The sequence below is a fragment of the Tachyglossus aculeatus genome, chromosome 11 (assembly GCF_015852505.1).
Source record: "Tachyglossus aculeatus isolate mTacAcu1 chromosome 11, mTacAcu1.pri, whole genome shotgun sequence".
In the NCBI taxonomy this organism is placed as follows: Eukaryota; Metazoa; Chordata; class Mammalia; order Monotremata; family Tachyglossidae; genus Tachyglossus; species Tachyglossus aculeatus.
Genome location: NC_052076.1, coordinates 49074674 through 49218852, shown reverse-complemented (window position 1 = coordinate 49218852; position 144179 = coordinate 49074674). Strand labels below are relative to the sequence as shown.

General features: G+C 44.4%; 2 protein-coding genes across 3 annotated transcripts in view; both read right to left on the bottom strand.

Moving 5' to 3' along the window:
* TANGO6 (transport and golgi organization 6 homolog) overlaps positions 1 to 31712 on the bottom strand; it is a 117087-nt gene extending 85375 nt beyond the window's left edge. For both annotated transcript variants that reach the window (XM_038754653.1, XM_038754654.1), the window contains exons 1-7: positions 31592 to 31712; positions 23059 to 23711; positions 19790 to 19906; positions 14858 to 15008; positions 12072 to 12208; positions 10493 to 10655; positions 7501 to 7583 (exon numbers count right to left, since the gene is read on the bottom strand). In XM_038754653.1, coding sequence (XP_038610581.1) covers positions 7501 to 7583; positions 10493 to 10655; positions 12072 to 12208; positions 14858 to 15008; positions 19790 to 19906; positions 23059 to 23711; positions 31592 to 31688 — 1401 coding nt within the window. In that variant the 5' untranslated portion in view covers positions 31689 to 31712. The remainder of the gene's footprint in view (positions 1 to 7500; positions 7584 to 10492; positions 10656 to 12071; positions 12209 to 14857; positions 15009 to 19789; positions 19907 to 23058; positions 23712 to 31591) is intronic.
* Positions 31713 to 41990: 10278 nt separating this feature from the next.
* On the bottom strand, positions 41991 to 110036 carry LOC119934252 (cadherin-1-like). The gene is made up of 16 exons (XM_038753685.1): positions 109888 to 110036; positions 101863 to 101977; positions 64682 to 64896; positions 62351 to 62494; positions 61988 to 62143; positions 59892 to 60036; positions 58347 to 58513; positions 57359 to 57487; positions 54603 to 54785; positions 51736 to 51980; positions 50447 to 50592; positions 49585 to 49809; positions 48622 to 48852; positions 47224 to 47354; positions 45061 to 45204; positions 41991 to 43773 (listed from the first exon to the last, which is right to left on the bottom strand). Exons 1-16 carry the CDS (start codon positions 109960 to 109962, stop codon positions 43564 to 43566), a joined length of 2661 nt encoding a protein of 886 aa, XP_038609613.1. The 5' UTR covers positions 109963 to 110036; the 3' UTR covers positions 41991 to 43563.
* Between the last annotated feature and the right edge of the window lie 34143 nt (positions 110037 to 144179).

Genomic DNA, 144179 nt, shown 5'->3' with positions numbered 1-144179 from the left:
CTGATCAAATTATACTATAGTACAGGCACTTGCCTTTCAAAAACACTATCCTTTTGTCAATCACTGGCATTTAGTGAGCGCTTACCATGTGCAGAGCACTGTATTGAATGCTTGGGAAAGTACAACAGAGTTGGCAGACACAATCCCTGCCTGCCAGGAGTTTACAGTCTAGATGACTGTAAACCAATCCAGATCTTCTCAAACACCTAACCTCTAGACTCTTCTTTGAAGTCTGATGATTGAATAGCTGCTTTCCCTTGGTTCACCTAATCTCAGTAATCCTAATTAAGCAATGGGCATTGTATGAGACTGTTCAGACAGATCATGCAAGTCTAACTATGAGATCATTGATTACATGAGGAACAACAATAGCCTCATGATAATGTCTGTGCCTACTATTTGACAGTGGATGGTATTTTCCCTATTGTAATCCCTGTGGTGTCAACTTTACTATCTTTTGAACAATCACCAGCACACCCCTGTGCCAAAAAAAACACTGTGGAATTCTCAAAAAAAAAAAGGGGGGGTTTTCCACTTGGGTACTATATATCCTTGAAGCTCTAAAACCCCAAACATATTTAGATCTCTAACATTCACCTTCTACTGAAGCCAAAGTCTCCCTCTTTTAGGAAGAAATCAATTCAGCACGTACTCTACAACCACCCGGGGTTCAAGGAACACAACATGGTTAAATTATGTCTGTCATGACCACAGTCAATCATATTTACTGAACGCTTACTGAATGCAGAGCACTGTACTAAACGCTTAGTACTAGGCATTTTCCAATCCAAACAGGCTTTAGTGCTGCAATGATGAGTTTCTGCACTCCAACACATCTCAAAATAAGGGCAAGAACGATAGTGATGCTTAAAAACCCACTGTCCAATACCCAATTTTTAACTGTCTGTAGCATATACCACTGCTTTAGCTATGATCTCTGAAATGAACAGCTAATTGCATTGGTGGAAAGGGAAAAGAAAACCTCTCTGAAGCAGACAGATGTAAGATGCTTGGTCAAAACGAGAAGTCGTCTTACCAGGCTAAAAACAAGGATAAGGTTGCTTAGCATTTTTAGGATTCCTTCTCAGTTGAGAAACCTTTCTAAAATGACTTTTCTTTGGTGACAAAAACCAAAGGATTTGATGCCTTACTAGTTTTGAGGGTGGAAAGTTGCAGCAAAGATGAATGACATCCAAGTGAGGTCAGAGAATAAAACTACATGGGAAAGTTCCTACTAGAATAAACCTGTATGGAAAATGAAACCTCTACGCCACTAAAGAGTAACAAACAGTCCTATGAAGAATTTCAATTCCCATGTCCACTTTGTGGTCTTGCTAGTACAAACATGCAGAACGGGTCATTCTGACAGAACAGTAAAAACCTCAGAAATCTTATAAGGCAATTCCAAAATTAGGATAAAGGTGCCGTTTGGCGCTGATGACCCTAAACTAGTTCTATCAAGTCTGTGGACTTTCCCCATTCCTTTGGGCTCATAACTCGGTGGATTTCAATCAGTTATCATTAGCTGTGGGTAGAGATGATTTTGGAGTTACCTTTAGAGCAATCCTTTCAAGATTAAGGGTTTGTAGAGCTCATTAAGCACCTGTGTGTACATATATGTGTGCATATATGTCTATATATATATGTACAGATTTATTACTCTATTTTACTTGTACATATTTATTCTATTTATTTTATTCTGTTAATACGTTTTGTTTTGTTGTCTGTCTCCCCCTTCTAGACTGTAAGCCCGCTGTTGGGTAGGGACCGTCTCTAGATGTTGCCGACTTGTACTTCCCAAGCGCTTAGTATGGTGCTCTGCACACAGTAAGCGCTCAATAAATACGATTGAATGAATGAATGAATGAATTATGGGCCAGGCCTAACCCACAGGGTTAGTCAGCACACAGCCACCCAGCACCCATCCAGGTCCAGATCAGATAAACCGCCTCCCTTTCCCTTCCTGTAAATGGATCAGAACTCACCTGGTTCCCCAGCCTCTCCCTACACCAATCAACGTTACGTGCTGCTGCACAAATCATCTTCCCATAACACTTGGCCCACATCTCTCCTCTCTCCTCAAAACCCTCTACTGGCTTCCTGAGCCTCTTCACATTAAACAAAACCTCTTCAACATCTGGCTCAAGGCTCCATCACGCTATCTCTTCAGCCGCTAATCCTCTACTTGCTGTCTTTGCTCCTTCCAAGCCAGACTTCTGGCTGTACCTCGCTCTCAACTCTCCCGCATCGATCCCTTGGCTAGGACTTCCCTCCCTCTCCACATCAAAGAGAACACAACTCTCACCACATTCAAAGCTTTCCTAAAATCTCACTTCTCTGGTTAATTTCCCAGCATCCTGGGTCACATCATCCCGTTAGTCATCTCTAGCACTTATTAGGAACTTACTTACAACCTGCTTAGCATTCTTCTATGTCCCCTCAATTTATTTTGACAGTGTTGTAAATATACTTGTTTGTAACCCCCATTAGAGGATTAGGAAAACCAAAAGAAAGGAGAAAACTGACAGCACCAGCAGAGCAATTGGAAGAGAGCATTGGCAAAACATTAACATAAATTGTTGACATTACTAGAAACCTTTCATAGGTCTGGTGTTTTAAAGTACCATTTAGAATGGTAATGTGATTTTCAAAAATCTTCATACAATAGTACAAAACTTGGCTCACTCTGAGGAAGCGGCGGAAAAATATGGAAGCTAATAACCCCAACCTGGATTCTCAAAAAACCACTTGCTTTTCTTTCATTTTGAACAGACAAGCCAAAGCCCAGTATAGAAAAAGGATGGTCTTATCCTAGTACATCAAGTTTATTTATTTGGGAGGTTTTCAAAACGTTTGGTATAAAAAACTATCTTATGTTGCTCCCAATCTGCTATGCTTCAGCATGATTTAAGCAGCTGTCTGAACCAAAAACTGAGATTCAGATAAAGCGGTGCATGCTGAGACCTGAATCTACTGCTACGGCACCTCAATATTAGAGATTAAATCAGCCTCACTGCATCCTTTTTTTATGATTGGGCACAATCTTCAGCCTGCCACTTCAGTCCTTAGATGGCAGTTTTTAAGAGGAGCTTCCTCCAAAACTTGAGTGCAGCAATAGGTAAAGGAATAGAGCAAAATTTGCTAGTCTGTAAACTCCCTGTGGGCAGGGATCATGTCTACCAACTTTATTGTACTCTTCCAGGTGCTTAATACAGTGTACTGATCACAGTAGGTGCTCAATAAATACCACTGATTGATTGTTCAATATTTCTCCTCTGGACATTATGTAAATTTTTCAGAGGTACGCCAAACTAAATGCAGCATTCTTTTCTGAGATTACTTCCTCCACTAAAACTCATCAAAAGCAGACCACATTCAGCATAAATTAAAACACCACTCATGTGCCCTATAATTTAGGAGAACCAATTTTTCTGTTTCTTAAATATTTTACTACAGGCCTATTTCAATATAATGATGGTCTCTGCTAAATTGGATGGATTTCTAGCAATAAATTCAAGGATAATCATTCTTGTTACAGGGCCTATAAAAAAAGACAGCGGTCCTGAGTTTGTACTCTCCCACAGAAAGCACTCAATAAATACCACTGATTTGCCCAAACCTCCTTGCTCCATCTTGAAATTTCTACATTAATAAAGTCACAACATTGGCACACTTAGTGACAAATCCATTTAATGAAGAGTTTCATTCTTGACCTCAATGTTTCAGCTCTTCCACTCATTTTTAAGAATTTAACCTTTCGGGGAAAGGCTCGGCTCTGTTTCAACACTACACTTTTCCTTGTCAGCAGATTAGCTCATTACCGTAATCTGCTTTAAGATTTGTCGAGTTCACTCAGCCTAAGTCACTAACCTTCATCTTGCAGTACCGTCTCTTGGGCACAGACTAGCAAATTTCACCGCTTGGTTGCAATATTTACGAGAAAGTGAACGGCAAGTGGTCTGTCCCCCCCAATACTGATGCTGACCCAGCTGCATATATCAACGAAGGTTCAGACTAAGGGGAGTAGAGTAGTCAATCTTACAGAGCAATTTTAATTTTGAATCGATTTAAATTTTTTTCTGAACCAGAGAAGGACCCCAGTTTAACTTTGTTGAGTTCCCTGAATCTGACAAAAAGAAGCTACCATGGGAATGAGAAGGTTGAGAAATTCTAACTCTTGAGAAATGCCCTACCTCCTTCCTACTGTTCATCTGTCTTTAGAAAGTTTTAAGCGGGGCTAGGGTAGGAATATTAGTGCAGAAACAACATATTACTCTTCCCTCCAGAATCTGTATTTCCAACGAGCTGAAAACTGCTCACCCTAAAATCCCAAACTGAAGTCTGTCCAACTGTGACCCACAAGACAGGGTTCTGAACAAAGAAACACTTGAAAAATCTGCTTATATTTGGAGTATGGAAGGCAATTAGGCATTCTAGGTGGCTCTCTCTCTCTCCTCCTTCCCTTCCAAGCAGATGGGATTTGACATCAGTGGCTTTACAGCTGTTTATACTGCAGCTCTCTCTCTCTTTTGGACTGTGAGCTTGGCTGTGGTACAAGGAGCAGAAGCCCCATTAATCCAAGCCCAGTGTAGATTGTACACTGAGAGATTCCCTCCCAAATCACCCTGCCAGAGAGCTCTAGTTCTGACCAGAGAGAATTTCTCTACAGTATAGAAGTTTAAAGAGTCAGCAGACCACTGGGAACTGAGCTTACAGAGGGATAGAACGAAGGTGACAAGTCTTGCGTGATGCCAACTCCTTTCCACTAAACTAAAGCCATTAAAAATTATGTCATTTGGGCCATTTCCCAGTTATCACATACCCCTGCTACTTCTGAGCTAGGGAAGATTAATGAAGACAGAAAAAAGTTTCTATGTTCAAAGGCTCTGACTAGACAAAAATAATGTCTATTATCTTTTTAGACACTTCTTGTTTTTTATTTCTAGTTTTAGATGGACCCCTGTTAGGAAGTCTTAAAATTCCTTTGGATCCAATTAGATGTTAGACTTACGATACTTTATTGACTTATTTATATAGATTCTCAAGTTCACTGTAAAGCAAAATGGCCAAGAGGAAGGAGCCGAAGCCTGGGAGTCGGACGACCTAGATTCCCCCCCTTTTAAACTGTGTCTCCCCCTTTTAGACTGTGAGCCCACTATTGGGTAGGGACTGTCTCTATATGTTGCCAACTTGTACTTCCCAAGCGCTTAGTACAGTGCTCTGCACACAGTAAGTGCTCAATAAATGAGATTGATGATAATACTGACTCTGCCACTTGCCTGCTGTGAGACCTTGGACAAGTCACAACCCTGTGTTCCAGTGTCCTCAACTGTAAAATGGAGATCAAATATTTGTTTTCCTTCCCCTTTAGATTATGAGCTCCATGTGGGACAGGGACAGCCTGGACTGATTGCCTCGTGTCTTCCCCAGTACTTGGTGCAGGGCTTGGCACACAGCAGGTGCTTAACAAATGCCACAATTATTATTGGGTTTTTTTTTATTGTTATTACTGTTATCTGTGCTAAATTTCCAGACCAACCACTCCAAATACATTTTGTGAGTGAGGGCAACAAGCCCAATTCTGTGTTGGATGCCATACAGAGTGAGCACAACGGATAGTGCCTAAAAGAGTATATTTGGAAAAGGTATCAAAATCTTTCCTAATCCCAGTAAGGCTCTAACACTTAACAAAATGGCCCATAAATTGCCTGGTGAATTCCCCTGCCCAGAATGTTTTCCTAAGATCCTTTGAGTTGTACGCTATAATTTCGTATTAGAGAAGATAAAGGAACAACAATTTCTTTGTTGATACATGTTGAATGATGTCTGGATTGGTGGTTCTCTAAATCCCTTTACCCCCACTATATACTAGTCCTCTGTATTTTTCTGAAAGAATGATTAGCCTTCTATACCTTCCTTCCTGGTTTTATCATATTCCTTATTAACTGTCTGTCAGACAGTGTCTCCGTACCACGCTAATGGTTGGCATGGGCCTATTTGATGAATTCCCCAGTGGAGGGGAAAGCAACTTTTTTTTCTTTAGGTGGAGACTACGGTGGTAGTGGAGTTTGTCGTAATAATTAAAATCTCTGTGTCTCTGTCAAAGAGCTGCAATTCACTTGTTTCACATATCGCTCTATGTTTTGGATTTCCCTTTCTCTCCAGTAGCAGTTTACTGGCTTCTCAAGGGGTAGTTGCGGAGTTTATACAAGGTTTTATTTAAAAGTGATAGCTTATTCTAAATTGCGGCTTGTCAATTATTTTAACTGCTCCATTTTGGAAATTTAGATCTATTCCAACACGCACCTGTACAAGAGATTGGAAGAAAACTCATATTTTAGCTCATTTTTATATGTGGTCTTTCTCTTGGTCTCACTAAAAATGGTTGGGTCCTTTGTTCAACTTCAGAACACTTAATCAATCAACCAATGGTATGTATTAAGTGTTTTATTAAGCACTTGGGAGAGTACAGTACAACAGAATTGGTAGGCGTGTTCCTTGCCCACAATTAGCTTACAGACTAGAGAGGGGGACATACACTTATTTTTCACACTGGGTAATTCCCAGCTCCCTCAGTTCCAGCAAAGTTCTAGTTACTTTACTTCCGGGGAATAATTTTTAATCTTTAAAAGTGGTTTTGCCTAACTGGGTAACTTCATACGGTTTGAAAGCTGACCATTTTTCAAAACACAATTTTATCTGATCCTATTTTGGTCACCATCACTGTATCATCTTTAATCTATTTTAGTGCTGAAATTTGCTCTTGTGCCTGAATATGATTCTGCGAAGAGTCCAGACCTTTCATTTCAGCTCCAGAGAATTTTTTTTGACATGGAGGCAGCTAATAGTCATAGAAAAAAAATCCCCAAATTTTTTTGAAATACATGATGTCATATTTGCTTATCTTAACTTCTTTGGACTCCCTGCCAACAGAACCTTCTAGGATTTTGGATTTCAATTTTAAACCTGCTTGTTGTAATGAATATTGTTAAAGTGACCATTTCTAGGATTTTTGGATTCAATAACTGATTTTTAACTTCATGAAAATGCTTTTAATAAACGACACCGTGCAGATTAAACCAAACCCCAGAAGCTTATCACAAGCTTCGTAGCTTAAATGCTACTTCAAAAAATTACACAAGGAAAGAAATCCCCACTCCTTACAACAGATTCAAAGCAAATTTTCTTGGGTATTTCATAAAGACAATGTATTGCCTGTTGAAGAAACCAGGATTGAGAAGTTATTTAGAAATACGCAAATGACACCATTAAATAGGCTCCAGAATGCAGGTGCCATTTTAGCTGCCTTGCAAAAGAGGGGCAGGTTTGTCTGTTTAGCCCTCAGGTTTAAAGGATCTGGACAGCTTTAGATTATTAACACTAGATATCCCAAATGAGTCTTAAAATCCCTAGTTGAAAGATGGAAAATTGTTTTGCAGAAAAATTATGCCTGTTGGTCTGATTTCAAACCTCAAAGCTGTTGATAATCAAATTACAAACCTTAAACACATCTTCAATGCAGTGACTTAGTTCTTCCTCTTTCACTAGCACAGTTCCTGGTACTGAGTCTTCGTTTAGCATGTCTAAAGAATATAGAAAGAGGGTCATCAGCCTTCAAAGTCATCTAATGAGAAGCTATGCACTCCTGAGGGAGAAAGCTTTAATAAAACTGAAGAAAGTTGGAATAGTACTAAAGCAAAGGGCAACATACAGCAACACTGGGCTCAATTTAACAGTATTCAATGAATTCCACGAATGAATGCTGCACAAAGACTTGAAATCCACTTTTTTTTTAATGGCACTTGTTGGGCGCTTCCGTATGCCAGGCACTGTACTAAGCGCTGGGGTAGATACAAGGTAATCAGGTTCAACGTAGCCCATGTTCTACATGGGGCTCAAACCCTCCATTTTGCAGATGAGGTAACTGAGGCACAGAGAAGTGAAGTGATTTACCCAAGGTCACAGAGCAGACAAGTGGCAGAGTCAGGATTTGAACCCAAGTCCTTCTGACTCCCATGCCCGAGCTGTATCCACTAGGCCATGCTGCTTATTTAATGTTAAGTAATTCTCTATAAACCTGAAAAAGTTATTTGCCAACATTAGAGTATTAAAATCGAATATTTCACAGCCTAACAGCAAAACATCAAGAAAAGCAATTAAGTGTGGAAAAGCAGCCAGAAAAGTGCTAAGATTTTTGATGACAGTTCTCCACGGCACATGCTTTCACTACATGTTTTGAATAGACAACTGTTGGATAATTAGGGGTACGTTCATGACTAATTAAACAGAACCAAATGCGATGTTGGAAGACACCACTGTGTATCTATACATGGTATCGGTCATGGCACCCGCTCTACAATGCAAGTTCTCCGTAATCCGGAGTTTGTTAAGACCATAACCTCCACATTATGGAACACAGTTGCACTTCTTGAGTCATTTATCACTAGACTATACATAGTTGTGTTATGGATTTACCCCTTATAAACCCAAAGCACTTAAAGAGGCACCGTAGGGAACAGAATTTTTTTTTAACCTAGTAAGTCGTCATCGCTGACATAAATTGAGCACTCATTGAGTGCACAGCATTACACTAAGCTCTTGGGAGAGTACAGTACAACAGAGTCGGTAGACACGTTACCTGCCTATAAAAAACTGACATTCTAAAGGGGGAGAGAGACATTAATATATGTCATTTATAATATATAATTCATAGCTATGAACAAAAGTGCTGTGGAGTTGAGGGTGGGGCAACTATCAAATGCCCAAAGATCACAAAGGTTAGTTTTGGTATTAGGTGCTTATTATTACAATCAAGTGCTGGGGTAGATGTAAATAGAACAGATCAGACCTGTTCCACATAGGGCTCATGATGAGGAATAGGCACATAAAAATAATTATAATAATGGATGGCAAACAACCACCTATAGTCTCCATAGTCCATAGTCATTGAGTGATTCCTCAACTCCCCACCTCATTTTGCTTATGAAAGACTGGCTAAGCAATTAGAAATCAGGGAAGATAAATTACATAAAAAAGTTAGGGAAAGAGTATTTTCTTTAAGCCAATAAGAGCAAGATGATAGCAATGGGCTAAAGGTTCAACAGGTTAACGAGGAAGAAAGCATTAGTTTCAAAATAAAGGGAAGAGTCTGTAGTAGTATCTATAAAGTGCTATTGTGTGTTGAACATTGTACTAAGCGCTGGGGGAGAGTACCCAGGTGGGAATTAAACACAGTCCCTGTCCCTCATAGGGTTCACAGACTATCAAGGAACTGCCACTCCACTGCTTTTGGAGGATGATAATTTAGAAGATTCCATAACCAGCCCTATAAATATCTCCTTGACCAGAACTCAAAGAATGTATGATGAACCAACAATAAAGGATGCTGATTTTATGTGCTTACCATGTGTAAAGTGCTACCTTTATGCCAACACTCTATTGCTAAAATACCCTTTTTTTGGTGGAGTGATAATCTGGGGTTTATCTGGTAGGCTATTCTACTACTTTTACAATGACTTGCTAGACTAAAAAATACATCAACTTCTAATGGTAGAAGCTTTCATCATCTCCTCTTGGGATTAAGAATTCATATTCTTATCTCAGTGAAGTGACCTTTCTATTCCTTTGTCTGGCAAACTGGTCCTTAGTTTAAAATCAACTGAACCCAAATTTCAATCATGTTATATTGATAATAATAATGGCATTTATTAAGTGCTTACTATGTGCAAAGCACTGTTCTAAGTGCTGGGGAGGTTACAAGGTGATCAGGTTGTCCCATGGGGGGCTCACAGTCTTAATCCCCATTTTACAGATGAGGGAACTGAGGCACAGAGAAGTTAAGTGACTTGCCCAAAGTCACACAGCTGACAATTAGTGGAGCCGGGATTTGAACCCATGACCTCTGACTCCAAAGCCTGTGCTCTTTCCACTGAGCCACGCTGCTTCTCAGTGATGATGAGAATGTTGATGATGATGATAACATGGATGATAATGTTCCAGGATATTTATAATTAATTGATAAATTAAATGCTTGTGAATAGTTGAATTTCCATAAATAAATTACTCAGCTTCATTCCAAGAAGTTAAGGCTTGACATGACATGCTAGAACAACAATTCTGCCTTTTTCCCCCAGCTGGATTTTTCAGCAAAGTTCATGTTCAGCAAAGTTCCTCGTCCCCCTCTCCATCCCCCCATCTTACCTCCTTCCCTTCCCCACAGCACCTGTATATATGTTTGTACATATTTATTACTCTATTTATTTATTTATTTATTTTACTTGCACATACCTATTCTATTTATTTTATTTTGTTAGTATGTTTGGTTTTGTTCTCTGTCTCCCCCTTTTAGACTGTGAGCCCACTGTTGGGTAGGGACTGTCTCTATACGTTGCCAACTTGTACTTCCCAAGCGCTTAGTACAGTGCTCTGCACACAGTAGGCGCTCAATAAATACGATTAATTGATTGATTGATTGATGTAGTGAGACCATTACCTGCTGTATTTAGGCAGCGATGGATTGGCTCTAACATTGGCTCAAGCAAGTGTTTCACTGCCAGTTTCGGTTGTTCTTTTGATATGGTTAGGAAGGAAGTGGTAGCAACCCTCTGAAACTGGCGAGCTGTCAATTTATCTTGAATGTGTAACAAATCCAGAATCTGAAATAGAAATTACAGCGAGTAAATAGCAAGACTTTAGCAAGAGGTATACCAACTCAGGAAGGAGACTGGAAGGAAATGATTTTAAAAAGTTTAAAAAGCTGGAGGTATTCAAATCAACAGGGTCTGTGATATGCATCCTATGCTACTTAGGCAATTGGTAACGTTTACTACAGAATCTAAAGACATTAGTTTATGAGATGATTGAAGGGAAAAGGGCAAATGCAGTGCCCATTTTCTAAAACAGTAAAAAGGATAATCTTGGAAAATTATATACCAATCATCTAAACTTGGACATTAGGGAAGATACTAGATCAACAGTGCACTTATAACCCCCTTAAAAACCAAAGCTTATCAGGTACCCATCATCATGACTGGTAAAGAGAATCATAGTTTAACCAATTTAATTTTCTTCTATCACACTGTGATGGGTTTTACATAGAAGAGAAAGAAACAGTATCAGTATTAACTTGTTAGAAAGATGTGGTCAGTGGATTTCAGTGGATTTCCAATTTCAGTGGATCTGAAACTTTTACTTCCTGTCACAGTCCAAGGACTCTCAACTCATGTCACCTCATAACAATCCACTACAGCAAATGGTTTAGCTGGATTTTCACTTTAAGAAGGGAGTGATTATAGCTTTTTTCCTGTTTTGCTAATTTCTGATGGGACCGGATTCTCACCTGATTTATGGCCTATCTAAAGGGGACAAAAAATGAGCTATGAGGGCAAGAGAAAAATAAAATTGAGGAATTAGAGGCGGCATTCATGGGTCTTTTGCTTTGTTAAAAATCATTTTCGATCCTACCAGAAACATAAGGCATGCTGAATACCAAAATCTGAGGCCTCATCTTTTCATCCCAAGTTGCTGATGGAATACACTGAAAAATATCTGTTTCATAATGTAGATCTGTAAACATTTCAGGCAAGTCCTTAAAGCGTTCACCTCACTGTTGACCCTTAACTATTTAACAGCAAATGGGCCAGACACCTTGTTGGGATCCACTGGGCTAGATTATAACAAAACTTTTATTACAAATGGTATCATCATCATCATCATCAATCGTATTTATTGAGCGCTTACTATGTGCAGAGCACTGTACTAAGTGCTTGGGAAGTACAAATTGGCAACATATAGAGACAGTCCCTACCCAACAGTGGGCTCACAGTCTAAAAGGGGGAGACAGAGAACAAAACCAAACATACTAACAAAATAAAATAAATAGAATAGATATGTACAAATAAAATAAATAAATAGAGTAATAAATAAATAGAGTAATAAATAAATAAATAGAGTAATAAATAAATAGAGTAATAGAGTATCACGCCACAGTCTTCCTCCAACATCAGGAAAGGGCCTTTTCGTGAAATGATGCAAAAATTCTTCAGTGCGCTTAGGGAAACGGACCACCTTACCTGGGGACAGATTTGCTGACAGTAATCCTCCGGTGAGAGGGACTGCTGAGGACAAGAGGCCAGTATCCTAGCAACCAGGTCGCACTTTCGCCAATCAGCAGCGGCTGCTTCAGCATCACGGCCTCCAGCTAGTCCCGCTGAAACAAAGGTCGGAGACATCGAAAGAGCAAAAACATATTTTAAATGAAAATTCTGGGTTTTTGTGTTTTGTTTTTTAAAATCATCTGACACGCCTTTGAGTAACATTCCTCCGTGCCTGGGAAAGGGGACAAGGAGGTGCCTGCCCCCTGCTTGCTAGACTGTGAGTCCGTTGCTGGGTAGGGACCGTCTCTATATGTTGCCAACTTGTACTTCCCAAGTGCTTAGTCCAGTGCTCTGCACACAGTAAGTGCTCAATTAAATACAATTGAATCAATGTAGTAGTTTCACAACTTTCTCCTTCAGAATGTAAGGGGCAGAAAAAAATGCCCTACAAGATCATGGTCATGGGTTCAAATCCCGGCTCTGCCAAATGCCAGCTGAGTGACCTTGGGCAAGTCACTTAACTTCTCTGTGCCTCAGTTACCTCATCTGTAAAATGGGGATTAAAACTGTAACCCCCACGTGGGACAACCTGATCACCTTGTATCCTCCCCAGCGCTTAGTACAGTGCTTTGCACATAGAAAACGCTTAACAAATGCCATTATTATTATTATTATTATTATTAAACCAATGATCCACTCAGCCCAGAGTTCAGTCACAGACAGAGGTGCCCATAGGACTCTTGGTGGAAGAATCTGGAAATTTTTTCCTTAGTAGCACTCTTCATGGGAGATGTGTACCTTCTAACATTCCTTCCCAACATTTTTCCATCTAATAACCCTCCATAATCATGAATTTACCTAAATCCTCCTTGAAAATATTAATCTTTTCCGATGACACTACTTTCTTCAGGGACAAATTCTATGTTCATACTCCTCACTTTGAAGACAGCTGGCCTAGCAAGCATTTCTAACAGAACAGAGGCGTTCTAAATATGCTATCATTGTGCATCTTCTCCAAGTTTGAACAATGTACTCTGGCTTCATAAAGGGGCCCCTCCCCACAGGCCAAACAAGTGCCAGACTCCCTATTTTTAAAAACTATCTCTAGTGCAAGCAGAGAGGTTTGTTGAACTTCCTCTCATGGGTGCTAACTTCATGAGGTGTTGAGGGCTAAGGCCACCATAAATTTTCAGTTGAGGGGCTTGAAATTTGGGATGGACTCAGCCTCGCTTTTTCCGAGTTTCCACCATGATATGAGAGCGTCTGATCAGGGCCGGAACGACTCCAGGTCAGGTCTTTGTGACCCATTAACTTTAAAAACTTCCTGACGTTCCCAAGTCCCATTCTACAGTAATAATAGTAATAATAATGATGGCATTTATTAACTGCTTACCATGTGCAAAGCACTGTTCCAAGCGCTGGGGAGGTTGCGAGGTCATCAGGTTGTCCCACGGGGGGCTCACAGTCTTAATCCCCATTTTACAGATGAGGTAACTGAGGCACAGAGAAGTTAAGAGACTTAACCAAAGTCACCCAGCTGAAATTGGCGGAGCTGGGATTTGAACCCATGACCTCTGACTCCAAAGCCCGGGCTCTTTCCACTGAGCCATGCTGCTTCTCTACAAGGTTCAGTGAATCAATCAATGCTATTTATTGAGCACCTACTCTGGGCAAAACACTTGGTTCAGTACAAATTTCACCCAAAAAAGCTTCATCCCTTTGTCATCCTCACCCTCCAAATAATAATAATAATAATAGCATTTATTAAGCGCTTACTATGTGCAAAGCACTTTTCTCAGCGCTGGGGAGGTTACAAGGTGATCAGGTTGTCCCACGGGGGGCTCACAGTCTTAATCCCCATTTTACAGATGAGGTAACTGAGGCCCAGAGAAGTGAAGTGACTTGCCCAAAGTCACACAGCTGACAATTGGTGGAGCCGGGATTTGAACCCATGACCTCTGACTCCAAATGTAAATTTGGCACATTCTTTAAAGACCTGTCTTGCACCACAGTATCAGTCCAGTCCCGAAATGATGTTATCGTCAGTACCCAAACTCACAATGGACATTTTCCTCTATAATCAATCAAGCAAGCAAGCAATCGTATTTATTGAGCGCTTACTGTGTGCAGAGCACTGTACTAAGCGCTTGGGAAGTACAAGTTGGCAACATATAGAGACAGTCCCTACCCAACAGTGGGTTCACAGTCTAAAAGATCTATAGGATGTAACACCATTCTTGATTTTGTACCTGGATTTTCTGCCTGCTGAGCTGCTCTGATTAGGGCCGCTTGTGTTGTTCGGTTCTAAAACAGAGGAGCAGCGTGACCTAGTGGAACGATCATAGTCCCGGGAACCAGAGGACCTGGGTTCTAATCCTGGCTCTGCTCCTTGTCTGCTGCGTGACCTTGGGGAAGTCACTTAACTTTTCCGTGCCTCAGTTTCTTCATCTGTAAAATGGGGCTCCAATGCCTGCTTTCCCTCCTTCTTATATTATGAGCCCCCTGTGGGACGCTTGTACCAACCCTACTGCTCAGAACAGTGCTTGACACATACTAAGTACTTTACAAATACCAACTAAAACAGAGCCCACTATGGGGCTTCTTCACTAATAGGAGAAAAACCAGAATACTCCATTTCTGATCTGTCTACTAAAGGCTCTGGCTTCACTTAGTCCAGAGAATTTTAGCCAGGTAAATACGATTTCTGGGCATTAGCTCAGTGGGAAATTAACGTGAATAAGTGACAACATGGGAGCTCTTACCACCTGCTCCTTCCACAATGCCCTGGACCACAGCCTGGACGCCATTGGGTTTCATCAGCCTTTCCGAGAGCAACTGCCCGCACAGACGTCGCAACCAGGCCGGGGCTCGAGGAAAGGTTTGTCTTGTCCCATCTCTGGAGCACTCGGAGCTCTACAAGGAAAAACACGTGCAGAATGTCAGAGAGATGATCCTAATTCGGTTGGCAATACTTAGCAAATGGAATCCAATCATTCAGATACTTAGTGGCTGTAATTAATGATTCCCAAATCATCAGAGGTGAGGTAAGATAGTTAGCCGCAAAGCAACAGGCCTGCCTCTGTAAAAATGTTCTTTAATTCATTCATTCATGGAGAGCAGCATGGCTCAGTGGAAAGAGCCCGGGCTTTGGAGTCAGAGGTCCTGGGTTCAAATCTCAGCTCCTCCAATTGTCAGCTGTGTGACCTTGGGCAAGTCACTTAACTTCTCTGTGCCTCAGTTACCTCATCTGTAAAATGGGAATTAAGACTGTGAGCCCCCCGTGGGGCAACCTGATTACCTTGTAACCTCCCCAGCGCTTAGAACAGTGCTTTGCACATAATAAGCGCTTAATAAATGCCATCATTATTATTATTATTATTCACTCATTCAATCGTATTTATTGAGCGATTACTGCTTGCAGAGCACTGTACTAAGCACTTGGGAAGTACAAGTTGGCAACACATAGAGAAGGTCCCTACCCAATAACGGGCTCACAGTCTAGAAGGGGGAGACAGACAACAAAACAAACATGTAGACAGGTGTCAAAATCGTCAGAACAAATAGAATTATGGCTAAATGCACATCATTAACAAAATAAACAGAATAGTAAATACGTACAAGGAAAACTTACTTCTCAATGACTTACTGACCTCGCTTTCAGAACAAGGTTTCAGAAAGAAACCTTTCTGAAGCAGAGAAGCAGCATGGCTCAGTAGGAAAGAGCCCGGGCTTTGGAGTCAGAGGTCATGGGTTCAAATCCCAGCTCTGCCAATTGTCAGCTGTGTGACTTTGGGCAAGTCACTTAACTTCTCTATGCCTCAGTTCCCTCATCTGGAAAATGGGGACTAAGACTGTGAGCTCCACGAGGGACAACCTGATCACCTTGTAACCTACCCAGTGCTTAGAACAGTGCTTTGCACATAGTAAGTGCTTAATAAATGCCATCATTATTATTGTTATTATTAGAGAACCGAGCTCTAAGGTCCACAGACTAATAATAATAATCATGATATTTCATTTGTATATACTGAATGCTTACTGTGTGCAGAGCAGTGTGCTGCACGCTTGAGTAATTTGTTAAGTGTTTACTATGTGCCAAACACACTACTAAGCGCTGGGGTAGATACAAGATTCCACAAAGGGCTCATAGTCTAAGTAGGAGGGAGAACAAGTTTAGAATTCCCATTTTGCGGGTGAGGGAACTGAGGCACAGAGTCAATTGACTTGCCCAAGGTTAAGTGGAGGAGCCAGGATTAGAATCCAAGTCCTCTAACTCACTAGCCCATGTTCAATCAATCAATTTATTGAGCGCTTACTGTGTGCTGAGCACTGTACTAAGCGTTTGGGAAATACAAGTCGGCAACACATAGAGACAGTCCCTACCCAACAGCGGGCTCACAGTCTAGAAGGGGAGACAGAGAAAACCAAACATACTAACAAAATAAAATAAATAGATATGTACAAGTAAGATGAATAAATAGAGTAATAAATATATACAAACATATATACATATATACAGGTGCTGTGGGGAAGGGAAGTGTTCTTTCCACTAAACCACACTGCTTCTCTAAGAAGAAAGAACATTCTCAAAATACTGAAAAAGGCACATGCCTAAAGAGAGCTAAAATGGTAGCAATGCCAGCAAAGTTCTCCTACCTATATTCATTCATTCAATTGTATTTATTGAGCAGTTGAGCGCATTTATTGAGCAGTTACTGTGTGCAGAGTACTGGACTAAGCACTTGGGAAGTACAAGTTGGCAACATAGAGAAATGGTCCCTACCCAACAACAGGCTCACAGTCTAGAAGGGGGAGACAGAAAACAAAACATATAGACAGGTGTCAAAATCGTCAGAACAAATAGAATTACTGCTATATGCACATCGTTAACAAAATAAATAGAATAATAAATATGTTCAAGTAAAATAAATAGAGCAATAAATCTGTACAAATATATACAAGTGCTGTGGGGAGGGGAAGGAGGTAGGGCTGGGGGGATGGGGAGGAGGAGAGGAAAAAGGGGGCTCAGTCTGGGAAGGCCTCCTGGAGGAATTGAGCTCTCAGAAGGGCTTTGAAGGGAGGAAGAGAGCAAGCTTGGCAGATGTGTGGAGGGAGGGCAGTCCAGGCCAGGGAAAATCAATCAATCAATCAATCGTATTTATTGAGCGCTTACTGTGTGCAGAGCACTGTACTAAGCGCTTGGGAAAGACGTGGGCCGGGTGTCGACGGCGGGACAGGCGAGAACGAGGCATAATGAGGAGGTTAGCGGAAGAGTAGCAGAGGGTGCGGGCTGGGCTGGAGAAAGAGAGAAGGATATGACCCAGGGTGATCTCTAAATATGTCTTTCACCAGAAACTGAGATTTCCTGTAATTTATTTGCTTATAATAATGTCTATCTCTCCCTCTAGCCTGTAAACTCCTTGTGGGCAGGGAACATGTCTACCAATTCATCTGCACACAGTTTAGGGATCACAACTCCTCATCCCCATGGACGGGAAGATTTTACGAAGCAGAACTGTCCCCTGGGTCCCCTCTGGCAGGATTCTCCCTCCCGTGGGGTAATCCAAGCAGAAATACCATAGACATACAGGACCCGAAACCTAACCACGGTGATTTCATTCAAATACTGCTCCCATTAGCAGCTACTTTACTTTATAAAAGTGCCCAAGCTTTATTTAGTGACAAAAATAGTAACTTAGTATGACACTAACTAGCCTGCCTAAATAGCCAAGCCTATACTCAACTGGATTCATTCTTTAGCAGCCAAAAGTGAATGGATAATTCCTGCATACATCCCCTTTGTTAAAAAAAAGTTGATTAAAAAATAGTGCTTTTTTTTAAGTCACTACTTAAGTTAGCTGTAGCTCAGCAAGATACTTCAAAATTAAAGGGCTTTCTGAATTTTCAGAGTCTTTATTACCCAAATTACACAACAGAAAAATGAACTAACCATTTTTTTTAACATATATATTTGTTAGATAGCTATTTCAATAAGCATAGGTCAGGTCTAGGATGCTTTACTTACAGAAAATATTTGACTCCTACCTTTTTATTATAATGAAAATTGTTTTTTATATATATATATTTTTAAAACCCCAAGTTTTCAAGATCTTCAGTTATGTCTTTGAGCCATGTTGGAGAATCAATCCATCAGTATATTTACTAAGTCCCAACTATGCGCACAGCACAACATAACTACTTGGGAGCATACAAAAGAGGTAAGAAAACATGGACCCTACCCTCAATGAGCAAGTGGAGGAGACATGCAGAAAAACTATTTTATACAGAGTGGGAGTAGGAGAAAGAACAAAGCTACAACTGTTAATAGCAGGAGTAAGAACAGTTAAGTAGAGAAATGAATGTGAGAACTAATAAATTAATTAGTATATAAAGGCTAAAGAAAGGTGTTCTCCCTCCCGCTTAAACTGTGAGCCCCATATGGGACCGAATCATCATCATCATCATGGTATGTGTTAAGCGCTTTTTACGTGCTATGCACTGTAATAACAATAATAATAATTGTGGTATTTGTTAAGCACTTGCTGTGTTCTAGGCACTGTACTAAGCGCTGGGGTGGATCCAAGCCAACTGATTTGGACACAGTCCCTGTCCCCCATGGGACTCACAGTCTCAATCTCCATTTTATAGATGAGGCAACTGAAGCCAGAGAAGTAATAATAACAATAATAATAGCATTTATTAAGTGCTTACTACGTGCAAAGAACTGTTCCAAGTGTTGGGGAGGTTACAAGGTGACCACAGGTTGTCCCACAGGGGGCTCACAGTCATAATCCCATTTTTACAGATGAGGTAACTGGGGCACAGAGAAGTTAAGTGACTTGCCCAAAGTCACACAGCTGACAATTGGAGAAGCCAGGCTCTGAACCCATGACCTCTGACTCCAAAGCCCATGCTCTTTCCACTGAGCCACGCTCAAGTGACTTGCCCAAGGTCACACAGCAGACAAGTGGTGGAGCCAGGATTAGTACCCAGGTCCTTCTGGCTCCTAGGCCCGTGCTATATCCACTAAGCATGCTGCTCCTCATTACGATTATGTTGTCTCCACCTCAGCACTTAGTTGTGCTCAACATATACTGAGCACTTACTTTTAAAAAAAAATAAACGTAAGTGTTAAGAGTGGCTGTAAGCGTTGACACAACCTGGAGCGTACTTCTCTGGCTTAAGGTATAGGTAAAATTGTAGTTTCTTACTTTAGCTTACACCTGTAGTAGTCATAGGAAAGTCCTTTCTTGCTGATTTCTTAAGAACTCGTGACAATCTAGATAAATGCTCATTTTCCCCAGCCCAAATTTAGAATGCGGTAGTCACTGTTTCTCAGTATCACAGTTTGGTGAGGCCAGTGAAGCATCCTGTCTCTGACCTGATCACTCTCCCTTCAACCAAGTCCAGCTATCCCAACCCTTTTCCACTCTTCCTTTACTTTGGAGTTCTTCACAAACTAGACACAACCTGGGGTGGATATCCCCTGGAGGAGGTGGGCTTTCAGGAAGGCTTTAAAGACAGAGAAAGAATACAAAAATTCGAAGGCACGTCTTCACCTTATGTGCTAATTATTAAGTGATCAGATAATTTGTATTCGGGCAGAGGCATTATTAGAGTACAAGGGAAACCCAGCAAACACTACCACCAATGATGCTCTCCGACTCCCAGCACCGTTGCTGTAGCCTTAGTACCTGCTGAGGTCCACCCTGGAGAAGCAGCAGTTCCCGGACAACGAGAGGCTGGTAGACTCGGTCCAATATGCTCCTCATGGCCTCCCTTGCCCCATCTCTTTCCTCTCCGCTCAGGCCCTGAAACACAAATACAGGTTACACTTTTAGACTGTGAGCCCACTGTTGGGTAGGGGCTGTCTCTATATGTTGCCAATTTGTACATCCCAAGCGCTTAGTACAGTGCTCTGCACATAGTAAGCGCTCAATAAATACGATTGATTGATTGATTACACACCAGAACACTACTAAAGATGGAGCTGGACAACCCCATAGTTCTGTGGCACAACTAATACATGGGCCATACTGATACTTGCTTCAAACTTGGAGAATGAATAGATCAATGGGATCTAGAGCACGTACCATGTGCGGAGCATTGTATTAAATGCTTGGGAGAATACAATATAATGCAGTTGGATGACATCTCCTGCTCTCAAGAGGTTTACGGTCCAGTGGAGGAACTCAAAGGGGTGTTAGCCACCAGAAGCAGTGTCGCCTAGTACAGAGACCACTGAACCTGGTTCTAATCCCAGCTCCACCACTTATCTGCTGTATGACTTTGGACAAGTCACTTCTGTGAACTCCATGTGGGACATGGACTGCGTCCAACACGATTAGCTTGTATCTATTGCGGTGCTTGGTCCAGTGACTGCTATATAGTAAGTGCTTAACAAATACCATTTGAAAAAACCCACGGGAGTTCAGTAGACTACAACACGAAAAAGAGCAATTAAACTGTTATGCCAAGGAGGTCACTGGGGGTGTGTGTGCAGGGATGATTTTAGTAAGCACTGCCACAGATGATAAACTCAATCCTTATTTATTGTATCGGCACGTTTCCTTGCTCTACGGGGTACCATATTTGACATATGGTAGCTAAACGGGACATTGCAGAGACTGCAACACTTGGAAAGGCGCTCTTGAATGTGGTTGTTTCTCCACAAAGAAATGTAAATGCCACTAACAGATCGGATTTCAGCCTCCCATGGGAAATTCCAGACACTGCAACACTTGGAAAGGAGCTCTTGAATATAATTATTTTGCATAAAGAGAGGCAAATGTTACACCAGATTGAATTTCAGCCTCATGGAGCAACACGAATGAGAAATTAATGAATGAGCTGTAGGTCTGGAGAAACGATACAGAAATGACAAATTTTCAGCTTCTCAGAGCCTGTGAGCACCCATTTCAGATCATTGAAAGTATCAAAATTTATAACCACCAATTTATATACATGAAGAAGATACCATATCCATTTCCTCAGGCGTACTTCTCTGGCTTAAGGTACAGGTAAAATTGTAGTTTATTACTTTAGCTTACACCTGTAGTAGTCATAGGAAAGTCCTTTCTTGCTGATTTCTTGAGAACTCATGACATAATCTAGGGGAAGCAGTGTGGCTCAGTGGAAAGAGCCCGGGCTTTGGAGTCAGAGTTCATGGGTTCAAATCCCGGCTCCGCCAATTGTCAGCTGTGTGACTTTGGGCAAGTCACTTAACTTCTCTGTGCCTCAGTTACCTCATCTGTAAAATGGGGAATAAGATTGTGAGCCCCCCAAAGGACAACCTGATCACCTTGTAACCTCCCCAGCGCTTAGAACAGGGCTTGGCACATAGTAAGCGCTTAATAAATGTCGTTATTATTATTATTATTATTATTATTATTATTAATTATTATTATTATAAATGCTTACCTTCCCCAGCCAAAATTTAGAATATGGTAGTCACTGTTTCTCAGCATCACAGTTGGGTGAGGCCAGTGAAGCATCCTGTCTCTGACCTGATCACTCTCCCTTCAACCAAGAACAGTACAGCTATCCCAACCCTTTTTCCACTCTTCCTTTACTTTGGAATTCTTCACATACTAGACCCCTGTCCAAACCTTCCCGCTCCTTTAAATCAATCGATATTTACTGAGCACTTACGGTGTGCACAGCACTGTACTAAGTGTTCGAGAGAATACAGAGTTGGTAGACAGACTGTGATGGGGAAATGAGGGCGCAGTTAGGGAAGGCCTCTTGGAGGAAATGTGATTTTAATAGGGCTTTGAAGGTGGGGAGAGTGGTGGTCTCTCATATATCAATCAATCAATCAATCAATTGTATTTATTGAGCGCTTAATGTGTGCAGAGCACTGTACTAAGCGCTTGGGAAGTACAAGCTGGCAACATATAGAGACAGTCCCTACCCAACAGTGGGCTCACAGTCTAAAAGGGGGAGACAGAGAACAAAACCAAACATACTAACAAAATAAAATAAATAGAATAGATATGTACAAGTAAAATAAATATATGTAAAATATATGAAGGGGGAGGGAGTTCCAGGCCAGAGAGAGGGTGTGGGCAAGGGGCAGGCAGGAAGATAAACGAAACTGAGATACAGTGAGTAGTATGGCATTATAGAATTTAATAATAATAATAAAAATAATGGCATTTATTAAGTGCTTACTATGTGGAAAGCACTGTTTTAAGCACTGGGGAGGTTACAAGGTGATCAGGTTGTCCCATGGGAGGCTCACAGTCTTCATCCCCATTTTACAGATGCGGTAACTGAGGAAAAGAGAAGTGAAGTGACTTGCCCAAAGTCACACAGCTGACAATTGGCAGAGCCAGGATTTGAACCCATGACCTCTGACTCCAGAGCCCAGGCTCTTTCCACTGAGCAACACTGCTTCTAAGAAGAGAGGACTGAACTGGCAGAGACCAGAATGTCTAAGGGATGACTCTCAGTATTACAAGAGGGTATCTTTCGTCTCGCCTTCTTGCACAGGAACAAACAGTTGAATCGTGACGTAAAGAGAAAATACGCAGGCCCTTCAAACTCCTTAGCCAGAGGTGGAGTTAAGTGACAGGTATTCTGCAGAGCAGATTCCCGCAGGACTTCAGGTTAAAGATTTCCAAAAAAAAAATAATAATCATCATCATCAATCGTATTTATTGAGCGCTTACTATGTGCAGAGCACTGTACTAAGCGCTTGGGAAGTACAAATTGGTAACATAATAATAATAATAATGGCATTTATTAAGCGCTTACTATGTGCAAAGCACTGTTCTAAGCGCTGGGGAGGTTACAAGGCGATCAAGTTGTTCCACTGGGGGCTCCCAGTCTTAATCCCCATTTTACAGATGAGGTAACTGAGGCACAGATACTTGCCCAAAGTCACACAGCTGGCAACTGGCAGCAGTTCAGTAGTCGCATCCACGCCAAAAATGATCTAGTATAAATTCAATATACTTACCTTCAATTCTTCCAAAGACCTTGCAGGTTCCCCTTGTACTTTCACGGGGCAAAATCCCAACTGGCAGAGTCCGGCCACAATGTCCCCAAGATGACGGCTGAGAACGAGGTTGCCCAGGGATGCATGCTGTGCAACATCTAAGAGAACAGTGCAGCTAGTGTACAACCTTCGCCCCGCGCTTGGGGCTGTGGCAAGGGTGACGGTCCCCTGCACAACAGCACCAAACTCTGACCTACACCTCAGAGGGACGCCGACACCAGGCAAGAGGTACGGACAGATTCCCAGCGTCACCACGAACTGCAACGCAGACTGAACGGTCTTCTGCTGGGAGATACTGAGGGTGTCGGGGCCGAGGGCAGGAGCTACTTCTGCCGTCCTGGGGTTGGGCTGGGGTGGCTGGAAATCGGCCGCCAGAAGGATCATCTTCTGCTTCAGACACAAGAGTAATAACAAGATTTGCGAAGTAAAGCTCCATGTCGCGTCTTCAGAGTCCTGGGGCCACTTTGCTTTACTAGCAATGTCGCTTCTCAAGCTCCTCAGTTCCTTCCACTGAGAATCCTTCTCAAAGTTTGCCTCCAAAGCAGCCAGGTTGGCTTTCAAAGTATCCAACAGAATACTATGTTTTGCGATCTGCAGCGAACTTGAATCTGATCCTTTAAATTAAAAAAAAAAAAAAGTTACGCGACCAGTTGGGTACTGCAATTTGTTAAACCATCTATTCATCCTTTAGGAGAAGCAGCATGGCTCCATGGAAAGAGCCCCGGGTTTGGGAGTCAGAGGTCATGGGTTCAAATCCCGGCTCCGCTACTTGTCCGCTGTGTGACTGTGGGTAAGTCACTTAACTTCTCTGTGCCTCAGTTCCCTCATCTGTAAAATGGGGATTAAGACTGATTAAGATTGAGTTTTAAGATTAAAATTGAGGGGGATTAAGATTGAGCCCCCTGTGGGACAACCTGATCACCGTGTAACCTCCCCAGCGCTTAGAACAGTGCTTTGCACATAGTAAGCACTTAATAAATGCCATTATCATTATTATTATTATATTTCAAAAGAAGCAGTGTGGCCTAATGGAAAGAGCATGCGCCTGGGAATCAAGGGATCTGGGTTCAATCACATTTACTGAGCGCTTACTGTGTACAGAGCAGGTTCTAATCCCGACTCTGCCACTGCTTGCTGTGTGACCTTGGGCAAGTCGCTCAACTTCTTGGTGCCTCAGTTTCCTCAACTGTAAAAGGGGGATTACAACCTACTCCCTCCTACTTAGATGGTGAGACGCGGGACGGGAACTGTGAACAACCTGATAAACTTGTACCAACCCCAGAGCTTAGAACAGTGATTGACCCATAATAAGTGCTTAAACAAATACCACAGAAAAATATAACGAGTCTGCTTTTAAATTGTGGTACCACAGAGTAAATTAAGATCTCAATTCCAAGATCGGGGGACACAAACGAGCTGATAAAAGCATCTCAAAGTTTCTTCAAGCATCCCTCAAAATATAAGTTGGTCTTTTCTGCCCTCTTCTGATAATGGGGATGATGACATTTTGATATTTCCTCAACCATTTCTTCAATGAACATCAAAAACAAACAATTTCGTGCTTGGGGCAAGAGACAGTTCTCACAAATGAACAAAAGCCATGAATCTCATGCCCCAAGAAGGGTCTGTAAGCAACTCAGTTCCACATCATTTTGGGGCCTCGTTATTTACCAAGACTTTTTATTTTCAGTGCATTATCAGAACACGCGAAGTCAAAGTTTAAGCCAAAACTGGGATAAAAGAAGTTGACTTCTAGTCAACCCGCTAAAATGGCAAGAATTTTCTGCCTTTAAAAACACTGGCTCAAAGGGATAGAAAAAAAAAAATTCAGGGGTGGAGGAGAGATCCCTACGGGTATAATAATGATGGCATTTATTAAGCGCTTACTATGTGCAAAGCACTGTTCTAAGCACTGGGGAGGTTACAAAGTGATCAGGTTGTCCCACAGGGGGCTCACAGTATTAATCCCCATTTTACAGTTGAGGTAACTGAGGCCCAGAGAAGTGAAGTGACTTGCCCAAAGTCACACAGCTGACAATTGGCGGAGCCGGGATTTGAACCCATGACCTCTGTCTCCAAAGCCAGACTCTGACTGAACCACGCTGCTTCTCCAAAATGGAAATGGAAGTAAAGAAGGCATTGTTCCATGAAGCATCCTCAGAAGGTACTGCTTAGACAATAATGGGCTGCTCAGACCCTGACCTGATCCAGTAACGGCTTTTGTGTTCTCACATAAATGCAGTGGTCCAAGGCTGGATGCAAGTCCTCTCCTTGACTTTCTCATCATCAATCGTATTTATTGAGCGCTTACTATGTGCAGAGCACTGTACTAAGCGCTTGGGAAGTACAAATTGGCAACATATAGAGACAGTCCCTACCCAACAGTGAGATCACAGTCTAAAAGGGGGAGACAGAGAACAAAACCAAACATACTAACAAAATAAAATAAATAGAATAGATATGTACAAGTAAAATAAATAAATAAATAGAGTAATAAATATGTACAAACATACGTACATATATACAGGTGCTGTGGGGAAGGGAAGGAGGTAAGATGGGGGGGATGGAGAGGGGGACGAGGGGGAGAGGAAGGAAGGGGCTCAGTCTGGGAAGGCCTCCTGGAGGAGGTGAGCTCTCAGCAGGGCCTTGAAGGGAGGAAGAGAGCGAGCTTGGCGGATGGGCAGAGGGAGGCCATTCCAGGCCCGGGGGATGACGTGGGCCGGGGGTCGATGGCGGGATCTCGTCACTGTAGACGGCACTACCAGCCTTCCCATCTCACAAGCCCGCAACCTTGGTGTCATCCACGGGCTTTGGAGTCAGGGGTCATGGGTTCGAATCCCGTCTCCGCCGATTGTCAGCGGGGTGATAGAGAAGCAGTGTGGCTCAGTGGAAAGAGCACGGGCTTTGGAGTCAGAGTTCACGGGTTCGAATCCCGGCTCCGCCGATTGTCAGCTGGGTGATAGACTGTGAGCCCACTGCTGGGTAGGGACTGTATATGTTGCCAACTTGTACTTCCCAAGCGCTTAATACTGTGCTCTGCACACAGTAAGTGCTCAATAAATACGATTGATTGATAATAGAGAAGCAGCGTGGCTCAGTGGAAAGAGCATGGGCTTTGGAGGCAGAGGTCGTGGATTCGAATCCCAGTTCCGCCACTTGTCAGCTGGGTGATAATAATAATAATGGCATTTATTAAGCACTTACTATGTTACCCTTTTTATTATTTTATTTATTACTCTCTTTTATTTGTACATATTTATTCTTTTATTTTGTTAATATGTTTTGTCTTGTTGTCTGTCTCCCCCTTCTAGAATGTGAGCCCACTGGTGGGTAGGGACCGCCTCTATATGTTGCCAACTTGGACTTCCCAAGCGCCTAGTACGATGCTCTGCACACAGTAAGCACTCAATAAATACAATTGATTGAATGACTGAATCCTTGACTCCGCTCTCTCGTTCACCCCTCACAACCAATCCGTCACCAAAACCTGCCGGTCTCACCTCCGCAATGTCGCCAAGATCTGCCCTTTCCTCTCCATCCAAACCACTACCTCGCTGGTTCAATCTCTCATCTTATCCCGAACGGATGACTTTATCAGCCTCCTCTCTGATCTCCCATCCTCCTGTCTCTCCCCACTTCAGTCTACACTTCACGCGGCTGCCCGGGTCATCTTTGTGAGAAACGTTCTGGGCACGTTACTCCCCTCCTCAAAAATCTCTAGTGGCTGCCTGTCATCATCATCATCATCAATCGTATTTATTGAGCGCTTACTGTGTGCAGAGCACCGTACTAACCGTTTGGGAAGTACAAATTGGCAACATATAGAGACAGTCCCTACCCAACAGTGGGCTCACAGTCTACGCATCAAGCAAAAACTCCTTCCCCTGGCTTGGAATGCCCTCCCTCCGCACATCTGTGCACTTCTAGACTGTGAGTCCACTGTTGGGAAGGGACCATCTCTATATGTTGCCAACTTGGACTTCCCAAGCGCTTAGTACAGTGCTCTGCACACAGTAAGCGCTCAAAAAATACGATTGAATGAATCTGCCAAGCTAGCTCTCTTCCTCCTTTCAAAGCCCTACTGAGCGCTCACCTCCTCCAAGAGGCCTTCCCAGACTGAGCCCCCTTTTTCCTCTCCTCCTCCCCCTCACGCTACCTCCTTCCCCTCCCCACAGCACCTGCATATAAGTTTGTACAGATTTATTACTCATTTATTTTACTTGTACATATTTACTATTCTATTTATTTCATTAATGATGTGCATTTAGCTTTAATTCTATTTGTTCTGACGACTTGACACCTGTCCACGTGTTTTGTTTTGTTCTCTGTCTCCCCCTTCTAGACTGTGAGCCTGTTGTTGGGTAGGGACCGTCCCTATATGTTGCCAACTTGTACTTCCCAAGCGCTTAGTACAGTGCTCTGCACACAGTAAGCACTCAATAAATATGATTGAATGAATGAATTCCTGAGTCTACCTCACGGCACAGAGTTTATTGCTGTACACTCTAAGGGCTTAAAGGAAGAGGAGCGCTTAGTACAGTGCTCTGTCTTTCCCTCTAGACTCATCGTGGACAGGGAATGTGTCTACCAACTCTGGTAATAATAATAATAATAATTATGGTGTTTGTTAAGCACTTACTATGTGCCAAGCACTGTTCTAAGTGCTAGGGTAGATAGAAGGTAATCAGGTTGTCCTACATGGGGCTCAGTCTTAATCCCCATTTTACAGATGAGGTAACTGAGGCACAGAGAAGTTAAGTGACTTGCCCAAGGTCACACAGCTGACAAGTGGCGGAGCAGGGATTAGAACCCACGTCCTCTGACTCCCAAGACCGTGCTCTTTCCACTAAGCCATGCTGCTTCTCAATTCTATTATCTCAATTATGTTATATTGTACTCACCCAAGCGCTTAGTACAGTGCCCTGCAAACAGTAAGGGTTCAATAAATATGATTGATTGACTGCACATGGTAGGTCCTCAATAAATACCACTGATGATGACGAAGAGGAGAGACTGTGAGCCCACTGTTGAGTAGGGACTGTCTCTATATGTTGCCAACTTGTACTTCCCAAGCGCTTAGTACAGTGCTCTGCACACAGTAAGCGCTCAATAAATACGACTGATTGATCGATTGATTAAACCACTGGCATTCTGTGAGAGGCTGAGGCTTCGTGGTTCTTAATAATATAATGTTGGTATTTGTTAAGTGCTTACTATGTGCCAAGCACTGTTCTAAACGCTGGGTAGGGACCGTCTCTATATGTTGCCAACTTGCACTTCCCAAGCGCTTAGTACAGTGCTCTGCACACAGTAAGCGCTCAATAAATACGACTGAATACAAGGAAATCAGGTTGGCCCACGTGGGGCTCACAGTCTCAATCCCCATTTGACGGATGAGGTAACTGAGGCACAGAGAAGTGAAGTGGCTTGCCCAAGGTCGCAGAGCAGACAAGTGGCGGGGTCGGGATTGGAACCCATGACCTCTGACTCCCAAGCCCGGGCTCTAGCCACTAGGCCAAGCTGCCATGCTGCTTCTTCTGAGGTAACAAAATGAAAAGGAGGGCAGCTGAGGCGAGGAGGCCGCGGACTGAGCCTGAGGATGGGGTGGGTGCAGTTGTGAGCCCACTGTTGGGTAGGGGCTGTCTCTATATGTTACCAACTTGGACTTCCCAAGCGCTTAGTACAGTGCTCTGCACACAGTAAGTGCTCAATAAATACGACTGATTGATTGATTGATTGTAAGGAGAAGGGAAAGTGGTCTAGACTGTGAGCCCACTGTCGGGAGGGACCGTCTCTATATGTTGCCAACTTGGACTTCCCAAGCGCTTAGTACAGTGCTCTGCACACAGTAAGCGCTCAATAAATACGATTGATTGATTGATTGATTGTAAGGAGAAGGGAGAGTGGTCTAGACTGTGAGCCCACTGTTGGGAGGGAACGTCTCTACATGTTGCCAACTTGGACTTCCCAAGTGCTTAGTACAGTGCTCTGCACACAGTAAGTGCTCAATAAATACGATTGATTGATTGATTGTAAGGAGAAGGGAGAGTGGTCTAGACTGTGAGCCCACTGTTGGGAGGGACCGTCTCTATATGTTGGCAACTTGGACTTCCCAAGCGCTTAGTACAGTGTTCTGCCACAGTAAGCGCTCAATGAATACGATTGAATGAATGAATGAAATGGACAGGATCCCTTCCCCAGAGGGGACATGGAGAGCGACGGGGAACCAGCGGCTGATGGGAGGTAACAAAATGAAAAGGAGGGAAGTTGAGGCGAGGAGGCCGTGGACTGAGTCTTAGGACGGGGTAGGCGCAGTTGTGAGCCCACTGCTGGGTAGGGACTGTCTCTATATGTTGCCAACTTGCACTTCCCAGGTGCTTAGTACAGTGCTCTGCACACAGTAAGCGCTCAATAAATACGATTGATTGATTGATTGTAAGGAGAAGGGAGAGTGGTCTAGACTGTGAGCCCACTGTTGGGAGGGAACGTCTCTACATGTTGCCAACTTGGACTTCCCAAGTGCTTAGTACAGTGCTCTGCACACAGTAAGCGCTCAATAAATACGATTGATTGATTGATTGATTGTAAGGAGAAGGGAGAGTGGTCTAGACTGCGAGCCCACTGTTGGGAGGGACCGTCTCTAGATGTTGGCAACTTGGACTTCCCAAGCGCTTAGTACAGTGCTCTGCCACAGTAAGTGCTCAATAAATACGACTGAATGAATGAATGAAATGGACAGGATCCCTTCCCCAGAGGGGACATGGAGAGCGACCGGGAACCAGCGCTCAATAGATACGATTGACTGATTGATTGATTGTAAGGAGAAGGGACAGTGGTCTAGACTGTGAGCCCACTGTTGGGTAGGGACCGTCTCTATATGTTGCCAACTTGGACTTCCCAAGCGCTTAGTACAGTGCTCTGCACACAGTAAGCGCTCAATAAATACGATTGAATGAATGAAATGGACAGGATCCCTTCCCCAGAGGGGACATGGAGAGCGACTGGGAACCAGCGCTCAATAAATACGATTGATTGATTGATTGTAAGGAGAAGGGAGAGTGGTCTAGACTGTGAGCCCACTGTTGGGTAGGGACCGTCTCTATATGTTGCCAACTTGGACTTCCCAAGCGCTTAGTACAGTGCTCTGCACACAGTAAGCGCTCAATAAATACGATTGACCGATTGATTGTAAGAAGGGAAAGTGGGCTAGACTGTGAGCCCACTGTTGGGAGGGACCGTCTCTATATGTTGGCAACTTGGACTTCCCAAGCGCTTAGTACAGTGCTCTGCCACAGTAAGCGCTCAATAAATACGATTGACTGATTGATTGTAAGGAGAAGGGAAAGTGGTCTAGAATGAATGAATGAATGAAATGGACAGGATCCCTTCCCCAGAGGGGACATGGAGAACGACTGGGAACCAGCGCTCAATAAATACGATTGATTGATTGATTGTAAGGAGAAGGGAAAGTGGTCTAGACTGTGAGCCCACTGTTGGGTAGGGACCGTCTCTATATGTTGGCAACTTGGACTTCCCAAGCGCTTAGTACAGTGCTCTGCCACAGTAAGCGCTCAATAAATACGATCGATTGAATGAATGAATGATTGTAAGGAGAAGGGAGAGTGGTCTAGACTGTGAGCCCACTGTTGGGAGGGACCGTCTCTATATGTTGGCAACTTGGACTTCCCAAGCGCTTAGTACAGTGCTCTGCCACAGTAAGCGCTCAATAAATACGACTGAATGAATGATTGTAAGGAGAAGGGAGAGTGGTCTAGACTGTGAGCCCACTGTTGGGTAGGGACCGTCTCTATAGGTTGCCAACTTGTACTTCCCAAGCACTTAGTACAGTGCTGTGCACACAGTAGGCGCTCAATAAATACGATTGACTGATTGTAAGGAGAAGGGAAAGTGGTCTAGAATGAATGAATGAATGAAATGGACAGAATCCCTTCCCCAGAGGGGACATGGAGAGCGACTGGGAACCAGCGCTCAATAAATACGATTGATTGATTGATTGACTGTAAGGAGAAGGGAGAGTGGTCTAGACTGTGAGCCCACTGTTGGGTAGGGACCGCCTCTATATGTTGCCAACATGGACTTCCCAAGCGCTTAGTACAGTGCTCTGCACACAGTAAGCGCTCAATAAATACGATTGACTGATTGATTGTAAGAAGGGAAAGTGGGCTAGACTGTGAGCCCACTGTCGGGAGGGACCGTCTCTATATGTTGCCAACTTGGACTTCCCAAGCGCTTAGTACAGTGCTCTGCCCACAGTAAGGGCTCAATAAATATGAATCATCATCAATCATCATCATCAATCGTATTTATTGAGCGCTTACTGTGTGTAGAGCACTGTACTAAGCGCTTGGGAAGTACAAGTTGGCAACATAAATAGACATAGCAATAGAATGAAATGGACAGGATCCCTTCCCCAGAGGGAACATGGAGAGCAACGGGGAACCAGCGGCTGATGGGCCCCGCGCCGCCCTCTTACCTCCGGGGCTCAACAGCAACCTTAGGGCCATGGCGATTCGCTCCAACGACCCACCGCCAGGGTGGCTCGTTCCCCACGCCTGCCCGGCGGCCGCCATAACTGGAGTGGCTCACAGGCTCCCAGGGTCCCTGAGGCCGTCAACATCCTGGCAGCGCACCGCCCCCATCTCGGCTGAGGTAAACGGAACCCTCCCCCTGAGCCACCATGTTTGTGAGGCACCAAGGCCCTCCCCCTCAGCCGCCATGTTGGTGAGGCAAAGAAGGCCCACCCCCTGAGACGCCATGTTGGTGGGGCTAAGAAGGCCCACCCCCTGAGCCGCCATGTTGGTGAGGCAAAGAAGGCCCACCCCCTGAGACGCCATGTTGGTGAGGCAAAGAAGGCCCACCCCCTGAGCCGCCATGTTGGTGAAGCAACAAGACCCGCCCCCTGAGCCGCCATGTTGGTGAGGCAAAGAAGGCCCACCTCCTGAGCCGCCATATTGGTGAGGCAAAAGGCCCTCTCCCTGGGCCGCCATATTGGTGAGGCAATATGCCGTCTCCCTGGGCCGCCATATTGGTGAGGCAACATACCCTCTCCCTGAGCCGCCATATTGGTGAGGCGACATGCCCGCTCCCTGAGCCGCCATATTGGTGAGGCAACATGCCCTCCCCCTGAGCCGCCATGTTGGTGAGGCAAACAAGGCCCGCCCCCTGAGATGCCATGTTGGTGAAGCAAACAAGGCCCGCCCCATGAGATGCCATGTTGGTGAGGCAACAAGCCCCTCTCCCTGAGCCACCATGTTGGTGAGGCAAACAAGGACCGCCCCCTGATCCACCATGTTGGTGAGGCAAACAAGCCCGCCTCCCTCACCCCCACCCCAGTGCGGCCATGTGGTGAGGCAACAAGGCCAGTCCCTTGAGACGCCATGTTGGTGAGGCAAACAAGGCCTTCCCCCTGAGCCGCCATGGTAAGTGAGGCAAACAAGGGCCACCCTAGGAGCCGCCATGTTGGTGAGGAAAACAAGACCCGCTTCCCCTGGGCCGCCATCTTAGGTGAGGCAGACAATCTCCCCTGCGCCGCCATGTTGGGTGAGGTAAGCGAGGCACCGCCCCTTCCCTGCGCCTCAAATAATAATGATGGCAATTATCAAGCGCTTACTATGTGCAAAGCACTGTTCTAAGCGCTGGGGCTGTTACAAGGTGATCAGGTTGTCCCACGGGGGGCTCACGGTCTTAATCCCCATTTTACAGATGAGGTATCTGAGGCACAGAGAAGTTAATTGACTTGCCCAAAGTCACACAGCCGACAATTGGCGGAGTCGGATTTTGAACCCATGACCTCTCACTTCAAAGCCTTCGAACTCAGCCTCGTTTTGCCTCTAGAGGGCGCTGGCGAAGAGTACTTGGACTTTTCCTTTCAGTCATATTTATTGAGCACCTGTATATATGTATATATATACAGTGCTTTGCACATAGTAAGCGCTTAATAAATGCCATCATTATTATATGTTTGTACATATTTATTACTCTATTTATTTATTTATTTATTTTACTTGTACATATCTATTCTATTTATTTTATTTTGTTAGTATGTTTGGTTTTGTTCTCTGTCTCCCCCTTTTAGACTGTGAGCCCACTGTTGGGTAGGGACTGTCTCTATATGTTGCCAACTTGGACTTCCCAAGCGCTTAGTACAGTGCTCTGCGCACAGTAAGTGCTCAATACGATTGATGATGATGATGATGAGTGAGCGCTTACTCTGGGCACTGTACTAAGCGCTTGGGAGAGTACACTACAACGACAAACGGGCACATTCCCTGCCCGAAACAACCTCACAGTCTAGAGGGGGAGACAAATTTTTTGCTCGAATTTGCCACAGTTTACATCAGAAGATGTAAGTGTATAATAATAATGGTAGTTAAAGCGTTTACTATGTGCCAAGCACTGTTCTAAGCGTTGGAGTAGATACAAGGTCATCGGGTTATCCCATGTGGGGCTCGAAGCCTTAATCCCCATTTTATAGATGAGGTAACTGAAGCACAGAGAAGTTAAGAGAAGCAGCGTGGCTCAGTGGAAAAAGCACGGGCTTTAGAGTCAGAGGTCATGGGTTCGAATCCTGACTCCGTCACATGTCTGCTGTGTGACATTGGGCAAGTCACTTACCTTCTCTGAGCCTCAGTCACCTCATCTGTAAAATGGGGATTAAGACTGTGAGCCCCACGTAGGACAACCTGATCACCTTGTATCTCCCCAGCGCTTAGAACAGTGCTTTGCACATAGTAAGCACTTAACAAATGCCATTATTATTGAGAAGGAGCGTGGCTTAGTGGAAAGAACCCGGGCTTTAGAGTCAGAGGTCAGAGGTTCAAATCCTGACTCCGCCAATTTGTCAGCTGTGTGACTTTGGGCAAGTCACTTCACTTCTCTGGGCCTCAGTTACCTCATCTGTAAAATGAGGATTAAGACTGTGAGCCCCACGTGGGACAACCTGATCACTTTGTATCTCCCCAGCGCTTAGAACAGTGCTTTGCACATAGTAAGCACTTAACAAATGCCATCATTATTATTGAGTGAACTTGCCCAAGGTCACACAGCAGACAAGTGGTAGCAGAATTAGAACTCATGTCCTCTGACTCCTAAGCCTGTGCTTTTTCCACTAAGCCATGCTGCTTCCCACTTGAAACATCCATATTTGATTGAAACATTCACATTTCAATCAATCAGCTGATCAATAAATGGTATTTATTGAGTGCTTTTCACTGTGCAAAGCACTGTACTCAACACTTAGGAGAGTACACTACAACAGAGTTACAAATACCTTTCCACATGGTATTTATTGAGTGCTTACTATGGGCAGAACGCTGTACTAAGCACTTGGGAGAGTAATAATTATTATGGTATTTGTTAAGTGCTTACTTTGCACCAGGTACTGTACTAAGCGCTGATTCATTCATTCATTCAATTGTATTTATTGAGCGCTTACTGTGCGCAGAGCACTGTACTAAGCGCTTGGGAAGTACAAGTTGGCAACACACAGAGACGGTCCCTACCCAACAATGGGCTCACAGTCTAGAAGGGGAAGACAGACAACAAAACAAAACATGTGGACAGGTGCCAAGTCATCAGAATAAATAGAAATAAAGCTAGATGCACATCATTAACAAAATAAATAGAATAGTAAATATGTCCAAGTAAAATAAATAGAGTAATAAATCTGTACAAACATATATACAGGTGCTGTGGGGAGGGGAAGGAGATAGGGTGGGGGAGGGATGGGGAGGAGGAGAGGAAAAAGGGTAGGAAAAAGGAAAAAGACTGATGATCTAAGCACCCTTTCTCCCCCCTCACCCACCCACCCACGTGCCAGATACCTAGCTTTGGGATCCATGCAAAGCCAGGCTGGGAAGTCAGAGGTCATGGGTTCTAATTCCAGCTCTGTCATATTCATTCATTCAATCATATTTATTGAGCGCTTACTGTGTGCAGAGCACTGTACTAAGCGCTTGGGAAGTACAAGTTGGCAACATATAGAGATGGTCCCTACCCAACAGTGGGCTCTGTCATATGTCTGCTGTGTGACCTTGGGTAAATCCCTTACCTTCTCTATGCCTCAGTTCCCTCATCTGTAAAATGGGGATTAAGATTGTGAGCCCCATGTGGGACAACCTGATTACCCTGTATCTACCCCAGCGTTTAACACAAGTAAGCGCTTAATACCATCATTACTATATAACACAGTTGATTGATTTCCTGCTCACAATGAGTAGGCACCTGTATATATGTATATATGTTTGTACATATTTATTACTCTATTTATTTATTTATTTTACTTGTACATATCTATTCTATTTATTTTGTTAGTATGTTTGGTTTTGTTCTCTGTCTCCCCCTTTTAGACTGTGAGCCCACTGTTGGGTGGGGACTGTCTCTATATGTTGCCAACTTGTACTTCCCAAACGCTTAGTAAAGTGCTCTGCACACAGTAAGCGCTCAATAAATACGATTGATGATGATGATGAGTTTAACAGACAATAAGGGGCTAAGAGTGGGGTGAATTTCAAGTGCTTAAAGGGTATAGATTAATTAACCAATAACATTTATTGGGCACTTACTGTTTGTAGAGCACTGTACTAAGCGTTTGGGAGAGTAGTAACAATAATAATTATGGTATTTGTTAAGCATTTACTATGTGCCAAACACTATTCTAAGTAGAGGTAGATAAAAGGTAATCAGGTTATCTCATGGTGGGGGTTGGGGGCGGGTGTTTGTGGCACATTCCCTACCCACAATGAGCTTACGTCTAGAAGGGGAGACAGACATTAATATAAATAAATTACAAATATTTCCATAAGTGTTGTGGGGCTGAGGGAAAAGTGAATAAAAAGTGTAAATCCAAGTACAAGGGTGACACAGAATAGAGTTTGCCTCTGTTTCCTCAACTGTAAAAAGATGTTCCCACTCCCCTGTAGACTTTGGACCCAGTCACTATTCTTCATAAGGCTCAATCTGCTTATCTACCCCAGATTTAGAAACAGTGCTTGGCGTATAGTAAGGGCTTAACAAATACCACAATTATGATTTAGTTCTGAGACTATTTGAATGTGAGATAACATTCCAATTATGGGCTCGGAAGGAATTGTGATTATGGAGGATAAGGAGCAAACAAGAGGAAATGGGCTTAAATCAACACTGTTGAGGATTGTGATTAAAATGGCCAGATTTTTGTTTGGAAATAAAGATTCAATCAGTCATATTTTTTGAGCACTTACTACGTGCAGGGCACTGTTGTAAGCACTTGGGAGAGTACAATGCAACAGAATTAGCAGAAGTGGAAACTAAGTAGTCAATTGTTACCACTGACTTGCTCAGGCAACAGGACCGTCCCTCTAGGTTCCCGGCTCTGCCACATGTCTGCTGTGTGACCTTGGGCAAGTCACTTAACTTCTCTGAGCCTCAGTTACCTCATCTGTCAAATGGGGATTAAGATTGTGAGCCCCACATGGGACAACCTGATCATCTTGTATCCCCCAGCGCTTAGAACAGTGCTCTGCACATAGTAAGCACTTAACAAATGCCATTATTATTATTATTAGGTAGCCATCACTAAAGAAGCAGCGTGGCCTACTGGATAGAGCACAGGTCTGTCTCTGCAACTCAGGAAGGACATAATTGAATTGGATTGGATAGTAGAATTGAACTGGATAATAGATAGAAGGGGCAACTGTGATGATCAGAAGCTGGAGAAGCTTTCATATATGTGCAGACTGAAAAGATTAGGACTCTGGTCCACAGAGATGAAGGCTAAGAATTAACATGATTGAAATCTGCAATATCATTAATGGTGTTGGCATGCTGAATTGGATTCTGTTTTTCATTGGATTATAAACTCCTTTAGGAGGATTATTATTTTATTCAATGTTGACTACATGCAAAGCCCTGGGGTATATAGTATTAGTAATTGCGTTTATTAAGCACTTACTGTGTGCAAAGTACTGTAGTAAGTGCCAGGAAAGTATGCTGGTGGTAAATACAAAATAATTAACACACTGCCCCTGTTCCACAAAGGGGTCACAATCTAAGCGGGATAGACACACAGAACAATAATATAATACAAATTAATAGAGCAAACATTCAAATTCAAATCGAATAATCCAAAATTACAACAGTAAAATACGTATATAAAAAAACCAGTACTTGAAAAGAGCAGTTTGAGGGTACATCACTGCCACAACCTTCCCAGTGTTTTAAAAGTTGAGAAAGCAGACTTGGCTCTCGTGAACTCCAAAAATCCCAGAGTTGTGGAGGCTCTGGCTGTAAGGATCCTGGCTTCTCATCTGAGGGCTGCCCACAGCAAGTGCTCAAAAAAAATGCTACCATAACAATAAGACAGGGAATAATGATTATTATTATGGTATTTGTTAAACCTTTACTATGTGCCAAGCACTGTACTAAGCATTGGGGTAGATAATAATATAATTGTGGTCATTATTAAGTGCTTGTTATATAATAATGATAATGATGGCATTTATTAAGCACTAACTATGTGCAAAGCGCTGCTCTAAGCGCTGGGGTGATTACAAGGTGATCAGGTTGTCCCACCGGGGGCTCAGTCTTAATCCCCATTTTACAGATGAGGTAACTGAGGCACAGGTAAATTATAGTGACTTGCCCAGAGTCACACAGCTGACAATTGGTGGAGCCAAGATTTGAACCCATGACCTCTGACTCCAAAACCCATGCTCTTTCCATTGAGCCATGCTGCTTCTCCAGGCAGCATACTAAGTTCTGCGGGGGAGACAAGCAAATTGGGTTGGACACTATAAGATGAACAGGCCGGACACAGTCCCTGTCCCATATGGGGCTCACAGTCTAAGTAAGAGGGAGAAGGATTTAATTCCCATTTTACAATTGAGGCAACTGAGGAACAAGAAGTCCAGTGACTCGCCCAAGGTCACACAGCAGGCAAGCAGCAGAGCCGGGATTTGAACTTTTGAACTGCTGCTTCTCAAAGCACTTCTTGAAGATTTAAGCATCAGGTTCAAAGCAAACAAAAGGAAACACTCCTTTACATCCGTCAGATCCTCCAATTTACTGAGCATCCCTAAATCCATCAGATCCTCTTATTTACTGAGAGCTCCTAAATTCATCAGATCCTCCTATTTACTGAGCGTTTTCGGCAATTTGTCAACGGTGGTAGCTGTTAAACGCTTACTAGGTGCTGAGCATTGTTGTAAGCACTGAGAAATCATCATGACTGAACTCCTTAAAATCAGCCTATTTCCTCAGAGCTTTCGTAAATCTGTAAAGTCAGCTATTTACTGAGCACGCCTAAATCCGTAAGATCCTCCTGTTTACTGACCGCTTTCGGAAATCTGTCAAATCGTCCTATTTACTGAGCGCTCGTAAATCCCTAAAACTGTAATGACAGCACTTTCGTAACTTTTTTAAATCAGCCCATTTACTAAGCGGTCTCGTAAATCCCTAAATCAGCCTATTTACTGAATGCTTTCATAAATCCGTCAAATCATCCTATTTACTGAGCGCTCTCGTAAATGTTTTGTTGATTGTCTCCCCCTTCTAGACTGTGAGCCCGTTGTTGGGTAAGGACTGTCCCTATATGTTGCCGACTTGTACTTCCCAAGCGCTTAGTACAGTGCTCTGCACACAGTAAGCACTCAATAAATGCGATTGAATGAATGAATGAATACAGGATAGAAACCATATGGAATTTGTTATTGTAGTAAGTTTCTGCAGTGACAGTCTCTGTAGATTCAGAAAGGAGACTGCTAAGGTAGGTTACTAGAAAAGAAGGTGAAAAATTAGGGCATTAGATATGCAATCCCTAGACAATAGGATGAATAAAAAGAAGGGCAACAATCTAATCATCCTGTTGCTACTCTTAAAACAATACTGGGCTAGATGAATAATTGTTCTGATCCTGTTTTTTTATTTATTTTTACTGAGAGCACAAGGTCTACAGCAGTCAAGAGAGCAGATAAATATGGTTGAACAGTTGGTGAAGAGTCCTGAAACATGGAGTTGAATGATTTGAAAGGAGTCCTCACTTCATTTATATTTGAAAAGCAGTTCCAGCTCTTGGATCACTTTCCTTGCTCACCTATGGATCTTTTCCAGCTGTGATGTCTCTCCTGAAATGGGGCAGTTAGGATGGCATGTACCCGAAGCAGGGCTATCATGGTCAGAGTGACATATTATGCTAAACCTGCTCATCAGGTGATTCAAAAAGAATGGAACACTTTTAAAAATTGACTACTCAGTAACTAGGTTATATATGAACATGTAGTTGAAATCAATCTGTAAAGGAACTATCAGAGTTATTTCTATAATCTCACAAATTCTCAATATGTGCCCCTCGTGTCACACACACACACACACACACACACACATGGCCGCCCTGTGCTCTGTCCAATTCTTTTTGAATAACCCTGTTCTATCACCATTTCACATGCTCCTCATTCTCTAAAACCAGCTAAAACCCACATTTTCCCCAAATATATGCATCTTCTAGACTGTGAGCCCACTGTTGGGTAGGGACTGTCTCTATGTGTTGCCAACTTGTACTTCCCAAGCGCTTAGTACAGTGCTTTGCACACAGTAAGCACTCAATAAATACGATTGATTGATTGATTGATCTTAAGCAGTCTGTGGTTTTACACTGATGACTATTTCTCAAAGGACTTCTGACCAGTGCTGACCCCCACTGCTGCTACTACTAATTATTATTACGGGATTTGTTAAGCACTATGTGACTTATACGGACTCTCCACCTACGAAGGAGAGAATTGGATAGGCAGTTACATTGCTGGGGTTCAGTAAGATTTAGCAGGCTTTGTGGTTATGAGGATATAAACTTACCGACAGTGTGTCTCAAACAGACTAGCCAGAAAAACAGCCACAAACACATCACTCTGACAGCCCCTGGTCAAAACAACAACAAGACAAGCAAATCCAAGAGGCCCACCACAACCTCTCACAACAATCCAGTCTGGGCTTCAAGGCTGTCCATCACTTCGCCCCCTCCTACCTCACCTCCCTTCTCTCCTTCTCCAGCCCAGCCCGCACCCTCCGCCGCTAATCTCCTCACCGTACCTCGTTCTCGCCTGTCCCGCCATCGACCCCCGGCCCACGTCATCACCCGGGCCTGGAATGCCCTCCCTCTGCCCATCTGCCAAGCTAGCTCTCTTCCTCCCTTCAAGGCCCTGCTGAGAGCTCACCTCCTGCAGGAGGCCTTCCCAGACTGAGCCCCTTCCTTCCTCTCCCCCTCGTCCCCCTCTCCATCCCCCCCATCTTACCTCCTTCCCTTCCCCACAGCACCTGTATATATGTATATATGTTTGTACATATTTATTACTCTATTTATTTATTTATTTATTTTGCTTGTACATAGCTATTCTATTTATTTTATTAGTATGTTTGGTTTTGTTCTCTGTCTCCCCCTTTTAGACTATGAGCCCACTGTTGGGTAGGGACTGTCTCTATATGTTGCCAGTTTGTACTTCCCAAGCGCTTAGTACAGTGCTCTGCACATAGTAAGCGCTCAATAAATACGATTGATGATAGAAACCATTAGCACCTTAAACCTTGAGCTGCAGGCACTGGTAACTTGTTGCTGATTGCTTAATCCTTAAAAATCACCCCAACTCAACCTCTGTTGGTACAATGCTGGGCCTTTCTCCAGGACTCCTCAAGGCCCAGGACTGCCTTGAGTTTGGGGGCTTCTCTGCTGCATCCTCCATGGGTGATGTGATTAAGACATCAGCTATTCCTTAGTTCTGCTCCTTCCAGCCCCACGGCCCCTCTTCCAGGCTCTGGGCTAGTATTTACGTCTATTTTGGGTGTTCTTGACAAGCCATAGTATAACTCATCAAGAGTCTTTTTAGACAAAAAGGCAGGCTGTTTTCTCTGAACACACTCTCACCCTCCACCAGGGCAGTCTACAGTCTACTTGTATTATCAAATAGAACAAGCACAGTATCCTCCGCGTTTTGATTGATTGCAGGGTTGGGGATTAAGTGGTAAGGTCTTGTTGGAGGAGGAGGGACTTCAGAGAGGCTTTGAACATGGTTGGGGAGAAGGGTGGGGTTTGATGAACTTGAGAAGGAAGAGAGCCCAGGCTGAGGACACCTTTTGAATTTAATATCTTGAGTACTTGAGCCGGTATTAATATAACAGACTTGTACAAAAAGATTCTAACATGAAGCAATAAGGAAGTTGGTTGGTTAAATTCTTACCCATGTGAAAGCAACCAAAGGGCCACTTCTAGAGAAGCTGCAGGGAAGAGTGGAAGGAGAAATGAGGAGAGCTCCTACTGTGAATATCCTTTCTCTCCCCCAAGCTCCCTCGCCAACCATCTCATCGCCCTCACCCCTCTGGCGCTCCTCTTCGTCCATGTGGCAGCGCTCTCAGAGTGGTTCATTATACAAGAAGTGGCAAACTTGGAAAAAGTGCTCATAAGTCCTGACAGCTTTGAGGCCAGAGTTCCAAAGAAAAAAAAAAATGAGGAATTAGATACCCTCTATTTTCTACCATACATAAAATGAGAATGGGTGAAGAGGAGAGTAGAATTCTAAAAGTCTGGAACAGAAGATAAATGGAGGTTACCCATGAATCATTTCCCCCCTCCCCTAAATCAACATGGTCATAAACAATATATCCCCTTCGACATCACCAATACAGTTGCCCTCCCTCTCCTCCCACCCCCAAGATATCTACCCCAAACTACCCATCTTCCAGCCCATAAATTCCAAACAAGAATACGTCTCCTTTCTCCTCCCTCCTTTACTGTTTCTTCCCAGGACACCCTTCCCATATCAATTCCCCTCCATCAGATTCTCCTGTTTTTGCTCCTGTCTCCTCATTTGCCCATAATTTTCAGAAACTTAGGGTAAGTCAGATAAGACAACAGTTTAACAAACTTCTTTAATAAAATTTATAAAAATGGATCTTTGAAGAGAATTCCGTTTCAATTATGCTTCTCTATTACCCCCAAACAGTACAAAATTATGAAGACTTGCACACACATTCTCTCAAAACTATTGTACTAAATGACTACTCAAATTCATTAAATGTAGTTTGACCGCAAACACATACGAAGATTCAAGACAATTTCAAGAAATGATTGCAGAGACCATTGCTTTTTACAAAAGTGGGTGGGAAACAAGTAAAGCAAATATTGAACAAAATATACTTTTGCCTTCCACACTTTCATGCATAAACATTACATATCAATAGATTTTATTGCAGAATTCTTTTTAGTAATTTATTCTTTTTTCAATGAAGACATGGGCCTCACAAGAATCATTAGCTACCTATATAGTTCAGATTATGAGGACGTGCATTTTTTGGGTAGCAAGTATTAGCTGAATTTAAGCCATCAAAAATAGAAGGCACTTGGAAAAATCTGTCATTCAAGTTGCATGCCTTGCAAAATATTACCATCTCCCAAGGAAAATGATTTAGACTGATTCTGCATTCTTCCCCAGTTTCCAACTGGAAATTGAGACCTCCCAGTTGTCCTCAGCGCTAACGACTTGTCGAACCTCCTCTCTTCCTGTTCCCTCTCCTGAGAGGTTTATTGCTTCACTGCCTAACAGCGGCTGCTATACTTTTAGTCTTTGGCTGCTAGATCTCAGATCCATTCTAAACATATCAGTGCGACGTCTACTTTTCCTAATACGTAAAATAGCAAAAGTGGCTCCTAAAAAAAAGTTGGGACAAAGAAAGAAAAAGCACTTTCTGGCAAAAAATTCTCTGGTCAGGCAATTATAATTTGGTGGCATTTGGATTAAAGTCTAAGTAGTCCCTACTCTGAAAAGATAAATTTCCAAGTAAAGCACCTAGGCTAGAAAAGAGTAGCACATTTGGCCTCAAGAGCATAGCTTGGTCATTAAAGAAGTGACCACTGGAAGAGATGTATGTCTTGTTCTACAAGTAGGAATAAACCCTCCCTTGTGGGAGCTCCTGCCTGGAAAGGGGAAATAGAAGTAGGATGGCGACATAGTGGGAGTTGATATCAGTTAACAGATACCAGAGTCCCAAGTAAGAGCAGCAACAATTTTAAAAAAAAGAGGAGGCAGGGGTGTGGGCTGCAGCTGCTTGCTGCCTCCATTTTAAAATGAGACCGGGCACTCAGGAAACTGCAGTATTTCCAGCATGGCCCTGAAGGGTAAACAAATCGGGGCCTCTCCTCTAAAGTACAGAGCTTTAGTTTCTTTCCAGAGAATCTTAAGTTTATATTTGAAAAGATAAAGAAAACATTAACTTTAGAATACAAAACGAACCCTGCAAAGTAGCATCATTTGTATTAGTGCTATTGTGAACAACTGAAAGGCATGGGCAGATTTTCTCACCTTGCCACTTCTTTCCCAGGAAGGCATCAGGGGAAGTGAAGAAAACAAAAAACTAGAAATGCTGCTCCTGTGAATCTTTCTCTCTCTGTCTCTCTCGCTCTCTTCCACCCTTGTACATTTTTCTCTAGTCATCCTCCCCACCACCATACATGTCAGCCAACTTCTTGAAGCGATTGCCCCATTCGTTCAAGTAGTCATAGTCCTGGTCCTGATCTGAGCCATCAGAGTTCAGAGAACTGAGGGATGCTGCTTCGGAGCCGCTTCCTTCATAGTCAAACACCAGTAAAGAATCATAGGGTGGGGCAGTGGGGTCGCTGTCGGCAGCCTTTAGGTTCTAGAAAGAAAGAAAATATTCTTTTCAGTCATAGGCACTCCAGATCACCTTAGAGGCTGCTTCTGCAGTTGGACGGATGGTCAGGTGCATGCCCTCGCAAGACTAGCTGTATTAGATCCACACTTGAACAAGAAAAGAAAACACCATCCCCTATTAACTTTCAAATCTACTCGCTATTAGGGCTCCAAGTTCTTGGCCCTGTCCGACCTGTTTGGAACTGGAAGCCCCGCCATGAAGCCCCTAACCCACAAAGCCCACCTGATGCTAGCTAGGTCAGAGTGACCTCACCACCCTCCAGCAGGAGAAAGTAAGGGTATTCCAAAGGTAGTAATGACCAAGCATATGGCCTTTCCTGGCTCCTGGAATCACTGATGACATCCCTGGATGCCTTTGGCCGAGGCTGTTTATTGAGCCCCTTCTATCTGGATAACCACCCAGGTGCGATACTTTTTTAGGCATCCAAGTATATGGTTATGTCCAATGAAGCTCTTCTTATACTGGGGGAAGATTACAGTCCCCTTATTAAAGTACTCTCAGGTGGACAAAATAGCATTTTAGATACATAACCAGATAGCAAAAGCAAAATCTGCTTCAGAACATGCCCAATTCCAGTGGGGTTTTGAGTAAGAAGTCGTCAAAAAAAAAAAACAAAAAACAGGCTTTGGATGATTTTGAAATAAGAATTTAGAAGAATCTCACTGGAGTTTCTAAACCTTTAAGGATTTCTCATTTTCACCACACATTAAAGAGGTTTCTAAAGGTGATTTGAGGAGTTATTTTCATCCATTAAAACAGAAACCCCCTTGTTATAATCTGGGATCAGTCAGTAGTATTTAATGAGTGCTTACTATGTGCAGAGCATTTAAGGGTTTAATAATAACAATAAAAACAATAATAATAATAATAATAGCTACAGTAGAGTTTGTTAAACACTTACTATGTGCCAGGTACTGTACTAAGAACTGGGGTGGACACACCTATAGGACTCACTTTTGAAACCCCATTTTACAGATGAGGTATCTGACGCACAGAGAAGTTAAGTGTCTTGCCCAAGGTCACCCAGCAGACATGTGGCAGAGCTGGGATTAGAACCCAGGTCCTTCTCACTCCCAGGCCTGTGCTCTATCCACTAGGCCATGCTGCTTTTCTAGTGACCAAGTACCACGTGACCAAGCCTACCTAGCAACCTTCCATAAGCTCTTTCTAAATTTGAAGACAAACAACAGCTCGGCTCTTGACTAGAAGAGAAATCTAATGAATTGGTCCCTTTGTTCCTAACTCACTTACCTCATCGATAAAATTGCCAATTTCATCTGGGTTGGCTGGACGAGGGCGGTACTGGGGAACGGTCAGGAGAGTTGGGGCTACATCATTACGGGTAACTTCAGGTCGAGCATCCAGGCCCCTGTGCAACTGGCTCAAGTCAAAGTCCTTAAAAAAAGAGGGGAAAAAAGGATGTTAAGAATAAACACCTCGAATTTATTTCAAATGTAATAAGACTAATGTGGCTGATAAAGCTATTGCCCCAAACCAATCAATCAATGGTATTCATTGAGCACTTTGTGCAGAACACTGAATTAAGCTCTTGGAAGAGTACATTATAATTGCTAGACATGATCCTTGCCCTCAAGAAGCTTAAAGTCTTAAGGACCCCAGCTGCATTTACATGTAGAGGAAGTCTGTCCAGTGCAGTCCTAAAAAGGATAATCAATCAATGGTATTTACTGAATGCTTACTGTGTGGCAAACACTGTATTAGAGGCTTGGGAGCGTTGGCAGATCCCTGCCCGCTCGGAGCTCACAGTCTAGAAGGTAAATTGAGATTGACCTGAGAGCCTTAGGTCAGGTCAAAAAGAGGTAGATAATAATAATGATGGCATTTATTAAGCGCTTACTATGTGCAAAGCTCTGTTCTAAGCGCTGGGCACTGTTTAAGCACTGGATAATAGTAATTGTGGTACTTGTTAAGCACTTACTATATGCCAAGCACTGTACTAAGCCCTGGGGTGGATACAAGCAAATTGGGTTGGACACAGTCCCTGTTCCATATGGGGCTCACAGTTTCAATCCCCATTTTACAGATGGGGTAACTGAGGTTCAGAGAAGTGAAGTGACTTGCCCAAGGTCACACAGCAGACAAGTGGTAGAGCCGGGATTAGATCCCATGACCTTCTGATTCCCAGGCCCATGCTCTTTTCCATTAAGGCCATGCTGAGATGAACTTGGGCTGGGACAGAATCGCTGCTAAATATGCACCATGGGCTTGTGGTTTTAAGTTTGTGCCTGTAGACTTCTGAGAGGTAAAATGAAGTAAAGAACTCCTCACTCTTGGCTTCAAGGCTCTCCATTACCTCACCCCCTCCCACCTCACCTCCCTTCTCTCCTCTATAGCCCAGCCCGTACCCTCCGCTCCTCTGCCGCTAACCTCCTCACTGTGCCTCCTTCTCGCCTGTCCCACCGTCGACCCCCGGCCCGTGTCCTTCCCCTGGCCTGGAATGCCCTCCCTCCACACATCTGCCAAACTAGCTCTCTTCCTCCCTTCAAAGCCTACTGAGAGCTCACCTCCTCCACAAGGCCTTCCCAAACTGAGCCCCCTTTTCCCCTCCTCCTCTCCATCCCCACCGCCCTACCTCCTTCCCCCCACCACAGCACTTTTATATATTTGTACAGATTTATTACTCTATTTTCCTCGTATATATTTACTACTCTATTTATTTTGTTAACCTGCCTCCATGTTTTTTGTTGTCTGTCTCCCCCTTTTAGACGGTGAGCCCGTTGTTGGGTAGGGACCGTCTCTATATGTTGCCAACTTGTACTTTCCAAGTGCTTAGTACAGTGCTCTGCACACAGTAAGCACTCAATAAATACGATTGAATAAATGAATCTCAGGACTTAACTGAGCCCAAAAAACCCAGTTTACTCACTCAACTCCATCTTGGTGCTTTAGCCCAGCAGACAGAGGCCAGTGTCCCATGGGGTTGGACCAGATGTGGTCCTGCCTTGACAGCCACCCCCCTCCATTCCCAACCAGAATGTGTGGCAACAGACATACTCGAAAGATTCTTCAATCCCCAGGGTGAAAGGCCAAATAGGAAGATCTTACTAGCCCAGGCTGCAAAATGCTTTGGGGAAACTGGGACAGCCCGAAGGTATGCTCAATATGAGAAGCTAGGTTGTTTGCTGATTACAAAATGGACTGGGGAGTTGTGCCAGACTTTGATCTAACTGTAAAATTAAAGGAAACCAGAAGTTGGTGGAAAACTGGACAGCTGATCTGTGTCAGGAAGTGAGGGAATAAGGGTTGCAAGCCCAGTCGAAGGCAACTCCTCTAAAACCACATGCACAGACAACTACTTTAAGTTTATGGAGTGGAGACCCCTTTCAACAATTTCTTATACTTGCTAAAGCTTCTCTTGGGGAGAAAAAAAAATCCTTAAGGTGAAAAACCCACCTGGTCTTCTTCGCCACCTCCCTCTTCATCATAGTAATAGACATTATCCCGGGTGTCATCTTCTGGGGGTAGCAAAGGCTCTTTCACCACATGTCTTCTCCGTACAAACAGGAGGAGCAACAGCAGCAGGACTACGGGATGGAGACGAACATAAGTTTAGATGCTTTAGGGGAAGGCTAAATACATGCAAGTCAGCCAGACCACCCAGAGGACAAGTACACTAACTTCCCATCCCACCCCCCCCACCGAGGCTACTTCTGTACTATCTGTGTCATTAAAAATGCTCCTTCAGAGGAATTTAGCACACCCTCTAGACTATAAGCTTCTTGTGGGCAAGGAACACGTCTACAAACTCTGCTGTACTTTCCAAGTGCCTGCTGTAATGCTCTGCACACAGGAAGTACTCAATAAATAACATTGATTGCTACTGCCTCCAGAAGGTAGCTCAGCTTTCCTTATTAAAAAATCAAACAAATAAGAATCACGGGAGAGGAAACCATCAAATTCCCACCAGTCATTCCCCTGCCACCGATAAACAGCTAAAACAAATTGTTGGTCTGAGGGTCTTAGTTAAACAGAAGGGTAGACGACTTCCCTTATATCCAACCCTGACACATGTTAAAGGACATCAAACCAATTCTGCTTGCCTTGAAAAAGGAAAATTCTACCAAGTGCAAAATATGGTGTCCTGCACTCCATCGACAAGCCACAGTTATAGGAAAATTGCCATAGTCCAAAATATAAATGATTTACTAAGGATGTATGCATTACTACCATTAGATTGTAATAATTATGGTACTAGCTAAGCACTTACTACGTGTCAAGCACTGTACTAAGCTCTGGGGTGAGCAGAAGACTCTGACTGTGACAGTGTTCTAGACTGTGAGCCCGCTGTTGGGTAAGGACCGTCTCTCTATGTTGCCAACTTGTACTTCCCAAGCGCTTAGTACAGTGCTCTGCACACAGTAAGCGCTCAATAAATACAATTGAATGAATGAATGAGTGAATAAACCAGGTTGAACACAGTTCATGCCCCACATGGAACTCACAGTAAGCAAGGATCACAGCTTCTACAGCTTTGTACTCTTCTAAATGCCAAGCACAGAGCTCTACACACAGTAAGTGTTCGATATTACCGATGGATTTTCTTCTAATTACCCCAGTCAGCTACACAATATGATTAAGAATTATGCGTGTACCAACAAAACAAAAACTAGACCCTAAGAAAAAAGGGGCCCTTTTTTGCTCCAGCTTCTTCGAAGCCATCGCTTTACCTGCCCAGTGAGAGCCACAGAGGCAAAATGAGTTCCTGGTTCATAAATTTATAGACTTTAGAAATGGAAGGGCAAGACTAACAGCATGACTAGGAACCAAAGCAAACATGCTGATCACACTTACTAAGCAAGGCGAGGATTCCTCCGAGAATTCCCAGGATGGCTGGTACCCCCATACCGCTGGCAGCGATTGGCCCAATCCTTTTACAGTTTGTGACTATCCCTTCACAATCACACACATAGACCTCCAAAGTGGTGACTTGGTCCTTGTTCTGGTTGTCTGTCAGCTTGAGGTTTATCTTGTACTCCCCCACCTCGAGCATCTTTTTTGGTAATAAGGTCAGTTCGTCTCTTTCTGCAGGAAAGAGCAAGCACAATTCAGGGAATGGAAGGCTTTGTTCTAGAGTAAAATCTGCAGGAAATGAAGTAGACTTTAGAAACGCATATCACGAAGCATTACGGCTAAATTGGAGGGAAAGGCATTTGCCTAAGAATCCCAGGATTCCTTTGTGGCTTAGGTACTCACCCAAACACTGGATACACAGCGTGAGAGAAAGCAACAGGGGTAAAACTGAAAGGAGTCTCACGAAATGTAGTAGGGTAGTAATAATAATAATTGTGGTATTTATTAAACACTTACTATGTTCCAGGCACTGTACTAAGCGCTGGGGTGGACACAAGCAAATCAGTTTGGACACAGTCCCTGTCCCGCATGAGGCTCACATTCTTAATCCCCATTTTAATGATGAGGTCACTGAGGCACAGAGAAGTTTCTTGTATTCAGAGAAGACTTGCCCATGGCCACCAAGTAGACAAGTGGCGGAGTCAGGATTAGAACCCATGACCTTCTGACTCGCAGGCCCGTGCTCTATCCAACAGGCCGATTAATGAAATATTCTGCGGGGAAAATGTATTAACATGTGTTAAGCGCCAACACAGAACAATGCATGGTATTTTAGGTTCTCTGCAGCATAGCTATTTCACATTACTCCTACATTCTTTGGAAGGATGAGCCATTCAACCCCCAGAACCAAATGTAGAGTTCCAGCCCTCCCGTGTGCCCAGCCTCTGTCACTCAGACACCTACTTTCCTCATTCATTTCCAAAGTCCAGTTAACACCAGCTCCGTGTGTAAGTTCTGCCTGGAAGGGATAGGTATTTGGAGGAAGATCCTTATCAACGATGCGAATAGTGTGGGGCTGATAGTCCCGCTGACAGAAGTCCATCTTTCGAGGGTCCGGTATTGGCCCATTATCGTTCACATCCAAGAGGGTCAGGAGAAGGGTTCCTGTACCGGTGGCTGCAGGGTTACCTATGCGAAGAAACAGACAGCCTTAGTTTGAAGAAAGAAAAGAATAAACCCCACTTTTCCCTCTGAGTGATTCGACCATATTTTCCATCGGCCTGGATACGATTAGCGTTTATGGAACTTTAAAGATCACGGACCACGTTGATCCAAGTTTTTCTCTCGCCGGATTGAGACTTGAAACCTGCGTCTTCCTCAACTGTAGTCGTTGGAAGGTTAAGGCTTTGGCTAAAGTTCCACACTGGGGAGATTCTGGTGGTTCTAGGACAGTTTGAATGGTACAAGGGATTCTCAACTGTCTTCTCGAGTCATGGGCCATTACTATTTTGTGGAGTTAAAACTGCAACCACCATTTCTAGATGGCTAGGTTCTTAGACCGGACTTGAAACTCGAGGGGATTCTGAAGGCAGAACCAGAGAACCTGATGGAACATCTGCTTTCAATAAAAGAGCTCCAGGTTTGTGTTTACAGTGTGACACATCCCCTAGTAAGGATTAGACCAGCTCAGAAAACTAAGCTGAATGTCGAGAAAATACGGCATAAAGTTAGGAAGAGCATGAGCTGAGTAGCTTATTTTCACTAGGAGGAGTAAAAGGAAAAGACAAGGACAGAGACAATGAAAACAAAGACAAAAATTGTCTACCATTATCAACAGCCACGATAAGGGCAGTGTATGTGTTGTTCTTCACATATTCAATATTCTCTCTATCCATATTAGCCCGAGGGGAAATAAGCCCAGTTTCCGGGTTGATTTCCAGCCATTTAGCGTCATCCCTCCAAATGCGATACCTGGAGGGTACAATAGTTAGAATTGGGAAAGTGAACAGAACATTGTGGTTAATGGTCATTCTCGGTACTTAATTTGAGAACTCACAGCTTCCTCAATGAGTTCTTGCTAAAGTCTCATATCTGATTGGAGAATTCACTAACCAAAATGCAGCAAGTTTATTTTGAGAACACTTATCTCCAATTACCTACTTGGGAAAGGAGGTGGGACTCCAAAAACCAATAGAAATAAGCCAGGAAAGTACAACTAGTTTCCTTTTGGCAATTTTAGAGGACCAAACAGATGGAATTAGAAAACAAATACTGTTCTGGGTAAGTGCTTCCAGATAGAGAAATACTGCAAATTTAGAGCATATGAAAAAATTCCTTAATGCAGTTTTGCTCTCCAACACCTGTGCTTTGCAAGACCAGCTATTAAGCCCCGTGGACCACCTATCAATTGTGTTTACTGAGCACTTTGTGAGCAGAGCACTGTATTAAGCACTTGGGAAAGTACAATGCAATAGCATTGTTAAGACACGTTCCCTGCTCACAAAGAACTTACAGTCTAGAAGGAGAAGCAGGTGTAAAAATAAACTACGGATGTGTGCATAACTGCCGTGGGACTGAATATGGGGTGAATATACGGAACAAATTCAAGTGCTAGGGCAAAACAGAAGGGAGAAGGATTAGGGGAAATGAGAGCTTAGCCAGGAAAGTCCTCTTGAAGGAGATGTGATGTACTACTTTTTAAAATACTGAAACAGTATTTACACAGGTGTTCAAAAGCTAGCACCTTTTAATAGTGGCTAGAATACTACTTGGAATGTATCCTTTTCTTCCAAGCAGCTTCAAATCTTTTACAGATTATCTTCATTAATCGATTTACTCTATTATGTATGTCTTCTGTATCTGAAACACACAGGTTTCTCCATTTTGCAAATCTCAGGAAGTCACTTAACATCTTTGTCTCATAGATGACAGGAAATCCTGAACTCAAATTAAAGTCTGCTGCCTCCCAGTGCGTTTTCCTCTAAACCACACTGGGGAAATTATTTTTAGACTTAACACCAGGGCCCAAGGAGGAAGGGAAAAAAGGGGAAAGGGGGAAAGTTTAGCTACTGTGGTGTGTGTGCTCATGTACCCAGCCTTAATCTTAACTCTTACGTTATCTTCTGTTGGAGAAACTTGTCTGGATCCTGAGCCTCATAGGTAGTAATCTCTTGCCCGACAGCAAAGTCTTCTGGCACTTCCACTTTCTTGACTGGTGGCACAAAGACAGGAGCTTCGTTCACATCCATTACATCCACAGTGACAGTTGTTGTGGAGTTTTGGAGGACAATTGCATATGGCTCTTGGTTCACTACAGTTACTTGGAGTGTGTACTGATTTTTGGTTTCGAAGTCCAAGCCCTGAAAAGTGAAGATTTTTGTTTTGTACTTTTACACTTTACAGTTGAACCGTGACTTTAACATCAGAAGTAGAGCAAAGCAGGTCACTCCCTGTTCATAAGCCATCTCACAAAACCCAGTCTCAATTTATGTTTGCTTCTGAACCACATCTAAAGAAGTTTTTTTTCCAGTTGTAGAGACCGCTTCAAGTTAAAGTTATGTCTTACCCAATTACTCATTGTATTGACATTTCTGTCCTGAGATGAGATAACCCTTCCTTAAAATATCTTTCCAGTCATCTACATTTTTATGATTATGAAGATTTTAATCTCTCCTTACTATATTTTGTTGGGAACTGAATTGCAAAAATCTTCTAACAACAGATATTCCTAAATTTGGCTACAGTAGCAGCTTTGGCAGACCAAGATCTACCAACCACAGAGCTATTCAGAGACAGAGATAATTTACTCAAAAAACACTGGGTTTGATCTTCTACTACTGGACATCTCTACTTGGGACATCTCTCCGACACCTCAAGCTTAACATGTCCCAATCAGAACTGATCATCTTCCTCAAACCCTGTCCTCCCTCTGTCTTTCCCATCTCTGTAGACAACACTATCCTCCTAGCCTCACAAGTCTGTAACCTTGCATTATCCGCAACACATCTCTCATTCAACCCCCATGCTTAATCTGTCATCAAATCTTGTCATTCTACCTACCCAAATCTACCTACCACCCTTCTGCCTCCATCCAAACTGCTACTACAGTGATCCAAGCACTTATCATATCCCACCTTGGCTATCAGATAAGCCTCCTTGCTGAACTCCCCATCTCTTGCCTTTCCCCATTCCAATCATCAATCGTATTTATTGAGCGCTTACTATGTGCAGAGCCCTGTACTAAGCACTTGGGAAGTACAAATTGGCAACATATAGAGACAGTCCCTACCCAACAGTGGGCTCACAGTCTAAAAGGGGGAGACAGAGAACAAAACCAAACATACTAACAAAATAAAATAAATAGAAAAGATATGTACAAGTAAAATAGAGTAATAAATATGTACAAACATATATACATATATACAGGTGCTGTGGGAAGGGAAGGAGGTAAGATGGGGGGGATGGAGAGGGGGGCGAGGGGGAGAGGAAGGAAGGGGCTCAGTCTGGGAAGGCCTCCTGGAGGAGGTGAGCTCTCAGCAGGGCCTTGAAGGGAGGAAGAGAGCTAGCTTGGCGGATGGGCAGAGGGAGGGCATTCCAGGCCCGGGGGATAACGTGGGCCGGGGGTCGATGGCGGGACAGGCGAGAACGAGGTACGGTGAGGAGATTAGCGGCAGAGGAGCGGAGGGTGCGGGCTGGGCTGGAGAAGGAGAGAAGGGAGGTGAGGTAGGAGGGGGCGAGGGGATGGATGGACAGCCTTGAAGCCCAGGGTGAGGAGTTTCTGCCTGATGCGCAGATTGATTGGTAGCCACTGGAGATTTTTGAGGAGGGGAGTAATATGCCCAGAGCGTTTCTGGACAAAGATAATCCAGGCAGCAGCATGAAGTATGGATTGAAGTGGAGAGAGACACGAGGATGGGAGATCAGAGAGAAGGCTGATGCAGTATGGATTCCAATCCATACTGGACTCTGCTGCCAGCATCATTTTTTCTAAAAAAAAATTTCAGTGCCTGTCTCGCCACCCCTCAAGGACTTTCAGTGGTTGCCCATCGAACAAAAACTCCTTACCATCAGCTTTATGCCATTCAGTCAGCTCATCCGTCCCTACCTTTCCTTGCCGTTCTCCTACTACAATTGAGTCCATGCACTTTACTCCTCTAATTCCAATTTAGTATACCTCTATCTCATCTACCTCATTGCCGACCCCTTGCTTATGTGCCCCTTCTGGCCCAGAGCTCCCTCCCTCTCCATACACGACAGAACACCACTCTCCTTTACCTCCAAAGCCTTATTAAAATCACACCACCTCCAAGAAGCCTTCACCAATTAAGTCTCATTTCTCCTACTCCCTCTTCCTTCTACACTGCCTGTACACTTGAATCTGTACCCTTTTAAGCACTGTGATAATCACCCCACCCTCAGATCCTCGGCACTTACATACATATCCATAATTTATTTCAATGTCTGTCTCCCCGTCTAGACTATAAACTCCTGGTGGGCAGGGCACATATCTATTAACTCTTTTCTGTTGCACTCTCCCAAGAGCTTAGTATAGTGCTCTCTGCGTGGAGTAAGCGCTCAATAAATACCAGTGATTAATTGCCAACTATTCCGTCTACTTAAAACCAAGCTGGCATACTTCTGAAATGTCCAAGGAATTTTAGCCAACTGATTTTAGTCTACTTCCTTCCCTCTGGAACAGCTTCTACCTGGCAAAGTTTTCTTTCCTACTATCTGCAAACCCCAGGAATGGCCACGTTTTGTTAGATGGTTTAGTTCCGTTTCAAACACTGTGAATCATCAACTATAACGTGATGGTGTTAGGTCAGCTTCTTCCTTCCTCTTCTGCGCCTGCAGACCACAAGGGAAAAATCAAATGCTCTAATCCAATGCATCTGAGCTTACCATCACCTTGCTGCAGGAGTGTGAAAAGTTTGTTCTGCCAGTAGTTAAAACCTCCACATACCCCCAATCTCCACACATACCTTGGCAGTTTTTAATATTCCTTCATTGGTTGCTGGGTCAGTGGTGACAACAAAGAAACCCTCTTTATCATTTTCAACAAAGTACACTGCTTTCCATGCTCCGGTATTAGGGACATCAGCATCTGTCACTGTTAGTCTCACAATTTCAGCATTTACTTCATTCTCCCGCACCTGCCCTACATACTGGGAAGCAAAAAGGAGAGTTTAGTCAATTCATTCAATCATATTTATTGAGCGCTTACTGTGTGCAGAGCACTGTACCAAGCACTTGGGCGAGTACACTATAACAAGAGACACATTCCCTGCACACTAGGAGCTTACAGTCTAGAGGATGGTCTTATTGCCGTCCCTGGAGTAAAGAAGAAACATAAAATTGGCCAGGTCCTGTTCTGTTCATTTTATACAGCCGAGCTGGAAAAGGCAACAAGATGATAATACTAATAATAATTTTGGTATTTGTTAAGTGCTTACTATGTGCAAAGCACTGTTCTAAGCGCTGGGGAGGTTACTAGGTGATCAGGTTGTCCCATGTGGGGCTCACAATCTTAACCCCCATTTTACAGATGAGGTAACTGAGGCACAGAGAAGTGAAGTGACTTGCCCAGAGTCACACAGCTGACAAGCGGCGGGGCTGGGATGTGAACCCATGACTTCTGACTCCCAAGCCCGTGCTCTTTCCACCGAGCCACGTTGCTTCTCTAAGCAGAGAAGAGCAGATAAGAAAAATAATAAGAATAGCAGTGATACTAATAATAATGAAATGGCACTCCCTAGCCCTGGGTGCACATACATTTCTCTTCTGAGTGCCTGCCTCTTGAGGGACACTCAACCTGGTAATACTGTCACCATACTCCACCCGCATGATCCACCACTGTCACCTGTGGGTCAAACTGTTGGCACCCACCTAGTCCAGCCTAAGGGAATAATAATAATAATAATAATAATAATAATAATGTTGGTATTTGTTAAGCGCTTACCATGTGCAAAGCACTGTTCTAAGCGCTGGGGGGGAACACAAGGAGATGAGGTTGTCCCATGTGGGGCTCACAGTCTTAATCCCCATTTTACAGATGAGGGAACTGAGGCACAGAGAAGTGAAGTGACTTGCCTAAGGTCACGCAGCAGACATGTGGGGGAGGTGGGATCCCAAGGATCCATTCTCAATCTGATGCATACACCTCTGGCTAGCTCAGCTCCATGAGAAAGCACCCCGATCCCCTCCTTACCCTCTCCCTGACCTGGGTCACTTATTGGACACTCCTGGGAATCCCAGCTGTCAGCCAGAGTAAACCACATCGTCTGGGGCCACCAAGATAAAGCAGGCCTCAGTGCAAGGGTGTCTTTTAGACTGTGAGCCCACTGTTGGGTAGGGACTGTCTCTATATGTTGCCAATTTGTACTTCCCAAGTGCTTAGTACAGTGCTCTGCACATAGTAAGCGCTTGATAAATACGATTGATGATGATGAAAACCACTTGGTCTCAGACCAGTGGAGCTGAGAGGGGAAGAGGCTGAGGGACAAATGGGTCTGTCTCCCAATCTGGACTGTCAGCTCGATGTAGGCAGGGAACGTGTCTGCTATGTTGTATTGTACTCTCCCAAGCGCTTACTACAGTGCTCTGCACATAGTAAGCCTTCAATAAATACCACCGGTTAAATGAGTGGAATGGGGGAAAGAATGAGCGGTTCTTAGACTGTGAGCCCCGCCTGAGTCAGAGATTGTGTCCAACATGATTACCCTGTATAATAAAAATAATAATCTTGTTATTTGTTAATCAATCAATCAATCGTATTTATTGAGCGCTTACTATGTGCAGAGCACTGTACTAAGCGCTTGGGAAGTACAAATTGGCATCACATAGAGACAGTCCCTACCCAACAGTGGGCTCACAGTCTAAAATTGTTAAATGCTTACTGTGTTCCGGGCACTGGACTAAGCGCTGGGGTGGATACAAGCAAATTGGATTGGATACAGTCCCTGTTCCCTGTGGGGCTCACAGTCTCAATCCCCATTTTGCAGATGACGTAACTGAGGCACAGAGAAGTGAGGTGACTTGCCCAAGGTCATGCAGCAGACGAGTGGTTGAACCGGAAATAGGATGCATGACCTTCTGACTCCCAATCCCATGCTCTAAGCACTACGGCATGCTGCTCTGCTATCTACCCCAGTACTTAATACAGAGCTTGGCACACAGTAAGCGTTCCACAAATACCATTCATCACTGGCATTAACAGAAATAAGCAATTCCCCTGTATGAACTCATATTCAGCTGGTTTCAATGGAACAGGACGACAGATGGGACCTCAGTTAACTTCACTGCTCCAAATTCTGCATCGTCGTAAGATTTAGGTGGTGTCAAAACACCTACAGAAACATCAGTTAGGATAATAATAATAATGATGGCATTTATTAAGTGCTTACTATGTGCAAAGCACTGTTCTAAGCACTGGGGAGGTTACAAGGATGTCCCACGGGGGGCTCACAGTCTTAATCCTCATTTTACAGATGAGGGAACTGAAGCACAAAGAGCCCTTATACCAGCTATTACCCTGAAGTGAGCTTCTAAAACAGGAAATTAACTGTCCTAAATAAGTAATCAACTTTGTGTACCAACTTCCCAAATATTCAGCTAGGGAAACAGAGTCTCAAATATCTGATTTAAAAGAGATGGGGTATCTCTGGTTCTACTTTCTGAGCATCTGTGGAACTTCGCCTTCCACGATACAGGAAGTAACCGAGAGTAGTCACGCAGTTACCCTTGAGGAGTCGAAGATAGGTGCGTTATCATTGCTGTCGGTGACACTTATTATTGCTGTGGCCGTTGTACTTAAGCCTTGGCCTTCCATGTCAGCAGCCTGAACAACCAGCGTATACTGCGGGATAGTCTGCAAATCGAGCACACACAAAAATAATGGTAAGTAGCTGACGGTTCTTGAATAGCCTTTTAAATTCCCCCCAAAAATTAGCATTAGTCAGGTAAAGCTCTCAGGTCGGCCACTCTTAGAATAGCCTTTACTGACCTCCTAGTGTATACAGAACAGTGAACTATGTACTTGGGTGAGTTTGTGATAGAGATAGAAGACACACACTCTCTAGCTATGAGATTTTTTTATACACACTCTCTAGCTATGAGATTTTTACAAACTGAAACAGTTACAAAATAATTTCCAGATTAGAGAAAGTGCTTAGATGGTGGACCATGGAATTCAATATGCACAGAAGTGGTATAGACGGTTGTCAGTGCGTAAATGTTGAGGTGATGCAAAATCGCTAAGATGGAAATTGAGAGGATGTGGGCAGAAGAAAAATTAACTGGGGGAAAGTCTCCTGGAGGAAAAGGACTTCAGAAGATTCTGAAGAAGGGTAGAGAGGAGGTCTGAAGGATTTGAAGGTTAGGGGAGATCTAGGCAGGAGAAAGGGTATAAGTCAGGAAGCGAAAGAGTTGAGAACAAGACAGTGAAAAAGTGAGCTTGGGAGCATAGAGTGTGAGATAAACAGCTCTGAGACTATTAAAACTGAGCTCAAACACTGATAGACATGAAACCCACTCTGTTTCGAGCGCTGAAACCTTAGTAAAGCAGCTCAGGACGGCACAACCTCTGGACCCTTCTCTCCAATCCAGGTTATGCTATCTAGGAGTGTCGGAGAGGGAGGGGGTTGCACACAGTCCCTGGACTAGGTGCAACTGCCCCAGAAAGTCTTTTCAGTGAGCGTGCAACATCGTCTCACCCTCTGCACACTAACCTCTCTGTCCAGCCCTGAGGTGAGCAAACTGATCACGCCGGTAGCTGGGTTAATGGTGAATAGGTTATCCTGTTTGGGCTCCTGGCTGAGGATAGCGTAACCAAGCATCGCATTGTAAGTGTTCGGATCATCCTTATCTGTGGCGGTGACTTGCATCACGGAGGTTCCTTAAGAAAGTTGAAAGAGAGAAGGTGTTAGGTGCAGTCTGCCTTCAGAGACTGGTGGGGGAAAACAGAGGGGTATCCATATAACCATTTCGGAAGGCTTTCATTTCCCCCCACAGCACATAATAGTAATTGTGGTATTTGTTATGCACTTACTATATGCTGCACTGTACTAAGCGCTGAATTAGATACAAGATAATCAGGTCCCACATGGGGACCATAGTCGGAGGAGGGAGAACATGTATTACATCCCCATTGGGCCGATAAGGGACCTGAGGCACAGAGAAGTTAAGTGACTTGCCCAAGGTCATGCAACAGACAAGTAGGGGAGGCAGGATTGGAACCCACGCCCATGCTCTTTCCACTAGGCCACGCTGTATCTTTAAACTCTTTTGCTTCTCCCTACCTATGTTAGTGTCTGCCCCACTAGATCTACAAACTTTTAGAAGCCGGGGATCATGTCTATTAAATTCTGTACTCTCCAAGTGCTTAGTGCAATGCTCATGCCCAGAGTTAACACTCAATAAATGCCATTGATTGACTGCACTGAGAAATGGAGGGGGGAGCAGAGGGGCTATTGACAGGACCGCTTCTGAGGTCTTTGGTTTCCCAAACTGTGCAGATCCTGGCCTTGTCCTTTCGCGTGGAACTTCCTGAACATGCCCATGACCTTAAATAAACTCCTGAGACACCTGTCTGTCACCTGGGTCCACAGTCTTCTAGACTGTGAGCCCACTGTTGGGTAGGGACTGTCTCTATATGTTGCCAGCTTGTACTTCCCAAGCACTTAGTACAGCGCTCTGCACAGAGTAAGCGCTCAATAAATACGATTGATTGATTGATTACATGAGGAGTTTTATTATCTAAGGGAGCCTTGGCCTTGAATCAAGGAGGATACTTTCTAACCCATCCCACTCAGCAGTTCCAGCCACCTCAACACTGGTCTTTCAGACTTATCTACAGGAGAGACTATCTGTACAGAGGAAGAGATAACTCCAGGGTTCCAGGGATTATGTGCCAACCCCAAACAACTTGCTTCATGTAGAGAAGCAGCCTGGCGTAGTGGATAGCGCACAGGGCTGGAAGTCAGAAGGTCGTGGGTTCTAATCCCAGCTCCGCCACTTGTCTGCTGGGTGACCTTGGGCAGGTCACTTAACTTCTCTGTGCGTCAGTGACCTCATCTGTAAAAGGGGGTTTGAGACTGTGAGCACCGTGTGGGACAGACACTTTGTCCACCCGATCTGTTTGTACCCACCCCAGCACTTAGTACAGTGCCTTGCACCGTGGTAAGCCCTTAACAAGTACCGTAATTATTATTAAATATTATTATTAGGTTAAAAATCTGCCGCAGGCATGAGGTTTAACGGGCACATTCTAATACCTGGAGGGGATCCTTCGACTACTGAACCCTCGAAGATCTGCTGGGTGAACTCAGGCCTGTTGTCATTCTGATCAGTCACGGTGATCACAATCTCCATAGGTTCTTCCACGGAATCCCCATTAGAAGTCACTGCATAGGAATAAAGCTGTAAAGCAAGCAGGGAGTCACACACGGTCTGACTGGATGAGGTACGGTAAAAGAAAGAACAGATCCTGGCTAAGGTTTCCCATTACCAGCCCACATCCCCAGAGCCATTAGACAATCTTTCCACTCCCCATATTTTTTTTTACCACTATTTCCCGTTAAATTGGGACTCCTGGGGCTGATCAAGGCAGGGTCCACCTACATTGGTCACGTCTTCTCTACGTGAGGTACTATCAGATGCCGGGCCAAAAGCCCGTCAGCAGGGACAGTTCTGCAGTAAATTCTTCTACCTCTTACCTAGTTCAGCCCTGTTCCCAAGCAGTCACAGAAGCAGCGCGGCTCAGTGGAAAGAGCCCGGGCTTTGGAGTTCGAATCCCGGCCCCACCCGGCCCCACCACCGAGGTCTGCTGTGTGACCTCGGGCAAGTCACTTCACTTCTCTGAGCCTCAGTGACCTCATCTGTAAAATGAGGATTAAGACTGTGAGCCCCATTCATTCGTTAGGTAGGGACTGTCTCTATATGTTGCCAACTTGTACTTCCCAAGTGCTTAGTACAGTGCTCTGCACACCATAAGCGCTCAATAAATACGATTGATGATGATTCAGTCGTATTTACTGAGCACTTACTGTGTGCAGAGCACTGTGCTAGGCGCTTGGGAAGTACAGGTCGGCAACACGTGGAGATGGTCCCTACTCAACAGTGGGCACACAGCCCCATGTGGGACAACCTGATCACCTTGTATCCCCCCAATGCTTAGAACAGTGCTTTGCACATACTAAGCACTTAACAAATGCCATCATTATTATTATTTATGTATATAGACTGTGAGCCCCATGTGGGACAACCTGATCACCTTGTATCCCCCCTGTGCTTAGAACAGTGCTTTGCACATAGTAAGTGCTTAACAAATGCCATTATTATTATTATTATTATTATTATTAACTCCTGGTGGCTAAAACCATTTGTCCTGTGGGAAGTTAATTTTTTTAAAAGTACATTTAACCATAAGGCAACAGAGCTGTGCATTCAACCGAAATGTATTACTAATTTCTGTCCCAAAAAATCAATTTATGGTAATAATAATTATGCTACTTGTTAAGCACTTACCATGTGCCAAGCACTGTTCTAAGCACTGGGATAAATACAAGTTAATCAGGGTGGACGCAGTCCCAGTTGCACAAAGGGCTCACAGTCTTAATCTCCATTTTACAGATGAGGTAAATGAGGCCCAGAAGTAAAGTGACTTGCCCAAGATCACATAGCAGACAAGTGGCAGAGGCAGGATTAGAACCCATGACCTTCCGACTCCCATGCCCGTGCTCTATCCACTACGCCATGCGGCTTCTGGTATTTACTAAGCGCTTACTGCATGCAGAACGCTGTACAGCATGTTTGGGAGAGTACAATTCAATGGAGCTGGTTGTCCAAAATAAATATCCCTTTAATGGCACTAAAAGCCAGTGCTGCCAAAGCACAACAAAAGCTTCAGTTGAAAGTTTGAGGGAAGAGATCTCGCAGATGGGCCACATTTGGGAAGCAGAAGTGATGCAGAGGTAAGAACTCAAACCCAGAACTCAGAGGTTGGCCTTTCGGTTAAAAGGAGAAGCAGCAGTTTTAAGAAGCAGGAGTGTGAACAAACTGCAGTTTACAACAGTGATTTCTATACTTAGTCACCGTCTCAAGTTCATTAAACCAAATGGGGAAAATCTGCATAAAATATTGCAAACTCTGGAGTAAACCTGGCATTAAGAAAGCATAATAGGGCAACACTATGCACAATGATGCCGTCCAGAACCCTGAGTTGTTTCCCCTTATTAACAGCCTAGAGATGTTGGGATAATCTCTTCCCAGCTCCAATTAGTGACTAAATCCTGACATTCTATTACGGGCTGATATAATGAAGAGACTACTGTGCATTCCTGAGCCTGCAGATCCCTCCAGAATGACTCACCGTGTATTTCGGAATTTTTTCTCTGTCCAGCGGTTCTGTCACTTTCAGCCACCCAGTTTCTCTTTCAATAGTGAAGACCCCTTCGGGAGGCTTATCTGCTCCTTGGCCGGTGATGCTGTAGTAAACCTTGGTTTCCTTGTCTCTGTTGGATTTGATCTAAAGACAAAAAAAGTCAAATCAGCAAGAAAGGAATGGAGAGACAGGAGTGAGGAAGAGGGTGCAGAACAAAGGGGCTATTGAGCCCTGGCTTCACATTTCTTATTCTTCCGAATCAACTCTAACCCACAAACCAATCATTGCTTTCCCACTATATTTAATACCTGGATTGTCCCACACCAAAGCAGGAGAATGTTCCTGTCGTACCTGAACCAGATTTTTAGGGAACGGTCCCTTCTCATTCTCGGGGCAGTTGATGGGAGGGATAACCCAGTCCCTCTTCTGTCTCTTCAGACCAGAGTGGGATTCAGGGAACAGCAGCACTTCCGAATGTTCTCCAGGAGAAGACTCCTAAGGGACAGAAATTGAGAAGCAAAAGATGATTCAGGATTTACAAAAGAGGCCTTATACCAACCTTGTTTAATAATCTAAGATCCTCCAACCTTCAGATTCCTGCACAGTTAGAGAAGCAGCGTGGCTAAGTGGAAAGAGCCCGGGCTTGGGAGTCAGAGGTCATGGGTTCTAATCCTGGCTCTGCCATTTGTCAGCTGTGTGACTTTGGGCAAGTCACTTCACTTCTCTGTGCCTCAGTGACCTCATCTGGAAAATGGGGATTACGACTGTGAGCCCCACATGGGACAACCTGGTCACCTGTATCCTCCACAGCGCTTAGAACAGTGCTTTGCACATAGTAAGCACTTAATAAATGCCATCATTATTATTAATTAGCACAGTTCTGTCATATACACCACTGCTTTGGGTGATGTCTAAGTATATTTCAATCAAAAACTTCCCATTTCGTTTTACAGCTCTGAATTCCATTCTTTCTTCCCTCACAATGTGACAGGTTCCCCCAAACCCTCTAAATGCCCTCTGCCTACAAGGAAACAAAATCTGAAAAATTCAAGCAACTTCTCCAGAAGTATCTCTTGATTTAATCAGTCATGGTAGTCAGCAGAGAATTAGGAATGGAAGAGTGTCTTGGAACTGTGTGAATGATGGCATTTCACAATAACAGTAATAAAAAACTCACCAAATAAACATACCGGTGTCAGATAAGCTACCACTAACTAGGAAACTTGAGCTATCGGCCTTACGTAAAGGACTTCAATTTAGATTTCATCAGAAAGAGTGACTGAGAATAAAATAACTTTGTATGTGGTTTTAGTATTGATTAGCTTCACACCATTACAGGTCCAAGTGCAATAGTGCAAGAGAGGATGGAAGGAAAGTAGAAATTATTTCAGAACCTCTTGGCGTCATTAGTAAGCAAATGATTCTTTAACTGAATACAAATGATTTAACAGGACTAGAGAGTAAAGGCTCCTAGAATAATTTCTATTCTCACCATTATATGTGCACCGACATACAGTCATTCTCAAAGTGACATTACAGATTGGGAAGAGTTGTGTGTATGCTCTGCATTCAGTAAGTGCTCAAAAACACCACTGATAGACTGTATGAGAGTGTGGAGATGGGAGGGAGTGGGGAGGAGAGAGGGATTAATCATCTGCCAACCGAGATGGAAAAATGGAGAAAGCACAGCAAGAGTTAAGATGCATGGTACTGCCACGCCAACCGTACTTTCTGCCTCTCCCTCGCCACCATCCCTGAAGAAAGAAAATAAAAATCCACCAGGAGGTATTAAAATCTCAGCATCTTGGATTTTCCAGGTGACGGAGGCAGCCAAGGATTCACTTCCACAGAACAAAGGGAGGGATACAGCCAGATTATTCCTAGAAAGGAAAATGCTACTTTCCCCTCATAATCTCCTCTTTTATATGAAGCGGGACTAATCCCGCACTTCTTACTATGTGCTAAGCATTCTGTTAAATGCTGGGGGAGATAGTTCAAATCAAAGATAGTTCCTGTCCCACAGTCTAAGAGGTAGGGAGAGTGTGTATTTTGTCCCCATTTTATAAATGAAGAAAATGAGGCACAGAGAGGTTTAATGACACAAAGCAGAGATGGGCCTAGAATACAGGTCTCCTGACTCAGTCCCATGTTCTTCCCATCAGGCTACACTGCCTCCCTCTTCACCCAACATTCCTCCCCACTAAAGAACTAGTTAATTGGCACCATACCTGTGTGCAAAGTAGAGGACAAAGAAATGACCGGTTCTCGGTGAGTTAATTTCCCTCTAGCACAGAGAAAGCCATTATAATAATGTGGCCTGGTGGGAAACAGCATGATCTAGTGAGAAGACCACAGGCCTACAAGTCAGAGAACCTGGGTTCTAATCCCCGCTCCACCAGTTACCCGCTGTGGGTGCCTTGGGCAAGTCGCAACATCTCAATGACTCAGTTTCCTCACCCGTAAAACGGGAAATACCTGTTCTCCCTCCTTCTTCGACTGCTGACCCAATAAGGGGCAGAGACCATGTCCAACCTGATCATCTCATACCAACTCCAGCGATTAGTACAGTGCTTGGCACATAGCAAGCGCTTAACAAATAGCATTAAGAAAAAAAAAACCAAGAAAGAATTAATTAGGAGTGACTACATTTTCCAACCATTAATAAGCAGTAGGCAAATATACCTGGTGGTGATGGCCTTGTGCTGCTCTTTTCAGGGTAACTTTGGTAGAGAGCTTGTTGCCAGCGGCATCCCAAGCATGGATGTTGAAACTCATTTCTAAATTACGAAGCCATACGGGACGCTTGACGGCAACCACTCCATTGGTTGCCACTTTGAATCGTGTGTCTTCAGAAAAGTAAGCTGTTCTCTTCCTTCCGGAGCAGCCATCAAAACTCACTAAAGAGCAAAACATGCACTGATTAGAACAGCTGAGATAACAAATGGAGTCATTCTCATTCAGAATTATTTGAGGAGAACCTACCTCAAAAACCCACCAAGGTCCCAAACCCAGAACCTGAAGTTGTTTTAATTAAATCCAAAATATAAACATATAGATTCCAGGTCACAATCCAATAGAATACAGAATTTCATTTCATTCTACAAAGGGTCCTGTCAATGAGCAGTCTTAAAAAAAAGGCAAAAAAAACCCTTCTCCAACATGGCTTCAAATAAGATCAGAAAGAGCCATCAACCCAATCCCTTTGACTCATAATAAAAGCTAAGTGCTCGGAAAATGTAAACCTCATCTGCTTGGACAATTCTGTCAACTAGCCAAGACACCACACTGCATGATCATATCTATGGCACTTACTAAGGACCAGGGTGCTATGCACTATACTAAGCACTTGGGAGAGTACAACATAAGCATGACACCTGATTGCTGCCCTCTGAGAGTTTACAATCCAGAAAGTGTTTAGAAACAGTGAAAGCAGGAAGATAGGGCAGGAAAGTACAAATGTATTGGGATGAAAATAGCTGAATAATTGAAAATACAAATAAAATATACACAGGTATAAGTGCTGAGGAAAGAAAGGAAATGTAATTGCTAAGAGTGGTGCTTTTCTCCTTGTTTTGCTTGGTGGCTTTTTTTTTTAGAAGAGATGGAGGGAGAATGCTGGCTAATAATTAGTTCTATATTGAATTCCATATTTAAAAACCTACTTATGTTCACGCTAAAGTGCTTAACATTCTTTATTAGTAACCCTCTTCAGGATGAAGAACTATCAAGTGGCAATAGATTCTGAAGCCTCAGACAGCTTAAGGCTGGGGCAGTCAGCTTAGAATCAATCCATAAATTGTATTTATTGAGCACTTACTATTTGCAGAGCACTGTACTAAACACTTGGGAGTGTACAAAACATCAGAATTAGTAGATATGTTCCCTGCCAATAAAGAGCTTACAATCTAGAGGGGGCACTCACACTTCAGGCTTCTCTTCCCAAGGTTCAACAACTGCAATTTCTTTTTCCATTTAATAATTTTTGTCACTTATCCATGTGACCATTCTTCACATTTTAAAGTGAAATGATTTAAACAAACATAAAGATACGTAACTGAGTGCTAGGGTGACAGGGCCAAGGAAGGTGGGAATTGGAGGCCTTTCCCAACTAAGCCTTCATTTCCTCTTCTCCCACTCTCAGGTCACCCTCGAACTTGGATTTGCATCTTTTATTCACCCCTCCCTCAACTCCACAGCACTTATGTATCCACAATTTATTTATATTAATGCCTGTATCCCTGTCTAAACTGTAAGCTCATTGTGGACAGGGATATGTCTGCCAACTCTGTTACAGTGTACTCTCCCGAGAGCTCAGTACAGTGCTCTGCACACAGTAAGCACTCAATAAATACTAATGATTGATTGATAGAACTGGGGAACGTCTCCTGGAGGAGGTGATCTTTTTGATGGTGAGAAGGGCTATGATTTGATAGATTTGAGAAGGGAGAGACTCCAGAAGGGGTCTAAGGTGGGAGACTTACAGTGAGGAATACATAGCTAACTTGAAAAGAACCAAGAGTGCAAGCTGAGGTGTAGTTAGGAGAAGAGAGGGAGAAGCAAAGGAGGCCACGCTAGGTGATGGAAAGCCTTAAATCCAATTGTTAGAAGTCTTTGTTCAATGCAGAGGGGAATGGGAAGCCAGTGGAGATTTCTGAGGTGGCGTTTTAAGTAGATAACGATGAATCATGGGGTGATGCATTCTGAATAATGTTTTACGGAGATGATTTGAGCCTCTACAAAGGGGCTTAAGGCACAAAGGAGGCTGTTGTACTAATTCAGCTGGCAAGTGATGAGGGCTTGTCCTGTGGTGGTGGCAAAGGAGGAGAGAGGGGGTGGATGTATGAAATAGTACAGAAGAACCAGCAGGACTTAAAGAAAAACTGAAAATAAGTGATGAGAGGAGTCAATTTGACACAAAAGCTATGGGTTTAGGGGAAGGGAGTATGGTGGTGTTTACAACAGTGATGGTAAAGTTAGGAGGAGAAGACGGTTTAGGAGGAAGAAGGGAAGTTCAGTTATTGACATATTGAATTTAAAGTGACTGTGGATCATTCAGATGGAGAGGTATTGGAGATGTGAGATTGTAAAACCGATGAGAGATCAGGGCTGACAAAGGTTAATTTGGATGTAGATTGGGGGCATGTATTGGATACTATGTTGAGAACTTGTGTTTCATACAGTTAGAACATTCTGTAACTCTGCTGCTTTTTTAATCATACTTCTGAATCGACCAGCGTATAGTTAATTATGACCTTCAAGGCTTTCTCCTTTGCCAGTGTCTTCAGCTACTCTTTCTCCATTCTGTACCTGTGTTTTATTTTTGGTCCCTAAGGAAACTACCCTGCCCCATAGAATGTCAGATTAGTGAAATTGCGGTTGGGTACATTTTAAATAGGGCCATCTCAATTTATTCCACTGAGGGCACTCTCTTTGACCCCCTTGGGGTTAACTCCCATTCTTCTTCCTTCCTTAAGGTCAGAAAAAGATGGAGATAGTTCTTCCTCTGACAACAACGTAAATTCAAACCAGGGGTACGGTCTTTGTTTCCAACTCCTCTGTAAATCAGGTTTCTCCCACTTGGTGTCACCATAGCAAAACCCAAAGAAACTAAAAGTCTATCTCTGTTGGAGGTGTCCAGTCAGTCAGGGGCATTTTAGAAATTCTTACTTTGGATATTTATTCCCAAACCCGTGAAAAGGGTAGGACCTACTCTCTGGAGAAATGCATCGCCTGATCCTTTTAATTTAACAGTATCAAAATATTTTATGCTGAATCCTTGCTATGTGTATGACAGCCTTCTAGACTGTGAGCCCCCAGTTGGGTAGGGACCGTCTCTATATATTGCCAACTTGTACTTCCCAAGCGCTTAGTACAGTGCTCTGCACACAGTAATTGCTCAATAAATACGACTGAATGAATGAATGACAGGCCACTTCTGGCAAGCACAATGTGCTGGCAGCACACGCAAAGCAATCCTCCATTCCCAAAATATCAGCCCTCAGTTGGCTGACCGCTAACTAAAGCCTATATCGATAGCATCACATCGATAGTATGATTCCCTAACCCTCCTTGACGTGTCCACCCGTTAACAAGGCTACAAGCCCGTTGTTGGGTAGGGACCACCTCTATATATTGCTCACTTGTACTTCCCAAGCGCTTAGTACAGTGCTCTGCACACAGTAAGCGCTCAATAAATACGATTGAATGAATTAATGAAGTAGAGAGTTACCCCAAGTACCCGAGAACAAGAGTAGCCACAACAAAATCTGAAATTGTAATTGTTATAATCTGGAATGGCGAAGTATTTTAGGAATTTATCCCACCCTTGGGCAGAATTCCAAGGAGATGGGGATGGGACTTGAGACACACCAAACAGCATCTGAGGTTTTCTCCTAACCCCCATCTAACCAAAGAAAAACAGTACTTCCAGAAAACAGTACTTCCAGCTATTCCATCTTTCCCTTCCAGAAGCAGTAGATAAGAAGAAACAGGTGAGGGGAAGAAGAGGAAGAAAGAATGGGAGCAAGGACACTGCAGATTAGCGAGTCCTTGATTCTGTAATTAGAAAACAGCAGGAAAAACTTGAAAACTTTACAAAGGACTTCTTTCAGAGTGATTAACAGAACCTGAAACGTACTTCTATTAAAATGTACTTCTATAAATCTCCTTATATATAATGGAACATTACCTTTTCCTGCTCTGCCCTCAATCCTACAGAGTAAGTGGCAAGCAGACTCAGCAGGAATTTCTAGCTAGTGCCCTTCCCTGCCAAGCTGATCCTTTGTGCTGATGCCTCTGAAGATGAATGAGAAGTAGCTATGACACTCCCACGCTGACCCACCCTGCCCTCAGGGCAGGAGAGCTCCAGAAAACCCCAGTTAACCCAACAAAGGGAAGATCAGAGCTTTTTAAGCAAAACTCGGATTCTCTTTTTCACTAGTAGTAGTCCTTCTCCAGAACCGCTAGCTGTAAGCTAGACTGTAAGCTTGTTGTGGGCAGGGAATCTATCTAGTCTCTCCCAATGTATTGCACTCTCACAAGTGTTAAAATGGTGCTCTGCACAGTAAGCATTCAATAAATACGATCGACTGGCTACTAGCTAAATCGAAGGAGAAGACTGATGTTCTAAGACCTGAATGCCATCCTACTCTACCCCAAGTTGCTAAGTGACAGGGGCAAATGAGATCACTTCACTGTTTCAGTGTACCTCATCTATAAAATGGGAGTTCCACTATTTTCCCACTGTAAACATTTATTATATCATATTTAAACATCAAGATATTCCTATACAATCCCAAATATACACAGTAAGTACTCAATCAATACCACTGATTGATGATTTTTACCAATTTTAAGACCTGAAAGTCAGCCATGGATACCAGAGCATCTTTACTTGGATGTTCCCCCATACCCAAACAGAATTCATCTTTCCACCCAAACTCTGTCCTCCTGTTGACTTTCCCAATTCTGTAGACACCACCACCACCCTCTCTGTCTTGCAGGTCCTAACCATGGCATTATCCTCAACTTCTCTCTCTCATTCAATCCACATATTGAAATCTTTCATCAAATCTTGTTGGTTCTACCTTCACAACTTCTCCAGAATCGGCCCTTTCCTCTCCATTGAAACTGCTATCACACTGATTCACCCACGTATCATATTCCACCTTTGACTACGACATCAGGCTCCTCCCTCATCACCCTGCCTCCTCTCCCTCCTCACTCCAGTCCACCTCACTCTGTTGTCCAAATTATTTTCCAAAAAAATAAAAAATTTCAGCCCGTCTCCCCACTCCTCAACAGCCTCCAATGGTTGCTTATGCACTTCTGCAAACAGAAACTCCTTTCCATTGGCTTTCAAACACTCAGTCAGCTGTGACCATCTTTCCTTACTTCCCTGATCTCTTACAACTAAGCCCTCCCACATTTCATTCCTCTAATGCCAACCTACTCATTATAGCTCCATCTTGTCTATCTTGCTGCTGAGCCCTTGCCCACAACCTCCCTCTGGCCTGGAACTCTCTCCCTCTTCATGTCCAACAAACCTCCTATTCTCCCCCACCTTCAAAGCCACCTTAAATCCCATCTCCTCCAAGAGGCCTTCCCTGACTAAGCCTTAATTTCCCCAACTCGCTCTCCCTTCTGTGTCACCTAAGAACTTGGGTTTGTACTCTTTGCCCACTCAAGATCCATCCCACCCTCATCTTTACAGCACTTACAGACATGCCCTTATATCCTGCTATTACTCCTAGCTGTAATTTATTTCAGTGTGTCTCTTCCTCTAGGCTATAAACTCCCTGTGGACAGGAATTGTGTCTACCAACTGTATTGTGGCATACTGTCCCCCAAGGACTTAGTTCAGTGCCCCAAGGACTTAGTTCAATGCTTAGCACACACGACTGATTGCAAGCAACAGCATCTCAGTAAACTATCATTTCAAGGAGAAAAAACCCTCACAAATAATTAAAAGATTTTGGTAACGTGAGGCGAAACTGCATAGGAGCTTCTAATTCAATGGCTTGACAACATTCTTTCCTTGCCATGCCATTAAGCATAGCCACTTGAAGAATTTATTTTCTTCCCCCACAACTGGAATGTGAGTGGGTACGCTACAAGACGGCCTCAAAGCTGCTCTGTATACTTCTGGAAGATAGCCTTCTATGAATTTCAAAAATAATAATAATAATAATGTTGGCATTTGTTAAGCGCTTACTATGTGCCAAGCTCTGTTCTAAGTGCTGGGGTAGATACAAGGTAATCAGGTTGCCCTGCGTGGGGCTCACAGTCTTCATCCCCATTTTACAGATGAGGTAACAGAGGCACAGATAAGTTAAATGATTTGCCCAAGGTCACACCGCTGACAAGTAGCAGAGGCAGGATTAGAACCCATGACCTCTGACTCCCAAGCTGTGCTCTTTCCACTGAGCCACGCTGCTTTTCAAAAAAGGGAGCCCAAGTACCAAAACTGTGTGGTTGCAGCAGATCATCATCCCCCAGAGATAGTAACTGTTCAGTTTTTTCCCCTCAGCTAGTGGGATAATCTGGTCCCTTGGAAACAGTTGCTTTCAAGTAGTTTTTCCACATAAAAGTGTCAGTTATTTATTGTTTTAGCCTTTCTCGATTGCCTTCCCACAACTAAGACAGGACATAACTTTATTTTAATTTTATACTAATGAACGTTTGAACAAGTGCCAAGAGCATCAACCAACCACACATTAAAAGGAGTGATAGGCATGACCCCCAACAGGGTAAACAAAAATCAGATCTTTGATCTGACACAGACTACTTTTGAGGCTTATTCATATGAGCCTGCCACTGAAGCCCCTTACTCTACCATTTCCCCTATCTATTTTACTATCCCCCCAACCCTAATCTATTGAATATCTGCCTCCTCCTGTAGACTGTAAGCTCCTTGAAGGGAGATATCACATCTACAAACTCTGTTGTACTGTATTTTCCTGAGTGCTTTGGACAGTGCTCTGCACAGGGTAGATGCTCAAAAAAGTACTGTTGATTTTTTTTAATGTATTAGTTTCCAACTACAGTAACGACAAGGAGGCAGAAAAGCTGGTTCATTGTTAGTATTTTTAATGAGCATCAAAGGTGTACAGAGAACTGTATTAAGCACTTGAGAAAGTGCAATAGAAGCAAATAATACAGATCCTGCCCTCAAGGAGTGATAGGAAGCAGTGTGGCCTAGTGGAAAGAGCATGGGCCCGGGGGGAGGTCAGATGGACCTGAGTTCTAATCCTAGCTTCACCACTTGTCTGTTGTGTGACCTTGGGCAAATCACTTAACTCCTCAGTGCCTCAGTTCCCTCATCTGTAAAATACGAATTAAGACTGTGAGCCCCATCTAAGACATGAACTGTGTCCCACCTGATTATTTACCCCAGTGCTTAGTACAGGGCCTGGCACAGAGTAAACACTTAACAAATATCATTAAAGAAAAAAGAAAATAAAATACCTGTGAGACCTACAATTAGAAAGTCACCCCCTACTCTCAGCTGAGTGCAAATTTTGCCTTCTCACTAGTTAAATGGCCTATTTCAAGATCACATTACTCCATATACACTTGGCTTCCATTCTAATGTCAATATTCATAAAGCTTGTAATGATTTTGGGGCTGGTAGCATAACTATTACTACCCAGCTCCCTCAGACAAACCAAACACAGGACAAAGACATACTCTGTGCCTCAGTTCACTCAACTGTAAAATGGGGATGCCTGTTCTCCTTCCACTTGGACTGTGAGCCCCTCCAGGACAGGGACGGTGTCCTACCTAATTAATTTGTACCTACCCCAGTGCTCACAACAGTGTGTGACACACAGTGGCGCTTAGCAAATACCATTAAAAGACAAATTTGAAAAGAATACTAAAATCTCAACTTTGTGGTTGGTGGACGGAGGATTACAGAGACCACAAACTTAGGTTTGATGAGGAATTTGAAGCTCAAAATTTGGATGGGAATGAATGCAAGGAACAAAATAAAAAAACGTTTCCACCCAAATCACACACTCCCACGCATCCACATTTTTAATCCCAGAGTTTGCACTGGGCTATAAACCAATTCCTGTTCACAGAACAGTTTTAAAGAAAAGCTGACAACCACAGAAATGAGGGCGCTTGGTTTCAAGGTCTAAATATTTAGTGAATGTCCTCGAAACTTTGTACAACTACACTCGGTCACTGTGGTGAGTCAATGCCCCTCCAATCAGCCAGCTTTTTAACCCGAAACATTTTTTCTGTAAGAGATAAAGCGGCTTGCGGTATCAGGTTTCCCAAGTGAAATTCTTCTAGTGAACACACAAAGCTTCTGTTGTGCATTGGCTGAGCTATGCAACTCCCCCCCATGAAAACCTTTGGTTGACCGAAAACTCCCAGGTGATACTAAGAAGAGGAAGCTTACTTTTCTCCAGCTTATGGTGGATAAAGCATCCTTATGCAGTACAAGTTAAATAAGAGCTCGGCCTTACTATATAGTAAGTGTATATAGTATATAGGAAGTACATATATATATATATATATATATATATAGTTGTTATCCATCCCCCCATCTTACCTCCTTCCCTTCCCCACAGCACCTGTATATATGTATATATGTTTGTACATATTTATTACTCTATTTATTTATTTTACTTGTACATATCTATTCTATTTATTTTATTTTGTTAGTATGTTTGGTTTTGTTCTCTGTCTCCCCCTTTTAGACTGTAAGCCCACTGTTGGGTAGGGACTGTCTCTATATGTTGCCAATTTGTACTTCCCAAGCGCTTAGTACAGTGCTCTGCACATAGTAAGCGCTCAATAAATACGATTGATGATGGTGATGATGATATAGTAAAATATGTTATCAATCGACATTTATTGTGTGCCAAGCACTATACTAAGCTCTTGGGAGAGTACAACAGAGTTGGTGGTCTACACATTCCTCGCCAACAAGCAGCTTACATCTAGTAAAGGAGATGGATGTTAAAATGAATATAGATATGTACACGAGTGCTGTGGGACTGAGGGTCGGTTGACGATCAGAAGCAGCGTGGCTCAGTGGAAAGAGCCCGGGCTTTGGAGTCAGAGGTCATGGGTTCAAATCCCAGCTCCGCCACTTGTCAGCTGTGTGACTCTGGGCAAGTCACTTAACTTCTCTGGGCCTCAATTACCTCATCTGTCAAATGGGGATTAAGACTGTGAGCCTCCCCGCCGTGGGACAACCTGATCACCTTGTAACCTCCCTGGTGCTTAGAACAGTGCTTTGTACATAGTAAGCGCTTAATAAATGCTATTATTGTTATTATTATCATCAGGGCTTAGAAGCACACAGATCCAAGTGCATTTAGGACACAAAAGGGAGAGGAAATGGGGTATGGGGGGACAGGGCTTAACCAGGGAAGGACTCAAAGGAAATGTGATTTTAATAAGGCTTTGGAGGTGGGGAAAATGGTGGCCTCATATATGAAGGGGGAGGGAATTCCAGGCCAGAAGAAGGATATGGACAAGGGGTCAGTAGCATGAGGGATAAGACTGAGGTCCAGTGAGTACGTTGGCTGTAGGCAAGTGAAATATGTGGACTGATATGAAAAATAGATGGCCCCTTCTAGACTGTGAGCCCACTGTTGGGTAGGGACTGTCTCTATATGTTGCCAACTTGTACTTCCCAAGCGCTTAGTACAGTGCTCTGCACACAGTAAGCGCTCAATAAATACGGTTGATTGATTGATTGACTGGGTGGCCATAGAAAGTCAGTGAGGTAAGGCAGGAGGAGGTGAGCTGGTTGAGGACTTTAAAGTCAATGGTAAGGAATTCCTGGATGGCCAACCACTGGAAGTTCCTGATGGGTGGGGAGACATGGACTGAATGTTGTTTTAAAAAACTGATCCAGGTGGTAGAGTGAAGACTGAACTGGGGAGAGAGAGGAGGCAGGGAGGTCAGAGGAGAGATAAGTGCTTAGATAGTGTAGTAGCAGTTTGGATGGCAAAGAAAGGGGGATTTTAGGGATGTAGTGATGGTAGAACTGACAGGATTTGATGATAGATTATGAGGGTTGAAAGAAAGATATGAATTAAGGATAATGCCATGATTATGGGCTTGAGCTATAGGGAGGATATTATATCTAATAAGATCCAACAAATGTACACAGTTAAGAATGCACCATTTTAATACCTAAAATTTACAACTGTGCCAAAATTGATCAAATTTACACTAATATACTTCGCAAAGTAAAGCTAGGGAAATATGCCGCTCAGTCAAGGCTAGGTGAATTTCATTTCCTGGCTTGATGAAGGAAGCTGTATAAGTTGGGTTTTTAGGAGGCCCATATTGAGCTGATCACAAGCAATCACACTTTTCCCAACGATTCTGGCAGAAAGTTCAATTTTAACCACATAGAGGAGGCAAGTTCATTCAACTTCTGAGCTCATCACAGGAATCTGTCAGCGAGCCATGGGCTTTCCCACCTGACTGGCAGGTGGTGGTGTGGTCAATAATCCTGGACAAAAAACATTCTCACACACACACACACACACACACACACACACACACACACTCATGAGACTCAAAATGCCACGCAGTTAAGTTGAAAGCAGTTTCCACTTTTTATGGCGGAGCAGTTTGTCAATAGTAGATACAGTGAAAAGCACTAGCAATTTTAGTTGTGCGGTGTATAAGCCTTCTCTGGATTCCAATATGGGAGGGAGTTATCATTACCAGGTCACTTGAACTTTTCACGGGTTGAAGGAGGGGGCGAGAGAAGGAAGAGTATGAAAAGAACAAATTTTTTAAAAAGTTTGAGTATACCTAGGTTAATAAACACTTGATATGCAAATAATTAAAAGAGTAACAATACGGGTCCTCAGTGAGCAATGTCCATTTCAGGCTAGCAAAGTTCTGGGAACAGAAGAGAACTGAGCAGGTATTATCAGGCTTCAATCCAGGGGAGGTTCAAATTTCCCCGTATTTCCCGGTGGTCTGCCACTCTACCCTATTCCAAGCACTCAATCTATTTGCCAGTATGCAACTCTTAAGGGGATCAGCACCCAGGAGATTGACATTCATCATGTTGGGTACCCACACCACTCCTTGCTGAGTTAAGCCCCTCCCACCAGCTTTAGCTACAAATCCAAAAATGAGACCTGACTGGGCTTCAAAATGTGAAGAGACAAACACGAAAGAGCACTAAAGAAGAAATTTTTCCCACCTTTTGCATATCATCTTCCCGAAGTTTGCATTTCTGCAAGTAACTGAAAACCCTCAAACCACTGGCACGTTAAAAGGTCAGTTTTCCAAAGAACCACCTCTGTTTTTTCTAAAGATAGGCTAAAGTGATGGGGCTGAATTCTGGATGCCATCTGATGACATGTAACCTCTGTCCATTGCTCAGTTACACACCTGTTTAAGTTTCAATGAAACCTCATACTATTCTACAATAGTTGTTACGAAGGAAAGTGAGCGCACACCTGCAAATCACAATGCTGAATTCCAAAGAAGCAACTTACACTTCTAGCAGAGTCTGAGGGGAGGAAGAGGATATTGAGAAGTAGTGAAGGAATGGCAAAGGAGTCCATTATTCCTGGTCTACTATTCCTGAGGAGACGGAAAGGTCCCCCAGTACTACCTAATAATTATGAGCAGAGGAGCTGATCAGAAAGAGCACAAAACTTGTTTTCCAACAAAATTCTGCAGGTCTTAACCATAGTGGAAACTGGAGAACTCTTGCTGAAAACATTTCAAGACTTTCATCTCATCAATTAGACAATTCAAGAAGAAAGAATGAGAGTGCTCCTCCATTTGAAATGAACAATGAGTGATTCCCCCTACTCCTGACATTTGAAACAAGATTCCCAAACTACGTTAACAGGACAGCAGGAACTAGAGGCATTTCCCCCTCAGATGATACTCAACTGTTCAGATCACATGGATTTGCAGATGACTCTGGAACAAGTGCTCACTTGTCCAACAACTTTTTTGAAAGAAGAAATAAATATTATCATCTTTGAAAAAGACAATAAGGCATTTGTTTCAGTGTATTTTTAAAGTCCTTAATTTTAAAGGCATAAGGCTGAAAGTGCCCCATAGAACTTACGTCCATATCTGTAAAATTTATTTATTTATATTGTCTTCCCCTCTAGACTGTATGTTCGCTGTGGGCAGGGACTATGTCTGTTTATTGTTATATTGTGCGCTTAGTACAGTGCTCTGCATACAGTAAGCGCTCAATAAATACGACTGACTGATACCGAGACCTTTTAAATACTATTCCCTGGAAGAAATGTCCTGTTTACAATGTGTAATTACCTAGAGCAATCTAGTAGCATTGCTTTATGCCCATTCAGACGAGAAGAACAGTGTGTCCCTGCAGGAAAACTTCAGTGGCTTTAAGACTCTGATGGAAATGTAAAATTCCCAAGTTCTAAATCTTGAAATTATTACAGAATCTGTAATTTTTAATAATGTTCTCCTGATCACATTTTAAAGAAGGCCAAAGAATGCAGAAGGCATTTTTTAGGTATTCTAAGTGTGCTTCATTGTCAACAGGGGCAGAGCAGACATGCCCTGTTGGCATGAGATCAGATCAGATAGAGTGGCTCAGTTTGACTAGAACTGACTAAAACACTAAATGAATAAACTGGGCCCAGATTACTACCCTGCCAATGTGAGTTAGTAATTTCCTTTTGTGGGATGTCAATAGCCGCTAAATAGAAGTAAATTTTAGATGATCTATACTGGGTAAATAATGTCAATGTAGCTTTTAGATCCAAAATAGAGTCTAATTCCAAAAGAGCTGAACACCCTCAATTACAGACTGATTTAATACGTATGTTGGTTTTGCAAATGCTAGCTCCCATTCACTATATAGAAAGCAATGTCAAATGTGTAATCCCACAAGTCAGAGGGAGTTAATGTAAACCACTAAGGGCTGAAGTAAGAGGGGAAAAGGGTATGAAATCTGAACTCTGTTCATACAGCTACCCAAACAGAATTCAGCAAGGAAGTACTTTGCAAATCACAAAGTAGAGGTCTATGTGAGGTCATCTGGTCCAGCCCTCTGCTGCCTGTTGAAAGACTAAGCCACTTGGAGCAAATGACTGTTATTCTTTCTCCATGCGTTTTCATAGAGGGTGAGAGATAGGGGCATTTTTGGAAAGGTCACAAGTTTCAAAAATGGAGTCAATAAGAATGTTAATTACAGCCCATCAATTCCCCATCACAACCCTACTTCCCTACCAGACCACCTGAACCCTCAGGCCAGCACAGAAGATAACCATTCATCATCTGCTCTCACTATTTGGGTCCCCATGACCATACAAGTAGTGCCTTCCTAGATAGAAGGAAAAAAACCAACAACTTTTCCTCTTATTCAGAGGTTTTCCCTCCCCCTCTGCCCCCACCCCAACTTCCCCACTGTAGATACCCATATGGACCTATTTCACAGAAATTATGGTGTAAATCACATAAATTACTATTGATATCAGGCGTCTAAGATCCACAAAGCCCTTTTCCTAAATCCAGCTTCCCTAGAGACTTGGGAAACTCTCAAGTGTATCTTCAAATCGACCGTTCAAAACTGGGTAATAGGAAATCCTTCACTTTCACTTACACAACTGAACACAAAAGTAATTGAAATAATTGAAAGGAATACACCCCAAAGGAGTGCCTCTTGAAGAAATTTCTCTGCACACAGTAAGCGCTCAACAAATATGACTGAATGAATAAAAGGAGATGAGAGTTAAGAACTCTAATTTTCAACTGAACCTCCCAAGGGGTAAGTTAATAGGTTTGTAAACCTTTCTCCATCTGGCCAGTGGAGACTGGTTTGGCCTATTTCAGTTCTCCTAACACCTGCTCACTAGGGTGGTATTTCTCAAAATACTGTCCATAAGACTACTGGTATTCCATTAGAAACTTCCATGAGATACAAGGTGATGCCAGCACTGCTCCCTGAAACTCGCTTCCATGAAAAAATGACCCCCACCTCTTTCCTCTACTGTAAGCTCGCTGTGGACAGGGAACATTATCTACCAACTGTTACAGTATACTCTCCCAAGCGCTTAGTAGAGTGCCCTGCACACCACAAGTGCTCCATGGCTTAGTGGCAAGAGCACAGGCTTGGGAGTCAAAGGTTGTGGGTTCTAATCCTGGCTCTGCCACTTATCAGCTGTGTGACTTTGGGTAAGTCACTTAACTTCTCTGTGCCTCAGTTCCCTCATCTGTAAAATGGGGATGAAGACTGTGAGCCCCACTTGGGACAACCTGGTTACCTTGTATCTACCCCAGTGCTTGGAACAGTGCTTGGCACAGAGTAAGCGCTTAACACTATTATTATTATTATATACAATTGATTAATTCGTTCCTAGGAGATTCGCTCCTAAGAGCACAGAGAATACATCTTACACTCAGAAGCAGCTGGGAACATGATCAAGAAGGCAACATGGTTTATCCCCTTCTCCCCACCTAAAACTGAAGGCAAAAAAGCCAGAGTAGCACTGTGCTGTGGTTAGTGCAGTGCTCACCAGCAGTAGATGCTCAGTAAATTCTGTTTATCATCAGCTTTTTAATTTTGAAGGCATAAGGCTGAAAGTGCCCCATAGAACTTATGTCCATATCTATAAAATTTATTTATTTATATTGTCTGTCTCCCCCTCTAGACTGTATGTTCGCTGTGGGCAGGGAATATGTCTGTTTATTGTTATATTGTACTCTCCCATGCACTTAGTACAGTGTTCTGCACACAGTAGAGCTTCATCCCCACTTTATCATCAACTAATGTTCTACAGAGTCTGAAATGATCCACCACCTAACATTTTGAGAAACCCTAGAGTACACTAAAGTATTTTAAAAACAGAGCTCTACTTATATATTCTTAATTAGCTTTTTCAGCAGGCAACTACAACTTAACCCTTCAGTTCAACTGCACCCCAAAATGAACTCCGCTCCAGAGCCTAAACACTATTTCTCGATTTTCGATAAGATCATTCCCATTCACCTTTCAGCCATCTGGTTTACCCATCATCCCCAGCCCTAAAATACAGTTGCCTCTCCGCCTGTTCAGTCTCAATTCAAAAACGGAGGCAAACGAGGTGTCATATTCCAGATGGGAGAGGTTTGTTGCCTAGAACAGATACAACTGAGCATCTCATCTCAATATGCTTTAAATGCAGCTGGACAGGCTGAACTGCTGACACAGCAGCCAGTATGTTGACACTTGACAAGGCCCATTTATACAAGGCCTTCAGGGAATTTAAGTAGCACAGGAAGTTCTCAAAGTGCTTTATTTATACAAAGAAAAGTCAGCTAGACACCTTGGATGATATGGTGTTTACTCCAGTCTTTGTTCTGGTAAAACCTGCTGATCTGCTGGGAAGGAGCCCAAGACCTTCATTAGTAGAAAAGAGACTCCCACCTTATGAAGGGTTAACACACAGAGAGAGCCTCACTCTCCACCAGATAAAGGTGTCAAAGGGGCAATAAGCCAAGACACCTCTCAAATTTCAGCTGGGGAATTGGGCATTAACCAAATGAAAATACTATAACACCAGAGGAACATTAGTTCCAGATATAAGTGTTTTCCGTTCCTACTTCTGGTGGTCAGTATAGGAGCACAGGCTGCTGTATTTCTCTTCTAAATACTATTTTAAGTCATTAAACCAGAAGCATTTAGAGGTCTGTGTTTTGATTATACATGACAGAGCTGTCTTCAGTGCCAATTTTCTGTTTTAGCTAGACAACTGCGGTTCTCCCAAACTTTTGTTCTTGGGGAAAGGCTGCACATCCAAAGAATCCCAGGCAGCACCAATTAAAGATGATGAGGTGTTTTAGCCAATGGTCTATGACTACGAAGACATTTCCCTGGCACATCTTCTGGAGAAGATGGAGCAAAATGCTCAGTAACTATAGTCTGCACAAAAGTTTCGGGCACATGGAGACCGCTCACACCAGACTTAACTCCACTCCTCTTGGGAAAAAAACTAAGGTCATTCACCCTTGCACAAAGAGCTAAGAGTTACTGATCTCTGATTGTGAGTTGGGGTTTTTTTTCTGTGGGGACAGGGGGGAGAAGGGTTACCTAAAACTGAGTAGAGGCACTCTGTGTGAGTGGGAAGGAAGGGCTAAAAAACATGATCAGAAAGGGAGTAAAATCAGAAGAATGTAATAAAAGTTTCAGCAGCTATCACATGAGCTCTTGAAGATGGTCATGGCTAACCTCATCTATACATCCTCAGAAATCAAGCCTGAGGGTGTTAGGCCATAACCTTTTGAAGGCCAGGAGATGACAACCCCGGATTTGATTCAAAATTTTCAGCTCTATTAAGTGGGAAAAAAAAATGGAACAAGCCTCCACCCGTTAAGTTTTAAAATTACATGACATCAATTGTGTCTCTGGCTATGCATTTGTGACACTATGGCTGAATGCAAACACGTGCTTAGAAAACAAAAATGAAACACTCCGACTTCTATACTTCCTCAAAAAACAGGAATAAAGAGATTGGGCAGCAAATTGCCGGGCACAAATGCTGACACTCGGATTGTTCTTTATATAGATTCGTTCACAGATTCCAGAGACAGCAACTCGGATCGAGCGGGTTCGAACTAATGGTTCTCAAAACGTGTTGTGGCAGCTACTATTGCAGCCACCTTATTTTTGTGGTCGCACAAACCATTTAAAAGCTAGACTAATGATTTTAATGGCCTTAAATTGATGATATGTAGGCAAATAAGAACAGGAGAGAACAAATTAAAATTTAATTGCAGACATTTATTTTGGTAAACCGTCAATAGGGCTACCCATGGTTGTGCTTGAGAACTACTAGGTAATATTTTGGAATGGTTTACTCTTTGAATAACAGCAATAATGATGGCATTTGTTAAGCGCTTACTATGTGCTTAGCACTGTTCTAAACGCTGGATATCAAGATGGTGAAATCTCTACCCTTTGGAAGTCCTTAAAAAAAATAAATCAGACAAATACTGTGGTGGGGGGAAATCCTGCCCACTGCATGCAGGAATATTATCTGGGTATCCCATGTATTTAGGCTGAAGAATGATAACATTCTCTGTCCATAGCAAACATGTTCCTTCTCTCCTTTAGTGACAGAAGCACAAGTCAGACATGAGCACTTTTTATATGGTGTTTAAGAACTAATTATATCTCAGGCACAGTACTAAGCACTAGGGTGGATACAAAACAATCAGACTGGGCACAGTCTATATCCTACATGGGGCTAAGGATCCTAATCCCCATTTTAAAGATGAAGTAACAGGAACAGAGAAGTTAAGTGACTTGCCTAAGGTCACACAGCAGACAAGTGGCAGTGTCAGAATTAGAACCCGGGTCCTCTGATTCCCAGACCTACGCTTTTTCCACCTGGCCATACTGCTTCCCTTGTATTCTAGGAAAAATAGATCCAGAGACTGGAAAATATTTAATTTATCTACAGGTTATATCTACAGGGGAAAGTTGAGGCAGCAAAAAATTATTTCATTGCAACCAACTGCCAGGGAACTACTGTTTGTGGCTAATTTGCACAAACCGTTCACCTCTTGGCATCACGGACAGTTTTAATAATACAACTAATACAATACAAGACTGGTACCATGGCCTGTTACCTTAGCCACCTACACATATGGCTCAAGAGACACCTGGGCACACCCTGCCTTTAATTTTGTTTTCCTTTATCCACACCACAGAGACTTCTTCTGGATTAAAAAGTGGGAAGCAATGTAGTCTACTTCCCAAGCTCTTAGTACAGTGCTCTGCACACAGTAAGCGCTCAATACGATTGATTGATTGATTGACAAACCATAGGCCTAGGGCCAGAGGACCTGGATTCTAATCCCAGCTCCATAGCTTTCCTACTCTGTGACCTTAGACAAGTCAATCAATCAATTGCATTTATTCAGCGATTACTCTGGGCCGAACCCTGTACTGAGTGCTTGGGAGAGTACAATATAAAAAGAGTTGATAGAAACGTTCCCTGCCCACAACAAGCTTAAAGTTTAGAGAGGGAGACAGACATTCATATAAATAAATAAATCACGGGTTTATGTCACAATTCACTTATTTTCTCTTTGTCTCAGTTTCTTCAAATGAAAAATGGGGATTCAACACCTGTTCTCCCTCTTATGTAGACGGTGAGTCCATTTGGGACAAGGAATATAACTGGCCTGATTACCTTGTTTCTACCCAGCGCTTAGAACAATGCTTGGCACATAGTAAGCACTTAACAAATACCATCATTATTATTACCCAGCCCATAAAAACAGTGCTTGATACACATGTGATGATGATGATGGTGCCCCACAGCAGTTATGTATAAATCTGTAATTTCATTCATTTATGTATTTATTTACATTAATATCTGTCTCCCTTTCTAGACTGTAAGCTCATTGTGGACAGATAATGTGTCTGTTTATTGTTATACTATACTCTCCCTAGCGCTTAGTACGATGCTTAGCACACAGTAAGCGTTCAGTAAATACAACTGAATGAACATAGTAAGCCCTTAACAAATACCATAAAAAAGTGACAGCAACTCAACAGTAACCTACCTGCCACCCTACTGTTAAGTTGGTAACAACCAATCATACCCAAAGAATAACTAAATGGCTAAATATTAACCAGTGCTAGTGGGCCCAACTACCTCACAGTGGTAAGACCCAGGTTTCCTCCTTAATATTCGTGTGATCTCTGCTGGATGCCTACAAATGATGCCAAATTGTGGGATTTTTAAGGACCGACTTTTCCATTTGAACGGAAGGGTGAAAGTGGGATGGGGCTTGAGAGTGGAAGGCAGGCAGACTTCAAAGAGCTAACTGATCAGAAAGACCAGTTTCAGGGTATTTTCAACCCATTCAGAAGCTCTCAGGTCTTGCCCAGAGACCTGAGGTGACTGAGACTAGAAACACACCCCAGAAAATTGTGGGGGTAAAAATATTAGCTTTCCCTTCACAGCTGGAAATTGCTGGGGCCAATGGCCCCAACTGCCTTTATCGCTGAAACCTATGAACTGGCCTAAGAGAAAACCATTAGTCTAATCGGGTAAAGCTCTGTAGTTAGGACAGCAGAATCAAATACAGCTGGTTAAAGAAAAAAAAAAAAGGCTCTATAGCCACAGGATGGGGAAGGAATGATTAGGTACAGGTACACAATCCCTGTTCTCCTATAGTGTGAGGGTTGCATTTTACAGAACCCTGCATTAAGGAAGACTTAACTGTAGTACACACAACTGTTTCTTCCAATACCACACTCTACTGTGGCACAGTAGAGCATGGCATGATACTGAAAGAACATTCCCCCTCTAACTTTGCAGTGTGCATACTGGAAACTTGTGTTCTGTCTGAACATATTGTACAGAGGAGTTTGATAACAAAATGAACCACAAACATACTCTGCGTTATATGCTGTTAGAAAAACTGGCCTGTTGCTGAGATTAAGAAAATCTCTCTACCTAGAAAGAAATTATTTTGCTGCGTTGGCAAAGCTCAGGCCCTTGGTGAAGAGTACTGAATTGAGATTACGGCTCCACATTCTATGAGGGATATAAAGAAATTGAAGCCAATCCAGGGAAGAGCATCAACACCTGAAAGGTTGGAAACTTGAGTCCATGAAGGTTGAGGAAATTGGAATTACATAATCATTCCAGGAGGGAGGGCTAAGAGATGATTGCGTAATGATCTTCAAGTATATGAAAGTATATTTGGAAGAAAAGTAATTCCCACTATCTTCGGTTTCACTGAGGGTGGAACAAAAGGAAACGGACTTAACACCACACAAGGTTTTTAAACATTCAAATCGATTCCTGAGAAGATGGTGGTATCTCTTTCCCTGGAGATCTCTGATTAGGCAACTTGGGCACAAACCTGTGAGGAGGCAGGAAGAACCGGATGTATTTCTTCCGGTCCCACGATCAACTTGGGCCTCAGGATGAAGTGCTTTTCCTCCCCAAAATTTTTCAGCAATCCCCCAGTACGTTCAGAAAAACATAATATGAAAATTTCCTCCACTGAAAACTTGAAAGAGGGAAATAAAGTTCCTCCTCCAGAAAAACCAATTAGGAAAGTCCCTAAACTTCTGTCAAAATTGTAACTAAATTTAAATGAAACCCAATCTAACCACTCTTATGTCTGGTGAACACTGCAGGAGCTTTTCAAGCACTTCTGAATTTTAAACCACTTTGTGAAACGTATGTCTCCAGATATTTATTCTGCCCTCAAAACACTGCCTTTCAAAGTCCACCTTCTCTCAATGGAGTACATATATGAGAAAAGATTGCTATAGATTCCACAACAGTCTAAGCCAGAACACTAATTGCTTTCGGTGAGTGGTCAGTCACAGTGGGAAAAAGACTGGGGACGGTGCCCTCCCATTCACCCGAATTATAACCCTCCAAGTAAATTATGGGTCTTCCCCAGCCTAAGCGGTATAAGTGTGTTTCTGATAGGTCATTACACGATCAAATTTGATTCCCCAAAATTAATATTTATAGTATCTAATTAGGCCTCTTCAGTTACCTTTCCTCATGTCCCTTTTAAAAATCTAATTCAAACAATGGTATTTGAGCGCTTACTTTTTTATGGTCCTTAAGTGCTTGCTGTGTGCAGAACACTGTACTAAGTGCTTGGGAGAGTACAAAACAAAAGAGTTGGTAGACATATTCCCTGCTCACAAGAAGCTTATAGTCTAGAGGAGATAAGCACTGAAATAAATTATGGGTATACGTATAAGTACTGTAAAGCTGAGGGCGGGGTGACTATATACACTAAAAGGCTACACACCCAAGTACAAAGGAGACAGTGGAGGAGTAGGGGAAATGAGGGATTAGTCAGGGAAGACTTCTTAGAGAGGTAATTTTGCGGTGACTTTGAAGGTAGAGTGAGTGGTGGTCATCAGATATGAAGGGGAGGGTGTTCCAGGCCAGAGGGAGGATTTTAAAAGTAAAAAATTTACTTTTATTTTTCTTGTACATATTTACTATTCTATTTATTTTGTTAATATGTTTTGTTCTGTTGTCTGTTTCCCCCTTCTGGACTGTGAGCCCACTGTTGGGTAGGGACTGTCTCTATATGTTGCCAACTTGTACTTCCCAAGTGCTTAGTACAGTGCTCTGCACACAGGAAGCGCTCAATACGATTGAATGAATGAATGAATGTGGGCAAGGGGTTGGCAGTAAGATATATGAGATCGACGTACAGTGAGTGAGGAAAGAAGGGGGAGAGCTGATTGAGTGCTTTAAAGCCATTGGTAAGGAGTTTCTGTTTGATACGGTGGTGGATGAGCAACCACTGGCGACTCGAGGAGTGGGAAGATATGGATGGAACTTTTTTTTTTAATAAGTGATCCAGGCAGCAGAGTGAAGTACAGATTGGAGTGGGGAGAGACGGGAGGCAGGGAGGTCGGTGAAGAGGTTGGTGCAGGCATCAAAGAGGGATATGGTAAGTGCTTGAATCAGCATGGTATTAAAATAATTATTTATAATTATGGTAGCAGTTTGGATGGATGGGAAAAGGCAGATTTTAGGGATGTTGTGAAGGTGGATCTACAGGATTTAGTGGCATTGAATATTTGGGCTGAAGGAGAGCAAGAAGTCAAGGATAATGCTAATGTTATGGGCATATGAGACAGAGAGGACGGTGGTGTTGTCCACAGTGAGGGGAAAGCTTGGGGACCAGGTGGCGGTCATTAGGATTTGAGTGGCAAGATGAGAATTCTTGATCTTCGCCTAGATATAGTCACTGAACTCAAATTGTGCATATTGATGAGTAATTACTTTGGGCAAGATTGCCACAATCCTTGAAGAACACTAAGTGCTCCATTTTGTCTCTTCCAAAGACTCCAGAACTCCAGGTGCCTTGATGACAAGCAGACAGCAATCATCACAGGATCTTCTCAGCTCTCAGGTTTCACTCAGGCTTTTCCACAAAGAGAGACAGAACACAAAGCTTTGCCACCCTTTTGCCTCAAGGTAACCAGTGATAATTACATTCTGACACCAGCTAAACTCCACCCTAATCTTGGGAGTCAGGCCAGAACCAAACCTGTTTCTCCAGACTGCCCTTTTGTAGCTAAATACATTCCGGTTCAGCCACACCCAGGAAACGTCAACAGTGAGCAGCAGTTGCTCCTTGAATCAATATCAATCACTGTTTTCCATCTCCCTCTCAGCCATTATCAGACCCTTGAGCCAACTCATGACTCAAGGCACCTCTGAATACATTACATAACCCTTCCAGTTTCAGGAAAGGGAACAGCCAGTGAAGTAGCATTAACTCACCACCAAAGTGAGCATATTCAGCTACAATTTGGGATCTATTATCTGAGCCTTCTATAAAATATAAATAGTCTAGGTCTACCGAGTTTTGGTTCACAAAGGATCGCTATAGAGGCCTGGACACAAACTTGGGATCTCGATTTTCTAATATTTTTAAAATATTTTTAAAGTATTTTTAAAACACTCTCCAGGCCTCAGGGGTTCTGCTTTTTATTTGAATGCGTCAAATTATAGCTTGACGTTTGGTTAACTGTTTTGTCCTTTCTTGCTCAAAATGATTATAACTAGTAATTTGGTTAAAAAAAATTAAAAGGCAAGCTATTAATCTTTGAATCAGAGGTGTGCACTCCCATCTCCTTAAAACATTTCATCATCACGATTTAGAAGCTAGATTCCATGGGGCGCTAACATCCAACCCTTCTCCTTTAAAAAGGCAAATAAATAGGTCCTCAAATGCAGATTTATCCAGAAAGGTGCAATAAATTAAGGATTGGGTGGCTTTGTACGTAAGTATTGAATATTCATTTGTTTTCTGCATCAAAGAGATATGGGGACCCAGCCACAGAAATTATCATTTGAAAGCATTTTAGCAAAGGGCACAACACACATTCTCCTGACAATGACTGCTCCTCAGGGCATAAACGCTTTAGATTAGGACTCTGGGATTTCTCCCTATAGACCATGGGGTCAACCACAAAATATTTAGGCTGGCCCAGCTTCCTGAAGGCAACTTCAGGAAGGGACGAGATCTGGGATTCAACCCCTTAGAGAAGGTCTGGCCCAGTTTAAAAGTCTCCTAGCAGATTGGGCCAGTTCAGATGTCAACTGACATCATCACCAGTTTAGTTCAATCAATCAATCAATCAATCGTATTTATTGAGCGGTTACTATGTGCAGAGCACTGTACTAAGCGCTTGGGAAGTACAAATTGGCAACATATAGAGACAGTCCCTACCCAACAGTGGGCTCACAGTCTAAAAGGGGGAGACAGAGAACAAAACCAAACATACTAACAAAATAAAATAAATAGGATAGATATGTACAAGTAAAATAAATAGAGTAATAAATATGTACAACCATATATACATATATACAGGTGCTGTGGGGAAGGGAAGGAGGTAAAATGGGGGGATGGAGAGGGGGACGATGGGGAGAGTAAGGAAGGGGCTCAGTCTGGGAAGGCCTCCTGGAGGAGGTGAGCTCTCAGTAGGGCCTTGAAGGGAGGAAGAGAGCTAGCTTGGCGGATGGGCAGAGGGAGGGCATTCCAGGCCCGGGGGATGACGTGGGCCAGGGGTCGATGGCGGGACAGGCAAGAACGAGGTACGGTGAGGAGATTAGCGGCTTAGTTCACCCTGGCGCAGGCTCAAACCCCCAGTCTGCCCCAAAAACAACCCAACTCCCTGGGTCTACCTCGCCCCATAGCAGAGCCTTCTTATGCCCAACCTTCAGGGTGTAGCCAGGACCAAGATGGCAGAGAAGCAGTGTTTGTACATATTTATTACTCTATTTATTTATTTATTTTACTTGTACATATCTGTTCTATTTATTTTATTTTGTTAGTATGTTTGGTTTTGTTCTCTGTCTCCCCCTTTTAGACTGTGAGCCCACTGTTGGGTAGGGACTGTCTCTTTATGTTGCCAACTTGTACTTCCCAAGTGCTTAGCACAGTACTCTGCACAGAGTAAGTGCTCAATAAATACGATTGATTGATTGATTGATTGATTGATTGATTGATTGAAAGAGCCCACGTTTGGGAGTCAGAGGTCATGGGTTTGAATCCCAGCTCTGCCACTTATCAGCTGTGTGACTTTGGGCGAGTCACTTAACTTCTCTGTGCCTCAGTTACCTCATCTGTAAAATGGGGACTGAGATTGTGAGCCCCATGTGGGACAACCTGATTACCTTGTATCCCCCCCCACGCTTAGAACAGTGCTTTGCACATAGTAAGCACTTAAATACCATTATTATTATTATTATTATTAATGAAAGAGATGAAAGAGTTTTCCCCAGCATTTTGTCAATGGTCAACTCAGAATCAGCACATAAAGCACAAAGTGCCTCATTCATCCTTGGGCAGGCCCCGTCCACCACTTTAAAAATCATAAAATAAGAACAGGGAACTTAAATGAGTTGCTCAAGGTCACAAAGAATCTGGTAAAATGAGAAGCTCTGGTTTTTAGACATGTCCCATGATTTCCCCCCACCCCCCAGAATAGACTGCCTCCTGGTAGTCAATAAATCAATTGTTTGTATTTTCCTGGCTCATGTAGAAGACTGATTAGCCAAAAACCTTTATTGAAAAAAAGCTCTAAAGCAAAGCAATCAGCCATCACTTAAAATTAAGTTTCAAAATGAAAACTGGAATGGGCACATCTCGAATTACTACTCTGCAAGGTGAGGGCATTGGAACTGAAACCAAAACTGATCTCAGGCCAAAAGTCTGCCAAGCCTGTTGACGGTAAACCAGTGATCTCACAGAAGCCCCAACCATCCCAACCATGAACTAACTACCAAGTATGGTCATTTCAGGGAAGAATTTCATTTCAGGGAAGAACATCCTGTTGGAGTGGAGTGAAAGCAGATCTGGAACCAATCCCCTTTGATTTAACAGTGGAGTTGGACTACAGTACTGTACTTGTCAGGAGTAAAGAATGATGTCCTCAAAACCGATCACTGCAATTACAACACTAAAAGAAAGCACCAAGTCAGGTGCCAGGGACTAATTGCCCTTCCTCTCACCACCTCTAAACAAACCTTCAGTTACTTCTTCCCTCCCACCATAATTAATCCTCCTAAAAGTTTAGCCATTTATAGGAAATTCCAACTGGGAAAACAGAGGTACAATCTTGCTTTTTTATCAGTCCTTCCCACATAGGTTGTAAAGAATTTATGGTTCAGTGGCCAAGCTGGGGGCTATTTTTTTTTTTTTTTACTGCTTCCAGAACTATTGCAGGGCCTCCAAAGGACTCCCCGAACAACGATTCTCAGAAGACATTTACATATTTCCCGGGGAGAATAATGGTAATGGCACCAACCTAGGAGGTTGCGGCCCAAAGAAGAGACACAAATCTATTTTTCTCAGCAGGTTAGAGAGGTCACCTGATAGCAGACTAGCATGGAACTACATCAATGGGGTCAAAACAGAAGGCTCCATTCTTGGGAAATCAGAGTTATGTGAGAGATCATGAGCTCACACACCTTGCAAGGTACCAGAAATGAGGTGGTTGGAAATGTTTCAAATAGTGAGATCAAGGAATTTTAATCCTCTGCCTGGAACTCTTTCCCCTCTCAAATCTGACAGACCACAAACTCTCTCCGTTTTAAAAGTCCTTCTAAAAATCATATCTCCTCCAGGAGACCTCCCCCAATTAATTTCTAGTCTCCCCTAATAGCTGCTCAGCATTTCTGTACCATCTAAGCACTTAGAACATTTTACATACTCTATTAAGCACTAATTCTTGTGCTAATTCACTTTTCCTTCTCCCTCCTATCTCTAATTTATTTTAGTGTCTACCTCCCCTCCTACATTGTAAACTCTTTGAGGGCAGGGATCAGATCTACTAATTCTATTATACTCCCTCAATAGCTGAGTAGAGAGCTCTGCACACAGTAGGTGCTGAATAAATACTATTGATTGATTGACAGATGTATCCGAGATACAAGACCCGGAACTCTTTGTTGGTTTAGTGAGATCCTGCTTAGTAGGCATGGAAGGGTGGCTACGTTAATCAGACTGTCAATCTCCCCCATCCCGCTCAAGAACTATGAATTTCCAGCAATTAGACATTTTAAAAGGTTATAGGGCAAGGCATACAAAGCCTCATCTAAAAGCCTGCTTCACAAAAGTTTGTAAGGTTTACTCTTAGGAAATCAAAAAATCAAAATACTTCAGGCAAAATGTTTTGCTTTTGGAATTTAGGTGTGGGCCACAAACTGTCATCTAAACACTCTTTAATGCACATGAATGATTATCCCACAGAACTATACCCGGGTACACCTGCCCCAGGTACAAAACGCTATTATTGCAACTCTTCTTTGCGTACCAAAATTTTAGAGCACTTTCTATACTAGGAAGTTTTATAGCTACTCTACCAGAAGCTCAAATGTCCTGATGATGATGTGGCACAGAAACGGGAAAGAGACAAGACGGCATGATTGAGTAGGGACAATCACCACTGGGGAAAGTATTCACAACTGCTGCTTTTACAACCTCCCCTAACCATGCCTAAACTTTGTCCCAAGAGACACAAAATGTCACATCATATGCAGCTGAAGGTGGTGGTACTGGGGGATAAAAACAATGGTCCCCAAACTGCCTCAGGACACTGGAAGCTGCATAAGAACAGGGGTGTGAATTTAAATGCAAGAAGGAGACAAAACAGAAAAGATGATTCTGTATGCTTCAATCACTCTTCTTTTATGCATATACATGTAGGTGACACCTACCTGCTGTGTTTTTTTTAAACAAGGAAATTGCACAACTGGCAGAGAGTTACCTTTTTTAAAGACAGACTGAGAACCACTGGCCCAGATTCTTATCCAGTCTTGCAACTAATTCTTCTTCATCATTATAGTCAATGATGATAGATTTTAACTTAAATGGTGTAAGAAGAATCAGCAGCCAGAGCTGTAAGTCATAAGAGTCGTTTTAACTCAAAATTCGTACCACCTTGCAACCGCTCAGGACAAGCCCAGGTTCCCATTAATGTTTACCTATCCTCTTCTCAACCTTCCAACTGGGCCTTTTTTTAGTATTAGAACCATTTCCCCCAACCCCGAATTTCTAACTTTACTACCTTAATTCAACATTGCCTATAGGCAGATCTGCCTTGATGTGTCCTTTATATTTTCCCATGCTTCACTTCCCTCCTCTATGAGGGCCTGCTCTCAGGCCACCCCATCCTTTGACCATTAGACCCATCCCTTCCCTAGGAAGAAAGCCTTTCAGCAAGGGACATCACTTGGAGCCAAGTGTACCTTCAACTAAGTATCAGCGGCTGTTCCTCTACACTATTCTCCCACTTGCCTCTAAAGCCTGGGCTTCGATCAAGAGAATAACTCTGCTCCCCCAGTAAGCAGCTGCTGCCTTTGGCTATCTGACAAAGAAGAATGTATATCTCTTTAAATAATGGATATTTGATACAAGTTCTAACTCATCAGAATATTCTTCCAGAAAATGACTTCCTATCAAGTGTTCTTTTTAATTGGTACCCACCCTCTAGGTTTGGACTACTCCCAGAAAACATTCTGGCATTTGCCTGCTGTCATGTGGAATAATCTATCCTTTCGGGAGAGGAAAAAGAAGGGAGATGAACAATGGTCAACCTCTGCTCTTGTGCACGAGCTGCGTAGTACCTCTGGAGGAAATTCAGACATCAGGCAGGCCTCGTCCATCTCAAATTCATCCTTCCCAGCTTTAATTCTGCCCTCTTCTCCACCCGGCAACATCATTTCTCCATTCTTATTGGCTCCCAATGCCCATGCCCACCTTTCCCAGCAATATCTCAAGACATCTCCTGCCTCCTCTCAAAATCTACCCTCTCTTCCTGCACCTCCAAACCCCAACCCTTTGCACTATATCAAAATATTTGCCCCCTCCCTCACCGCCATCTTCAACCATTCACTTTCCAATGGCTTCTTCCCCATTGCTTTTAAAAATATGTTCATATTCCTAGCCTAAAGAATACCCTCCCTTAACCCACAGCTCCCTCCAGTTATGACTCCATCTCCCATCTCCCATTCCTCTCAAAACTCTTAGGAGAGTTGTCTACGCCCCGCTCTACTTCCTCTCCTCCAATTCTCTCCTCAACCCTCTCCAGTCTGGCTCCCACCCCCTTCACTCCACTGAAACTGATCTCTCTAAAGTCATCATGGGCTCCTTCTTGCCAAATCCAGTGGCTTTCTACTCTATCCTAATCCTCCTCAACTTCTCAGCTGCCTTCAACACTGTGAATTTCTAAACTTGGCTTCGTTGACACTGTCCCCTCCTGGCTCTTCTACTCTCTTTCTGGCTGCTCATTCTCGGTCTTTTTTGCGGGCTCTTCCTCTGCTTCCCACCCCTGTAACTGTGTAACTGTGAGAGTTCCTCAGGGCTCAGTTCTGAGTCCTCTTCTATTCTCCATCTACACTCACTCCCTTGGAGAACTCATTCATTCCCACAGCTTCAACTGTCATCACTAACCAAATGATTCCCAAATCTGTCTCCAACCTCAACCTCACTCCGTTGCAGTCTCACATTTCCTCCTCCCTTCAGGATATCTCTACTTGGATGACCCTCTGACAGACACCTCAAACTTAACATGTCCAAAATAGAACTCCTTAACTTCCCACCCTGTCCTCCCTGTAAAAAGCACTACCATCGTTCCTTTCTGGGAGGCCTTCCCAGACTGAGCCCCCTCCTTCCTCTCCCCCTTGTCTCCCTCTCCATTCCCCACAGCACCTGTATATATGTATATATGTTTGTACATATTTATTCCTCTATTTATTTTACTTGTACATATCTATTCTATTTATTTTTTTGTTAATATGTTTGGTTTTGTTCTCTGTCTCCCCCTTCTAGACTGTGAGCCCACTGTTGGGTAGGGACTGTCTCTATATGTTGCCAACTTGTACTTGCCAAGCGCTTAGTACAGTGCTCTGTGCACAGTAAGCGCTCAATAAATACGATTGATTGATTTCTCACAAGCCTGTAACCTTGGTGATATGGGAAGCAGCACCGTGGCTTAGTGGAAAGAGCCTGGGCTTGGGAGTCAGAGGTCATGAGTTCTAATCCCAGCTCCGCCACTTGTCTGCTGTGTGACCTTGGGCAAGTCACTTAACTTCTCTGTGCCTCAATTGCCTCATCTGTAAAATGGGGATTAAGACTATGAGCTCCATGTGGGACCACCTGATTACCTTGTATCTACCCCAGCACTTAGAACAGTGCTTGGCACATAGTAAGCTCTTAATACCATCCTTATTCCAGCGCTTAGAACAGTGCTTTGCACATTGTAAGTGCTTAATAAATGCCATCACTACTACTATCTTCAGCTCATCTCTCATTCAACCCACATATTCAACCCATCACCAAATCCTGTCGGTTCTACCTTCAAAGCATCGCTAAAATCCCCTCTTTCCTCACCATCCAAACTGCTACTATGCTCGTCCAAGGACTTAGAATATCCCACTGTGACTTCTGCATCAGCCTCCTCACTGACCTCTCTGCCTCCTGTCTCTCCCCACTCCAATCCTTACTCACTCTGCTGGTTGGATCATTTTTCCTTAAAAAAAAAAGTTCAATTCACATCTCCCCATGCCTCAAAAGCCTCCAATGGTTGTCCATCCACCTCCACATCAAACTCCTCACTTTTGGCTTTAAAGCACTCAATCAGCTCCTCCCCTCCTACTTTACCTCACTTATTTCCTAGTACAACCCAACCTGCACGCTTCACTTCTTCAATGCCAACAAACTCACTGTACCTCCATCTCTTCTATCTGGCCACCTACCCCTTGCCCACATCCTCCCTCTGGCCTGGAACTCCCTCCCTCTTCCTACTTAACCCACCATCACTCTCCACACCTTCAAAGCCTTATTAAAATCACATCTCCAAGAGACCTTCCCAAACTAAGCCCTCATTTCCCCTACCTTCCTCTCCCTTCTTTGTCACCTATACATTTGGATCCATATAAGTACTTGATGTTCACCTCACCCTCAGCCCCACAACACTTAGGTACATATCCAGAATTCAACATCTGTCTGCTCCTCTAGACTGTAAGCTCCTTGTGGGCAGGGAATGTGCCTACCAACTTTGTTGCTCTGTACTCTCCCAAGCACTCTGCCTAAGGTAAGTGCTCAATAAATATCACTGATTGAATAGCAAACAGCAAAGCTTCATTTCTGATCCCTAGTGATATCACTGTGAGAAGCAGCGTGGCTTAGTTGCAACAGCACAGGCTTGGGAGTCAGAGGATGTGGCTTCTAATCCCGCTTCTGCCACTTGTCAGCTGTGTGACCTTGGGCAAGTCACTTAACTTCTCTGTGCCTCCGTTACCTCATCTGTAAGGTGGGGATTAAAAGTGTGAACCCCACGTGGGACAACCTGATTACCCTGTATCTACCCCGGCGCTTAGAACAGTGGTTGGCACATAGAAAGTGCTTAACACATACCATTATTATTATTATTATCCATTCCCAGACATAGTCTACCAACCCTTAAGAAAATCATCTAGAGAATTTGGTCTGCCGGGCACGGGTTGTCTTCTGTAGACTGCATGTTCTGTTGGAACTATGAGCTGGTTGACAGGAATCCTAGCTGTTTTGTTTTACTTAAGGTTGAACAAAGAATGGCCGCTTCCCATGATTCCAGTTCTACTCGACTATCTTCAACTTTCCCATCTTACAACCCAACAAAATACAATGACTAGTAAGTTGGTAAAGTGTTTTGAGAGCTTAACTGTAAGCTAACTGTGGAACTCTCACTTAAGGAGGAGAGTGTTACAAAGGGTAAAGTGAAGGCAAGCGTTAAAGCGATTGATGCACAAACAGGTGGCAATAAGTCTTGATACACCAGATAAGATCAGGTGTTCTGTGTCTTTCTGAGCGTGGGACACAAGATGACACACCTGATCTTTTAAAACTCCAGATGCAAAATGAGCTGCTTTGTGAAGGGAAAAGTACTCAAGACACATTAGGTAAAGTTACAGAGGGCTCTCCATTACTCCCCAAAGAAATCTTGGAGTATCAAGACCTCAACACGTGCGTAGATAAGATGAACACCCTCTGATGTATTATTTCTAAAGCACATGGTAAATCTCATCTTCTACAGAAAGCCCACCTTTGTTTAGAAAAAGTTCATCCCTATGGAAACAGTTGACTGCTCCTTTACAGATCATTCTTCAAAACAGAAATTGAGAAACACTATTTGGAAATAGGCAGAACCAGTCAAAGCACACTTACAAGTTTAGTAGCAGGTGTCCTTCCCTTAGCTTGAAAAAACCTGAATGGTCAAGAGGACAGGATTTTTTCTTGTTACAAGGTCTCCCTTTTATAACCCCTAATTAACATTTGTAACACAATTATCTTATCAAGTCAGCATTCATAGTAAAGTCCTTCTCAGGGCCCTGTGATTTCCTGTACCAGGTTTCACCTTCCAAAAGCACTTCCATTAAGTCTACTTAAGTCATTTTAGTTAGAGTCACTTGAAGGGGTCTAAAAAGATTACTATCAATTTATGGTCCTCCCCCATCCTTTTTGAGATATGAATATAATTGGAATCTGCACTAGTGAGTGCCTACCTACCTAAAGGAGAATTTGATTAGGACAATTTTCCAAATAGTGTTGCTTATTTTTTCTAGACCTGGAGGTTTGCATGAATCTTGGGAGGATGGGGAAGGTAAGGGACCAGGAGAAGAGGGAAGATAATTTGAAAAGCATTGGCTATATTGTATGTACAGAGAGTAGGTTTTGAACCATAAAAGAACACAAAGGGGATTCTCAAATTTAGTCAGGTGCCAGAAACTTCTTTGCAGGGATGGGGAATTTGGAATTACTGAACAAGAAAGGGTTAAGTAGTTGAAGGTAAGACTGGCAGGCTCTTCTCCCTCTCCTCATTTCACAGCTTCCCCATCCTAAACTTCCACAAAATGTCTCTATAGCAAAGAAAGATGTTTAGATCAGTTTTCCTGGTCTTAAACCACAAAAGCCATTTCCCATTCCAACTACCACGAAATGTCTCACCAGCAAAAGAAGATGTTTAGATCAGTTTTCCTTGTCTTAAAACGTAAAAGACATTTCATAAAAATATTTGGTTTTTTGTTGTCACAAAAGATAGCCTTATCTAAGGAAGTGTTTGTAGAACTGTGTTTGTTACACAGATTAAGGAGCACCAGGGAATTTGCCCAGTTTGTCTGATAATTAACATCCTGGGGGAGGTAACAGGTTTGCACAGAAGTCAAACAGCCCTGATCTCACAAAGACAGAACATCTCAGCATCTCCTAGACAGCCCTAGTCCCTCACCCTAGACTGGGCCAACACCAGTTCCATAATCTTCTAAACTTCATCCTCAACAGAGATTGCCAAGGGACTTGTGAAATGGAGCTAGCAATTACTGGGGTGTTGCGACAGTATATAATAGAAGAGAAGAAAGGAAAGTGGTCAGCACAGAGGGGAGGAAAAAGCGAGAAACTTAAGGTACAGTATTATGACGTAAATCTGAAAGGTAGGAGGAATGTCAAATTTTGCCAAGTGTCCAAAATGGTAGGGAAAAGAGACAGTGCCAGGCAGGAATTCTAGGAACTACAGTACAGCCTTAGTAGAAAAGATGAAGATGTTTTACAAAGTAACCAATTTCACATTTCCATCCCCCTAGTTTGAGCCTCACTTGATCTCAGTTTTTTGAAAGACTTTTACCAAAAATATGAAGAACACTAAATCACATGCTTAAGCAAAAATTAGCCATCTGAAGGGCGTATCTTGGGAGAACCAGAGGAGGGGATGCAGATCTTTAAAAAGGAAGCAATCTGACTCTTAGAAGTTGTCTTCAATACAGGTCAAGCCATTAAGGAGTCTTAGACTCAATGGTTATGCAGATGCGGAGCTCAGCAAAAGAATCCTGATTAGAATAGTTAACCTCCTCCCATTTAAATAAGATGGCCAAGCCTCCATACAAATTCTGCAGAAGTGGATGGGGCCAGGATTGGGGGCGTGGGGGTGGGGAAGAGAGTGGATGCTCTCCTCTTTTCTTCTGTGTGCCCCTCCAACCAAACTGACCCTCTCAAAGCCTCCTAACCTCCTCCCCTTCCTGTGCACTTGGAGCAGGATTACAGAGTGGTTCAGTCAATCAAATTGACAGACTGTGCAAAGCACTGTACTAAACTCTTGGGAGAATATGCTGTACTGTACTCTCCCAAATACTTAGTACATTGCTCTGCACCATAGTACATTGCTCAGATGATAATGATAATGGGACAACCTGATCACCTTGTAACCTCCCCAGCGCTTAGAACAGTGCTTTGCACATAGTAAGTGCTTAATAAATGCTATTATTATTATTATACAAAATAAAAGTTGGTAGACACGATGGTGAAGTTAGGGCAAAGATGATTTTGAGTGGGGCTCCCGAGAGTAGGATACACATTCCATTCAATTAAGCATGGGTAACCAGCATCAAAGTAGATCTGCATAAATGCTCTGCTCCCCAAAAATGCCTTTGGAAAGGAATTTTCATATCAGTCTTGAAAAAAGGTGGGCAGGATCCACTGAACTCCACGTTAGGGAAACAAAACAGCCAGTTTCCTTAAATGGCAATGCAGAGTCACAGACACAGGGCTTTCTCTTTCTCTTCTTCAATACCACAAAAAAGCAAAAGGATGCAGAGTATGGGTTTACTGATTAACTCTCAGAAGTCCTCTCTCGGGCAGCAGAGCTAGGTTCCATTCACAACAATACCTGTAAAAGGCTCAAGTAGTTGGGTGAAAGGGAAGAATCATTGGGTCAGTCCCACTAAGAACAGATGGTGGAAAACACTCCTGAAACAAAGTTATTTGCTTTTTCCAGTTCACAAACAGATACTAAGCATCCTGAACCAATCACCGTTCACTGAATCCAGATAAGGGGACAGAGATATTAAAAAAAGGCAGGAGTTTGGCTTTTAAAGGTTGATTTTTCTTCAGTAAAGGTCAATCCATTAAGGAATCTTGATATTTAAAACAGCCAAAGCTTTCTTTTTTTTTTTTTTTGGCCAAGGGTTGTCGATACTGATATTCCAAATCAAAACTCAAAGCTGTCCTTTCAAGAGCAGATTCACGGAAAAATTAAAATCTGAAGTCAAGATCCCAGTTGTTTTCCAAGTCCAGCCTACACCACGCCCCTGGAGTAATTTTGCCAAAATGAATTTCTTGAGGATAAGTATGGCAGGAAGGGTGAGCCCTGGGGGGGAAAATGGGAGTCCTCGAGAGATCAGTTCACAACTGCACTTCTCAGATCTTCCCCTGGACACCATCAATACCATGGGAAGGTCTTGGAATCACTCAAACCCTACATGGACTTCCAAGCCAGCTCTGCTCCGATTCCCTGGCCTCGGGACAGGACTTCCGCCACTCCAAATGCACCCAGGTGATCTTTGAATACTGTAAAACCAGCCCACGGTAGACCTTCGGGGTCAGTGTATTTGCTGATCTGCCAGTGTACGTTTTACCACTGCAAAGGCATGACACTTTCACACACCTTCGAGGATTAAGCAAAATCAATCATATCATTCAAGCTTCTACTTTTCCTAGATTTATCCAGCCTGCCATTCGACAGAGTTGGCCAAGGCAGCATCAGGACAACTAGACAGTAATGGCTGACAACCAACGTATCTCGTCGATTCAGATGATTCCCTGTTGAGGTATGTTAGCCAGTTAATCCACAGTTGCCTTCTAGGAAATGTGTATTGCCTTTGTTTCAGCCTGTACCACTCAAAATATATGAAAAGGGTCATCACCAATGTGAGTAATGAGGGGGAAAAGGTAGTTAAGCAAATTAATCTGATTTCCTGTGAAAAGACATTAAGTAAATGTTGCCAAATCAAGGATGATAACGATGCTATGGATGACCACCTCCATGGTTTATTCCCCCTCTTCTACGCAACACCACAACAAAATCAAACAAAACCAACCTTAAAATATCCATTCCACTGCGATAAAGCCAGTGGTGCAAATCACACCAGTGAGGGACCAAATCACACCCATCAGTCTTGCCTATCAGACTTGATAATTACTATGTTTAGATACCCTGCACCTTAGCATGACTTTTCATCCTTCTGGTAAGAAAATACGATTAATAGGATATCCAAGGTCAAGAAGCTTCTGAGGTATGCTGCATTTAATACCCAGAGCACCCTAGGTCCTCTGCATGACCTTGAATTCCTGACCAAAAAACTTACAAGGCCAGAGTTCGGGAATCAAGAAGAGAATTGAGAAGCAGCCGGGCCTAGCGGTGAGAGCACGTGCCTGGGAGTCTGAAGGACCTGGGTTCTAATCCCAGCTCTGAAACCTGTCTGCTGTGTGACCCTGGGCAAGTCACTTCACCTCTCTGGGCCTCAGTTCCCTCCTCTGTAAAATGGGGGTCAAGATTGTGACTGTGTTCAAACTGATTACCTTGTATCTCTCCCAGTGCTTAGAACAGTGCTTGGCACGTAGTAAACAAATACCAAAATTATTATTATTATTATTTTCTGTGCCTCAGTTACCTCGTTTGTAAAATGGGGAATAAGACTGAGCCTATGTGGGACAGGGACTGTGTCCAACCAGATTATCTTGTAATCTACCCCAGTGCCTGGTACATAGTAAGTGCCGAACAAAATGTGGGGCAAATGTGGGACAACGCAGGGAATGTGTTGGATGGTCTATCGTACTCTCCCAAGCGTTGTCTAAACAACAACAAAACACAGAATCGTCTGAGTTCGGTCTCCAGCAAGAAAATTTCAGTTAGAAACTTATTAACGTTCCCAGGAAAGTCAGTTTGGGGTGCGCCTTCCTCAGCTCCCCGACCCTTTGCATCATCTCAACTTGCTCCCTTGTTCTTCTCCCCCCTCCCCACCCCACAGCACTTATGGATATATAATAATAATAATAATTGTGGTATTAAGAGCTTACTATGTGCTAGGCACTGTACTAAGCACTGGGGAGGATACAGGTAAATCGAGATGGACACAGTCCCTATCCCACATGGGGCTCACAGTTTCAATCCCAATTTTACAGATGAGGGAATTGAGGCATAAAAAAGTGAATGACCTGCCCAGGGTCACACAGCAGACAAGTGGTGGAGTCGGAATTAGAACCCATGACCTTCCGGCTCCCAGGCCAGTGTTCTATTCTCTACATGTATGTAAATGTACATATCTCTAATCCTACTTATTTATATTGATGCCTGTTTCCTTGTTTTGATGTTTGTCTCCCCCACCCTCTAGACAATGAGCCCGATGTGGGCAGGGATTATCTCTCTTTATTGCTGAATTGTAGTTTCCCTCTCAGACTGTGAGCCCACTGTTGGGTAGGGACTGTCTCTATATGTTGCCAACTTGTACTTCCCAAGCGCTTAGTACAGTGCTCTGCACACAGTAAGCGCTCAATAAATACGATTGATTGATTGATTGATTTCCCGGCGCTGAGTACAGTGCTCTGCACATAGTAAACGCACAATAAGTACGATTGAATGAAGGAAGGAAGGAAGGAAGGAACCGACGAATGAATGAAACGGGGTGTCATTCATTCATTCAGTCGTATTTACTGAGCGCTTACGGTGCACAGAGCACTGGACTAAGCGCTTGGAAAGTACAGTTCGGCAACAGATAGAGACAATCCCTAACCAACATTGGGCAAACTAGTCCTTTCCTCCCTTCAAAGTCCTACTGAGAAGCAGCGTGGCTCAGTGGAAAGAGCACAGGGCTTTGGAGTCAGGGGCCCTGGGTTCGATTCCTGACTCTGCCAGTTGTCAGCTGTGTGACTTTGGGCAAGTCACTTCACTTCTCTGTGCCTCAATTCCCTCATCTGTAAAGTGGGAATTAAGACTGTGAGCCCCCCGTGGGACAACCTGATCACCTTGTAACCTCCCCAGCGCTTAGAACAGTGCTCTGCACATAGTAAGCGCTTAATAAATGCCATCATTATTATTATTATTACTGAGAGCTCACTTCCACCAGGAGGCCTTCCCAGATTGAGCCCCCACCTTTCCCTCTGCTCCTCCCTCCCTCTGCCCTACCCCCTTCCCCTCCCCACATCACTGCTGTATCTTCGTACATATTTTTTTACGCCATTTATTTTATTAATGATGTGTATCTATAATTCTTTTTATCTATTCTGATGGTACTGACACCTACTTGTTTTGTTTTGTTGTCTGCCTCTCCCTTCTAGACTGTGAGCCCGCTGTTGGGCAGGGACTGTCTATCTGTTGCCGAACTGTACTTTCCAAATGTTTGTTCCAGTGCTCTGCACACAGTAAGCGCTCAAGAAATACGGCAATGAAAGAAAAGGGAGGTAAAACCGGCCGCACACCCGGGGTGGGAGGTCCCACACACCTTGGGAAGCTGGAGGACTTGGGCATCACGTGCCCCTCCAACCCCCGACGCGCGCCCGCCCCTCACCTGAACCCAGGACTCGGCCCCGCTCCAGGTGCGGCCAGGGCACGGTGAACGTGTAGCTGTCTGCGCCGAAGCCGGGTCGGCAGCCTCCCGCCTCCTCGCACTGGCTCGGCAACGCCTGCGCAAGGAACAAAATGATAATAATGATGATGGCATTTATTAAGTGCTCACTATGAGCAAAGCACTGTTCTAAGCGCTGGGGAGGTTACAAGATGATCGGGTTGCCCCACAGGGCGCTCACAGTCTTAATCCCATTTTCCAGATGAGGTAACTGAGGCCCAGAGAAATGAAGTGACTTGCCCAAAGTCACACAGCTGACAATTGGCGGAGCCGGGATTTGAACCTGTGACCTCTGACTCCAAAGCCCGGGCTCTTTCCACTGAGCCACGCTGAAGCGGGGTCAGCCCACCCTCACACATCCCCTCACCCCCTGCACCTCCACACTCAATCAATCAATCGTATTTATTGAGCGCTTACTGTGTGCAGAGCACTGTACTAAGCATTTGGGAAGTACAAGTCGGCAACACATAGAGACAGTCCCTACCCAACGGGGGGTGGCATCCCACCAGGGAAGCAGCATGGTTTAGTGCCTAGAGCCCAGGCTTCGGAGTCAGAGGACATCAATCAATCAATCGTATTTATTGAGCGCTTACTGTGCGCACAGCACTGTACTGAGCGCTTGGGAAGTACACGTTAGCAACATAAGTTAGGAAATGGGTTCTAATCCCAGCTCTGCCACCTGTCTGCTGTGTGACCTTGGGCAGGCCACTTCACTTCTCTGTGCCTTAGTGACCTCATCTGGAAAATGAGGATTAAAACTGTGAGCCCCACATGGAACAACCTGATTACCTTGTATCTTCCCCAGCACATAGAACAGTGCTCAGCACACAGTAAGTGCTTAATAAATACCGTAATAATCGTAATAATAATAATCAATCAATCAATCGTATTTATTGAGCGCTTACTGTGTGCAGAGCACTGTACTAAGTGCTTGGGAAGTACAAGTTGGCGATCCCCCGCTTCACCCCAAACTCATCCAGGGTGACCCCGAGGGTCACCACGGACAAGCCTTGTGAGAATAATTCATTCATTCATTCATTCAATCATATTCATTGAGCGCATACTGTGTGCAGAGCACTGTACTAAGCGCTTGGGAAGTACAAGTTGGCATCATCATAATAATAATAATAATAATAATGGCATTTATTAAGTGCTTACTATGTGCACAGCACTGTTCTAAGCGCTGGGGAGGTTCCAAGGTGATCAGGTTGTCCCACGGGGGGCTCACAGTCTTAATCCCCATTTTACAGATGAGGTAACTGAGGCCCAGAGAAGTGAAGTGACTTGCCCAAAGTCACACAGCTGACAATTTGGCGGAGTCGGGATTTGAACCCATGACCTCTGACTCCAAAGCCCGGGCTCTTTCCATGGAGCCACACTGCTTCTCATAGAAGCAGCCCAGCCTAGTGGCAAGAGCCCGGGCTTAGGAGTCCAAGGTTGTGGGTTCTCATCTCGGCTCTGCCACTTGTCCACTGGGTGACAAGTCACTTCACTTCTCTGGGCCTCAGTTCCCTCATCCATAAAATGGGGATGAAGACTGGGAGCCCCATGACAGACAACCTGATATCTACCCCAGAGTTTAGAACAATGCTTGGCACATAGTAAGTGCTTAACAAATGCCATCCTTATCATCACAGAGGGCACCTGTTATTTATGTGTTTATTTATACTACTGCCCGTCTCTCCCTCTAGACTGTAACCTCGTTGTAATAATAATAATAATCCTGTGTGGCCTCGAGGGCATCTGTTATTTATCTATTTATTTATTTACATTAATGTCTGTCTCCCCCTCTAGGCTGAGCTCCTTGTAATAATAATAATAATAATTGTGGTATTTGTTAAGCGCTTACTATGGACCAGGCACTGTACTAAGTGCCGGGATGGGTACAAGGAAATCGGGTTGGACACAGTCCCCCGTCTGGCATGGGGTTCACAGTCTTAATCCCCATTTTACAGATGAGGTAATTGAGGCACAGGGAAGTTAAGCGACTTGCCCAAGGTCACACAGCAGAGACGCAGGGAGTGTGTTGGATGGTCTATCGTACTCTCCCAAGTGCTGAGTACAGTGTTTTGCACACAGTAAGCACTCAATAAGTACGATTATTAATAATAATCCAAGGTCACACAGCAGAGACGCAGGGAATGTGTTGGTCTATCGTACTCTCCCAAGCGCTGAGTACAGTGTTTTGCACACAGTAAGCGCTCAATAAATACGATTATTAATAATAATCCGGGCAACGCTTCCGCCCCCCCAGCAATCCCGTGCCCTGGCTTCAACTCTGTTTTAGCGGGTTGCTTCGGCTAGGAGAGATGCCCTCCAGGAGGAGGTCTGGGGGGGGGGGCAAAAAAAAGGGGGTGAATGGGCGAGTGGAGGGGCGAGTCAGGACAACTCCCCCCTCTACCCTTGGCGAGCCACTTCCCTAAACAGCAGGCTTCATCCCGGGGCCAGCTCGGGAGTGGACTCCCCTGGACCCAACTTGAGTCTGTCCTCGAAGCAAGAAAAGCCAGGAATCTGAATGGGGAGGCGGGAAGAAGCCGGGCAGGACAGTCAGAGGGAATAATAATGATTATGATGGGATTTATTAAGTGTTTACTACGCGCCAAGCACTGTTCTAAAGCGCTGAAACAACCAGCTGGAGGGTGGGGACGGGGGAAAGCCGAGATTTGGGGTGGGGTGGGTGGGTGGAGAGAAGTTCCCTGGCCCATGTCCTGCCTCTGGCCTGAAATGCCCTCCCTCCTCACAACCACCAAACTAGCTCTCTTCCTCCCTTCCAGACTGTGAGCCCACTGTTGGGTAGGGACTGTCTCTATATGTTGCCAACTTGGACTTCCCAAGCGCTTAGTACAGTACTCTACACACAGTAAGTGCTCAATAAATACGATTGATTGATTGCTCACCTCCTCCAGGAGGCCTTCCCAGACTGAGCCCCTTCCTTCCTCTCCCCCTCGTCCCCATCTCCATCCCCCCATCTTACCTCCTTCCCTTCCCCACAGCACCTGTATATATGTATATATGTTTGTACATATTTGTTACTCTATTTATTTATTTTACTTGTACATATCTATTCTATTTATTTTATTTTGTTAGTATGTTTGGTTTTGTTCTCTGTCTCCCCCTTTTAGACTGTGAGCCCACTGTTGGGTAGGGACTGTCTCTACATGTTGCCAACTTGGACTTCCCAAGCGCTTAATACAGTGCTCTGCACACAGTAAGCGCTCAATAAATACGACTGATGATGATGATGATGATGATGATTGATTGATTGATTCAAAGCCCTACTGAAAGCTCACCTCCTCCAGGAGGCCTTCCCACACTGAGCCCCCCCTTATCCTCTGCTCCTCCTCCCCTTCCCACCTCCCCCACTCCCTCCCTCTGCTCTACCCCCTTCCCCTCCCTGCAGCACTTGTTATATTTGTACATATTTTCTACTCTATTTTACTAACGACGTGCATATAATTCGATTTATCTATTTTGATGCTATTGGCGCCTGTCTGTTTTGTTTTGTTGTCGGTCTCCCCCCTTCTAGACTGTGAGCCCCTTGTTGGGTAGGGACTGTCTCTTTCTGTTGCCGAATTGTAATAATAATAACAACAATGATGGCATTTGTTAAGCGCTTACTATGTGCCAAGCACTGTTGGGAATACAAGGTGATCAGGTTGTCCCACATGGGAGTCACAGTCTTCATCCCCATTTCACAGATGATGGAACTGAGGCCCAGAGAAGTAAAGTGCTTGCCCAAAATCACCCAGCTGACAAGAGGCGGAGCCAGAATTAGAACCCATGACCTCTGACTCCCAAACCCGGGCTCTTTCCATTGAGCCATGCTGTTTCTCAATTGGGCTTTCCAAGCGCTTAGCCCGGTGCTCTGCACAAAGTAAGCGCTCAATCAATATTATAATTCTATTTGTTCTGACGGTTTAGACACGTGTCTACGTGTTTTGTGTTGTTGTCTGTCTCCCCCTTCTATAATAATAATAATGACGGCATTTGTTAAGCGCTTACTATGTGCAAAGCACTGTTCTAAGCGCTGGGAGGGGTACAAGGTGATCAGGTTGTCCCACGTGGGGCTCACAGTCTTAATCCCCATTTTACAAATGAGGTAACTGAGGCTCAGAGAAGTTAAGTGACTTGCCCAAGGTCACACAACAGACATGTGGCAGAGCCGGAATTAGAACCCATGACCTCTAGCTCCCAAGCCCTGGATCTTTCCACTGAGCCACGCTGCTTCTAGACTGTGGGCCCGTTGTTGGGCATTCCTTCCTTCGATAGTATTTACTGAGCGCTTACTGTGTGCAGAGCACTGTACTAAGCGTTTAGGAAGTACAAGTTGGCAACATATAGGGACGGTCCCTGCCCAAAAGCGGGCTCACAGATAGAAGGGGGAGACAGAGAACAAAACAAAACTATCTGTTGCCGACTTGTAATAGTAATAACAATAATAATGATGGCATTTATTAAGCGCTTACTAAGTACAAAGCACTGTTCTAAGCCCCGGGGAGGTTACAAGGTGATCAGGTTGTTCCACGGGGGCTCCCAGTCTTCATCCCCATTTTACAGACGAGGTAACTGAGGCACAGAGGAGTTAAGTGGCTTGCCCAAAGTCACACAGCTGACAACTGGCAGAGCCGGGATTCATTCATTCATTCACTCGTATTTATTGAGCGCTTACTGTGTGCAGAGCACTGTACTGAGCGCTTGGGAAGTACAAGTTGGCAACATATGGAGACGGTCCCTACCTAACAGTGGGCTCACAGTCAAGAAGAGGGGGAAACCATGACCTCTGACTCCAAAGCCCGGTCTCTCTCCACTGAGCCACGCTGCTCGCTCAATACGACTGAATGAATGAATGGATGAATGAATGAAGAGAAGTTTCACCTCCTCCAGGAGGCCTTCCCAGACTGAGCCCCCTCCTTCCTTTCCCACTCCTCCCCATCCCCCCGCCTTACCTCCTTCCCCTCCCCACAGCACCTGTATGTGTATATATATATGTATATGACTCTATTTATTTAGAGTATTTATTACTCTACTTATTTTACTTGTACATATTGTACATGTTTGTACATATTTATTACTCTATTTTACTTGTACATATTTATTCTATTTATTTTATCTTGTTAATATGTTTTGTTTTGTTGTCTGTCTCCCCCTTCTAGACTGTGAGCCCACTGTTGGGTAGGGACCGTCTCTAGATGTTGCCAACTTGGACTTCCCAAGCGCTTAGTACAGTGCTCTGCACATAGTAAGCGCTTAATAAACGCCATTATCATTATTGGACTGTCAGGCAGGGAGTTATGTTGCCAACTTGCACTTCCCAAGCGCTTAGTACAGTGCTCTGCCCACAGTAAGCGCTCAATAAATACGACAATGAATGAATGAAAAGTTCCTGTTGGAAGAGTAGAAGGGGAGACAGACAAGCTGGATGGTCCCTCTAGAGAGCGGGCAGGGCGGAGTGGGGGAAGGGAGGAGGCCGCTGGTTCATTCTCTTTTTTCCTCTTTTTACTCAGTCATTCAACTGTATTTATTGAGCGCTTACTGTATGCAGAGCACTGTACTAAGCGCTTGGGAAGTCCAAGTTGGCAACATATAGAGACGGTCCCTACCCAACAGTGGGCTCACAGTCTAGAAGCTCTTTTTCCTCTTTATCTCTCTCCCCACCATCAACCCCCGCAGCTCGGGAGGGTCCTTCATTCATTCAATTGTATTTATTGAGCGTTTACTGTGTGCAGAGCACTGTACTAAGCGCTTGGGAAGTCCAAGTTGGCAACATATAGAGACGGTCCCTACCCAACAGTGGGCTCACAGTCTAGAAGCTCTTTTTTCTCTTTCTCTCTCTCCCCACCATCAACCCCCGCCGCTCGGGAGGGTCTTTCATTCATTCATTCATTAAATTGTATTTATTGAGCGCTTACTGTGTGCAGAGCACCGTACTAAGCGCTTGGGAAGTCCAAATTGGCAACATCTAGAAACGGTCCCTACCCAACAGTGGGCTCACAGTCTAGAAGAGGGAGACAGACAACAAAACAAAACATATTAACAAAATAAAATAAACAGAAAAAATCTGTAACAAATAAAATAGAGTAATAAATACGCACATTCATTCAATCGTATTTATTGAGCGCTTACTGTGTGCAGAGCACTGTACTACGCGCTTGGGAAGTCCAAATTGGCAACATCTAGAGACGGTCCCTACCCAACAGTGGGCTCACAGTCTAGAAGGGGGAGACAAAGCAAACCATATTAACGAAATTAAATAAATAGAATAAATCTGTACAAATAAAATAGAGTAATAAATACGTACAAACATATTCATTCATTCAATCGTATTTACTGAGCGCTTACCGTGTGCAGAGCACTGTACTAAGCGCTTGGGAAGTCCAAGTTGGCAACATCTAGAGACGGTCCCTACCCAACAGTGGGCTCACAATCTATATACATATATAATAACAATAATAATAATGATGGCATTTGTTAAGCTATGTGAAAAGCACTATTCTAAGCGCTGGGGGGATACAAGGTGATCAGGTTGTCCCACATGGGGCTGCGAGCCCACTGTTGGGTAGGGACCGTCTCTATGGGTTGCCAACTTGTACTTCAAAAGCGCTTAGTCCAGTACTCTGCACACAGTAAGCGCTCAATAAATACGACTGAATGAATGAATCAATCAATCATATTTATTGAGCGCTTACTGTGTGCAGAGCACTGGACTAAGCGCTTGGGAAGTACAAGATGGCAACATATATGAATGAATGAATGGGGCTCACAGTCTTAATCCTCATTTTACAGATGAGGTCACTGAGGCTCAGAGAAGTGAAGTGACTCGTCCAAGGCCACACACTGTTGGGTAGGGACCGTCTCTAGATGTTGCCAACTTGTACTTCCCAAGCGCTTAGTCCAGTGCTCTGCACACGGTAAGCGCTCAATAAATACGACTGACTGAATGAATGAATCAATCAATCGTATTTATTGAGCGCATACTGTGTGCAGAGCACTGGACTAAGCGATTGGGAAGTACAAGCTGGCAACATATAATGAATGAATGGGCTCACAGTCTTAATCCTCATTTTACAGATAAGGTCACTGAGGCTCAGAGAAGTGAAGTGACTCGCCCAAGGCCACACACTGTTGGGTAGGGACCGTCTCTATGGGTTGCCAACTTGTACTTCCCAAGCGCTTAGTCCAGTGCTCTGCACACGGTAAGCGCTCAGTAAATACGACTGAATGAATGAATGAATCAGTCAATCAATCGTATTTATTGAGCGCTTACTGTGTGCAGAGCACTGGACTAAGCGCTTGGGAAGTACAAGCTGGCAACATATATGAATGAATGAATGGGCTCACAGTCTTAATCCTCACTTTACAGATGAGGTCACTGAGGCTCAGAGAAGTGAAGTGACTCGTCCAAGGCCACACACTGCTGGGTAGGGACCGTCTCTAGATGTTGCCAACTTGTACTTCCCAAGCGCTTAGTCCAGTGCTCTGCACACGGTAAGCGCTCAATCAATACGACTGAATGAATGAATGAATCAATCGTATTTATTGAGCGCATACTGTGTGCAGAGCACTGGACTAAGCGATTGGGAAGTACAAGCTGGCAACGTACAATGAATGAATGAATGAATGGGCTCACAGTCTTAATCCTCATTTTACAGATAAGGTCACTGAGCCTCAGAGAAGTGAAGTGACTCGTCCAAGGCCACACACCTCTTGGGTAGGAACCGTCTCTACATGTTGCCAACTTGTTCTTCCCAAGCGCTTAGTCCAGTGCTCTGCACACGGTAAGCGCTCAATAAACACGACTGAATGAATGAATGGGGCTCACAGTCTTAATCCTCATTTTACAGATGAGGTCACTGAGGCTCAGAGAAGTGAAGTGACCCGCCCAAGGCCACACAGCAGACGGGCGGCGGGGGGGCCGGGATTCGAACTCCAAAGCCCGGGCTCTTTCCACCGCTTCTAGTCGGGTCTTACCTGAATGAGGAGGAGGAGGAGGAAGGAGACGACGAGGGAGGGGAGGCTGCGGAAGCAGCCCCAATTCGTCCCCATGGAAAGGCGGCGGAGGGAGCAAGGACGGAGTTGAACGCGGAGTTGAACGCGGAGCAGCGCGGAGCAGCGCAGGTGTGTCAGCCCGTCCGGAGGCAACCCCAGCAGCCAATGAGCGGCGCGGCCCGCCCGCAGCCCGCCAGGTGAGCCCCGAGCGGCCGCCCCCCCCCGCCCTCTCATTGGGCCGTTCTCACACCTGTATCCGAGCCGAGCCAATCAGACGCTCGCCCGCTCCCACCCCCCGCCCGCTCATTGGTCCGTTCTCACACCTGTATCCGAGCCGAGCCAATCAGACGCTCTCCCGCCCCCCCGTCCGCTCCCGGCCCCGCCAGAGGGGGCGCTGCGCCGCGCCCCGGACCCGTGGGACCGGCCGGCTGGCTCCGGTTGGGGAGGCTCACTCACTCATTCATTCAGTCAGTCAGTCATTCAATCAATCAATCAATCAATCAATCGTATTTACTGAGCGCTTACTGTGTTCACTTCGTTCACTCGTTTTTTTTTAATGGCATTTATTAACGGCTCCGCCCCTTAATGATAATGATGCCATTTGTTAAGCACTTACTGTGTGCAAAGCACTGTTCATTCGTTCATTCAATCAATCGTATTTATTGAGCTCCGCCACTTAATAATCATGATGCCATTTGTTAATCGATCAATCGTATTTATTGAGCGCTTACTGTGTGCAGAGCACTGGACTAAGCGCTTGGGAAGTACAAGTTGGCAACATCTAGAGACGGTCCCTACCCAGTAGTGGGCTCACAGTCTAAAAGGGGGAGACAGAGAACAAAACCAAACATACTAACACAATAAAATAAATAGAATAGATGTGCACAAGTAAAATAAATAAATAAATAAATAGAGTAATAAATATGTACAAACATATATACATCTATACAGGTGCTGTGGGGAAGGGAAGGAGGTAAGATGGGGGGGGATGGAGAGGGGGATGAGGGGGAGAGGAAGGAAGGGGCTCAGTCTGGGAAGGCCTCCTGGAGGAGGTGAGCTCTCAGCAGGGCCTTGAAGGGAGGAAGAGAGCTAGCTTGGCGGGTGGGCAGAGGGAGGGCATTCCAGGCCCTGGGGATGATGTGGGCTGGGGGTCGATGGCGGGACAGGCGAGAACTGACTGACAGTCAGTCAGTCAGTCAGTCAGTCAGTCATTTGTTCGTTCATTCATTTTTTTTATGGCATTTATTAACGGCTCCGCCACTTTAATAATAATAATAATAATAATAATGGCATTTATTAAGCGCTTACTATGTGCGAAGCGCTGTTCTAAGTGCTGGGGGGGATACAAGGTGATCAGGTTGTCCCACATGGGGTGATCAGTTTGTCCCACGTGGGGCTCACAGTCTTCATCCCCATTTTACAGATGAGGTAACTGAGGCACAGAGAAGTGAAATGCCTTGCCCAAGGTCACACAGCAGACAAGTGGCATCATCATTATTATTATTATTATTAAGTAGGTGTCAATACCACCAAAATAAATAGAATTATAGCTAGATCTACATCATTAATAAAATAGAGTAATACGTATGTACAAATATATACAAGGGCTGTGGGGAGGGGAAGGAGGAAGGGAGGACCTGTCTACATGTTTTGTTTTGTTGTCTGTCTCCCCACTCTAGACTGTGAGCCCGTTGTTGGGTAGGGACCACCTCTATATGTTGCCAAATTGTACTTCCCAAGCGCTTAGCATAGTGCCCTGCACACAGTAAGCGCTCAATAAATACGATTGAATGAATGAATGAATGAAAAGGGGGCTCCGTCTGGGAAGGCCTCCTGGAGGAGGTGAGCTGTCAGTAGGGCATTGAAGGGAGGAAGAGAGGTTGGAGCGGCCGTGCAGCTCCCAGCTTTGGGCTCCCCATCAGGGGCCCCCAAACTCCTGAGTTCTGGGAACGAGGCCTTGGGCCAACCCCAGCACCGACAGAAACCGAAGCGGTTTGATTGGCACCGAGGATGGGGGTGCGCATGAGCCCACTGTTGGGTAGGGACCGTCTCTATATGATGCCAACTTGTACTTCCCAAGCGCTTAGTCCAGTGCTCTGCACACAGTAAGCACTCAATAAATACGATTGATTGATTGATTGCGGGGAGCTAGAAAGCAGCGTGCCTCAGTGGCAAGAGCCCAGGCTTCATTCATTCATTCAGATTTATTGAGCGCTTACTGTGTGCAGCACACTCTACTAAGCGCTTGGAAAGTACAATTCGGCAACAGATAGAGGCAATCCCTACCCAACAACGTGCTCACAGGCTAGGAGGAGGAGACAGACAACAAAACCAAACAAGTACACAGGCGTCAATACCATCAAAATAGAGCTTCCGGAGTCAGAGGTCTTGGGTTCTAATCCCGCCTCTGCCACTTGTCTGCTGGGTGACGAGGGCAAGCCACTTCATTTCTCTGTGCCGCAGTTACCTAATCTGTAAAATAGGGATTAAGGACTTTTAAACTGTGAGCCCACTGTTGGGTAGGGACTGTCTCTATATGTTGCCAACTTGTACTTCCCAAGCGCTTAGTCCAGTGCTCTGCACACAGTAAGCACTCAATAAATACGATTGATTGATTGATTGATTGTGGGGAGCTAGAAAGCAGCGTGCCTCAGTGGCAAGAGCCCGGGCTTCATTCATTCATTCAGATTTATTGAGCGCTTACTGTGTGCAGCACACTCTACTAAGCGCTTGGAAAGTACAATTCGGCAACAGATAGAGGCAATCCCTACCCAACAACGTGCTCACAGGCTAGGAGGAGGAGACAGACAACAAAACCAAACAAGTACACAGGCGTCAATACCATCAAAATAGAGCTTCCGGAGTCAGAGGTCTTGGGTTCTAATCCCGCCTCTGCCACTTATCTACTGGGTGACGAGGGCAAGTCACTTCATTTCTCTGTGCCTCGGTTACCTCATCTGTAAAATAGGAATTAAGGATTTTTAGACTGTGAGCCCACTGTTGTGTAGGGACTGTCTCTATATGTTGCCAACTTGTACTTCCCAAGCGCTTAGTCCAGTGCTCTGCACGCAGTAAGCGCTCAATAAATACGATTGATGATGATGATGATGATGACTGTGCGGCCCACGTGGGCCTACCCGAATACCTTGTATCTACCCTTTTCTGTGCCTCAGTTAGCTCATCTGGAAAATGGGGATTGAGATTGTGAACCCCACGTGGGCCAGGGACTGGATCCAACCCAATTTGCTTGTATCCACCCCAGTGCTTAGTACAGTGCCGGGCACATAGTAAGCGCCTAACAAATACCATCATTATTATTAGGATTAGAAAACCCCACAAGAGGGAGGAACCCATAGCAGTTTTACAGTTGCTTTTAGCCTCGTTAGGTTTTTCCAAAGCGTGGGACATTGGCTGCCAACTCGAGGGCCACTGGGGAGGAGTGGGGAAAGGTAAAAATTGTAGTGGTTGTTAAGTCCTTATTATGTGTCAAGCACTGTGCTAAGTGCTGGGGTAGATACAAATCAGGGCAGTTACCATCCAAGTGGGAGGTATCTGGGAAAGTGAGGCCCAGAGAAATTATGTGACTTGCCCAAGGTTGCATAGCAGAAAAGTGGGAGAATCAGGATTAGAACCCAGGTCCTCGATTCCCTGGCCCAAGCTCTTTCCATGAGGCCACGCTGCTTCTCCATGCGACAAATCCTTCATCATCATCATCATCAATCGTATTTATTGAGCGCTTACTATGTGCAGAGCACTGTACTAAGCGCTTGGGAAGTACAAATTGGCAACATATAGAAACAGTCCCTACCCAACAGTGGGCTCACAGTCTAAAAGAGGGAGACAGAGAACAAAACCAAACATACTAAAAAAGTAAAATAAATAGAATAGCTATGTACAAGTAAAATAAATAAATAAATAGAGTAATAAATATGTACAAACATATATACATATATACAGGTGCTGTGGGGAAGGGAAGGAGGTAAGATGGGGGGGATGGAGACGGGGACAAGGGGGAGAGGAAGGAAGGGGCTCAGTGTGGGAAGGCCTCCTTGAGGAGGTGAGCTCTCAGCAGGGCCTTGAAGGGAGGAAGAGAGCGAGCTTGGCGGATGGGCAGAGGGAGGGCATTCCAGGCCTGGGGGATGACGTGGGCCGGGGGTCGATGGCAGGACAGGCAAGAACGAGGTACGGTGAGGAGATTAGCGGCGGAGGAGCGAAGCCTAGGACCAGGGTCCCAAATCCTAATGAGAAACCTGGAGGAGTAATGTGGCCTACCAAAGCCAGGCGGTCTCAGCTTCCTCCTGTTGTGGGTAGGGAATATGTCTGTTTATTGTTATATTGTAATAATAATTATGGTATTTGTTAAGCGCTTACTATGTGCCAAGCACTGTTCTAAGCACTGGGGGAGATACAAGGTAATCGGGTTGTCCCACGTGGGGCTCCCAGTCAATCCCCATTTTACAGATGAGGTTACTGAGGCACAGAGAAATTAAGCAGCTTGCCCAAGGTCACACAACTGACAAGTGGTGGAGTCTGGATTAGAACCCATGTCCTCTGACTCCCAAGCCCGGGCTCTTTCCATTAAACCACGCTGCTTGTACTCTCCCAAGCGAGTAGTACAGTGCTTTGCACACACTCCATAAATCAATCAAATCGTATTTATTGAGCGCTTACTGTGTGCAGAGCACTGTACTAAGCGCTTGGGAAGTCCAAGTTGGCAACATATAGAGACAGTCCCTACCCAACAGTGGGTTCACAGTCTAGAAAGTGGGCTCACAGTCTAGAATACGACCGAATACGACTGAATGGATGAATGCCCTGTCCCCTTTTTCTTTTCTATCTGAAAAAAACCCAGCATAATCCAATTTGAAATTACAGAAGCTTGTTTCCTCCTGTTTGAACTCCCTCTCCCCATTTCCATGTTTACTCCTCATTTCAACACTCCCCCCCTTCACTGTACCTCTCCTTGTGTCCTTGTAGTTTTTGGGAAGGCCACCTAACCCCACTTAAAACCCTTAGCCTACAGAAAAATGAAACAAGGTGAAATACAAGAAAAGTGCAGTTGAGTGTCAATACAATTACCAAAAATAGTTGAAATTGTTTCCCTGACCCTTTCCTCCACACCCCATATGCCCCCCATTAATGGATCTCAGAGAGTGCTCTTAGTACATTTGGATTTATAAATCTTGGCACTTGCTGCCACTTAACCCATAGGATAGATCAGTGGAAAGAAGATACAGATTCAGTATTTCCTTCTCCACAAATGGTCCTGCTGGACTATCCATTAAATAGGATAATGGAAATATGAAAAACTTTTCCCAGGAGGCTGCCTGCTCAGTTTTTTTTCCAGTTATGTAAAAATTCACATTGAAAAGTACCTATACCCTCCAACCCCACTGCTTTCTCCACCTAGCAAACGGTAGACATGATTCCTTTGTGATCTTTATAGACTGTCCTGCACTCTGATAACTCAATAAAAAGATTTTAGAAACAATTTGATGTCAACAACGACGGCTATTCTTAGGGCTTTCTTTAGAGCGCTTCATCTTCGGAGCACTCGGCAAGCATTAGTCTACATAGACACAGATTCAAATTTGAGGAAGGCAAGATGACACATATCCTATGGGAAATGGGGATAGGGAAGTTTAAAAGACGAATCCCAGGCTTCAGAGAATGAGCATCTTAACAGGAATCAGAATGTAGAGACTTTCACATTGCACTTTGGGACTCGGGCCATGACTTGCTTTCTGGCGGCGCATCGTTCAGGCTACAGCTTTCCATTCCTCAAGCATTTCAATGGCAACCCAATTCCCTCAATGTCAAGCAATGACTCCTCACCATAATAATAATAATAATGGTATTTTTTGAGCGCTTACTATGTGCCAGACACTGAACTAAGCACTGGGGTGGACACAAGCAAATTGGGTTATTATTAATAATAATAATGGTATTTATTAAGTGCTTACTATGTGCAAAACACTGTTCTGAGCACTGGGGAGGTTACAAAGTGATAGGTTGTCCCCCGGGGGGCTCACAGTCTTAATCCCCATTTTACAGATGAGGTAACTGAGGCACAGAGAAGTGAAGCGACTTGCCCAAAGTCACACAGCTGACAATTGCTGGAGCCAGGATTTGAACCCATAACCTCTGACTCCAAAGCCTGTGCTCTATCCACTGTGCCATGCAGCTACTACCCAGCCTGCACTCTTCACTCCTATTAAACTCACCTTCTAACTGTAATTTGCTCTTGATTCTCCTGCCTCTGACACAGCTCAAGCTCTTTCCCACCTAGAAATCCACCGGACCACATTTCTCCCCACCTTCAAAGCCCTCCTAAAATTCTACTTCCTCCAGGAAGCCTTCCCTCATTGATTCATAGAGCCCCCACCAGATCATCCCGACACCGCCCTTAGTACTTATAAAGTCCATTTCTATCCTCAGCACTTAGATACCTGTATATATTTTTATTTATATATTCAATTATTCATTCAGCCATATCATTTTAGTGCATTTGTACTACTCCCTGTTCTACCCTTATTCTTCCACCTGTTCCCACTATTTGTAAATTATTGTTGTCCATCCCCTCCCATTAGATTGTAAACTTGTGAAAGGCAGTGATCACATGTCTCACTTCTGTTATACTCACTTGGCACGACACCTCGTATTCAGCAGGTGTTCAATAAATTCCACTGATGACAGTGTGGGTGTCTCCTCTGACTGCGCAAAGTGGAGCCCCGAATGTTGCCCAGGTTTTCGGGCACCTTTCATCTAACTGTAAACTAATGAGGCCTATAACCAATAGATCAGTCGATCGTATTTAGTGTGTGCCGGGCACTGTACTAAGTGCTTGGGAGAGTACGAACAACAATATAACAGACATATTCCCATCCCACAACCAGCTTACAGTCTAGAAGGGGAGACGGATATTAATATAAATAAATAAATTACGGATATGTACGTAAGTGCTGTGGGGCTGAGGGAGGGGTGAATAAAGGGAGCAAATCAGGGTGATGCAAAAGGGAGTGGGAAAAGAGGAAATGAGGGTTTAGTCAGGGAAGTCCTCATGGAGGAGATGTGCCTTCAATAAGGTTTTGGAGGTGGGGAGAGTCTGTTGGATATGAAAAGGGAAGGCGTTCCAGGCCAGAGGCAGGATGTGGGCGAGAGGTCGATGATGATATAGATGAGATCAAGGTACAGTTAGTAGCTTGGCATTAGAGGAGCGAAGTTTGTGGGCTAGGTTGTAGTAGGAGAATAGTGAGGTGAGGTAGGAGGGGTCAAAGCGATTGAGGGCTTTAAAGCTGATGGTAAGGAGTTTCTGCCTGATGCAGAGGTGGACGAGCAACGACTAGAGGTTCTTTAGGAGTGGGGAAAGATGGACTGAATGTTTTTGTAGAAATGATCTGGGCAACAGAGCCAAGTAGGGACTGAAGCGGGGAGAGACAGGAGGCAGGGCGGTCAGGAAGGAGGCTGGTACAGTAATCAAGGTGGAATAGGATAAGTACTTGGATTAACCTGGTAGCGGTTTAGATGGAGAAGAAAGGACAGATTTTAGTGATATTATGAAGGTTGAACCGACATGATTTAGTGATAGATTGAATATGTGGGTTGAACAAGAGATCTTGGGGGTATCAAGATAGTGAGGGCTGGCTAATCTACCCTCTGCTGAAGCGCAGCTACTGCTGGGACAGGAAACAGCAAATGTGTAATATCCAATACCATGTGAAATAGAACCAGAATAGAAATAGCAGGGGCAGAGCATAATGACTATAGGTGGATTTCAGCAGGATCCTCATCGTCTGGTATTTTTTGAGCACTTACCATGTGCACAGCACTCTACAAAGAGCTTGGGAGAGTGCAATACATCAGAGTTGGTAGGCACGTTCCCTGCCCACAAGGAGCTCACAATTTTTTTCCATTTGACAGCAGAGAGAATGTAGGCACTGCCATATCTCAGAGTTGGGTGGTTGTCTGGCTTCAAGTCAGATCATCAGTCAATATGTCAACCCATCAGCCGGTGTGTCTTGAGCGTTTACTGTGTGTAAAGCACTGTACTGAGCGCTTGGGAGAGAACAGTAGGATAAGTAGACCTCATCTCTGCCCTCAGGGATCTTGCGATCCAGCTGGGGAGACAGAGTGCTCTGCACCCAGTAAGCGCTCAATAAATACGATTGAAATACGATTGAATTACAGGTAATTCATCATCTAAAGGGCCATTCCCACAAATATTCTGCTGACACGATCACCTGATTCAGGCCACAGGAGCCTGGCCTTGATTAATGATGTGTATATAGCTATTTCCAAGCGCTTAGTACAGTGCTCTGCACACAGTAAGCACTCAATAAATACGATTGATGATATATAGCTATAATTCTGTTTATTCTGACGGTATTGACGCCTGTTTACTTGTTTACTTGTTTTGTTTTGTTGTATGTCTCCCCCTTCTAGACTGTGAGCCCGTTGTTGGGTAAGGACCGTCTCTATGTGTTGCTGATTTGTACTTCCCAAGCGCTTAGTACAGTGCTTTGCACACAGTAAGCGCTCAATAAATACGATTGAATGAATGAATGAATGAATAGAGGATTGAGCCAGACATTTGCAGAAAAAGTTATCTCTGGATTGAGAGAACTAAGGTAACATTTTAGATGCCTTTTCCAGGCGGTCGGGGGGGAAGCTATGCCTCCTAATGCTTTTCTAGGAAATAGAGCTCATAGTAGAACATTCAAATTACCAAGCTACTGCCCACACACTTGGCTATCTTTGAAGGTTTCCTGCTTAAGTGTCCATCAGGAGCAATTGGGGTGGTCTGCCATGTTGTCAGATTATTCTTTGCCAGAGGACCGGGTTATCATTCTAGGAAAGAATCTCTAAGACAGAGGTCCAGAGCCAGATATGGCTCTTGAGACCGCGTGTGGCTCTCAAATGTAAGTATCCACTCCATGGACAGACTCAGCCCTGTGAGGGAGATTCCACTGGCTTTGCCCTCGCAGTTTCGGGGGCAAGGAGTAGCTGGCCTGTTCAACTCCTTAGATCAGGAAAGGGGTTGAGTCCGAGTCAGGATGGTGGCTCCGTTCTTTGTTTTCTGGTGATAGGACACTACTCACCCAGCCTGGGGAGTGGTGGAGTTCTCCCCATCCTCACCAGATGATAAGCTAAGCTAGAGCTGTTCTCACTCCCCCACCACTGCGCACACGCAAGTCAAGGCGGGTCAGCTAAGCAGGAAACGAAGGGAATGTTGACATTCTGTGGCAGCAGTGCCAGATACTGTATTAAGCGCTGGGGTGGATACAAACAAACCGAGCTGGACAAAGTCCCTACCCCATGTGAGGCTCACAGTCTCAATCCCCATTTTACAGATGAGAGAACTGAGGCCCAGAGAAGTGAAATGACTTGCCCAAGGTCGCACAGCAGACAAGTAGCGGAGCCGGAACTAGAACCCATGACCTTCTGACTCCCAGGTATGTGCTTCATCCACCAGGCCATGCTGCTTCTTGCACCCCAAGTGCTCAATGGTTTCATTTTTTTTTGTCTCTGCACAAAATGGCTTGAGATCCCTCCTGTAAGAACACCATATCACTAAGTGCCCCCCCACATTCCTCTGAAGGAGCTGTTTCTTCTGTTCAGTGACAAAGGTTTAAAGCAATGCTGTGGATGTGTGAAGAATTCCCTCTGTCTCTGGTAGAGCAGGTGACTCCATATCTCTTCTCTCTTCTGTTTCATCTCTCTCTCCCCTTTGTCTCTCTCCATCTCTCTGCTCCCTATCTTTCATCTCTCTCTGTCTCTCTCCATCTCTCTTCTCTCTGTTTCATCTCTCTCTCCCCTTTGTCTCTCTTCATCTCTCTGCTTGCCATCTCTCATCTCTTCTCTCATCTTTCACCTCTCACCTCTTCATCTCTTCCCCCTCTATCTTTCCTCTCTCTCTGTCTCTCTTCTGTTTCATCTCTCTCTTCCCTCTTTGTCTCTCTCCATCTCTCTGCTCTGTATCTCTCATCTCTCATCTTTCACCTCTCTCTCACCTCTTTATCCCAGACTGAGCCCCCTCCTTCATCTCCCCCTCCCCCCCCGCCTTACCTCCTTCCCCTCTCCACCGCACCTGTATATATGTATATATGTTTGTACATATGAATGAATGCCCTTTTATTTGTACAAATTTATTCTATTTATTTTATTTTGTTAATATGTTTCGTTGTCTGTCTCCCCCTTCTAGACTGTGAGCCCACTGCTGGGTAGGGACCGTCTCTATATGTTGCCAACTTGTTCTTCCCAAGCGCTTAGTACAGTGCTCTGCCCACAGTAAGTGCTCAATAAATACGATCGAATGAATGAATGAATTCTATTTATTTTATTTTGTTAATACGTTCTGTTTTGTTGTCTGTCTCCCCCTTCTAGACTGTGAGCCCGCTGTTGGGTAGGGACCGTCTCTATATGTTGCCAACTTGTGCTTCCCAAGCGCTTAGTCCAGGGCTCTGCACACAGTAAGCGTTCAATAAATACGATTGAACGAATGAATCCCCCACCCCTTTGATCCCTGAACCTCATTTGGCAGAAATGAAATCATAGACAGGAGGGCACTAATCCTCTTTGGCCGGATCATCTTTCACTGCACAAGTACCTCCGTACTAGGGGCCCCGGAAAGCGACAGGTAAAGAACTGGGCCAGACAGACACCTGTCACACGGTAGGTGGAAAGTGTTGACTTTTCCTACTCACCGTCTCCCTAGAGATGTGGCCGCACCTTGGTCCTGTGTTATCACTGCCAAAGTCCTGTCGGGTTTCATTGATGATGTCAGTAAGTCAAGCTGGAGGACGTGGGTTTGTGTGACTCCGGCAGGAATTAATGCCCCGGGAACCTGTTTCCCTTGCTGGTAATTTGCCACCCCGAGGCCCCCTGTGTACTTCATGTCCAAAGAAGAAATTCTAGACCCAACAAATTCTGCATCAGCCGGAATATCTGAGGTGCTAAATAGCAATAAATATAAACATTAAACCAAATGACTTTAAATTGAATGGGAAAATGAGATTATACTATTCATTAGAATACGGTGATTATTCAGTGATGCCATCTGGGTTTCGGATCTGTTGTCCGCTCTTTTCCCTATTGGTAGTCCCTCCTGAGGGGAAGCAGTGTGCCATAGTGGATAGAGCATGGGAGTCAGAAGGTCATGGGTTCTATTCCCGGCTCTGCCGCTTGTCTGCTGTGTGACCTCGGGCAAGTCACTTAACTTCTCTGGACCACAGTTCCCTCATCTGTTAAATAGGGATTGAGACTGCAAACTCCACATGGGACAGGGACTGTGTCCAACTTGATTGGCTTGCATCAACCCCAGTGCTTAGTACACCTCTGGCACATAGTAAGCACTTAACAAATACCATCATTATAATTATTATTATTATGACACAGAAGTGTGGAAGTAGGATTGAGAAATACTTTTTAAATAAGAATATGGGGTCTTGGAGCCAATTCTGTTGGGGTGACCGATACTCCATTTTCAGGGGACAGGAAAGGAGGGGACTATGCACTGCTTCCCCGCACTTCAGTTGGCTCTGCCAACTGCCAGCTGTGTGACTTTAGGCAAGTCACTTCACTTCTCTGTGCCTCAGTTCCCTCATCTGTAAATGGGGATTAAGACTGTGAGCCCCCCTGTGGGACAACCTGATCTCCTTGTAACCTCCCCAGCGCTTAGGACAGTGCTATGCACATAGTAAGCGCTTAATAAATGCCATTATTATTATTATTATTATTATTATTATTACTTCATACCAATCCCAGCCAAGTTCCCAGCCAGCTGTCCCCACTTTATGTCAATCAACTCCCCTTTCACGTGGAGAACTTGTTCTCCAATCCTACTTTAGCCCAGGAGTTGCAGTTTCTGCTGAGTGGGATCGCCAACTCTGCTATTTTTCCTCTACTTCCCCTGACAACCCCTCTAATATCTCCTGCTGTTGGACCCAAAGGTGGACCCTAACTCACTTGTGCCGGGCAGCAGCATAACGGGAGAGAGTCGAGGGTGGAGACTCAAGCTTATTGCGCCGACAGAGGCAATGGTAAACAACTTTCATATTTTTACCAAGAAAAATCTATGGATACACTACCAGAAGGATTGCAGATGGAGGTGGGGTGTTCTGGGAGAGATGTGTCCATGGCATAGCTATGGGTTGGTCACGACTCGACAGCATAAGACAACAACAAGAACACATTGCTAAGCCTGTTTCAACATGAGGGTCAGGGTAAATTTCCAAACGATTCAAAGAAAGGACGATCCCTTCTAGGGCTTCTCACACCCAGAAAGTTCAGTGGAACTATTACAGTCCAGAGTCTGATGAGAGGAAAGAGAATCAAATTCTCCCACCCCACCCTTTCGTCTGACTCTGATTTGTCATCACTGAATAACAGCATGCACACAGGCTGCTGGTTTTGCTCCTGGGCCTTGGAAGTTCTTGCTTGAGTCTCCATTATCTGTCAATATTGCATCATCATCATCATCATCGGTATTTATTGAGTGCCTACTACTTGCAGAGCGCTGTACTGAGCATTTGGGAGAGTGCAATACAACAGAGTTGGTAGTCACGTTCCCTGTCCACAGTGAGCTTACAGTCTAGATGGAGAGGTAGACATTAATATAAATAAATACTTCATAATAATTAATGTATAGATATGTAACGTTGATTGAGGATCCACAGAAGGCCTTGATTCCCCTCTCTCATGAACCCACTGTTGGGTAGGGACTGTCTCTATATGTTGCCAACTTGTACTTCCCAAGCGCTTAGTACAGTGCTGTGCATACAGTAAGTGCTCAATAAATACGATTGATTGATTGATTGATTGAACCTACATATTCAATCCGTCACTAAATCCTGTCAGTCCCACCTTCACAACACTGCTAAAATCTGCCCTTTCCTCTCCATCCCAACTGCTACCATGTTAATACAATCACTCATCCTATCCCGCCTGGATTATTGCATCAGAGAAGCAGCGTGGCTCAGTGGAAAGAGCACGGGCTGTGCAGTCAGAGGTCATGGATTCAAATCCTGGCTCCGCCAACTGTCAGCTGTGTGACTTTGGGCAAGTCATTTAACTTCTCTGTGCCCCAGTTCCCTCATCTGTAAAATGGGGATTAAGACTGTGAGCCCCCCATGGGACAACCTGACCACCTTGTTACCTCCACAGCGCTTAGAACAGTGCTTTGCACATAGTAAGCATTTAATAAATGCCATTATTATTATTATTGTCACCTTGTACCTTCCCAGTGCTTAGAACCGTGCTTTGCACATAGTAAGCACTTAATAAATGCCATCATTATTACCATTATTATCAACCTCCTTGCTGACCTCCCAGCCTCCTGTCTTTCCCCACTCCAGTCCGTACTTCATCTACAGCTCAAATTATGTTTCTACAAAAACTCTCAGGACATGATTCACCACTCCTCAAGAAACTCCAGAAACTCCATCCACCTCCACATCAAACAAAAACTCCTCACCTTTGGTTTAAAGCACTTAATCACCTTACCCTTTCTTACCTCACTTCGCAGCTCTCCTACTTCAACCCAGCCCTCACACTTTGCTCCTCTAACACTAACCTTCTCACTGTGCCTCATCATCATCATCATCAATCGTATTTATTGAGCGCTTACTATGTGCAGAGCACTGTACTAAGCGCTTGGGAAGTTCAAATTGGCAACGTGTAGAGACAGTCCCTACCCAACAGCGGGCTCACAGTCTAAAAGGGGGAGACAGAGAACAAAACCAAATAGAATAGATATGTACAAGTAAAATAAATAAATAGAGTAATAAATATGTACAAACATACATACATATATACAGGTGCTGTGGGGAAGGGAAGGAGGTAAGATGGGGGGATGGAGAGGGGGACGAGGGGGAAGAGGGGGACAATCACCACCGACCCCTCGCCCACATCCTGCCTCTAGCCTGGAAACCCTTCCCTCCTCAAATCCGTCAGACAATTACTCTCCCCCCAGTTCAAAGCCTTACTGAGGGCATATCGCCTCCAAGAAGCCTTCCCTGACTAAGCCCCCCTTTCCTCATCTCCCACTCCCTTAATAATAATAATAATAATGGCATTTATTAAGCGCTTACTATGTGCAAAGCACTGTTCTAAGCACTGGGGAGGTTACAAGGTGATCAGGTTCTCCCATGGGGGGCTCACAGTCTTAATCCCCATTTTACAGATGAGGTAACTGAGGCATAGAGAAGTTAAGTGAGTTGCCCAAAGTCACACAGCTGACAATTGGCGGAGCGGCATTTGAACCCATGACCTCTGACTCCAAAGCCCAGGCTCTTTCCACTGAGCCACGCTGCTTCTCATCACCCTGATTTGCTTCCTTTGTTCACCACACCCTTCCAGCCCAACAGCACTTATGTACATATCTTTAATTTATTTATTTTTACTAATGTCTGCCTCACCCCCTCTAGACTGTAAGCTTGTTGTGGGCAGGGAATGTGTCTGTTTATTGTTGTATTGTACTCTCCCAAGCACCTAATGCAGTGCTGTGCAAACAGTAAGTGCTCAATAAATACGACTGAATGAATGAATGAATGAGTAGACTAGCCTGATTTCAGTTTTAGAGAATAAAAGACCCTCGCTACAGTTCGGCTTAATTTACTCGCCCCTGCTACAGAAAGGTCAGACTGTGTCACTCAGTAAGGACTCAAACAAAATACGTGCCTGTGGTATGTGTATTTTGGGGGAGGTGTGGTGCCCTGACTTATGGTGGGAGACATGATTTTTCTCTTACTCCCTTCAGTTAAGGCAGGAGAGATTTTGTGAGATTTTAAGGAAAGGAGCTAGGGAGTTTAGAAAACTGCAAGAGGGAGGCAATCGTAGGCACGGCCAACCCTAGGATAGTGAGTGCTAAGCATTAAACTAGCTCTTGGGAAAGTATGACAGGAGCATGACAAATGAGAAGCATCATGGTCGAGTGGTTAGTACAGTGCTCTGCACACAGGAAGCCCTCATAAGTACGAATGAATGAATGAATGAAAGATCTAATCCCAGCTCTTCCATTTGCTTCCTATATGACCTTTTGACAAGTCACTTAACTTCTCTATGCCTCAGTTTCTTCATCTGTTAAGGAGGGATTAAATATTCGTTCTCCTTCCACCTTAAACTGAGAGTCCCATATGGGACAGGGACTATCTGATCTGATTTGATTGTATCCACTCCCTTAATACAGTGCTTGGCACATAAGTGCTTAACAAATACAAGTACCATATTCCCTCCCTCAAAGAGCTTTTAACATTTTTTTTAAAAAGTTTAGTTATTGAGTGCCAACAACTGAACTAAGCACTTGGGAGAGTACAATACAACAGAGTTGGTAGATACATTTCCCTGTCCACAAGGAGTTTACGGTCTAGTGGGGGACACAGACAGTATAAATAATATACAGCTCTGTATGTAAGATCTGTGGAGCTGAGGATGGGGTGAATAATAATAATAATAATGGAATTTATTAAGCACTTACTATGTGCAAAGCACTGTTCTAAGCGCTGGGGAGGTTACAAGGGGATCAGGTTGTCCCACGGGGGGGCTCCCAGTCTTCATCCCCATTTTGCAGATGAGGGAACTGAGGCACAGAGAAGTGAAGTGACTTGCCCAAAGTCACACAGCTGACAATTGGTGGAGCCGGGATTCAAACCCACGGACCCCTGACTCCAAAGCCCGGGCTCTTTCCACTGAACCACGCTGCTTCTCTACTATCAAGTGCTTACACTTTAATGGGGAAGACAGACAAAAATGTATTTACAATTAGTGAAGGCAGAAGGGAGAATAAGGATGTAACCAAAAGTATGGCAAATATATCAGGATGGAAAAGCCGAATAAAAATTGAAGACCCAAATGAATATATAAATTAAATATATATTTGTCCGTGAGCGTTGAGGAGAGGAATAGAAGATGGAAACCTTAAGGGCAGTTGTGGGGCAGACAAGCCTGGGGTGTTGTGAATTATTTGGGAATAGGGTTAATCTGGGCAGTTGACCCCACCCCTCTTCTTCCCTGGAAAGAGAACTAAAGTTAGCTGCCTGGTAAGAAAGAAGCAGTCGACTGTCTGAGTCACCTGTAGTTCAGCTACTGCCTTCTGACCCGCTTCTGGGCCACAATGAGGCAGGCCTCTGGAGTCTTGATTGCTGAGAGGGAAGGGGTTCTTGCAAAAAGAGGATCCACGTTTGTCTGGGTTGAGCAGCAGGAAGAATAGTCTCTCGCTAACCCATCTGCCACCTTCATTCCCCACCTCAAAAGGCCTCTCTGGGTTGGCCATCTCTCGGCCCCTCCCAAGCCTGCTCTGGGCCTCAGGCTGGGAAGCAGGGAGGAAAATAAATCGATAAAAACAACCAAAGGGTAAAAGTCCACAGGGCAGGGCTGGGCCTGGTATTCTGATGTTTGGGGCCCAAGGAGAAGGTAAATTAACTCCATCAGGTCTGAGCTCCCCAAAGTCACTCCTCCCCCTTCTCCAACACCCCCCTACCCCAGCGGCTCTCAACCCTCTCCACTACTCTCCCATCCTTCCCAGCAGTATCTTCAGATGAGATCTCCTCCCTCCTCTCAAGTGCTACTCCATCCACCTGTGCTTCAGGCCGAATTCACTCTCATTTTATGAAATCTCTCACCCCCTTCCTCCTCCCCTCTTTAACTTCCATCTTTAACCGCTCACTCTCCACTGGCTCCTTCCCCTCTGCCTTCAAACATGCCCACGTCTCCCCCATCCTAAAAAAAACCTTCTCTTGACCCCACCTCCCCTTCTAGTTAACACCTTATCTCCCTGGTACCATTCCTTTCCAAACTCCTAGAACGAGTCATCTACACCCGCTGCCTTGAATTTCTCAATGCCAACTCTCTCCTTCCAATCTGGCTTCCGTCCCCTACGCTCCACGGAAACTGCCTTCTCAAAGGTCACCAATGACCTCCTCCTTGCCAAATCCAACGGCTCCTACTCTATCCTAATCCTCCTCGACCTCTCAGCTGCCTTTGACACTGTGGACCACCCTCTTCTCCTCAACATGCTATCCAACCTTGGCTTCACAGACTCTGTTCTCTCTTGGTTCTCCTCATCTCTCCGGCCGTGCATTCTCAGTCTCCTTTGCGGGCTCCTCCTTCCCCTCCCATCCCCTTACCATAGGAGTTTCTCAAGGATCAGTTCTTGTTCCCCTTCTGTTCTCTATCTACGTTCACTTCCTTGGTGAACTCATTCAATCCACGGCTTCAACTATAATCTCTATGCTGATGACACCAAAATCTACATCTCTGCCCCTCCTCTCTCTCCCTCCCTTCAGGCTCGTGTCTCCTCCTGCCTTCAGGACATCTCCATCTGGATGTCTGCCCGCCATCTAAAACTCAATATGTCTAAGACTGAACTCCTTATCTTCCCTCCCAAACCCTGCCCTCTCCCTGACTTTCCATCACTGTTGACGGCACGACCATCCTTCCGGTCTCACAAGCCCACAACCTTGGTGTCATCCTCGACTCCGCTCTCTCGTTCACCCCTCACATCCAATCCGTCACCAAAAACCTGCCAGTCTCACCTCCACAACATCGCCAAGATCTGCCCTTTCCTCTCCATCCAAACTGCTACCTTGCTGGTTCATTCATTCAATCATATTTATTGAGCGCTTACTGTATGCAGACCACTGTACTAAGCTCTTGGGAAGTACAAGTTGGCAACATATAGAGATGGCCCCTACCCAACAACGGGCTCACAGTCTAGAAGGGGGTGACAGACAACAAAACATGTGGACAGGTGTCAAGTCCTCAATCTCTCATCTTAACCCGACTGGATTACTGTATCAGCTTCCTCTCTGATCTCCCATCCTCTTGTCTCTCCCCACTTCAGTCTACACTTCACGCTGCTGTCCGGATCATCTTTGTGCAGAAACGCTCTGGGCATGTTATTCCCCTCCTCAAAAATCTCCAGTGGCTGCCCATCAACCTACGTATCAGGCAAAAACTCCTCACTCTCGGCTTCAAGGCTGTCCATCCCCTCGCCCTCTACCTCACCTCCCTTCTCTCCTTCTCCAGCCCAGCCCGCACCCTCTGTTTCTCTGCCACTAACCTCCGCACTGTACCTCGTTCTCGCCTGTCCCATCGTCGACCCCCGGCCCACCCCCTGGCCTGGAATGCCCTCCCTCCGTACATCTGCCAAGCTAGCTCTCTTCCTTCCTTCAAAGCCCTACTGAGAGCTCACCTCCTCCAGGAGGCCTTCCCACACTGAGCCCCCTTTATCCTCTCCTCCTCCCCACCCCCCCGCCCTACCTCCTTCCCCTCCCCACAGCACCTGTATCTGTACAGATTTATTACTCTATTTTACTTGTACATATTTACTATTCTATTTATTTTATTAATGATGTACATTTAGCTTGTACTTCCCAAGCACTTAGTACAGTGCTCTGCACACAGTAAGCACTCAATAAATATGATTGATTGATTTAGCTGTAATTCTATTTGTTCTGATGACTTGACACCTGTCCACATGTTTTGTTTTGTTGCCTGTCTCCCCCTTCTAGACTGTGAGCCCGTTGTTGGGTAGGGACTGTCTCTATGTGTTGCCAACTTGTACTTCCCAAGCACTTCTGCGCACAGTAAGCACTCAATAAATACGATTGAATGAATGAAGGTGCTCAAGAGTTCTAGGCTTCCGGGTTGACGGCTGCCACACACGGCATGGAGTGGGGAGGTTAGGAACAGGGGTGTGGGCATAAATGTTGCCACAATCCAGGTTGGCGTGCTTGTTTCTGGCTCCCACGGTCTGATGCTTGATGTTTAAATATCATCAGTGAGAGGCCGGGGCTGCCACCACCCCTAATGCAATGCCCCACCCCTCATGATCTTGGGCTGCCATGGGGCACGTCCAATGTTGGCGAAGATCTGTCAAGCTTTGCCGCCTCCTCCAACTCAGCTTTCTTGAGGTTAAGCAACCCTGCTGGGTGTCCTGGAGTCGGCAGAGAGGGCTGAGTCAGGGCCATTTTGAGGTGTCTGTTGGCACCAAGTAGAGAGGCTTTTTGTCCCCCCTTCTCTTGCCCCATAGGCCATGGCTTCCCCTTGCATGATACATTTCCAGGACCAGAGAAGGCAGGACACTGAGGAAGGCTTTGGTAGAGCAGTCTTGGGTGACCTCTCCACGGTGACAAAGGCCCCCAAAGCTTTCTGAGCTGGATTTGCAGACTTGGTCACTCAAGATCACTGGCCCAACCTGAGAGACTCCAGTCAAGACTGAAAAGGCCCCAGATGGTGGCTTTCTGGCCTGTTGGTTCTTTTAATCAATCAATCAATCAATCATCATCATCATCAATCATATTTATTGAGCGCTTACTGTGTGCAGAGCACTGTACTAAGCGCTTGGGAAGTAAAAGTTTGCAACATATCATCATCAATCGTATTTATTGAGCGCTTACTATGTGCAGAGCACTGTACTAAGTGCTTGGGAAGTACAAATTGGCAACATGTAGAGACAGTCCCTATCCAACAGTGGGCTCACAGTCTAAAAGGGGGAGACAGAGAACAAAACCAAACATACTAACAAAATAAAATAGAATAGATATGTACAAGTAAAATAAATAAATAAATAGAGGAATAAATATGTACAAATATATACATATATACAGGTGCTGTGGGGAAGGGAAGGAGGTAAGGTGGGGGGATGGAGAGGGGGACAATCAATTGCATTTATTGAGCACTTACTGTGTGCAGAGCACTGTACTAAGCGCTTGGGAAGTACAAGTTGGCAACATATAAAGACAGTCCCTACCCAACAGTGGGCTCACAGTCTAAAAGGGGGAGACAGAGAACAAAACCAAACATAGATCCCCCTGGTTCCTCAGGCCCCCTACTTTGCCCCCACATTCAAAATGAATCCAGACTGCATCCAGACATCCTGCCACCCAAATTAACTCTGGCAGGGTTGGTTTCCAGCCAAGCTCGCTGTGGGCAGGGAATGTGTCTAATTAATATTAATAATGGTATTTGTTAACTGCTTACTATGTGCCAGATACTTTACTAAGCGCTGGGGTGGCTACAAGCAAATCGGGTTGGTCACAGTTCCTGTCTCACGCGGAGCTCACAGTCTCAGTCCCCATTTTACAGTTGAGGTAACTGAAGCCCAGAGAAGTGAAGTGACTTGCCCAAGGTAGCACAGCAGACAAATGGCGGAGCTGGGATTAGGACCCATAACCTTCTGACTTCCAAGCTTGTGCTCTATCCACTACTGCTGGAGAAGCAGCGTGGCTCAGTGGAAAGAGCCCGGGCTTTGGAGTCAGAGGTCATGGGTTCAAATTCTGGCTCCGGCAACTGTCAGCTGTGTGACTTGGGGCAAGTCACTTCACTTCTCTGTACCTCAGTTCCCTCATCTTGAAAATGGGGATTAAAACTGTGAGACCCCCATGGGACAACTTTATCACCTTGTATCTTACCCTATGCTGCTTCTATTTTGTTATATTGTACTCTCCCAAGTGCTCAGTACAGGGCTTTGCACACAATAAGTGTTCAACAAATATAACTGATTGAACAAATGAATGAAAGGAGTTGGGAGGAGCAGCATGACCTAGTAGATAGAGCCTGGGAGTCAGAGGATCTGGATTCTAATCTTGGCTCCACCACTTACCAGCTGTATGGCCTTGGGCAAGTCACTTCATTTCTCTATGCCCCAGTTTTCTCAACTGTATGATGGGGATTCAATGTCTGTTCTCCCTCCTACTTAGACTGTGAGCCCCACCCACAACAGGGCCTGTGGCCGACCTAAATAACTTGTACTTACTCCAGCTTTACAACAGTGTTTAATAATAATAATAATAATAATAATAATAATAATAATAGCATTTGTTAAGCGCTTACTAGCACTGTTCTAAGCACTGGCGGGGATACAAAGTGATCAGGTGGTCCCATGGGGGGCTCACAGTCAATCCCCATTTTCCAGATGAGGTAACTGAGGCACAGAGGCTTGCCCAAAGTCACACAGCTGACAATTGGCAGAGCCGGGATTTGAACCCGTGACCACTGATTCCAAAGCCCAGGCTTTTTCCACTGAGCCACGCTGCTTCACATAGAAAGCACATAGACACATGACACATAGAAAGCACCTAATTATCATTTTAAAAAAAAGGAATTGGAGAGGAACAACAGCTGCGACAGTGGTGAAGGTGGCTCAGCAAGTGGGAGGAAGAAGAGGAGACAGAAGGACCGCCCCCCACTTCCTCCTGTTGTTCAGGACTGTCTCTATATGTTGCCAGCTTGTACTTCCCAAGCGCTTAGTACAGTGCTCTGCACACAGTAAGCGCTCAATAAATATAATTGAATGAATTCTCCTCACAGGGGCACCCCGTGCCATTGCTGCCGCTTCCCCCACTACTGAACGGGTCCTTCCTCGACTGATCCTGTGAGTTTCTGGTGTAGCTAGAATGGTAGACTCACAATTGCACCAAAGGAAGGGACCAATCAATCAATCAATCAATCGTATTTCTTGAGCGCTTACTGTGTGCAGAGCACTGTACTAAGCGCTTGGGAAGTACAAGTTGGCAACATATAGAGACAGTCCCTACCCAGCAGTGGGCTCACAGTCTAGAAGGGGGAGACAGAGAACAAAACCAAACATACTAACAAAATAAAATAAATAGAATAGATATGTACAAGTAAAATAGAGTAATAAATATGTACAAACATATATACAGGTGCTGTGGGGAAGGGAAGGCCAGGATAGCCAGAACGCTCAAACTTCCTCCTATTCCCACCCGAGTGGCAGCAGTGGTGGAGGATCGTAGCAGCAGGCAGCAGTTTTGTCTCCTTCTTCTCCCGTCCCCAGTCCTTTCTGTTTCTTGTTCTTCCTCTTTCCTTCAGAGCCCCCCTTCCTCTTGGCTCCTTCCCTCTTTTTTGACCCTACCCTTGAAAGCCCCTCCTCACCCCGTTCTGGGGAGCCAAAAGTCATATTACAGTGGTATCTGGGCTTCAGACCCAGGGAGTTTCTCCACCCAAAGTGGGCAGCCTTGTCTTTGCCTCTGCCTCTCTCTTTTCAACCACCTAACTCAGGCGGCAGTGACCTTTCCCAGAAGGAGCTAGGGCCGGGATGGCTTTGTTCTTCCTCGCTCCTTGGCTGTACTCCTGGTTCACCCAGCCCCTTGGACTCTCTGGTCCCAGATGCAATTAAATAATTTGCTCAAGAACCATTATGACCATGGGTGTGGAGAAACCTGCTCAGGGTGTGCTGTGAGGAGGTTTCCCGACATACCCAATGGGGCAGTCTTCTGTCCGGCCCAAACATCTCCCCCGTTCCTCCCGCTCCCCGCGGCTCTCCAGATCCCTGGACCACGGCCTGGACTTCCTGAGACAGACCAGGGAGAACAGGGAGCGAGAGAGTCAGTAGGAGAGTAGAGTCTGGTGAGCCTGCCTTCACACACCAGAAACAGAAACTAATTGAGATGGGTAGGGACAGAGCCTTTCTAATTCCTGCTCCTGTAGCCCAGGAGTGTCTAGGCACAGGAGGGCCCCGAGGGAGAAGGAGGGAGACCAGCTGGCTGGAGTGGTTATTCAGGTTCATGAGTAATGGAGAGGAAAAGCCACAGAGTTCACCAAGGAAGAAGAGGTGAGGAGGGATGTTGCAACCCAGCAGCTGGGGACGAAGGCATTTATTAAATGTTTACTATGTGCCAAACGCTGGGGCAGATGCAAGGTAATTAAATCCCACACTGTCAAAGAGGGAGGGAAAATGGGTATTTTATCCTCCATTTTACAGATGAGAAAACTGAGGTCCCAGAGAAGTTAGTAATAATAATAATGATGGCATTTATTAAGCAGGTACTATGTGCAAAGCACCAATCTAAGCGCTGGGGAGGATACAAGGTGATCAGGTTGTCCCACGGACTGGTCCGAAGTCACCTGGCAGACAAGTGGTAGAGCAGGGGCTGGAACTCAGGCCCAACTCCCAACCTCTTGTTCGGTCAACTAGGCCATGCCACCTCCCATTGAGCAAGAGTCTGAAGTGGGGGCTCCCTACTTGGATTTCAGGGGAGATGATCCATGGGAGAAGTCGGGAGGGCAAAACGCACTTACCCCTCTGTACCCTAACAGAGAAGCGGTGTTGCCTAATGGATTTTTATCCAGTTCTGGGAGTCAGAAAGACTCATTCAATCATATTTATTGAGCGCTTACTGTGTGCCGAGCACTGTACTAAGTGCTTGGGAAGTACAAGTAGGCAACATAGAGGGATGATCCCTACCCAACAACGGGCTTACAGTCTAGAAGGGGGAGACAGACAACAGAACAAAACATGTGGACAGGTGTCAAGTCGTCAGAACAAATAGAATTAAAGCTAGATGTACATCATTAACAAAATAGATAGAATAGTAAATATGTACAAGTACAATAGAGTAATAAATCTGTACAAACCTATATACAGGTGCTGTGGGGAGGGGAAGGAGGTAGGGATGGGGAGGAGGAGAGGAAAAAAGGGGCTCAGTCTGGGAAGGCCTCTTGGAGGAGGTGAGCTCTCAGTAAGGTTTTGAAGGGAGGAAGAGATGCAGGCTCTGCCACTTGTCTGCCTTGTGACCTTGGGCAAGTCACTTCATTTCTCTGTGCCTCATTCATTCATTCAATCACATTTATTGAGCGCTTACTGTGTGTCCAGTACTGTATTAAGTGCTTGGGAGAGTGCAATATGACAATAAACACATTCCCTGCCCAAAACAAGCCTAAAGTTATCCCATCTGTAAACTGGGGATTAAGACTGTGAACCCTATGTGGGACAGAGACTATGTCTAACCTGATTACCTTATATCTACCTAGAGTTTAGTACAGTGCCTGGCACATAATAATAATAATGATGATGGCATTTATTAAGTGCTTACTATGTGCAAAGCACTGTTCTAAGCGCTGGGGAGGTTAGAAGGTGATCAGGTTGCCCCACAGGGGGCTCAGTCTTAATCCCCATTTTACAGATGAGGGAACTGAGTCACAGAGAAGTGAAGTGACTTGTCCAAAGTCACACAGCTCGTTCTCGCCTGTCCCGCCATCGACCCCCGGCCCACGTCATCCCCTGGGCCTGGACTGCCCTCCCTCTGCCCATCCACCAAGCTAGCTCTCTTCCTCCCTTCACGGCCCTACTGAGAGCTCACCTCCTCCAGGAGGCCTTCCCACACTGAGCCCCTTCCTTCCTCTCCCCCTCGTCCCCCTCTCCACCCCCCATCTTACCTCCTTCCCTTCCCCACAGCACCTGTATATATGTTTGTACATATTTAATACTCTATTTATTTATTTTTTTATTTTACTTGTACATATCTATTCTATCTATTTTATTTTGTTAGTATGTTTGGTTTTGTTCTCTGTCTCCCCCTTTTAGACTGTGAGCCCACTGTTGGGTAGGGACTGTCTCTATATGTTGCCAATGTGTACTTCGAAGCATTTAGGACAGTGCTCTGCACACAGTAAGCGCTCAATAAATACGATTGATGATGATGATGAATTGGCGGAGCCGGGATTTGAACCCACGTCCTCTGACTCCGCAGCCTGTGCTCTTTCCATTGAGCCATGCTGCTTCTCATAGAAAGGACTTGACGAATACCATTAAAAAAAAAAAAAAGACCCAAAACATTCCCCAGCTTCTGTGGCCTAGTCTCAGAGGTCATATATCCCAGCAGCAGGTGTTCTAGTAAACAGCTCGACACCCTAAAAAAAGCTGTCGTCCTGCAGTGGGGTGTGCGGCTGGCTTAGCTCTGCGAGGAATCCGTGACTTCAGACAAAGAGGAGACTTCTGTTCCCTCCCTTAATGCTCAGTACTTCTCAGGCAGAGTTCAATCAATCAATCGTATTTATTGAGAGCTTACTGTGTGGACACCGTAGTAAGCGCTTGATAGTCGCTCTGAAGAAGCTGGTCTCAATGGTTCAGCCCCTTAGAGCCCCTCTGACCCCACTCCAACCTGCCTTAGCCCTCTGGACTCACCAAGGTCTGGGACTCTCCTCCCCCTGATGCCACAGCGTGCGATATGAATAAGAAATGACGGCAACGTAATTGGAATATATATGTCAGTCTCCCAAACACTCCCGACTCTAAGTGCTCCTAACATCTTGTTTTGAATCCAATCACCCCGCGCCCGGGTCACCACTCCAAATTGAATCTCCTTTTCCCTTTTTTTTCCAGGCTCATCGATTGCTGGAAATACCCTGGGCTAATCAAAGAGCAAATATTGTTCATCGTGGAAGAATGCGGAGTCATTACGAGGGCAACAGCAGGAAGGCGATATGGGCAGAAGGGCAGGAGGAAGAGGATGGGGTGGCAGGGAGCTGCTGCAGACTGGACACTCTCGCCGCTTTGGGAATGGGGCGGGAGGGTTCAGGGAGCCTGGAGCCAGGTTGGTTCTCTTGGCAGCATCCCACTCTGGCCTTGCTATAATAATAATAATAATAATAATAATGATGATGATGATGGCATTTGTTAAGCGCTTACTATGTGTCAGGCACTATTCTAAGCGCTGGGGGAGAAGCAGCGTGGCTAAGTGGAAAGAGCATGGTCTTTGGAGTCAGTGGTCAAGAGTTCAAATCCCGGCTCCGCCACTTGTTAGCTGTGTGACTTTGGGCAAGTCACTCAACTTCTCTGTGCCTCAGTTACCTCATCTGTAAAATGGGGATTGACTGTGAGCCCCCCGTAGGACAACCTGATCACCTCGTAACCTCCCCAGTGCTTAGAGCAGTGCTTTGCACATAGTAAGTGCTTAATAAATGCTATTATTATTATTATTATTACAAGGTAATCAGGTTGTCCCACGTGGGGCTCACAGTCTTAATCTCCATTTTACAGATGAGGTAACTGAGACACAGAGAAGTCAAGTGACAATAATAATAATAATAGTGATGGCATATATTAAGCACTTACTATGTGCAAAGCACTATTCTGAGTGCTGGGGAGGTTACAAGGTGACCAGGTTGTCCCACGGGGGGCTCACAGTCTTAACCCCCATTTTACAGATGAGGTAACTGAGGCATAGAGAAGTAAAGTGACTTGCCCAAAGTCACACAGCTAAGTGGCGGAGCCAGGATTTGAACCCATGACCTCTGACTCCAAAGCTCGTGCTCTTTCCACTGAGCCACGCTGCCTCTCTAATACCCATTTTACAGATGAGGGAACTGAGGCAGAGAAAAGTTAAGTGACTTGCCCCAAGTCACACAGCTGACAAGTGGTGGAGCCGGGATTAGAACCCATGACCTCTGACTCCAAAGCCCGTGCTCTTTCCACTGAGCCATGCTGCCTCTCTAATACCCATTTTACAGATGAGGGAACTGAGGCCCAGAAAAGTGAAGTGACTTGCCCAAAGTCACACAGCTGACAAGTGGTGGAGCCAGGATTTGAACCTATGACTTCTGACTCCAAAGCCCGTGCTCTTTCCACTGAGCCACGCTGCCTCTCTAATACCCATTTTACAGATGAGGGAACTGAGGCACAGAAAAGTGAAGTGATTTGCCCCAAGTCACACAGCTGACAAGTGGTGGAGCCGGGATTAGAACCCTTGACAGTTGACTGTAAGGGACGGAAGGCACTGTGGTTGGAAGAGGGAGAGGACACAGCCACCAGCTGAGCTGGACTAGCTCAGCTCCTGTCTCTGTAAGATATTTTATAGGGTCCAATTAAGAGGGCTGAGATTGAAGCTGATCTTCCTAAAGATATTTTATAGGGTCCAATTAAGAGGGATGAGATTGAAGCTGATCTTCCTAATGGAGTCTCCTGCATAATTCTAGGACTCAAGCCCCCAAACTGCAGGCTCTTACAACAGTAACTTTTTCCAAAGCCCCCTCAACGGACACTAAGCACAGCTAGCTCCTCAAGGTGACATTAGCCAGTGTCCTCCTTGAATAGAGAGCTACTACTCCGCCTATGAGTTTTCGAAAGAGAAAATGTCGAAGGAAGAGTTCTCCTTCCTTCCTTCTCTCAAATCAGTTAGCTTTGTCATAGGAAATCAAGCTGAAAATCACCTCTAAGGACTCAAATATCAGAACCAAAACTATCGGTTTGCTACCCAAACTAGAATCTTGTCCCTGAGAAGCTTAAAATACCTCACGTAGGTATCTCTTCCTGCTTCCCGACAACACAGGGAGAAATGTAGGGGTGATTAGCCCCATTGTACAGATAAAGAGAACTGAGGCATAGAGAAGTAGGCTAGTGAGCCCACTGTTGGGTAGGGACCGGCTCTATATGCTCCTCCCCCGCCTTACCTCCTTCCCCTCCTCACAGCACCTGTATATATGTTTGTACGTATTTATTACCCTATTTATTCATTTTACTTGTACGGATTTATTTTTATTTATTTTATTTTGTTAATACGTTTTGTTGTCTGTCTCCCCCTTCCGGGCTGTGAGCCCACTGTTGGGTAGGGACCGGCTCTATTTGTTCCCCCTCTCCCCCCACTCCATTCCCCCTTCCCCTCCCCACAGCACCTGTATATATGTATATATGTTTGTACGTATTTATTACTCTATTTATTTTACTTGTACGTATTTATTCTATTTATTTTGTTAATATGTTTTGTCGTCTGCCCTCCCCTTCTAGACTGTGAGCCCGCTGTTGGGTAGGGACCGGCTCTATATGTTGCCAATTTGGACTTCCCAAGCGCTTAGTACAGTGCTCTGCACACAGTAAGCGCTCAATAAATACAATTGAATGAATGAATGAATACAATTGAATGAAGGAAGGAAGGAACCTCCTGGGTTCTAATCCGGCTCCGCCACTTGTCAGCTGTGTGACCTTGGGCAAGACACTTCACTTCTCTGTGCCTCAGTTACCTCATCTGTGAAATGGGGATTAAGGCTGTGAGCCCCATGCGGGACAGGGACTGTGTCCAACCTTTGTATCTACCCCAGCGCTTAGAACAGTGCCTGGCACTACTGAGGCCCTGCTGAGAGCTCACCTCCTCCAGGAGGCCTTCCCAGACTGAGCCCCTTCCTTCCTCTCCCCCTCGCCCCCCTCTCCATCCCCCCATCTTACCTCCTTCCCTTCCCCACAGCACCTGTATATATGTATATATGTTTGTACATATGTGTTACTCTATTTATTTATTTTACTTGTACATATCTATTTATTTTGTTAGTATGTTTGCTTTTGTTCTCTGTCTCCCCCTTTTAGACTGTGAGCCCACTGTTGGGTAGGGACTGTCTCTATGTGTTGCCAACTTGTACTTCCCAAGCACTCAGTACAGTGCTCTGCACACAGTAAGCGCTCAATAAATACGATTGATGATGATGATGGCACATAGTAAGTGCTTAACAAATACCATTTAAAAAAAAAAAAGGCCCAGCCTGCCTGAGGGCTCTCGGATCTCTGATTTCCTGTCCTTGCTGGGGGTGTGGCCACTTCCCCAAACCTGGGCTTTTCTATTTTACTATTATCACGGGAGGTGGGTTGGGGCCCAGACAGACGTTCCTCTTTAGTAGTGACAATCGGGTACCAGCTTGGCCGACAATACACAATTCCAAACCCAGAGATGCGGTATTTGTTAATTACTTACTAGGTACCCAGTGCTGAGGAAGATACAAAATAATCAGGTCAGATAAACACCGCATCTCCAGGTGACCAGGACTCTGAACACCCGCAGGCCACTCTAAACCGTAAAGCTCACTGTGGGCGGGGAAAGTGTCTGTTAATTCTGTGTATTGTACTCTCCCAAGTGCTTAGTATAGCGCTCTGAACATAGTAAGTGCTCGATAAATACCATTGATTGATTGATCCTTTAGACTGTGAGCCCACTGTTGGGTAGGGACTGTCTCTATATGTTGCCAACTTGTACTTCCCAAGCGCTTAGTCCAGTGCTCTGCACACAGTAAGCGCTCAATAAATAAGATTGATTGATTGATTGATCTTACAAATAAGCCAAAATCTGGCTACTAAAGATGGCAGATGGTAAGATCAAAATGGGGTGGGGCCAGATACAGTGACAATGGTGATGATCAATCCATCAATCAATCGTATTTATTGAGCACTTACTGTGTGCACCTTCCCACCCAACCATGGGGCATTGAGATTCTTGTACTTCCCAAGCGCATTGAGATTCTTGTACTTCCCCAGCGCTTAGTACAGTGCTCTGCACACAGTAAGTGCTCAATAAATACGATTGATTGATTGATTGAGATCTTTGCAACAAAGGGACTTTATGCATGGATGCTCTCACGACTGTTTCTCTTCGACTTTCCCGGCTTCCCAACTGCACGAGGGCCGGAGGAATCACGTTCTCATGCCAGGGTGTTTCCCCATGTGGTTTCCCAGCAAGTAAGACAACAGTTTCACACAACGGGCAAACACATTCTTGGTGAGTTTGAGCACTGGAAAGATTCACAGAAAGGCAGGATGTGTTTGGGCCGGAGCGGGGTGGCTATCATCTCCTTTCCTGTTTCAGGTCACCTTGGGCAAACATGCCAGCTGTGTCTGCTGATGATGGCATTTATTAAGCACTTACTATGTGCCAAGCACTGTTCTAAGCGCTGGGGAGGTTACAAGGTGATCAGGTTGCCCCACGGGGGGCTCACAGTCTCCATCCCCATTTTACAGACGAGGCAACTGCGGCACAAAGAAGTTAAGGTGCACAACCCTCTATATCATAGCAGGGCAGTGGGACAAGTCCACATTTGCAACTCTGCTGCCCTCCTGAAAGTCATCATTATCATCATCAATCGCATTTATTGAGCGCTTACTATGTGCAGAGCACTGTCCTAAGTGCTTGGGAAGTACAAATTGGCAACATATAGAGACAGTCCCTACCCAACAGTGGGCTCACAGTCTAAAAGGGGGAACAGAGAACAAAACCAAATGTACTAACAAAATAAAATAAATAGAATGGATATGTACAAGTAAAATGAATAGAGTAATAAATATGTACAAACATATATACATATATACAGTGCTGTGGGGAAGGGAAGGAGGTAAGGTGGGGGGGATGGAGAGGGGACGAGGGGGAAAGGAAGGAAGGGGCTCAGTCTGGGAAGGCCTCCTGGAGGAGGTGAGCTCTCAGCAGGGCCTTGAAGGGAGGAAGAAAGCAAGCTTGGCGGATGGGCAGAGGGAGGGCAGGTTGGGACCAGTTGGACTTGTACTTCCCAAGCGCTTAGTACAGTGCTCTGCTCAATAAATATGATTGATTGATTGACTGATTGAGGGTGACTACACCCACAACTCTCCTTTCGCTGACCCTGGTCAGGTTGACCTACTATTGACTAACAGGTTGACTAACAGGAGACTGTTAAATGGAGCTCCCTGCGGCATCTGGAGAACCAATCAATCAACTGTATTTATTGAGCACTTAGTGTATGCAGAGCACTGTACTAAGCGCTTGGGAGAGTACAATATAACAGAGTTGGTAGACACGTTCTCTGCCCACAAGGAGCTTTCACAGTCTAGAAGAGAATAATAATAATAATAATAATAATGGCATTTATTAAGTGCTTACTATGTGCAAAGCACATAGAAGAAGGCAAGAGAAGGCAGGGAAGGGGTAGTTCTCCCACCCCTTTCTGCGTCACCCTTCGACTTGCACCTTTTATTCATTCCTCTCTCAGCCCCACAGCACTTATGCACATATCCATAACATTCGACTAAAGTCCATATCCCTTTCTAGACTGTAACCTCACTGTGGGCAGAGAATGTGCCTACCAACTCAATTTACTCTCCCAAGCACTTAGTACAGGGCTTACAGCAAGCACTTAATAACTATGGTCAATTGATTCAGCAACTTGGGACTTTCTCTTTTCCATACCTTAATTAATACCTTATAAACAGAATGTTGGGGCCCCTCTGGCCAGGGCTTGTAGCAGAGGCCCAAATGAGAGAGAAGGGGCAGGAGGCCCTCTAGATTATAAACTCACCTCTAGACTGTAAACTTGGTGTGGGCAGGGAATGTGTCTGCTTATTGCTATATTGTACTCTTCCAAGCACGGTGCTCCATAAAGACTAAACGCTCAAATACAATTTGAATGAGTGAATAAATACGATTGACTGACTCCCTCTCTATCTGGGAGGAGCCTATCTGTGATATCCAGGGTGACTGCCCTCTTCTCTTCCCCCCAATTCTAGGGGAGAAGCACCTCCCCACTTTGGGGAGTAAGAAATGGTCCGTGTTGAAGGACTGGAGCATTTACAGCTGCGCCCGCTGCAGCTTAGAGATAAGTGCTTGGCCACTAGTACATCAATCATCATCATTATTATGAATAGAAAGGTATTTTCATTCACACTATTTTTTTTCTGAAATTTAAAATCTTTTGTCTTTCATGGGTTCCAATCCGGCTCCTCCACTTGTCCACTTGTGCGATCTTGAACAAGTCGCTTCACTTCTATGTGCCTCAGTCACCTCATCTGTTAAAGGGGGATTAAGACTGTGACCCCCCACATGGGACTGTGTTCAACTCAATTTCCTTGTAACCACCCCGGCACTTACTAATAATAATAATAGTGATGGTATTTAAGCACTTACTATATGCCAAGCACTCTTCTGAGCGCTGGGGTAGATACAAGGTAATGAAGTTGTCCCACGTGGGGCTCACAGTCTTCATCACCATTTTACAGCTGAGGTAACCGAGGCATACAGAAGTTAAGTGATTTACCCAAATAATAATAATAATAATGACATTTATTAAGCGCTTACTATGTGCAAAGCACTGTTCTAAGCGCTGGGGAGGTTACAAGGTGATAAAGTCGTCCCACAGGGGGCTCACAGTCTTAATCCTCATTTTACAGATGAGGGAACTGAGGCCCAGAGAAGTTAAGTGACTTGCCCAAAGTCACACAGCTGACAATTGGCGGAGCCGGGATTCGAACCCACGATCTCTGACTCCAAAGCCTGTGCTCTTTCCACTGAGCCACGCTGCTTCCCAAAGTCACACAGCTGACAATTGACGGATGCAGGATTATAACCCACGACCTCTGACTCCCAAGCCCGTGCTCTTACAGTGCCTGGGACATAGTGAGCACTTAACAGATCCAACTTGTACTTCCCAAGCGCTTAGTACAGTGCTCTGCACACAGTAAGCGCTCAAAAAATATGATTGAATGAATACCATCATTATTATTACTCTCCCAAGCACTTAGTACAGTGCTCTGCACACAGTAAGCTCGCAATACCTTTTAGACTGTGAGCCCACTGTTGGGTAGGGACCGTCTCTATACGTTGCCAACTTGTACTTCCCAAGCGCTTAGTACAGTGCTCTGCACACAGTAAGCGCTCAATAAATACGATTGAATGAATGAATGAATACCACTGATTGATTGATTCTTAAGAGGCAGAGAGGGGGATAACAGCCCTCACCTCCCCTCCTCCCCACCCGGCACTGCATAGCACATAGTAAGCGCTTAACAAATACCATTATTATTATTATTATCTCCCTAGAGAGAGCTGCAGCTCTTAGCCAGCAGCTGAGATAATAATAATAATAATAATAATAATAATAATAATAGCATTTATTAAGCGTTTACTGTGTGCAAAGCACTGTTCTAAGCGCTGGGGAGGTTACAAGGTGATCAGGTTGGCCCACGGGGGGCTCACAGTCTTAATCCCCATTTCCCAGATGAAGTACCTGAGGGCCAGAGAAGTCAATCAATCAATCGTATTTATTGAGCGCTTATTGTGTGCAGAGCACTGTACCAAGAGCTTGGGAAGTACAAGTTGGCAACATATAGAGACAGTCAATCAATCAATCGTATTTACTGAGTGCTTACTGTGTGCAGAGCACTGTACTAAGCGCTTGGGAAGTAAAAGTTGGCAACATATACAGTCAATCAATCAATCAATCAATCGTATTTATTGAGAGCTTACTGTGTGCAGAGCACTGTACTAAGTGCTTGGGAAGTACAAGTTGGCAACATATAGAGACAGTCCCTACCCAACGGCAGGCTCAGTCTAAAAGGGGGAGACAGAGAACAAAACCAAACATACTAACAAAATAAAATAAATAGAAGTCAAGTGACTTGCCCAAAGTCACCCAGCTGGCAATTGGCAGAGCTGGGATTTGAACCCATGACCTCCGACTCCAGAGCCCGGGCTCTATCCCCTGAGCCACGCTGCTTCCCTGAGATGATGATGATGGTATTTGATGATGGCATTTGTTAAGCGCTATGTGCAAAGCACTGTTCTAAGCGCTGGGGGGATACAAGGTGATCAGGTTGTCCCACGTGGGGCTCACAGTCTTTATCCCCATTTTACAGATGAGGTAACTGAGGCTCAGAGAAGTTAAGTGACTTGCCCAAGGTCACACAGCAGACATGTGGCAGAGCTGGGATTCGAACCCATGACCTCTGACTCCAAAGTCCGGGCTCTTTCCGCTGAGCCATGCTGCTTCCCACTGAGCCACGCTAAGGGGTAATAATAACGATAATAACGATGGCATTTATTAAGCGCTTACTCTGTGCAAAGCACTGTTCTAAGCGCAAGGTGATCAGGTGGTCCCACGGGGGGGCTCCCAGTCTTCATCCCCATTTTCCAGATGAGGGAACTGAGGCCCAGAGAAGTTCAGTGACTCGCCCAAAGTCACCCAGCCGACAACTGGCGGAGGCGGGATTGGAACCCACGACCTCTGACTCCAAAGCCCGGGCTCTTTTCCACTGAGCCCCCGCTGCTTCTCCAGGAGATCATCATCATCATCAATCGTATTTATTGAGCGCTTACTCTGTGCAGAGCACTGGACTAAGCGCTTGGGAAGTCCAAATCGGCAACAGCTAGAGACGGTCCCTACCCAGCAGTGGGCTCACAGTCTAGAAGGGGGAAGACAGAGAACAAAACCAAACATACTAACAAAATGAAAAGAATAGATAGGTACAAGTAAAATAAATAAATAAATAGAGTAATAAATAGAGTAAAATAAATAGAGTAATAAATACGTACAAACATATATACATATGAGATGGCCCAAGCCCTGCTCCCTGGGGCTCCGTAGCCCCCTTCCACCCCTCGGCATCTGCTTTTCGGAGGGGTGCAGTGCAGGTCTCTGCAGGCCCAAGGCCGCCTGCCAACCAAATATAAACATGGAGGGGGAAAAGCAGGTTTCACAAACTGCGGGATTGAGGGCCGAGGTTGCCGCCAGGCACGGCGGGACGGGACCGGGCAAGCCCAGCGCCTCCGCCGGGGCCTTGACTTCGAGAACCTGCCCCCTCGGCCCAAATCTCCTCTCCCAAGGCCTGCTTTCAATCAATCAATCAATCAATCGTATTTATTGAGCGCTTACTATGTGCAGAGCACTGTACTAAGCGCTTGGGAAGTACAAATTGGCATCACATAGAGACGGTCCCTACCCCACAGTGGGCTCACAGTCTAAAAGGGGGAGGCAGAGAA

Excerpts from the sequence above, each read along its gene's own strand:
- LOC119934252 (XM_038753685.1), bottom strand. The coding sequence starts at position 109,962 with ATGGGGACGAATTGGGGCTGCTTCCGCAGCCTCCCCTCCCTCGTCGTC. Across the intron at positions 64,897-101,862 it reads GGGCCGAGTCCTGGGTTCAG|TGAGTTTTGATGGCTGCTCC; the intron begins GTGAGGGGCGGG and ends TTTGCTCTTTAG. Across the intron at positions 50,593-51,735 it reads TTTCTCCAACAGAAGATAAC|GTATCGCATTTGGAGGGATG; the intron begins GTAAGAGTTAAG and ends TGTACCCTCCAG.